The sequence below is a fragment of the Mercenaria mercenaria genome, chromosome 11 (genome assembly GCF_021730395.1).
Source record: "Mercenaria mercenaria strain notata chromosome 11, MADL_Memer_1, whole genome shotgun sequence".
In the NCBI taxonomy this organism is placed as follows: Eukaryota; Metazoa; Mollusca; class Bivalvia; order Venerida; family Veneridae; genus Mercenaria; species Mercenaria mercenaria.
The window spans coordinates 19,453,151-19,583,381 of NC_069371.1; the positions used below are offsets into that span (position 1 = coordinate 19,453,151).

Here is a 130,231-nt window from a genome sequence, read left to right on the forward strand (position 1 = left end):
TAAAATATAGAATCTGTTTTGTTTACTATCCCTTCATATAACGAAAGAAACCCTTTTTAGACCAAAATAGTATTGCTTAACCCCGCTATATTTCTAAAATGGACTTGTCTATCATTCTATTGGGGCAGTACCATTTATTATTCAAAGGGGTGTACATTGAAAATTTACTGGCTGAATAGCAAACAGTGTAGACCATGATCAGCCTGCACAGAATCTGATGTGCAGGCTGATCTTGGTCTGTGCTGGCCGCAAAGGCAAAGCTCCTCAATATAAATGATTAAGTGTCATGAATACTCTGTGTTTTAATAAAACTCAAGATTATAGTTCGGAAGAACTATGTGACTAAATACTTCTCAGCGTAGTATACATGTAAAATGACTATTATACTAATGTATGTATGAAACATTAAAAGTGTAAAAAAAATCACAAACTGTCCAAACCACTTGCCGACAGCAGGCTAAAGGTTAGACAATTGGAACAGTCTATAATGCATAGAATCAATATGTTTATAGTAATACAGTTATTTTAACTTACAGAATAATGTTTATTTAAAATATTGGTACATGTTCTAATTTTATCTGGAGATAAATTTGACAATAGGATATTTTGTCAGACTTGTTTCCAAGACTACATGTGGACAGTTACCACACAGAACTATCATTTTCTTATTTTAAGACCATTGTGTATTTGACCATGTGAATAAAAGCTAACTGTAGATAGAATCACATTTTAAGTTTTCCAAAGATTTTCTTTATGTACAGGTCGTGAATGTACTAATTCTTGATTAATTATAGACTGCAGAATCTCAGTCAGTGAAAAAGAAGTTGAAACAAAAAGCTTTTGAGCAAAGTACTGGTGGGTACAGAGAACTTCCTGGCAGAGGTGAAAAACGCAAGAGTGAAGGTAGACAGGATATTAGATATTGAGGTTTTATTAGCTCATAGTCACATAGTGACAAGGTGAGCTTTTGTGATCACCCTTCGTCCGTCGTCAGTCCGTCCGTGCGTGCGTGCGTCCGTCAACAATTTCTTGTCTACACGATAGTGGTTTCATTTATGATTTTATTTTAACCAAACTTGCACACAACTTGTATCACCATAAGATCACGGTTCTTTTCTTGAACTGGTCAGATCCCTTAATGGGTTCCAGAGTTATAGCCCCTGAAAGGGCCAAAATTAGCTATTTTGACCTTGTCTGCACAATAGCAGCTTCATTTATGATTTGATTTTAACCAAACTTGCACGCAACTTGTATCACCACAAGGTCTTGCTTCCTTTCTTTAACTGGCCATATTCTATCATGGGTTCTAAAGTTATGGCCCCTTAAAGGTCCAAAATTGGCTATTTTGGCTTTTGCAGCCATATAGAGACTTCATTTATGGTTTTATTTGATACAAACTTCCAAAATATCTTCAACAACAATAAATCTTGGATTCCATGACAAATCAGATCCAATCATAGGTTCCAGAGTTATTTTTTATCTGATTACCTCCCCTGATTGGAATCAAAATGGATTTATATCAGTAAGTACTTGCAGGACTTATTTGAAATTTCATTATTGTTATTAGTTGGACTGAGACAATCAGGGTAGATAACTATGGACTGATTTTGTCAAATTACCTCCCTTTAATTCAAATTAAAATTGTTATATCTCCATAACTAATGAAGATACTGATCTGAAATTTCATTTATGTCAACAGATTTATTTGGCAGATCCTTCTTTTGTCCACTTACAATATTTTTTTTTTTTAATTACTTCCCTTTTTACTTTACCATAAATAGCTTATTTTTAGTAACTTTTTTATTGTTGGCCGTAGGGAACACACGAGACCAGTTTTCTGTGGTACAAGATGGATGGTACCTCCAATTTTCATTCAAATCACTCTGCGTCCGTGGTCCATCGTCCTTCCATCCGTCCGTCCTTCCGTCCGTTAACAATTTCTCGTTATCGCATCTCCTCAGAAACTACCAGGGGCATTTTGACCAAACTTAGTCAGAATGATGTATTAGTACCCTAGTTGTGTCCCCCTGAAAATCAGACTGGTTCAACAATTTTTTAGTGAGTTATGGCCCTTTGTTTATTTCTATAATTTACATAGATTTATATAGGGAAAAACTTTGAAACTCTTCTTGTCCAAAACCACAGAGCCTAGGGCTTTGATATTTGGTATGAAGCATCATCTAGTGGTTCTCTACCAAGATGATTCAAATTATTTCCCTGGGGTCTAATATGGCCCCGCCCCGGGGATCACATGGTTTATATAGACTTATATAGGGAAAAACTTTGAAAAACCTCTTGTTGAAAACCACAGGGCCTAGGGCTTTGATATTTTGTATGTTACATCATCTAATGGTCTTCTACTAAGATTGTTCAAATATTCCCCCTAGGGTCAAGTATGGCCCCGCCCCAGGGGTCACATGGTTTACATAGACTTTGTTTACATAAACTTTGAAAATCTTCTTGTCCAAACCACAAAGTCTAGGGCATTGGCATTTGTAATGTAGCATCTTCTAGTGGTTCTCTACCAAGTTTGTTCAAATTATCCCCCTAGGGTCAAATATGGCCTCGCCCTGGGGGTCACATGTTTCATATAGACTTATATAGGGAAAAGCTTTTAAAATCTTCTTGTCAATAACCTACAACATTCAAATTTGGACCACATGTATGGTTTTGAGTGGCAAGGTGAACCTTGACATGAGTTGACCTTGATTTTGACCTAGTGACCTACTTTCACATTTCTGTAGCTACAGCCTTCAAATTTGGACCACATGCATAGTTTTGTGCACTGAAAAAGACTTTGACCTTGACATTGACCTAGTGACCTACTTTCACATTTTCGAAGGTACAGGCTTCAAATTTGGACCACATGCATAGTTTTGTGTTCCAAAATGAAATTTGACCTTGATTTTGACCTAGTGACCTACTTTCACATTTCTCGAGCTACAGCCTTCAAATTTGGACCACTTGCATTATTTTGTGTACCGAAATGAACTTTGACCTTAAGATTGACCTAGTGGCTTACTTTCACATTTCTGTAGCTACAGGCTTCAAATTTAGACCACATGCATAGGATTGTGTACCGAAACAAACTTTGACCTTGACATTGACCTAGTGGCCTACTTTCACATTTTTGAAGATACAGGCTTTAAATTTGGGCCACATGCATAGATTTGTGTTCTGAAGTGTAATTTGACCTTGATTTTGACCTAGTGACCTACTTTCACATTTCTCAAGCTACAGCCTTCAAATTTGGACCACTTGCATAGTTTTGTGTTCTGAAGTGTAATTTGACCTTGATTTTGACCTAGTGACCTACTTTCAAATTTCTCAAACTACAGCCTTCAACTTAATGCACATGCATAGTTTTGTGTACAAAGAACTTTGTCCTTGAAATTGATGTAGTGACCTACTTTCACATTTCTCAAGCTACAGCTTTCGATATACCACATGCACATGAAATTTGACCTTGAGCTAGTCAATAAGTCTTGAAATTTGGAACACTCAAAAATGGCACATTGGTGGGCGCCAAGATCACTCTGTGATCTCTTGTTAGGTTTATTTTAACATATCTATACCTCGTAAGATTTTTTTTCCTTTTTGGTTAAATTCCTTCCCTTTGTTGTTCCTGTCCTTTGGACTTAGATATTTTTTCTGAGGACCTTCTTGTCCTCAAATGCAATGATAACAGGTGAGCGATATAGGGCCATCATGGCCCTCTTGTATATATAATACCATCTTCATGTCTGTTTGCCATTTTAATTCTTTTCACAATATCTCACAGTATCTAAGTATCTAAAATAGCTTATTTCTGGTAGTAAAATTGATCAGTAGCTGGTTACATTTAATATAATAAGAAGATGCTAGTGAGTGAGGTATAGAATTTTTCACTTGGCTTCATGCTTAATAGATGATGATAATACTTCATTATAATTTGGCACACTAATCTTTTGAAATTTATGATTCCATATACTGTTTGCCAAACTTAAATTAATCCTTTCATTTGAGTAAGGTTAAGAGTTAAAGGGCCTCAGTGGTCAAGTGGTTAATGTTGCTGACTTACTGTAAAAGGACTTGCCCGTCGCCACTGAGGCACCTGCCCCTTGCCACTGAGGGTTTGAAACCTCACTAGGGGTGTAGAATTCTTTCATGAGAGGAAACCATCCAGCCGACTTCTGGAAGGTCAGTGGGTTTAACCAGGTGCCCACTCTTACTTGAAATACTGTAAACCTAGAAATGGTTTCGTGCTATTTAAGTTAGCGACTTTCGCAGTTGATGTGTATCCACGAAGTTTTGTAGCCGCGAATCAGCCAGCTAACATGAAAAACGTGAAAGTTTGTATTTTACATTGGTAGGAGCTGCGTAACATCTAACCAATATACCTGATATACAGCATCACAGCATGTGTGTATAATGGCCCAAAAAGAAGTTTTTTCATGTATAACAACTTCTCATAGATTGTAAGATGTATAAGTCAGGGCTCTGGAAATTCTCCAGTTTGTCGGTTTTGGAACGATTTTTAGCTCGACTCTACGAAGTATGAGAGCTATCCTACTCCACCCGGTGTCGGCGTCTTTCCACGTCCCCACCTTGGTTAAAGTTTTTTATGCCCCCGGCAACTACTGATGCGGGAGGCATATAGTGATAGTCCTGTCTGTCCGTTCGTCTGTCTGTACGAGGTTAACCAAATGGGACCGTTTCGTCTAGCATCAATACCCTTTACTAGAATGACTTGATACTAATGCAGATGTAACCTGTGAACATTCCTCATCTTCAGACATCACCTGACCTCAGTTTGACCTTGACCTCATTTTGGACTTAGGTTGCTTTATATGGACCATCTCTTGGTTAACCAAATGGGACCGTTTCGTCTAGCATCAATACTGCTTACAAGAATGAATTGATACTAATACAGATGTAACCTGTGACCATTCCTCATCTTCAAACATCACCTGACCTCAGTTTGACCTTGACCTCATTTTGGACTTAGGTTGCTTTGTATCGACAAGGATGCCACCGGGGACATCAAGCGTTTATTGAACACAGCTCCTTGTTAACTCTTTCTCTTTTTTCTACTTATCCCTGTTATTACTGAATGGATTCAATTCAGACTTAAAATAGTTGTTCAACATCATCACCCACATCATATGAAGCAAGGTACATAACTCTGACACAATTTTTTCATGAATCATATCACCGTTTTTACTTAAAATTTCTGGTTAAAGTTTTGATGCACTTTCACTCTATCTCTGTTATTACTGAATGGATCTGATTCAAACTTAAATAATTGTTCATCATCATCACCCACATCATATGACACAAGATGCATAACTCTGGCACAACTTTTCATGAGCCCCCTTTTACTTAGAATTTAAGGTTCATTTTGGTGCATTTTCTCTATATCTCAGTTATTATGAAATGCATATTTAATTCAAACTTGAAGTAGTTGTTCCACATTGTCACCCACATGTGACACAAGGTACATAACTTTTGCACCAATATTTAATGAATTAAGCCCCCTTTTTGCTTAGAATATACTTATATAGTGTTTTGATACATTTTTAGCTCGACTATACGAAGTATAAGGAGAGCTATCCTACTCGCCCCAACGTCGGCGTCGGCGTCGGCGTCTTTTCGCGTCCCCACTTTGGTTAAAGTTTTGGTGCACTTTCTCTTTTTTCAACTTATCTCTGTAACTACATGATGGATTTGATTCAAACTTGAAATACTTATTCCTCATCATCATCCACATCATCTGACATAAGGGCCATAACTCTGGCACCAATATTTCATGAATTATCCCCCCTTTTCACTTAGATTTTCAGGTTAAAGTTTTGATGCACTTTCACCCTATCTCTGTTATTACTGAATGGATTTTATTCAGACTTAAAATAGTTGTTCAACATCATCACTCACATCATATGACACAAGGTGCATAACTCTGGCACCATTCTTTCATGAATTATTCCCCCTTTTTACTTAAAATTTCAGGTTAAAGTTTTGGTGCACTTTCACTCTACCTCTGTTATTACTGAATGGATTTGATTCAAACTTAAAATGGTTGTTCAGCATCATCACCCACATCATATGACACAAGATGCATAACTCTGGCACAATTTTTCATGAATTATTCCCCTTTTTACTTAGAATTTCAGGTTAAAGTTTTATGCACTTTCACTCTATCTCTGTTATTACTGAATGGATCTGATTCAAACTTAAACAATTGTTCAACATCATTACCCTTATCATATGACACAAGGTGCATAACTCTGGGACCAGTTTTTCATGAATTATTTCCACTTTTTACTTAGAATTTTCGGTTAAAGTTTTGATGCACTTTCACTCTGTCGCTGTTATTACTGAATGGATTTGATTCAGACTTAAAATAGTTGTTCAGCATCATCACCCACACCATATGATGCAAGGTGCATAACTCTGGCACCAATTTTTCATTAATTATTCCCCCTTTTTTACTTAGAATTTTCGGTTAAAGTTTTGATGCACTTTCACTCTGTCTCTGTTATTACTGAATGGATTTGATTCAAACTTAAAATAGTTGTTCAACATCATCACCTACACTATATGACACAAGCTGCATAACTCTGGCACCAATATTTAATGAATTATGCCCCTTTTTGCTTAGGATATACTTATATTGTGTTTTGATACATTTTATCTTTACCTCTCTTATTACTTTAAGTTGATATTTTTGACATAGACTCAGGCTGTTGTGCAATATCTTCATCCACAGTTGGAGTCATTAAACACTCCAGTGACAGCTCTAGTTTCCTCAGATGTGCCCAGTTTCACTATCCAGCATTGAAATAGTCGAGCGCGCTGTCTCCTGTGACAGCTCTTGTATCTTTACCTCTCTTATTACTTAATATTTTTGACTCAGGCTATTGTGCAGTATCTTCATCCACCATTGGAGTCACTCCAGTGACAGCTCCAGTTTCCTAAGATGTGCCCAGTTTCACTATCCAGCATCAGAATAGTTGAGCGTGCTGTCTCCTGTGACAGCTCTTGTTGACTTTTCAGACCAATTCGTGAAGAGAAAAAACAAAAAAATCAGTCCGGTAACTATGGAGAAAAAGTATAAATTTCGGTATGAAATCTCAATACACGATCGCCTGCCAAGCAGGAAATTGTTGGTCGCACCCTCAGATAATCAATAAACGTGTCAAACCGTCTGATTGTCACCTTGATAATCGGTCCATAAGGTCATGTACACAACAGTGCTCGCAGGTAGCCGACTGCAAGGTATTAAACATTTTTGACTGGTTTCCAGATCTAAATGCTTTTGATGGGGACTCACTTCTTTTATTTAGATCATTAACCGATGGATTGTTTTATTTCAGGCTATTTTGAAGATGGGTAAAAAAAGCAAAAGGTCATTGCATGTAATGAGACATTACACGGGAAACTGATATAAGTAGTTTTTATAATTACTTGATTTGTAAAAATTACATGGATCACATTTGATAGGGAGGTCACTTATGACTGGTAAATGACCCATAATGAGTGATTTGAGTTCAGTACATCAAAAGTCCAGTGCACAGTGACCAAAAAATTTTTGTTCCTTGTGCAGTTACTGAATGCATCAAGGGGGCCATTTTGTGTTCTAAGAGCTCTTGTTCTTAGTTAATACACAATTGTTTTACATCATTTGGGAAGCATGTTCTAGAACTTGTATTAAGCACTCCCAACATTTCATTATTGATGGAGGGTATGAGAGAAGAGCTACTGGTGCTGCTTTTTATCAAGCCCGCTGGTGGTGAGCTTGACATAGTTGTCACAATGGCGGTTTGGTGTATGTTCGTGCATGCGTCCGTCCAAGTTTGTCTTGGCTGTAACTTATCCATGGATCAAGGGATTCTTAAATAACTTGGCACATATGTTTGCCTCAATGACACGGTGTGTCACGTGCAAGAACTAGAATGGTAGCTTAAAGCTCAAGGTCATACTTTGACACCAAAGTTAAAAACTCGGTGCTGTTTTGCTTGTCTGGGCTGTAACTCAGCCATGGATTGAGAGATTCTTAAATATTTTGGCACAAATGTTTGCCTCAATAAGATGATGTGTTGTGTGCAACAACCAGATTGGTAGCTTAAAGGTCAAGGTCATGGTCATACTTAAAAGTCAAAGGTCAAAACTTGGTGCAGGCTGTAACTCAGCCATAGATTGAGGGTTTCTTAAATAACTTGGCACAATTGTTTGCCTCTGAGTGGCATCACACTAATGGAAGTTGAAGACCAAATAGTATCATAAATGTCAGTCCTTTTGACAGCTGATGGGCGCGACATGTTGCCGTGGGCATCTAGTCATATCTTTGGTATGTTGAGGTTAGGAATTGAATCCACAACCTTTCTGCACTGAAAGTGGATGCTGTACCTCTAGGCTATTGAGGTGATTGATTTTTTTTACAAAATATAACAGTTGAAATCACATGTTTTTATGGGTCACAATTTCAGTCATTTTGAAAAAGCTCAGTACTAAATTCAAGTTGTAAGAATGTATTTCAGCAGGAGAAGTTCAACTATCAACCAATGACAATGTCAGCATGTGTGGTTCCATTGAGGAGAGAACAGTTGGTGAACAATTACCAGATATCGTACAACCTGCTTGCAGGTACTAGTATATATTTCCTGTTAATTTATTGATATGCCCCCTCCACCTTCGAAGAAGAAGGGGTTTATTGTTTCGCTCATTGTCGGGCTGTCTGTTGGTTAGTCGATAGACCATTTTGGTTTCCGATCCATAACTAGAGACCACTTGGTCTCTGTCAAACTTCATAGAATGATTGCTTGTGGTCAGTAGATGACATCTATTGTTTCATGGTCAGTAGGTCAAAGATTAAGATCAGTGACCTCAAGATTGAAAATGCTTTCTGCTTTAAAAGTAAAGAACCCTTTGGCCTACAGTTGTTAAATTTTATAGGATGATTGCCTGTGGTCAATAGATGACCCTAGTTGTATTGGAGGCCAGAAGGTCAAGGACACAATGACTTAAAGACTAAAAATGTTTTCAACTTAAGAACTCTTTGGCCTACTACTGTTATTTTGGGGAGCAGTAGGCCAAAGTCATGGTCACAGTGACCATGAGGCGGAAAACAGTTTCATCTCAATAACTAAAGGACGCTTTGTTTGGCCCACAATCCACAGATTTTACAGGATGATTGCATGTGACCTGTAGATGACTGCTGTTGTTTTTGGGGTCAGTAAGTCGAAGATGAATGCCAAAGTGATCACAGGACTGAGAATTAGACCGGTTTCACAAACAGCTCTTGTTATTAATTTGTTTTGTTTAAATGAAAATAATTTTGTGGAACGACACAACCATGATATATGTAAAATATTAGTCCTCGGCAAATATTAAATAGTGATAACACAATATGTCTGATATGTCTGTTGTTCAAGCCACTCTTGACAAAATATAGAAGAGTACAGTAAACCCACTTTTCGAGCCTCACTCGGGGCATTGAAATCTTCATGTGAGGAAGCCATCCAGCTGGCTTACGGAAGGTCGGTGGTTCTACGCTAAATCCAACAAAAAAAAAAGAACCCACTTATAAGGAACTCGGATATAAGGAACACTTGTTTATAAGGAACAGTTTTCAATTCCCCGATCTAATTCCTTCTTTATTCAATGTAAAAATCCTTGGTTAAGGGATCTCGGTTATAAGGAACACTCGGTTATAAGGAATCTTTTTCCAGTCCTAAAGTATGAAATTCAATGGAAAACCCCTCGGTTGTAGCGAACAGACATAAAGAATAAAAACTATTGAAAACCGGAAATAAACAGGAGAATCGCTGATGACGTCATAGTAACATCGGCACTTTCACACGCTTTCATGCACATGAATAAACACAAATTATTTCATTTCTGTGATCTTTAGTTTGTTAATTCACGGATACGATAAAAGAAAATATATATCATCATTAACATTTACCAAATACTAGACGATAGTAGACTTATATTTACTCAAGATTATGTTCAAGAGCTACATGAATTGGGTATTTCATGTTTAAAATAGTGAACAAAAACCAGTCACGGTCACCAAACCTTGGGATTTTAATATTGATCATTACTAGTCTAGTTTCACGATGGAAATATCCTAAATAAATGTGCTAATTACACGTGATAAACGATGGCAAACAGTCCAGTTTACCAAATTTCCAACTGTAAAAATTATAGCAGGTGCTAAAATGGACAATAGCAAAACTATAGGTATAATTTACACTTTAATCCTTACGTATGGCGCCGTTGTATAGTAACGTGTGCAAAATAAAAAATTGAACATTTATTTTATATTAGTATTGATGCCTATTCACATAACATGCAGTCAAGCAAGGTAAGGGGAGTAACTACAGCATATCTTATAGTCATATATAATACTCTCTAAAAAGGAGATAGAAATAACTGACAAAAATATACACAAATTACTTTTATTCTTACATTTTGTACATTTTGGCTTAGTTAAGGTTTAACACCATGATTCAACACTTTTTCAGTCATATACATGCAGGCAGTTTACCTTACCATCTCTCCTGGAAAGGACATATACTAGACTCGCAACTTTCTCACATAAAGATTCATGGTCAGCCCGGAGTGTGAACACATAGACGTTTTCAAATAGTGTTCTCTATACAAATTGTGTTCGTTATACAAACCTCGGTTACAAGGAACTAGTTCACTATACGAATATAAGGAACCTCGGTTATAAGGAACAATTTTTAGAGGTCCCAAGCTGTTCCTTATAACCGAGGTTTACTGTAGTTTTAAACTGGATGTACATTTTTTGAACTGGTTAAAAATGTATTGTTTTCCAGAGAAACATAGCCACCAAAAACAACAAGTCATGCACATGAATATACATGTATTTAGGCCAGTTGAACTGGTGAAATGAAGATGAAAGTCTAAGAGTTTTGCACTTCTTATATGTAATACAGTACATTTTATGAGATCATTTATTTGGTGTGTACCCTATTTTTTTATCCAGTCACATATCATTTAAAATTATATATTTTCAAAATCTTCTAAATATTTATTTATTCCTAGAAAGACTACAAAATGTTTGTAGGTTTCTCCACCACAATGAACCATACTTGGAGGCTGACCTATATAGGACTTGATAGAAATAAAAAAAAAATGAAGGCTGATAGAAGGTATGAAGTGAAATCTTCATCATTAAGAAATGGCACTTCACTTCCTTCCTTTTGTTGTTTAGCTCACCTGAGCCAAAGGCTCATGGTGAGCTTTTGTGACTGCTCAATATCCATCGTGTGTTGTCCGCCGTGTGTCCATCAACATTTAAAAAAAAAAAAATCTTCTTCTTTAAAACCACTGGGCAGAATTACACTAAACTTCACAGAAATGATCCTTGGGTGGCCCTCTTTCAAAATTATTCAAAGAATTGAATTCCATGCAGAACTGTGGTTGTCATGGCAACTGAAAGGAAAAACTTTAAAAATTTTCTTGTCCAAAAGCGCAAGGCTTGATATTTGGCATGTGACATCATCTAATCATCCTCTATAAAGAGTGTTCAAATTGTGCCCCTGGGGTGAAAAGAGGCCCCACCCAGGGGGTCCCAGTTTTACATGGACTTGTATAGGAAAAAAACTTCAAAAATCTTCTTGTATGAAACCACAAAACCTAGGCCTTTGATATTTGATATGAAGCATTGCCTTGTGGTCCTCTACCAAGATTGTTCAAATTATTACCCTGGGGTGAAAAGAGGCCCAGCCCTTGGGGGGGGGTCTAAAGTTTTACATATACTTATATAGGAAAAGACTTTAAAAATCTTCTTGCCTGAAACTGAAAGGCATAGGCCTTCGATATTTGGTATGCTTCTAAAATTGTTCAAATTATGCCCCTGGGGTGAAAAGAGGCCCTGCCCTGGGGGTCCCAAGTTTAACATAGACTTATATAGAGAAAAAAAGTCTTCTTGTCTGAAAGTTTGAGGCCTAGGCTTTTGATATTTGGTATGTAGCATTGCCTAGTGGATCTCTAACAAGATTGTTCAAATTATACCCCTGGGGTGAAAAGAGGCCCCGCCCTGGGGTCACTTGTTATATCAGTTATACTTAGGAAAAATACTTCAAAAATTATCAGATCATATTTCCTAGACTGTTTAATTATAATTACCTGATGACCCCAAGTGATTAGGGGTCACCTGACTGACCTTGACCTCCTGACCTTCTTTCTTGGTTTTAAAGATACAGCTTTGAAATTTGGATGACATTTACAGTTTTGCACACCGATCTTAAAACTGACTCTCAGTGACCATGAATGTAACCTACTGACCTACTTTCTTAATATTTTAGCATCAGTTTGATATTTGAAACATGTAGCTCATAATATTATTACTCGGATGAGTGATGCAGGGTCATCATGACCCTCTTGTTTTTTATTGCTAAAGATTTCACTTCATAGACTCTATCCTTAGCAAAGTTAGCTAAGAATAAAAGAATGATTATTTTATATTTACTCAGATATTTTGTTACAGTGTAAATGATGACATTCCTTCTGCTGGATGTGAAGGTCTTCATAAAAAGGCAAGAACTTAATGCTTGTATTGTTAAGTCTGCAATAACTTTATGCATGTATAGTTTAGATTGCATTAACTTAATGCATGATAATCAAGACTTAAACAACAATATGTTTACATGTTTAGTCTAGTAGACTGCAAGAACTTTATGCATAATGTAGTCTGCTGCTTGTTATTGTGACAAGAATAATTTCTCCATAAGTTTAATTGTGATTGGTTTTGTCTCTTGTCATTAACATTTGCTTGAGCAGAAATCTCTACTGACCCTGTTGAGGGAAATTACAGACATGATTTTTGCAATCCTCTACCAAAAATAGCAATTATAAAAATGGATTCTTGCAAAATTTGTTGCTATGACAACAAAGAGGAAAACTTTAAAACAAAAGAACAAAATTCATAATAATTTGAAAGAATTTATTGCCAGGTGATCTACTACAAAACATGTCTTGTCAGGAAGTATGTCCAGTTATTGTTATCACTGTTGGTCTGTTGTATTTCATTTTAACCCTTAGCCTGCTGGCGGCAAGTGATTCTGCCTTTGCGACCGGTGCAGACCAAGATCAGCCTGCACATCCGTGCAGTCTGATCATGGTCTGCACTGTTCGCTATTCAGTCAGTAATTTTTCAGTGAACACCCCTTTGAATAATAAGTGGTATGGCCCAAATTGAATGATGGACCGGTCCATTTTAGATATTTAGCAGGGTAAGGGTTAAATTCTGTCAGGAACATCATCTTAATTATGTTACCTTCTTGTCTTCCATACATTTAAAGTTGATTTAAGGTTGTTAATGGTAACCCTCAACATTAGATATCAGGATGAAACAATACAGGCTCTCTCTTTTTAAAACTGAAATTTAACTACAGACAGCTGAGCAAAATTTCAGACACAATTCAGCATTTAGATTTATTATGAACAGAATGTTAAATTTTAAATTTGCCGCTCTTAATCATAAGTCTAAATTTCAGACTCCGAAAAACATAAACACTGGGCCATTCATTGCTAATATGGTAATAATACATTCTGTTACTGTACTTCTAGGTATCTCCAGAGGAACCCAGACCTTTAGAAAGTACACATTTATGTTCAGGTAATTAAATCTAATTTAAGCAGACATTTGTCATAGAAGCCAGTGTTTAATGCTTTGCTGTGGTCTGTTTATTATACTCTGACAAAATGTGTTTTGGGACTATACTTTAATCACTTTCTTACATCTACCTGTCCATGTATATTTCTGTCATGAAAAATTTAAAGCAATATCTTTGTTATTACTGATTGGAATCTAATGTAACTTGATAAAATGTTAGATTAAAAAGAGAGGAAGAATGAGGACAAGAAACAGGAACCATAACTCTATCTTAAATAGTTTTAGAATTACTTAATTTTTCACAGGTCATAGAAGTATAAGAACTAGATTCACTGCTACAGAGTATATAAGGGTCTCCCAAAACAAAATTACTTTGTATTTTTAATTTGTTTCTTCATCAATGTTACATTGTGTTTCTGGTAATTGATCTGGTTAGATCAGTAAGAAAATTGATCAACCACACTACTTCAGTTGTGGTGATAAGGATGTCACACCCTCAGTTTCAAGTAAGTCCAGAAACTAGGTTCTGACAAAATCTTGATCTTTTTCCTGATCCACAACTCATAGTTGTTGTAGACTTACTTTGTATGTGTATTCTTTAGATAGGTTGTTCATAATACATGACAGTTTTAGACCATCTGTACAATGAAAGCTTTATTAAATTCCTCTTATAGCTTTGAATATGAATATTTTGTTACTTTTTTTTCTCTGAAATGGAGAAGTTTAAAACACAATGAGCCTATTAACAGAAGAAAATTAGACATTATATTAAAAATTGCAAAGCATCTTGGTCATTAAACTATAACCTCTTGTGAGATACTAATACCAAGAATAAGTTTCAGTATACTTGCATTTTACATTATTTGTATTTTAGATACCCTATCATCCCTATCACTTGGAGATGAATTTGATGTAAACAAGGTATCTGAAAACAACACTTCTGACTTAGAATCTTCTGACTCTTCACACAAGTCTGGAAAGGTGGTTTGTAAAAGAAGATTCGAGAGAGAGGAGGCTGACCCTCAAGAAAGGACAGCTAGCAAGAAAGCTAGAACTGAGGGTTTTCTCCCAAATTGTGTGGACTACAGCTTCTACAATAACTTGATGCAGCAGATAAGAGAGCAGTGTCTTCCAAAGATTCTAGAGTTATATATGTTTGGTTTTAAATTTAAAGTACCTTTTAAACTTGAACTAGAAAACAAGTCTGATTATCCTAAACTTATTCAAGCCTTGGATAGAGGTGTTCGAATAGATGCTGAAGTTGATGAGACTAATGTAAATCAGTCTACAGAAGATAACGATTCGAGTACAGACCAGAGCAAAATAACACACTGTTCAGGAACTGATAAACTTGAGACAAATGAGAACATTCCTTCTACATTGGCTTCAGGTACAGATATAACAGATGTAGATACAGATATAGAAGGCCATGAATCACTCCAGAACTTTGAAAGCGTAACAAACAAAGAGAGGGAAGAAACAAATAAAAAGAAAAAATGCATATGTTCTGATGTAACTGAAACCAGACAGAGTGATAAGGGTATAATAAATGAAAGAACAAGTGAATTAGACAAGAATAATAAAGAAAGGGATGAATTCGACAAGAATAAAGAATATACTTCAAAATTAAGTAAAGCCAAACAGACAGTTGACAATAGAGAACAAAATAAAGCATCAGTTAACACTGACAACAGAAAAAAAAGTGATAAAGAGAGATATAATATAATAAAAAACAGTCAGTATTCAGATATCTCTGAAGATGAGGACAATTCACCTATCCTAAATTTATCAACAAAGGGTGTAACTGGAAATGTTGAAGGCAGCCACATTGACACTCCACCACCAGGATTTTACCATCCTGAGGTTTACTACAATACCCAAGCTAAAGGTAAAAGTTCTTGCAACAAGAAAAAAGGGAAACAAAGAAAGAAAAGGTTGGTAAAGAGAAGTGAAAATAATGCTAGGCCATCAGTTTGTATAGATATACCACCAGAAATAGACAAAGTCGTAACAGAGACAGGATCTGGCAAAAGTATTAATGGTACAAGACCAGCTCTGAAAGAAAAAGAAAAAGTACAGGTACCATTGAATAATGAAAACGTCAGGTTTTTAGCAAGTATAGTGCATAATTGTCTTTACGAGATTGAAAAGGGAACAGCGAAACCACTTTCAAATGAAATCAAAGAAGCAGATGAGACAAAACTTCCCAAGTTTACAGACATTGAAACAGGGAACAGTCAAAATAAACAGAACCGGTCATCAAGATGGGAAAGTACTGATCATGAAGAAGTCAAACAAAAGTTAAACAAAAAAATTATCATGAAAATGAAGTCAGAAGGGAAGTATGCCTTGAAAGAACAGTCCAGTGCAGTGAGAATAGTTGAACGAGTAAAGACTGAGGTGCCAGATGCTTATTTTGATAGAGTTTCTGCAATAGAGGATGAAGATCCAGATGCTACTTTGCAGTATGGGTTTGATGGTCCTGGTGGAATAATTGTGAAAGATGACAACACAGATGCTTACAGCTGTATACCTCCAGATTAATGTCACTCTAAATTTAGAAAAGGCAGTTTTAGTTAAGAAATAATATATCCTAAACAGTGATTTGTCATTGTATAAAATCATTGTTTGGAGTTTAGATGTTAGGGAATTATTCCTTGACGACATCCATTAAATATTTGCCTGTTTTGTATGTGTTTCTTTTCAAGTGAGCCACTTTGACGCTTTATGATGTAATAATAATGATCTAAAAATAATGAATTAGTAATTACAAAAGAAAGAATATTTTAATATGATTTTGTATGTTTTAGTTAAGTTTTTATTTGGAAAAAACTTCTTCATTAAACAATATGATTTATGTAGAAAACTTTGAAAACAGTTAGTCACACTGTTGAAATTTGATTTTGAAACTGTACTTTATATCACACACATAAAAATGTGTACTTAAACAGTACTTGTTTTAAATTATCATTTCAGATGTCTGATATCAATTGCTGCTTTTCATTTAAAATTAAAATTTTTGAGCTTGTCTGGAGGCTTATCCTGTCAAACTTAAGTACTACATATAATTATATAAGTTATGATAGGCAGTCTGGCTATGGGGAAAGAACCAACTAGTCAGTTACATCAGGTATATCTCTATAATAGTTGCATAAGGTGACTTGATATTAAAATCACCTATCCATTGTTAAAGCAAATTGAAATGGATACAGTACCATATTTGAATGTAACTTTTAGGTAATGGTGAAACATTGTACTAACAAAAAATGATAAAATTTTTAAAATTTATCTTCTTTTATCATTTAAGGAACATCATTTATTTAATCATTCATTTAATGTGCAAAAATTACCCTGTCTCTTCTGTCTTGCCAGTTTCAGTCACTCCAGTCCAGGCTAGAAAATTCCCAGGATATGTAAAAGCTGTAATTCAGTATTTTTAAAGGGTCATAATGTCTTTGTTTTAAATGTAGTGGAGCCTGCTTGCTGAAGTGAAGACATAGTCGTCCAGATGGCTGTTCGGTATATGTGCGTTAGTGTGTGCTTGGGTCCTTCCATCCAGATTTTATTGTATGGACAAGAACTTTGACATGCATGGAGCATGGCATGATTGTTTACCTCAGTGAGACGGAGTGTCACGTGCACCAGGTTCCTTTCTCAAAGGTCATGTCAGATCTGATCCATAATGTCTAGGCCATAACGTTGACATGCATAAATTAATGTTTTCTCATATTTCCTTACCATTTTAAAAATGAAATGTCGTCAAAATTGAAGTTAAATACATGTACTTATTTATATTTATAAATGTTATAAACTATCAACAACTAGATTTTTATATATGCAAATTTTAATACAAACATCGAGTGTTATAACATAATGTATACCAGAATATAGTACAATATTTTATCATTGACAGATATCAGTTCTTTAGGTTATACTGCAAGTTGAGATGATTAATCACCTTCCAGTAGGAGACTTTCTATTGCATAGCAAAACTTCATTCACTTGTTTTACACGAGAAATCCCATTTTTAATATTTTTATATGTACTTTTCATATATTAAGAGTATTTAATTAACATTGTAGAAACAGTATTATTGAATCCATTGTTTCAGTTGCCTCCCTGTATGGTTTCTGACTATTAAAGTTCATATATAATATTGAAAAGTGTTTTTCAAACCATTTGATTATTCATGTTTTCAATTAAGACAGATGCTTGATCTGTTTTTAATGCAACACCAAAAGTTATTTGGCACATAATTAATATACAAATCAAAACAAAATTTTGGATTGCGTTTGTAAAAATTTGCTTTCACGAAGTAAATTTCTGTTGATAAAAATGCTTCCAGTTCTGAGACCCCAACTTAAACAGCTTACTTCAGAGCTTATGACTGTATGATAATAATTTTATAAAGATATTTTGTTTAACTTGTGGTCGACCTTTCAGTCAGTCCATCAGTGGGTAGACCATTTGGTTTTTGATAAATAACTAGAGAATGTAAATCTACTCACAACAGTCAAACTTCATAGAATGATTGCCAGTAGATGATTCCTATTGTTTTACGGGCATTGTTTTAGTTGTCAGTAGGTGAAAGGGCAATGACACAGTGACCTGGAGACTGAAAATGGTTTCCTGTGAATAATTAAAGAACAGTTTGGTCTACAGTCAACAAACTTCATAGGATGGTCACGGTCACATTGACATTTACACTAAAAGCAGTTTTTTATGTAACTGAAGAATGCCTTGTGTTGCAGGTATCAACTACTTGTCAGTAGATGACGCCTATTGTTTTTGAGGGCAGTAGGTCAAAGGCCAAGATCACATTGATCTGAAGAATGAAAATGATTTTTGCTTGACAACTAAAGAACTAAAGCCTAATGCTTTTTAATGTTGTTAAATAACAGATGTTCCCTTATGTTTTAGGCCAGAGGTCAAGGTCAGTGACATTAAAACCGAGAAAGGTTTCCAATCAATATCTATAAAAGTACTTTCGGGCTTACAGATTTCATTGAATGATTGCCTAGGTCGTGTTTTTGATGTCATTTGGTCAAAGGTCAAGGTCACAGCATACAAAATTACATACTCAGTTAGTTGCCTTTGACAGGCCCTCATTGGAGGTGAGGGGTGGGGGGGTATTTTTATTTTTTTTTAAAAGCTGTTGTTTTAGATTAAAAGAAAAAAGAAAACTTCTGTTGCAAAAAAGATTCATCAACTTGCAGTTTTCCTCCTTACAGGTATTATGTCCGTATATACATACAGGGCGTGCAACTTTTCTGTTGTCTTTTATTCAGGAATATGTGTTACATTCTATTTTTGTACATCTTTTCACCACGTATTAATCAGGTATTTGTAATGTAGGTGTTCACATCCATGAAAACCAAATCTCAGTTTTCTGTCTTTCACAATCTTTTTACTCAGGTGTGTACATATATAAACTAGGGGAAAATAACTAATAGTGTTTCCCCTTTCAGGATGTATTATACAGGTGCATAATGTAAATACTGCAGGACCAAATTGTTAGTTTTCTTACACTTCACTGTCCTTTATTCAGGTATACATGAAATAAAACAGGGATAAATAACTGGATAGTTTTTCCCCTTTTCACTGTATGTATTGTGTAGATTTTGTAATTGGGGATCAGCTTCTTAGTTCATTTACTTTCTTATTCAGGTATGTACACTAGTGATAAATAATCTAATACATGTAGCTATTTTGTCCCTTTCAACATATATTATTTCAAGTATTGTGTAAGTATACATACTAATGGACCAACTTCTTAATTTCTTGCACTTTACTGTCTAGACTTCAAGTATGACCATATCATACACATTTTGGTCAAATATCCTAATATAGCGGTTTCCCCATTAGGCCTACATTATGTATTATTCTGGTATTATATATTAAGTACAGTATACAAACTGCAGGACCAATTTCTCAGTTTCTTGCCTTTCAAAAATAGGGTAGTAGTCAAGTTTTCTCTTACCCTTTTACCATATGTTACTTTCTTTTAGTATACTCCCAGATACAAAGAATATGGAGGTTATATTTGTTGGTCTGTCCTGCCTTTCAATCATGTCTGCTCCTTATCTTCCTAATTACTGGGGAGATTTTCATAAAACTAGCATCACTTGTTAACTTCATCAAAATGACATGCAGAGTGCACAGTCAAGGTCCCTGAGTCCAAAGTCAATGTCAGACTTGAAGGTCAAAGGTCAAATAGCTTAACCTTATGTCCACTACATGTTGTCTAAACAGCTAGGAAGATTTTCATCAAATAAACATTGTTTACCTCACTCAGATGATGTGCAGAGTGAACAACCAACGTCACTAGGTCCAAAGTCAAGGTCACATTTGGAGGTCAAAGAACTTCACCTTGTTTCTGCTCCAGATCTTCTAAACTTCTGTGAAGATTTTCATTAAACTAGGATCAATTCTTTACCTAATCAAGATGACACTCAGAGTGTACAACCTGGGTCACAAGATCCAAGGTCAAGGTCAAATTTTAATGTCAGAGGTCATGATTACAACATTTTACTTTCTCTGCATCAAAGTGAAATGATCAATGGCCTTAAGTGATAGCTCTAGTTCAGATATGAACATATACACAAAAGAGAGAAAATAACTAACAAATTATTCAGTTTTCCCTTGCCCTGTCTGTTTTTCATGTATGTAGGTATATATAATTATAATGCTTTGTAAAAGATAACTTTTTGTTTAAATTTCAAAATCAGTTTGTTACTGTCATTTCCATCTTTTATAAAAGCAACATTTTGACATACTGCTGTTTCAATAAATTCTGCACTGTTTTGAAAACTAGTTTCTTCTTTCCATCATCAGAGAGAAATATTCAGCATAATACATGAAGTAATATTCAGGAGAAAAATTATGTAGTTTCCAAGTACATATAGTATGCATATATTTTTATGCCCCCTTTCGAAGAAGGAGGGGTATATTGTTCTGTCGGTCAGTATGTAGACCAATCCGTTTCTGGATGATAACTCAAGAACGCTTGGGCCTAGGACCATGAAAGTTGATAGGGAGGTTAGTCATAGCCAGGAGATGACCCCTATTGATTTTGAGATCAGTAGGTCAAAGGTCAATGTCACAGTGACCTGGATCAGTTAAATGGTTTCCAGATAACTCAAGAACGCTTGGGCCTGGGATATGAAAGTTGATAGGGAGGATGGTCATGACCAGCAGATGACCCCTATTGATTTTGAGGTCAGTAGGGTAAAGGTCAAGGTCACATTGCCCCGGAATAGTTAAACCATTTCCGGACGATAAGTTGAGAACCCTTGTGCCTAGGATCATGAGGTTGATTATGACCAGCATATGACCCCTATTGATTTTGAGATTAAAGATCAAGGTCACATTGACCCAGAGCAGTAGAACTTTTGTGTACAGTGACCAAATAATTTCTGTTCCTTGTGCAGTTACTGAATGCATCAGGGGAGGCATTTTGTGTTCTATGAGCTCTTGTACATTTGTATATATCTAGTTAAATTTCATTGGGAGGTTGGGCCAATATTATATATAAGCCTTTCATTTGAATCAACCTGTTGGGAATAAGACCAGAAAAAATGGGAAAATGTTATGAGATATGAAAAAATACTTTGTATAACTGAAATATTTTGAATTAAAAACTGTTAAACTCAAAACAAACAGACTTGTTTAAAAGTAGTAAGACTGTCCATGGTTTAGTAGCAGCTCTACCTCTGTCTTGCATGCTCACCTCTTGCTTCAGGGCCAGAAGATTATCATAGGATCAGGGAAAACTTGATGATTTATATTATAGTATGATAGTCCATTTCTTGTATTCTTGTAAATAACGTTAAAAGAGTTAAAACTTCTACCATTTATAGTCCACATGTATTTTTTCTTGTGTGCAAATCATTAAAGAAATGGCATGTTATGCAAATTTACTGTACTGCTCTTGTCTTTTTTATGCTCCCCCTAAGTCATTACTTTCATCCACCAGTGTAATTCAAATGTTTCAAAGACTGATCCAAAATTGAAAAAGCACTTGGAGTTTTTGTCAACTCATTGAGAACTGACTTCTTACATATTAACATCATTCGGGGCTCTTTGTGAGTGACTTTAAATAGTGTCCTAGATATACAGAAGAGTCAAACAGGCCCTGATCCTCATCTTGCAAACAAATGAGGCTTGCGGCCTTAAATTGTCTCCCGTGTCCAGCAAGACTGAATGACTAGCATGCATTGCTGTGGCTAGGCTCCCCAGTTGTGCTAGGACTTATGTGTTTAAATCAATCAGCTTTTAAACTATGTTCCATTTCTTTTCTGTAGTAAATTCTTTCATACCTACTCACTTGGTATGACAGTCAGGACCATCAGTTTTACTTTGTACAATGTTAGCATATAATAATTCTGTCTGCTGATTATGTCCCCGTGGAATATACAAAGGCCTACTAATATTAAGAAGACAGAATTATTGAAACTTGCAATTAACAAACTTGCCTTCTTCCGTATGCGACATCATTGATGAAGTTTGCTACTGCAAGTTATAGTTTTTAATTTGATTTAAATTCCAGTGTTGCAAAAACTTATTTTCTTAGTCACTGTTAAACATTCAAAGCGGTAGAAATATGGATTGAAATTGCACCTTCTATAAGTTTATTACTCAAAATACAACTAACTTTTGATACTTCATGTATAAGATACAGTACTATAACACATGAAATGAAACTCAAGTTTGCTAAGAATGTCTTTAATTGATATTATTTAGTATCATTTTCTTTCAGTCTTTATCTCCACTTTTTGACATGACATTTGTTCTACTGTATTATCTCCTTTACTGCTACAAATGCGACTATGCTTTTACTACATATTACTGTTAATTAATTTGTTTATTCTCTCATATCCCTTGTGTGTTTTGTTACCTTTGGCATAACCGTGAAACACCACTTGCTCAAGCACCAGTAGTGCATAGGAATGGGCACAAATATTTACCATAACAAGACCGATAACCAAACTGAATACAAACAGACTTGCCCATCGGCTTAGCAGAGTAGGGAGAGCGTTTGGTCTACGGATCTTCGGGTCGTGAATTTAATCCCCGGGGCGTATGTTCTCCGTGACAATTTGATAAAAGACATTGTATCTGAAATCATTCGTCCTCCACCTCTGATAACTGAACGATCTTGTTAGAGATCCACTAGGCCATGCTGCATACCAAATATCAAAGGCCTAGGCCTGACCTTTCAGACAAGAAGAGTTGTTTTTTTTTCCCTATATAAGTCTATGTAAAACTTGGGACCCCCGGGGTGGTGTCTCTTTTCACCCCATGGGAATAATTTGAAAAATTTTCTTAGAGGACCATAAGATGATGTCACATGCCAAATATCAAGGCTCTATGCCTTGCAGTTTTAGACAAAATCAAATCAGGAAAGTATGCTACTTATGTCTTCATTAATAATGATATGAATCAAACTTGGCCGGTAGCATCCTGACATGGAACTCTTTCAAGTTTGTTCAACTTTACTGCATTTTGGGTCATCTTCTTCTCATCAGATGGATCTACACCAAACTGCAGCATCTTTGGATTTCAAATGATTTTGCTTCACTACAGTTAGCTGTCAGGATGCTACCAGCCAAGTTTGATGTATTCTGAACTGTAGTTTCTGAGCATATGATGTGGAAATAAACTGTTGACACTGACAGACAAATAACAAGCAAGAGTGATCACAAAATACTGTCAGGTCAGCTAAACAAAGGGCATAACTTTGTGAAAATCAAGAACAGTCAAGGAAACTATATAATTCATCTACATATCAGTTCATCAAAATGTACCAGATTATGTTCAAATCTACTTCTACGAGTGTAGTTTGATTTGGCCGGGTATGAACCATCGAGGATGTGTGATCTTGGTAAAAAATGTCTTTTTTTTTGGTAAATTTGTCCAGCACTAAAGTTATTGAACCTAAGCAATTCATATCAGCTCATCCAATGGAATCCTTTCAAATATCAAGCGGTTACTGAAATTACAGTTTAGACACAACTAGAGGCATGTCTGTCTAAGGACACTGGTCTCCCAGTCACAATATGGTCATATTACTTGTTGCCAATTCAAGACTTAGTCTAAGTAAAATTTCATATAACCTTGGCTTAGGCGTGTGAATCTAAGTACTCAACATCATCAAGAAAGTAGATAATAAAAGAAACGGAAAAAGGTAAGTCAATAATACATATTTATTACATTAAACAAAGTAGTCAATTTTTTTCGAAACAGGTACGAAGTTAAAAAGCTTTGAAAGGCATGCAATGTCCATACACTTGTATTTCTCAAAAATATATACAATTACAATATTTTAATCAAAAGTTCAGTTATTAGCATTTAATATTTTCATATAAGAAAATTTTGTGATCAAGGAAATGTTACTAGTCTTGGACATGTAGAGCAGGAACTCTGTATAATGGATAACTTCTAATTGTGCGTATTTCATTTTAAAGTGATCTGGATTGCTAAACAATGATCCATTATACTGTTCACTTAAAACATAGAACACCTGGAACAATCTCATAACCTGGAAATATATCCTGTAACACAGCTGTGACCATGACTTGAATCCAGGACCTCTTACAGCCGAGTCTATAGCAGTGTTAGTGCATCCTTATTCTCTACCCGATTACATGAACTGGAACAATTTTGTGATAATGACATGTTCAGAGTACTCCAGGTTATCCATCTATTAACTGTTAATGAAAATTTTCTACTTAAGAAAAGGTATATATAAGCCACACCATGAGAAAACCAATGTAGTGCATTTGCGATCAGCATGGATCCAGACCAGCCTGCAAATCCGCGCAGTCTGTTCAGGATCCATGATGTTCGCTTTCAAAGCCTATTGCAATTAGAGAAACTGTTAGCAAACAGCACTGATCCTGACCAGACTGCGCAGATGTGCAGGCTGGTCTGGATCCATGCTGGTCGTAAACACACTATGTTGGTTTTCTCATGGCGCGGCTCATATTATAATCTAATTTTTTCAACATTTTTAGTAAGTAAGTATGAACATAATAAAATGGCAATACCAATGAAATATAACTGACACCGAATCTTATATTTGCCCTTTTAGCAGCAGGCAAATGGTAAAGACAGCGAGCTTTGTCCAAATTTATGCAGTAATTTCAAAAGTAAAGTTTTGAGCAAATTTAAATCCATAGGAAATTACAGTTACAAACTAAATACCTCCCTGCGCCAAGTGAAGTAATCAATAAAGATGCTACAGACCAAATTTGATGAAGATCCATCAAGTGGTTCATAAGAGAAGGTTGTTTGCAAGATTTTCTGTTTTTAACTCTAGCAACCCTTAGCGACTATAATAGGGGTCAAGTGGAACCATTTAAACAAGCCTGAAATGGGACCTTACCTGGATGCTCTAGTCAAAGTTTGGTGTAATTCTGACCAGTAGTTTCAGAGATATTTATGTAAATTGTTGGCAATGGATGATGGACACCAGAGCATCTACGAACACTTACAGCTTAACATGAACCATCAGTTCAGGTGAGCTTAAAGTGGATGTTACTTTGTGAAAAGCAAAATCTAATAACATTTATTACATGTCAGATAATAGCAGTAAACCAACCATCATAGAAAATCCGTATGTGAAGTTCCAAACTAGTCGTTACTGAGATACAAGTTAACATATAAAAGCTTTAACCAATTGAGATTCCAGCACTGAATAAAGGGCGAGAATTCAAAGAAACAGCTAAAATTCAAACTTCCAAATTCAGTAATGGTCACCTTGTTATTGACCAAAATCATGGTCAGTCTCAAGGTCATGTTTACATTGATCTTTGACCCCCAATAGAGGACATCTACACACCACTGGCTAGACTAGCCACTAGACTGATAATAAATACGTTTCTACATTTTCACCCTTTTTGTCGAATTCAATTCCATAGAGACAAAAGCCAGTCTATTTTAGAGACTTTCACAGAGGAATGATGTTAAAATTATCATGATATTGGACATAGGATATAGATTGGCTCAGTTTACTACATTCAATCATAGAAATGTAAAAAGATTAGTCCAGGAGCTATTCTAACCACTGGAACCAATTTTATGAAGTTTGACCATCTTAAGCCACAGTTTTTTTTTGCATTACTGTGCTGGAACTATTTCTAGGCTGAAGATCAATGTCATGATCTCTGGGACCTAATTATTTCCAATTATGAAGAATCAGCTTCCGACCACTGATTATCCTATGAAACATTAAAAGTCCTGACAAAAAAGACTATCACATATTAAGCAGAAACCATTTTCAGTATAATGGTCACAGTAACCTTGACCTTTGGCCTACGAACCCCAAAACTAAGTGTCCTCTACTAACCACAAGCAATCACATGAAGATTGACAACAGTCATCCAAAAAGGTCTTAAGGTATCAAGAGGAAATTATTTTCATGGTCATTGTCTTACCACAGGCAATTATCAAATAAAGTTTGATGACTCTGGGCCAAAGGGTTCCTTAGTTATTGAATGGAAACCTTTTTTAATCTGAATATACCCACTGATTTCCAGAACAATGGAGGTCATCTTCTCGTCAGGCAATTCTCCTATCAAGTTTGACTACTGTAGGCCTAGGCATTCTCTAAGCATACTTTAGATGCTTTCCGGTGATGAAATTGCACGTTAAGTGGTCACAAAGTCTAATGCTCGGTTAAAATTCCTTCATAGAAAGGATCAGTTTTTGGATCTTCATACTAAGAAGCTTTAGTAATGCCTCTGATACAGTGTCTTTTGATTATGTATGCTCTAGTTGGTATCCAAGTTTGACCAAGTATTGGAAAAATAGGCTTCAAACTACTCAAAACAAAATGATCAGATCTGCTTTGAACATGAGGTCTCATGTTGGGTCAGAGCAATTCTCAAGTCTCTAAACTGGTTACCTGTCTCAAAGAGAGTAGATCAGATAACTCTCTGTCACGTCCATAGAATAAAGTCAGGCACTGCACCAGAATATCTTAAGGAGCATTTTACATCCCATTTTCCAGCCCATGACCATTTTACTAGATCTAGAGTGTCTGCACTTCCATCATAAAATTCTTTTGATTCTAATTATTCCTTTGTTGATATTGGTCGGTTTTCTTTGCCAGAGAGGATGAGTAGCTTTGGTAGAAAGTCTTTTGTTTACAATGGGGTTGTTTTGCGGAATGGTCTCCCTCAACATCTTAGGGATATTGAATCTTCCCATTCATTTAAGTATGTCATCAAATCCTATTTAATGCCTAATTGATTTTAATAGCCTTTCAGTTGTAGTATATTAAAATCTTTTAATTGATTTAAACAGACAGGTCTTAGAAATATAATTCTTATCTCGGTCATTTATATTTTTTATTTTTGCTGTTGTACTGATTTCATTTAAATGTAGCTATACTTACATTTTAAAGTATAAATATTCTTATTTTCGTCAGAAGTAGTGAGTTTTCTATTTTGGCTGACAACTTTGTGATCATTTTATCATTCACTGACCATTCCTCATGAAATATTATGTGATAAATCTTTTACTGTGATACATATATGTGATCTCAATTAGCTTTCATAAATTATTTAGTATTTAAAATTATGTATGTTACTTTATTACTCAAAATATAATAGTTAAACGTGACTTTCTGTGTCATGCCGCCAATAACAGGGACCACAATGGAAATAAGAAGAATCATTTCATCTTTTTTGTGTTATCCCTGGTATTGGTGAGCATTACATGGTTTTGCTGAGTAATATGATATAACTGTCTAATGATTTGTTGGTTTGTCACTATGTAATATTTATTATGCATTGATTTGTAATTTGTTTTATCGCTATATTGCCATGTCATGTACACTTGTGCCAAATAAACTTACTTACTTAGATGTATTGATTGGCTGACCTACCAACCAACAGACAGACAGACAGATACACATACAATCAGACACACTATATACATCCTCTTGTACAAAGTGGGTGGGAGGGCATAAAAAGAGATCACTAACAATTATTCAAGACAAGAAGCCTTGGTGTTATTGTTCTTGCGCTGTTTTCTTCCTCTTTTACCATTATCAACCTAACCATTGCTTTCCTTCTTTGTCAAGTACTCATAGACAGTATTCTTTATACTCGTCCCTGAATTATTGACTCTTTCCTCTTCCAAACCAATAGCATCAAAGTTCGGCAACTGAGAAACCATTTCAATTTCATGTTGTAAATTATTACTTTCAACATCAGCCAGACTGTGAGATGGTACTGGCTGTGCTTTTTGATCTGAATGCTGATCAGGTAGTTCAGGATGAGATGTATGATTAGCTTGTGCTAAAACAGACTTAAAGTTGCTAAATAAAAGTTTATGTTGTTCCTTTGGAGTATTTCTGAATTCATTTCTCAAAACAGCAATTTTTTGTTGCCTTTCAGAGACGGATTTTGGACTTGAATGATCTGCAAATGGAATGCAGCCTTCTTCTGCTTGCTCCGTTGTACCATACCTACACTTAGTATTATGTTTCTGTTCAGACACAGGCTCAACTAAAGCAGTCATAGATGTTCCTGGTTCCGTATAAGCCCCAAAGCTTAACTGATTAGAATTAGCTACTGACACCACATTAACAATCCCATCAGATGTATCACTTTGCATACAGGCTGGTATATCACCTTCTTTGCTTCCTAATTCTGCTGATTGTGATTCTCCGGTATCTTGCTCGAAAACATGCAATGCTTCAGGTATATATGAAGTACTACATGTACTGGTTTTTGGTGGCTTGTGAAAACCATCATTTACCACAGGTTTAACAATTTTCCAATCAGAATCGGCACCTTTCTTTAGATGAAGGACTGTTTGCATTCTTTCCTGGTTTGTTTTACCTCTAAACTGTGTGGACTTTTCATTACCCTGGAATGATTTTTCCAGATTTTTCTGAAGGTGACCTTTTCGCCTACTGGTAAGGATGGCTGCTTTTTTTATTTTGGATTTATCTTGAATTTTTGAATGATGTCTCTTTGACATGTTTCTCACTTTTACACGTTTTCTGCCTTTTTCTGTTGTACTCTCACCGGCAGCTTCTGGTATTTCTGTAGCTTCCAAATTTTCAGGGCTCTCCAGAAGATCTTTTGGCCTTACTACTGAAGCAGAAAATAGAAAACCAATGGCTAGTTTAAAGTTTGGTTTTATACATGATACACAGTAAAAAAAATTCTATAATGTAATTCTAAAAATATTTCATATTGGAAATCCCTTTTAAAATCCAGAAAAAAATCATTTCTTAAATATTAATGCCAAAACTATATTATTATATTTCTGTATCTGAACAATTAAACCTATATCAATAACAATGAATACTGTTATTTCAGGTATCACGATGAAATTTTATGTATAAAAATCTTTTAAAACAAAGCATCAGTCATTTTCTTACAAAGCTAATTCTAAAATCTAAAATGACAATTACCTGTATCTGCTGATCCTTGATTTTCTGTTTGAAGATGTACCTTGAAATCAAAGTAAAAGTTTTTTCAGCAACAGCATTTTTGATATAATTTACTTACAGAATGAATAGTAACATTTTAAGCATACATTATCTCAAATAATCACAGCTACTGAAAGCTACTATTTGATCACACAAAGCAGTATAGGCTTTTTCTTTACTTTCTAATTTATTTTTCAAGATTCAGATACAGCTTACACATGTTTATCCACGTTGCTTTTATGGTATTAAATAATATATCCAATTCATTAACTAATAAATCCAAATTATATTATAAAAAAATAAATTAAATCTATTTACATCATATTTTAAAACTAAAGACAATTCCTGTAGTTCTTTGAAATTAATTCTTGAATTTTCCTGACATTTTGCTCATTTGCAGACCTCTACTGACTTAATTCAAAATATCTGACAAAACATATTAAAGGTCATCAAATTGTTTTAATTGTACTGCATTTTTTTCTCATACATGCAAATATGACCTTAAAATATTTAATGTTTTGATATTCAGAATTACTTTAAATCGAGTCAAGATTAAAACTTCAGCTTTAACCACTAAAAAACACAAGAGTTTTCAAAACTTTTACAATGCCGTCATTGTATTATTCTTAAGGCCTATCCTAAATCATTCTGTCTCAAAATTGGCAATATTTTCCAAAAAAAAAAAAATTGCCAAAAAATAACAACAGACATAGTCTTTGTGACATACTGAAAAGGTAGAAAAGTCCTACAAAAACATCATTGGAAACCTTATAATGAACAAGAGTGCTGCTGCACCAATCAAAATTTGCACAAAACAAGGTGCCTACCAAGAATCTTCGTTAGGTCGGAACATTCTGAACTGTCTGTAAAATTACTATCAGACTGACAGATAACCAACACCATCCCATAGTACCTCCATCTAACCACTTAGCATGAACAAGCTTTCCAAAAGTCAAACATTCTGACCATGTTTCATGTTAATCAGGGTAGAAAATGTAGCCTCTCCAGAGTTAACAAGGTTTCTATTATGCTCTGACTCAGTGACCTAGTTTTCAAACCCTAATGACCCAGATTTGTACTTCAAATAGAATTCTTCAAGAGAAACATTCTGACCATCTTTCATGTAAATCACATACAACAAGAGCTGTCTCCATAGGATGACACATGCCCCCGATGGCACTTTGAATGAATAGTTATGGCCGATGTTAAGAGTTTAGGACCTTTGACCTACGGACCTGGGTCTTGCGCGCAACACGTCATCTTACTGTGCCACACATTCATGCGTAGTTATTTTAAAATCCATGCATGAATGACAAAGATATGGACCGGACATGCCCATCATTGCACTATCATGAAATATGACCTTTAACGTCTAAGTGTGACCTTGACTTTTGAGCTACGGACCTGGGTCTTGCGCGCGACACGTTGTCTTACTGTGGTACACATTCATGCCCAATAATTTTAAAATCCATGCATGAATGACAAAGATATGGACCAGACACGCCCATCAATGCACTATCATGAAATAAGACCTTTAACGTCTAAGTGTGACCTTGATCTCTGAGCTACAGACCTGGGTCTTGCGCGCGACACGTTGTCTTACTGTGCCACACATTTATGCGTAGTTACTTGAAAATCCATCCATGGATGACAAAGATATGGACCGGACACGCCCATCAATGCACTATCAGGAAAAATGACCTTTAACGTCTAAGTGTGACCTTGACCTTTGAGCTACGGACCTGGGTCTTCACGCGACACGTCGTCTTACTGTGGTACACATTCATGCCAAGTTATTTGAAAATCCATCCATGGATGACAAAGATATGGACCGGACACGAAAATTGCGGACAGACCGACAGACGGTTCAAAAACTATATGCCTCCCTTCAGGGGCATTAAAAACTAGATGCCCACGAACATGTTGAGCCTGCCAGCTGTCAAAAGGACTGACATTTATGATACTATTAAAAGAATGCTTTCGAGTGGAATCCTATGAAACTTGTCAGATGTCAACACCGATGCCAACAAGAGTACAATAGCCCTCCTTAAAATTCAAACAGTTAAGCCATAAATGGCACTTCTGAAATTGTCCAACTGTATTAAAATTCTCAATTACAACTAATATTAAGCCATGATGGTTCAATAAAATGATAGAATATAATCAATGTGTGAATGAGACATTTATTATAAGAACATACCCTATTTTTGAATTTTCACCTCTAAGTGTGACCTGACCTTTGAGACATTAATGTGGTTGTTGTACGAGACACACAGTCTTATGGTGGTGAACAATTGTGCCAGGTTATTTTAAAATCCCACAATCAATGACAAAGTTATTGTCCAGACAAGGTCAATTATAGCCATATTTGAACTTTAAACTCAAAGTGTGACCTTGACCTTTAAGATATTGATGCCGGTGTTGCACGCGATACACCATCTCATGGTGGTAAACAACTGTGCCAAGCTATTTTAAAATCCCACATCTTATGATCCGGACAAAGAAATCCGGACGGAAGCACTGACGCACGCACGCACATACACCAAACAGCCATTTGGACAACTATGTCTTCGCTCCCTTACGGGCTAGAAAAAATGTCTTGAGTGTTAACAAAGTATTTCTATTATCTGACCTACTGACCTAGTTACGAAGTTATTTTCCGGACATGGTAAATTACAGCGATATTTGACCTTTAAACTCCACATGTGACCTTGACCTTTAAGATATTGATACCGGTGTTGCACGCGACACACCATATCATGGTGGTAAACAATTGTGCCAGGTTATTTTATAATCCCACATTCAATGAAGAAGTTATTGTCCGGACAAGGTAAATTATAGCCATATTTGACCTTTAAACTCCAAGTGTGACCTTGACCTTTAAGATGTTGACATGGGTGTTGCACCCAACACGCCGTCTGATGGTGGTGAACAACTGTGACAAGTTATTTTAAAATCCCACAATCAATGACAAATTTATAATCCAGACAAAGAAATCCGGACGGACGCACAGACGCATGCAGGCCCATACACCAAACAGCCATTTGGACAACTATGTCTTCGCTCCCTTACGGGCTCGACAAAAATGTCTTGAGTGTTAACAAAGTATTTCTATTATCTGACCTACGGACCTAGTTTCTGACCCCAGATGACCCAGTATCCAACTGGTTCAAGATTTTTTTCTAAAGGAAATATTCCACTCAGTTCCATTAAGATTGGGCTAAAATTGTCTCGAGTGTAATAACAGTTCAATTCTCAATGACAGCACACAAATGACACAAGGCAATCATAATAGTTCTCCTCTAACACCAAGTGCTCAGGGAGCTATAAACAGGTAAGACGCTTGAAATTTTAACACTTTGTTACAAATTACAGGGCATCTCAAAAATCTGTCAGAATTTCTTCAAAAACTAGGTTAATCTATGGCCTAAACAGTGACAAAAATCTTTTTATTTCATGTTTTACCATCTTGTTGATTTCTTATTGAAATTTTAACTATTTTATACTTTCATTTCTTACCAGTGAACAATATGTTTGGAATTTTTCACTGCAAAAATACCAGATATATATTACTATATTTTTTCAATAATTCAATAAAAGTCATGTCATAAGAAGCTTTCTCTGCTGTCTTATAATTATCTTACAGTGTTGTCTTCTACAGCTGATCTGGCTGAAGCATTGTCCCTGTTGTACAAATTCACTCTCATTTCATCAGCAGGTGTCCTAGCTTCACTATTCAAAACGTCTGTATCCAGTCTTGTAGCCCTGCTAATGGTTTCTCCTGGAACCTATATCAAAGGCAAATGCTTCAAAATGTAAAGTCCATTTCACTGACTTAATCTAAAATTTAAATTCATATCATGAACCATATTACATGTATTAATAATACCATAGTGACAAACAAGCAGGCTCAGATTCAGGGCTGTGTCCAGGAGGCCTATGCCTTCCCCCCATCCCAGTTTGCTGAGAAGTAACTTATATTCACCCAACTTTTTTGGCAAAGGAATACTATTTTCTGAAAATTTAGACCCAAAAATGCACCAAAGGCAACCATTACATATCTATATTTGAATATTTTGCAGGGAGAAACCCCCACCTGACCCCATTATAAAGAGCAAAGTACCCGCTCCCATTCCTTAAAATTTAGATTAACAAGCAAATTCAATGAATTGGTATGCCCCGCCGAAAGGGTTTGTGGTGAGGAATGGCAAAAAGATATATCCGGCAAAAAGTTAAGGATGTTAATAAGAAGCAAATAATTTCATTAGTCAAAATCAATTTAACAGAAAACAAATGTTTAATTATAGAGTACATAATAAATGTATGATACTTTGATCCTGACTAAAGAATTTATTTTGAATGGGATATGCTTACTGTAATAAGCTTAGCTTTTAAAATTAAATGCAGTTAATTGAAATGTGAGCTTGAAGTTTAACTTGAATGAAATATTGTCTTTGAGTGGTTTGGCACCAGGTGTTGCTGTTTTACATGTACATTTGAACTTAAAAGATCAGATGTCCTTAAGAGAACACAGGTAAGATATCTTAAACATGACTGAGGGCAAGGTTTGTGCAGTCACAACTTAACATGTTGAAGGTTTGAACATTAAAAAAAAAAAAAAGGGAATGGAAATATATCAATTACAACTAATATTAAGCCATGATGGTTCAATAAAATGATAGAATATAATCAATGTGTGAATACAAAGTTGTCTGTGCACAACCACATTATAGTGCTCTAAATTCTGTTAAAGTTTCATAGTTCTAGGTCAAATATATCAAAAGTTATGATGCAGAAATTGCCATATCTATAGTACCCTATATAGTTAACACTAGAAACTTCTAAGGGCCATAACTCTGGTGTCTCTGGTGTGTGTGTGGGGGGGGGGGTCGGGGGATAGTTGGGGAGGTGTGTGATCAAGGTAAGGGTGTGACCAGGTGTGGGTACACAACTTCACATGTTTACAATAAATGTTCATGGAAAAGAATGAAAGAAATTTAATGAAATTCTACCAAATGGTAAGTTTGTTATGTACAAATATGTGGATTTTTATACAATTAAAGGGCAATTTCACATTATGGTGATCTAAATTCTGTTTAAGTTTCATAGTTCTAGGTGAAATATATCAAAAGTTATGATGCAGAAATTGCCATATTTATAGTACCCTATATAGTTAACACTAGAAACTTCTAAGGGCCATAACTCTGGTGTTACTTGGGCAATCTGACTGAAACTTGACGGGCCGCAAGAACTCATAGTGGTGAACATGTATATGAAGTTTTAAATAAATATTCCCAACCATTTCCTAGATATGGCTCCGGACGGACGGAAAGCTGGACGGAAGGACGGATGGACAACGCCAAAGCTATATCCCTCCGACTTTTGTCGGGGGATAAAAAATGCACCAGAGGCCATCATTTCATACCTATATTTTAAAAATTCTGGATCCGGGCCTAAAATAAGTAAACATTTTTTCTCATTTATGCAAAGGCATTACACAGAGGCAATTATGACAAAACTTTTAAACAACAGAAAAAAATACAGACTTTCTTGTATTTTCTTGTATTTAGTAAACATATAAAGAATAACAACATTTTTCTTCTTTTGTACTGAAACCTTACCATCACAATTCAATATATATTTAACATTTGTCATAGGTTAATTAATTCAATAAGAGGGCCATGACCACTCTAGACCACTCATCTGACATTCACAACTAGATTCAATAATTTTGGAGCAAAGGACAATGCTGTGAAGTTACTTTAAAATCTGCCCAGCAGCTTCAGTGTAGATTTTCAAAATTTTCTAGAAAAACTAGCTCCTGCCCCTGTTGGCCATGTTTTTAATGAAACAGAATGATTTGAAGGAATTTAGTAGAGGGTTTCCCAAGGAAAATTGCTAAGAAAATATTTTTTTAAACAAGCCATCAATTTCAGATTTTTGTTTTATTTTCCATAAAGTCATATACAGAAATTAAACTAGCCCCATCCTCAAGCAGCCATGTGTATTAACAAGTCAACATGACCTGAATGAATGTGGTAAAAATTGGTAGAAGGTAACCTAAGGAACATTACCGTCATTCATTTTGAATGTGGGCTAGCAGTTTGAGAGAAGAAGATTCTAACTTTTCCAAATAGTCATATATGGTAAACTAGCCCCGCCCCCTGGTTGCCTGTTTTTTTATTGAAATGGAATGATCTGAAAGAATTTAGAAGAGGGTCACCCAAGAAAAATTATTTTGAAATCGGCCAAGCAGTAACTGTTTCAAAGGAGGTTTATAAAGTTTTTGCTTTTGATTGCCATGGCAACCAAAATTCTGCATGGATGACCTAGATTTAAAGAATCTGAAAGGGGACCATCCAAGGAACATTCCTGTGAAGTTTGGTTGAAGTCGGTATAGTGGTTTAGCAGATATTCTTTAAAGGAATTGCGGATTATGACTAACATCCAACGATCCTAAAAGCTCAACATAAGCACCATGTATAAACAATAGCTGAGGTAAAACAAAATCTAAACTTAATGTAACAAGCAAATTCAATGAAATGGTATCCCCAGCCGAAAGGGTTTGTGGTAAGGAATGGCAAAAAGATATACCCGGCAAAAAGTTCAGGATATGTTACTAAGAAGCAAATAATTTCATTAGTCAAAATCATTTTAACAGAAAATGAATGCTTTTTTTTTTTTAGTGTGGGGGGGGGGTGATGGGCGGGGCAGCGGGCGTGACTGGGTGAGAGTATAAAACTTCACATGTTGATTATATATACTGATGGAAATTAAAAATGGAAAAAAATATATATATATTGGTGGGGGGGGGGTGATGCATGACTGAGTGGAGAGTGAGGTGGGGGAACGGTACATCATTGCATGTTGATAAAATATTCATGGATGGTTAAAAAAAATATTTAAAAGGAATGCTTTTTTTTGTGGGGGTGGGGGTGACCAAGGCAAGGTGGTGACCACGTGGGGGTACACAACTTCACATGTTTATAATAAACGTTCATGGAAAAGAATAAAAGAAGTTTAATAAAATTCTACCAATTAGTTGGTTTGTTATGTACAAATCTGTGGATTTTTAAACAATTAAAAGGCAATAACTCTAAGGGAAACCAAATAAAAAAAATAAATAAAATTGACAGGCATCATCACAGTTTGCTGGTTCATGTTTATTTCAAGTTTTATGAAATTCTACTTGATAGTTACTGAGAAATGGCTGCAGAAGGACATTTTTGGGCTTTTTTCATTAAATCAAGGGCAATAACTCTAAGGGAAATTGATTACTTCAAAAAAAAACTTGACAGGCATCATCCAGTATGCTGATTCATCTTTATTTCACATTTCATGAAATTCTACCTGCTAGTTACTGAGAAATGGCTGCAGACGGACATTTTTCAGTAAATAAAGGGCAATAACTCTAAGGGAAATTGACCAATAAAAAAAAAAACTTGACGGGCATCAACGCAGTATGTTGGTTCATGTTTATATTAAGTTTCATGAAATTCTACCAGCTAGTTACTGAGAAATGACTGCGGACGGACGCATGCACACACACACGCACGGATGGACAGACGGACAACGCCATTTCAATATCCCCCTCCCAATTTCATCGGCGGGGGATAATTATTAAGTTAATCCTCACTTACCTGACTAATATTCAATTTCTGTGTTGGTGGTCCATTCTTTGTAAAAGATCTAGTGGAATTTCTTGACAAAAAAGGTGGAACAGTCATGGCACCCTGTCATGAAAAATCTTATAGACTTCAGAAACAGGCATGATGTACCATCATTAATAAACAGAGAGAACAATTATGTTAAACTTAGATATTGTTTAAATCCTAACTATGTAACAATTACTGTAGTCTTTAGTATTAAATCAAAACCAAGATAATACTAGAGGTACTTTTGAGAAAAGCCTTTGTCTCCCACAACTGCCTAATAGTAAGTCTGTCTATATACTGTTTACTGCTGGAGTAAGCTGCCTATTGGTATTCGCATGTTGGAGTAACCGGCCTACATCTGTGTGTCCGTGGAGTAACCGGTCTACAACTGTGTATTGGTAATTATGTTCAAGGGCCATAATTCTGAAGTGCCTGGGCCAATTTGGCTAGTTATTGAACTTGGCCGAGGTCTCATGGTCAAACACATTTTGTTTAAGTTTGGTGAAGATCAGATGAGAAATGTTCGACTTACGAGTGCGGACAAGCTTTGTGACTGACAGACAGAAACACACATACACAGACAGGAGTAAATCAATATGTTTCCCACACCACTGTGTGGTGGGAGACATGAATATGACACTGGATACGGTCACAAAAGGCTTTAAAAACTTTTGTATAATACATATATTCTATAGCAGCTCTTCACAAAAACTATTCACAATTCTTTTCAAATCAAAACATGTCTATACTAAAACATAAGATTATAACAAAAACCTACATTAAATCAAGTTGGCAAAGGTTGTTTATTCTCAATGAATGCATCTGAACAGCAACACTATATATATATATATATATATATATATATATATATATATATATATATATATATATATATATATATAAGAAACCTTGATAACCTTAAAAAAAAAGCACTCTTACACTTGGTGAGGTTGGAATCTTATCCAATGCTTCAAAGATTCTTTTAGCAGTTGAGCTAGTCACTGCCTCTTTGTTGAAATTCGATCTTGGCTTGGCCTTCACCTGAAAATAAGTTTAATATGTAAACAAGCCTAATGAAAACATAAATGTGGTCTGTTATTTTACTTGGTGTGTAGGTGAAACAATATAGCCTGATCAATTGCAGGCAATACTGTTTGTTATAAAGCTGTGCACTTCAAGTATAGTATATTCAATATAAGTGCACCACCTTGCGAGTGCAGACACTCATCTAATTTTTTTTTATCCTACCTTCATGCAAAATAAAGGCAACAAGAGCCATGTTAGACATGGCTAATCCCCCCGCCGGGCATATTATAATTGAAGGCTAAAGTTCCTGGCAAGTTAGTGTCTGAAAGTATTAATGTTTTTTATAGTAACAACTAAAGGAAGTTAATCTTTTAAAAAAAAAAAAAAAAAAAAAATTGCAAGTCCACACAAAAATCTTTATCAGGTAGAGATTGGTCAAAATACACCTCAAAATTGGATTTAGCATGCTTGTTGTACTACAGAAAAGTGGTCTCGATTTTTCCCTACGACTAGTAATGAAAAAGTTACAATAAAAGCTATTTAAAGTAACAACAAAGGGAAGTAATTCTAAAGAAGGGAACTGCGCATGACACTTCGTCTCATGATGGTGTATAATTGTGCCAAGTTACATCAAAATCCCTCCATGCATGAAGAAGAAATGCTTCGGACAAAGTCATTCTTGTATCTGACCTTTGACCTTGACCTTAGGCCTAGTGACCTGGATCTTGCGCATGACACTCCGTCTCGTGGTGGTGAACATTTGTGCCAAGTTATATCAAAATCCCTCTACGCATGAAGAAGAAATGCTCCGGACAAGGTTTTTATTCTTGTATCCTTTGACCTCTAAGTGTGACCTTGACCTTAGACCTAGGGACCTGGTTCTTGCGCACACACTCCGCCTCATGGTGGTAAACATTTGTGCCAAGATATATCAAAATCCCTCCATGCATGAAGAAGATATGCTCCGGACAATTTTTTTTAAGAAAATATGATAAAGGGGAATAACTCAAAAAATAGGCAAGGCAGAGTTATTGTTCTTGCACACTGCACTTCCCCCCAATGTGTTCTATCAGTGTATGAAGTTTGAAGAAAATCCCTCCAATACTTTTGGGGTTATGCTCCGGACAAAATGTTTTAAGAAAATATGATGAAGGGGAATAACTCAAAAAATAGGCAAGGTAGAGTATTGTTCTTGCACACTGCACTTCCTCCCAATGTGTTCTATCAGTGTATGAAGTTTGAAGAAAATCCCTCCAGTACTTTTGGAGTTATGCTCCGGACAAAAAATTTTAAGAAAAAAAGATAAAGGGGAATAACTCAAAAAATAGGCAAGGTAGAGTTATTGTTCTTGCACACTGCACTTCCTCCCAATGTGTTCTATCAGTGTATAAAGTTTGAAGAAAATCCCTCCAGTACTTTTGGAGTTATGCTCCGGACAAAATTTTTTAAGAAAATAAGATAAAGGGGAATAACTCAAAAAATAGGCAAGGTAGAGTTATTGTTCTTGCACACTGCACTTCCTCCCAATGTGTTCTATCAGTGTATGAAGTTTGAAGAAAATCCCTCCAGTACTTTTGGAGTTATGCTCCGGACAAAGATCGTTGCGGACGCACACACGCACGGACGGAGAGCATTTCTAATATCCCCTTCGCCTTTGGCGGGGGGATAAAAATCAAGGGGTCAGATAAATTTTGCTTTATCTAGTCAGTGATAAAGCTTGGCGGACTACTTTTTGGATTATTTTTTTTTAAAACGACGCCATCTTGTTTTTGAGAATAACTGCTAAAAGACATATTTATGTAATTATTTTCATATACACGCTTTTATTAGGTATGTGAGACCATGTCACAAATGTATAGTGTATGCATACCGTATTTGCAATTACTACAAAACGTTTTTATAACGGAAATGCTCGGAGAAACGGAAAGTGACTCATGTATAGCGTTTGTTCAGGATTTTAGCTTTCTGCACTTCAATCTAGGAATATATTGCATCTGGAATAGAGTGTTATTGAATAAAATCATCGAGGAAACGGTTTGCCTATTTGTTCTGTCAAGCAGTGTTATGGCGTGTATATAAGTCACGTCAATCGTTTGCTTGGTGAGGATGGGTAAATCCGGCATTCAACTGAACTTCAGACAAAACTTCACTTGGCAGCAAATTAAAATTATTCTTTAATGTTCAGCAGAACAGAGTTCGGACACAAAGCAAAGCAAGGTTAGCCTTTTTTTTTTTGCTTTTATTTTACAATATTTTTAGTTTAAAGACCTGTTTGTGTAATGGTGGGGCGTATTAATTTCTGTGCAAGACAGACTCAGATCTAGTTGGTGGTAAATTTTTAATTTTAATTAAAGAATGATTTTAGATCAGAAGGCAGGATAAATAGAACATTAGGTTACTGTCTTCAGAGCACAGCAGAGTCTCGACTTTTATATTTTCTCCGACTCACTTAATAAATTTAAATTTATAAGACAGTAACCTAATATTCTCTATGTCTCCATATAACAGAAATATTGTCCTGCCTGTGTGTTTTTATGATATTTTCTAAGTCCAAAAGGGGCCATAATTAGTGCAAAAAGTAGGATGGAGTTATGTTTCTTGCTGTACAGAGTCAGCTTTTGATGGTGAACAAGTGTTGCAAGTTTTAAAGCAATAGCTTTGATGGTTTAGGATAAAAGCTGACCTAAGCACAAACCTTAACCAAGAAATCTGATTTTCCAAGTCCAAAAGGGGCCATAATTCTTGCAAAAAGCAATGTAGAGTTACAGTACCTGCTGTGCAGAGTCAACTGTAAATGGCAAATAAGTGCTTCAAGTTTTAAAGCAATAGCTTTGATCGTTATGGAGAAAAGTTGACCTAAATGCACCAACAACCAAGAAATCTGATATTTTCTAAGTCCAAAAGGGGCCATAATTCATGCAAAAAGCAGGATGGAGTTATGTTTCTAGCTGTACAGAGTCAGCTATTGATGGTGAAAAAGTGTTGCAAGTTTTAAACCAATAGCTTTGATAGTTTAGGATAAAAGCTGACCTAAGCACAAACCTTAAGGGGCCATAATTCTTGCAAAAAGCAGTCAGCTATTGATGGTGGACAAGTGTTGCAAGTTTTAAAACAATAGCTTTGATAGTCTAGGAGAAAAGCTGTCACCTAAACATAAAACTTTGCCAGGCAACGGCAACGCAAACGCCGAAACCGGTCAAGTGATAACAATAACTCATTATTTTTTTCTCTCAAAATATCAGATGAGTGTATAAGCATTTCTCATATCATTTTTCTAGTTCTCATCATTTTTCTAGTTTCAACATTGCCATGTCCAGATCTGGCAAAAGTTTCCTATTTAAATACTACTTAAGCATATCTAAACAGACTACATATGAAGATCTTTAATCACCAAAATTCTTGCTGAATAAAGAATCAAGTTTGCATTTTTTTATTAAAAAAGTGGACAATTTCCCTAACTTAATGTACATACTACTGACTGATAATAAGGACTGTTCCAGTAAGAAAGGCATCAGAGGGGCAGACTGACAAAATAAGGTAACACGATCCCAATTGTATTTTTTTTCAATGCCAAATCCAATAGAACTGGACAAGGTCAGATAACCCCCATCAACTCAATATCAAGCTTTTCAACAATACAATGAAATTATATTTCACAATCTCCTGTTGAAAATACATTTTTGTACTTACAAACAAATTAATAAGAAGAGAGTCATGAACACAAAGGCTGTACTAGGTAACACAAGGAATGGTTGAATGACAAGAACAGTACCAGTGTAACTGTCAGTTTTTTCCTCAGTCGTTTTTTTCCTTTGAGAAAAAAAACCAGTTGATTTTTCTATTTTTAGTTCTTGTGGCCCCTAAAATGAGCCAAGTATCCCAATTTGAACAAAGCTGAAATAGGACTTTATCATGATGCTACAGGCTAAGTTTGATGAGGATACATCAGGCGGTCCATGAGAAGCTGTTTCAAGATATTTCAATGTTTATCTCTAGCAGCTAGCCCCTAAAAGGGTTAGAGTGCCCCGATTTGAATAAAAGTGAGAGAAAACCTTATAATGATGTTTGACCAAGTTTGATGAAAATCCATCATGCGGTTCATGAGAAGAAGTCGTTTAAATTTTTTTTCTATTTTTGACTCTAGCAGCCCGTAAAAAGGGGCCGCAGGCCTGTTTGAACAAACTTCTGGAAGGACTTTGCCTGGATGCTACCGACCAAGTCTGGTGTAATTCTGACATGCAGTTTCACTGGAGAAGAGGTTCAAGAAAAAATACTGACATCTGACGTCAGATGCTGGATGATCCGCCTATCTTACAGTTCACCCTGAAACGTTGGTTCAGGTGAGCTAAAAATGGTAAAACTGAAGACATAGCTGCATCAAAAGTAGTCATCATATTCTATTTAGAATGGGGACTGACTCTTACAGATACTCTTTTCAAGTTGTAAACTGTAGAGGGGCATCATTTTTTTTTTTCAGGCACAAGTTTATAAGTGGCATCAATGATTCAGAAATTGCACACCGAGCATGAACGAAAGGTTGATAACAACATGTGAATGATACAATACTACAATAATGCTGACAGGAGGCAGATGGTGCAAAAAGTAGCTGAAATTGAGGAATGGAGTAAATAAACTGTACAACATATACCTATAAATAACTTGTCATGCATATCTGCCAGACGGGATCAAATCCATATATAAAACAGATGACCCTTGGTTTCTTTGCTGTACTGAATTACTGAAATGGGTAACTTAGTTGTAACAGTGTATCAGGACATAGTCTGCACTACAGATATTCAAAGCTGTGTTCAACTGAATCTTAGTAACCACACACTACACTCCTAGTTCCAAGTGAAAATTTTCATTCATGTAGTTTCATAATTTGAAACACATACAATTGTAATTTTCTCAGTTTATTCCTAAATGCTGTATTAAATGACAGTGAATATCTCATGAAATAATTTCAACTAGTTTCCTTGTTAGTCCCAATTTGGATGATTTAATAGGACAATCCTGGTACTTTAATTTTGGTCAGAAGAATGTATGTGAGTTTCATGTTGTAAGTTCTGTCCATTACTTAATATGGTAAGGGAAAATCGGTGTACTGATATCAATTGACTGATAACGAGATGTGTGACCACTATCTTAGAAGAATTTCAAGTAAGTATGAAAGACACATCCTAAGAAATGACTGTGGTATACCCATTGACTAGAAGGCCCTTGCCAACAAAATAAGAATATACAGATATGCTACTTCCAATCAAAATATATTTGAAACAAGAGCACCGCCTTGCGGGTGCAGATACTCATCTGATTTTTTAGTCTCTGTATATTGTCCTACCATGATTTTCTGAGTCCAAAAAGGGCCATAATTTTTGCAAAAAGCAATGTAGAGTTTTGGAACTTGTTGCAGAGTAAGCTTTTAATGGCGAATAAGTGCTTAAAGTTTTAAAGCAATAGCTTTGACCGTTAAAGAGAAAAGTTGACCTAAACATAAAACTTAACCAAGAAATCTGATATTTTCTAAATCCAAACGGGGCCATAATTCTTGCAAAAAGCAGGATGGAGTTATGTTTCTTGCTGTACAGAGTCCGTTTTGGATGGTGAACAGGTGTTGCAGGTTTTAAAGCAATAGCTTAGATAATTTAGGAGAAAAGCTGACTTAAAAATAACCAAGAAATCAGATTTTCTAAGTCCAAAAGGGGCTATAATTCTTGAAAAAAGTAGGATGGAGTTATATTTCTTGTTGTACAGAGTCAGCTTCTGATGGTGAACAAGTGTTGCAAGTTTCAAAGCAATAGCTTTGACAGTTTAGGAGAAAAGTTGACCTAAACATAAAACTTAACCAAGAAATCTGATATTTTCTAAGTCTAAAAGGGGCCATAATTCTTGCAAAAAGCAGGATAGAGTTATGTTTCTTGCTGTACAGAGTCAGCTATCGATGGTGAACAAGTGTTGCAAGTTTTAAACAATAGCTTTGATAGTTTAGGAGTAAAGTTGACCTAAACATAAAACGTAACCAGGCAACGCCGACGCCGATCAAGTGACGACAATAACTCATCATTCTTTTTTTCTCAACAAGAGGGCCATAATGGCCCTATATCACTCACCTGTCATCATTGCATTTAAGGACAAGAAGGTCAAAAAATCATAATCAAGATCAATCAAACGAATCATGAGAAAATATAGTTGAAATTTTCTTAAAGGTATAGATATGTCGAAATACACTTATAAATTGGAGGTACCATCCATGTTGTACCACAGGAAAGTGGTCTCGGTTTTTCCCTACGGCCAATAATAAAAAAGTTACTAAATAAGCTATTTATAGTAACATAAAAGGGAAGTAATTAAAAAAAAATACTGTAAGTGAACAAAAGGATCTGCCAAATAAAAACAAGAGCACTGCAATGCAACGCAAATGCAGAGCAATATACACACAAAACAAAGTCATATGACCTTTGACCCCTAAGAGTGACCTTGACCTTGAAGTGAGCCATCCAAAACATGCGCTCTGCACATCATTTTGATGAGGTGAACATTTGTGTCAGGTTTCTTTGAAATCCTTCAAGGGGTTCAAGAGTTACAGAGCAGAAGGGAAATTGCTAACCAACAGGCAGACAGACAGACACCGAGGCGCTAACATAATACGTCTCTTAGGGTGTATAAAAAGGAATCGAGATCTTATGGTGGTACAAGTTGTGTGCAAGTTTGGTTAAAATCAAATCATAAATGAAGCTGCTATTGTGCAGACAAAGTCAAAATAGCTAATTTTGGCCATTTCAGGGGCCATAACTCTGGAACCCATTAAGGGATCTGGCCAGTTCAAGAAAGGAACCAAGATCTTATGGTGACACAAGTTTTTGTGCAAGTTTGATTAAATTCAAATCATAAATGAAGCTGCTATTGTGCAGACAAGGTCAAAATAGCTAATTCTAGCCCTATCAGGGGCCATAACTCTGGAACCCATAAAGGTTTCTGGCCAGTTCAAGAAAGGAATCAAGATCTTGTGGTGATACAAGCTGTGTGCAAGTTTGGTTAAAATCAAATCATAAATGAGGCTGCTATTGCACAGGCAAGGTCAAAATAGCTAATTTTGGCCGTTTCAGGGGCCATAACTCTGAAACACATTATGGGATCTTGCTGGTTCAAGAAAAGAAACGAGATCTTATGGTAACACAAGGTTTGTGCAAGTTTGATTAAATTCAAATCATAAATGAAGCTGCTATTGTGCAGACAAGGTCAAAATAGCTAATTTTGACCCTTTCAGGGGCCATAACTCTGGAACCCATAACGAAATCTGGCCAGTTCAAGAAAGGAACCAAGATCTTATGGTGATATAAGTTGTGTGCAAGTTTGGTAAAAATCAAATCATAAATAAAGTTGCTATTGTGCAGACAAGGTCAAAATAGCTAATTTTGGCCCTTTCAGGGGCCATAACTCTGGAACCCATAACGGGATCTGCCCAGTTCAAGAAAGGAACCAAGATCTTATGGTGATACAAGTTGTGTGCAAGTTTGGTTAAAATAAAATCATAAATGAAATCACTATCGTGCAGACAAGAAATTGTGGACTGACGACGGACGGACGAAGGGCGATCACAAAAGCTCACCCTGTCACTATGTGACAGGTGAGCTAAAAAAATCAGATGAGCTAAAAATACATCAACCAACACCCACCAATCCACACAATTTTACTCACAATTGTTCTGCCCCTCTGATGCCTTTTTTCCTAGGACAGCCCTAAGTCTGCCCCAGACTTACCGGACTGAGCAGTGACTGACTGAGATCCACATTTCTTTGAGATCGGAATGATACTGATGAATTACCACCAAATTTGGTTTTCCCTGGGTACAAACTGGACTCGTGATGGCTTGTTCTCAAATGGGATGATTCGTTCTGTAACACATTTTTACATGTAAGAAATTTTCAAGAAAAATTCTTAACCAGGCGCTATGTACTTTCAACATTGGAGAAGAACATTCTGTATACTTATATATGTATTTTCAATACAGTTGACCTAGTTTCTTGCAGTGTGTGGATTTAAGACATGTTTTAAATGTCAGATGACCATCAGTAAGACAACATGAACAGAACAACTTTCAAACTTTCTACAGACAAAAAGAAAAAAACATGCAATTTTTAGAAAATATAAATCAAACAAGAGGGCCATGATGGCCCTATATCGCTCACCTGTTATCATTGCACTTGAGGACAAGAAGGTCCTCAGAAAAAATATCTAAGTCCAAAGGACAGGAACAACAAAGGGGAGAAATTTTACCAAAAAGAAAAAAAAATTCTTACAAGGTATAGATATGTCAAAATACACCTAAAAATTGGAGGTACCATCCATGTTGTACCACAGAAAAGTGGTCTCGGTTTTTCCCTACGGCCAATAATAAAAAAGTTACTAAAAATAAGCTATTTATAGTAACGTAAAAGGGAAGTAATTAAAAAAAAAAATATATTGTAAGTGAACAAAAGAAGGATCTGCCAAATAAATCTGTTGACATAAATAAAATTTCAGATCAGTATCTCCATGAGTTATGGAGATATACCCATTTTAATTTGAAATAAAGGGAGGTAATTTGACATAAAATCAGTCCAAAGTTATCTACCCTGATTGTCTCAGTCCAACTAATAACAATAATGAAATTTCAAATAAGTCCTATAAGTACTTACCGATATAAATCCATTTTGATTACAATCAGGGGAGGTAATCAGATATAAAAAAAACTCTGGAACCTACGATTGGATCTGATTTGTCATGGAATCCAAGATTTATTGTTGTTGAAGATATTTTGGAAGTTTGTATCAAATAAAACCATAAAGGAAGTCTCTATATGGCTGCAAAAGCCAAAATAGCCAATTTTGGACCTTTAAGGGGCCATAACTCTGGAATCCATAACGGAATCTCGCCAGTTCAAGGAAGGAACCAAGATCTTGTGGTGATACAAGTTGTGTGCAAGATAAGTTAAAATCAAATAGTAAATGAAGTTGCTGTTGTGCAGACAAGGTCAAAATAGCTAATTTTGGCCCTTTCAGGGGCCATAACTCTGGAACCCATTGTGGGATCTTGCCAGATCAAGAAAGAAACCAAGATCTTATGGTGACACAAGTTTTGTGCAAGTTTGATTCAATTCAAATCATAAATGAAGCTGCTATTGTGCAGACAAGGTCAAAATACCTAATTTTGGCCCTTTCGGGGGCCATCACTCTGAAACCCATACAGGAATCTGGCCAGTTCAAAAAAGGAACCAAGATCTTATGGTGATACAAGTTATGTGCAAATTTGGTTAAAATCAAATCATAAATGAAGCTGCTATTGTGCAGACAAGGTCAAAATAGCTAATTTTGGCCCTTTCAGGGGCCATAACTCTGGAACCCATAATGGGATCTAGCCAGTTCAAGAAAGGAACCGAGATCTTATGGTGATACAAGTTGTGTGCAAGTTTGGTTAAAATAAAATCATAAATGAAACCACTATCGTGCAGACACGAAATTGTTGACGCACGCACGGACGGACGCACAGACTGACGACGGACGACGGACGAAGGGTGATCACAAAAGCTCACCTTGTCACTATGTGACAGGTGAGCTAATAACAAAAACACTACACAATAAGGAACTGTGTTTTCAAAATGCAAAATCATGTCCCCAGGTGTATGAGCAAAAAATATTGTTTTCTGAGGTTTAAGTTTAAAGGTGAATACCTGATGAAAGTCAAGGTCATCTATATATGGGTCAGTCTGTAACTTTGTAGGTCTTGCCACATGGTTTGTTGAGTGTGAGTATGTACGAAATTGGGTCATTTATGTAGGCTGTAGGAATAAAATTGTGGTTTATTAAGGTTTCAAGTTTAAAGGTTAAGGTCATTAGTGTCAAGGTCATTTATATATAGGTCAGTTTGTAGATCTTGCCACAAGAACTGTTGTGGGCTGTAGGCAATCTAGTTCATTCAAATGGATGAAGGTCAAGGTCATCTATATAGAGGTCAGTTTGTAGGTCTGCCACAAGGAGTGTTGAGTGCGAATATGAACTAAATTGGATCAATGTTGTTTATGAAAAGTTTGAAGGTGAAAATCATATAAGAGTCAAGGTCATTTATATATAGGTCAGTTTACAGGTCTTGCCACAAGACTTGTTGATTGTGAGAATGAACTAAATTGGGTCATTTATGTGGGCTGTAGGATCAAAAATGTCTATTACAAATAAGTGTAAAGATGAAGGTCATATGAGGGTCAAGGTCATTTATGTATATGTCAGTTTGTATGTCTTGCAATAAGGATTGTTGTGTTTGAATATGTATGAACTAAATCGGGTCAAAATGTGTGCTGTAGGCAATATAGGATGACGGACAAACAACTGACATTTCAATCACTCTTTGCCTGGGGGCATTAAAAGTAACTGATTGGCAGCAAACATGCTTCACACAGCTCGTAAAGTAAAGAATACTCACACTGAAAGGAGAACGAAACTGGGAAGTATTAAAAGCTGGTCTAGGGCTCATTGGAGATGCAAAAGGCTTATTCATAAGTGTGTCACTGAAATGCCTTGAAAAGCTCTGAATGCTTGCACTCCCTCTATGCACTGAAAAACCAAACATGCACATGTAACTTACTTAACAAATATCATCTTCACTTCACAATGTCCCAAAAAAAGCTAATACCTTTCAACACTACAATTGAATGAGCAGAAGATATTGCAAACATTCTACATGCCTGTTGTAACAGCCACAAGGACAGACAAATTTATGCACATTGCATTCCACATTTGATCAAAATATATTGTATATTCTTTAGACACGTATAAAGCATTACAGCATAATTATGATTTTGGCACTTTCATGCTTCCATAGAAACAAAATTTATTGCTAAATGAAGAGTTTTTGCCACCATGTGTACAGGGCTTGACACATGCAATATCATTGCCATGAATACAAATCTGGCCAACCCAGAAACAAATGAAACTGGCTCTGTACCCTGATTTCTCCCAGTTTCATATGAGGCACTTTGCTGGTTAAGGAAGTGAAGTTTATTTACTTCTAAAATTCATGATGCAGCCTCAACTGTTGATCAACTGTTGAGGCTACACTTAGACTATTTTCAAACCACTTAACTAAGAACAGGAAGTGTCAAAAGAAGAAATGAAATGACCTGGATTTTTTTTTTAAGTTATTTTTTTTGTGTATGTACAGATTCTCATAAGAGTTACAGTCAAATACTGCAATCTGAGTTTGGTGTTTGTATTTCCTGTTTTCGGTTTCGTGCTGAAAACTAATATTTGGAGATGATTACAAATGATTTTCAACACCACCCTCGCTGCAAATTCAGTTTCTTTTGTGGTCAGGTGTCATATGGATATCAAATAAAATGCAACTAATAAAGATTTAATATTGAAAACTTGAAAACTTGGCTATAAAATAACAAATCAATTCTAATTACATCTTTGCCTTTTTTCTGTTTGCTGCTTTTGAAACAAGATCCCACCTAGTGTATCCTGATCTATGGCTTTTCTTTTGTTGCCCACCTCATCTTGTCGAAGGGGGGCATCTGTCTGCGATAGCAAGGAAGAGTAACCACTTGTTGACTTTGACACATCGCTTCTCTGTGACAATGTATCTTCTGAAAAAACTTGAGTTATCACTAAAGGTGATCAATACTTCATATACAGCTTTGATACAGGGAAAGTAAAATGTTATGATTATGATCTTTGACCTTTGAGTGTGACCTTGACCTTGGACATGGTGACTTGGGTTCTTATCCTGCAAGCAGTCTTGATAAGGTTTACAATAATTGCTAGTTTTATGATAATCCTTCCAGTGGTTAAGAAAATATGGAGTGGACACAAATCAAAGCTATTTGATCTTTGACCTCTAAGTCTGACACTGACTTGGATATTATATTCTTGGTTGTGCACTTTGCATGTTGTCTGCATTAGGTAAACAATTCATGCTAATTTTGTGAAAATCCTTCTGGACACAAATTTATGTTACACTGGGACCCCGTTATAACGCTGTCATCGGGGTCCAAGGTTTGAGACCCGTGGATCTAGCGGGGTTAAATTTATAACGCGGGTTGATGGTATCAGCGGTAAATATCGGTAATGTATTAGACGTATTTTGGACGCTGTTTTATGTTAATAAGAAATAGAGTGCGCTGTCATGAGAATTACATACGCAATGCAATTGCACTGGGGGTTTATGTAACTAAAAGAGAAAAAACGCGGACCGTCTTAAAAAAAAAAAAAATTTTGAATACATGAAGAAAATCGATAAATAAGATAGAAAATTGTTAAATTGCCGTCGTTAATATACGATATTAAAAAGGGAGAACATTCTCAATATGGCTTTCAGTGCGTCGAATCTTCGCAAATTCCGATGAACTGAGAATGATGATTTTGAAAAACGGCTGCATTTTATTACAAAACTGGGCCTGTTGTTCGATTTTTATTCACTGAGTGTTAATGTCATCTGCTTAATTGGTGCAAACTTAAACGGTCTGATAGTTGACTGACCGATCTTCCACGCTTGTTAATGCAAACAATTTAATTTTGACACGGTACTGATTGCCTAATTGTCCCAGGTCTACATGTATTGAAACTTACTTTAACAAAGGCGATACACAAAAAAGTAAGCTAGCAGACGATTATTGATTTTTGTCACAGATGTCATGGAAAGGTGTTAATGTACACAGGTACATGTAGTTTTAACGCTGGTTATGATCAAATTAAATATCATCCGGGGATTTTTTCTTTTTCTTTTTTTTTGATTTTTTATTTTTTTTACGCTCTAAAATTTGGAAGCCAAGACCATACAGTGTTATAACGAATACCGCGGTATACTGAGTAGCGTTATAATGGGTTTCGAGTGTATTTATCTTTGACGTCTAAGTGTGACTTTGAACCCCGTCTGTAGAATGTCCAGGGATTTCCATGGAGAAGTACATGGAATTATTCCATGGAGTATTGGAACAGATTTCCATGGCAAAAAATCGAGTGTTCCATGGACAATTTGAAAGGTTTAGTCTGTTAATGTTTCTGGAAATATTCCATAGTATCCCTGGAAATATTCCCTGGTACACCCCTGTTATCCCTGCAAATATTCACTGATACACCTGGAAATATTCCCTGTTATCCCTGCAAATATTCCCTGGTACACCTGGAAATATTCCCTGGTATCCCTGGAAATATTCCCTGGTACACCTGGAAATATTCCCTGATACACCAAGTTTCTTACTGAAAAATCATGTTGTTAGTAGCTCAGTCAGAAACAAAAGATTTATAATGATAAATTTCTTGGTTCAAACTTCGACACTTGCACAATTTGTATTGAGTCTCAGGTCAGTCTGTGATATCTTTTCATCCTATAGCATGTTCATTGAAGCACTCGAATTTCTCTGACCATATAGATTCATACATATGTGTTGAGGACATACTTCTTATAAAACTTTATATGCACACACTTTTATTTGAAAGGTAAAATTATAACATTTAAAATGCAATTAAGTCAGTGGTTCAAAGTGATTTAAGTTCTAATTACCTAAATTATGTACTGAATATGTCATCAAGTATTAGATAAACTGTTGCTAGAGAAGTATATTTATTATCTATCATTCACACATACCTGAACAGAAATTACCTTTAACCAGATGAAAGTTTATGCCATTGAGATGAATAGAGTTCCTGCTTCAACCTATAATTTCCTAGTCCTGTGATATATTATAGGTTTAAATTACATTTGAAATTAGAAAGTATAATGTTTTTACCTCAGGTGCCCTAAAAGCATTTTAGAGTTTCCAGTTAGATAGCTCCATTTCCATGTGCCTCTAACAATAAGAACAAAGCACTTCCTGTTTACATTCAAATTTTTGGTATTCATGAGCAATTTTCTTCAGTACAATTAGTTACTGATGTGAATACCCAGAATGTTATGAAAACAGATATGTATATACAATACAAGAGTGAATCTGACCATCTTTTAGCTCACAGAATTTGCAAAGATCACAGGAAAACGAACAGAAAAATTGGGACTATATTTGTTAGGTCACAAGTAGACTGCATTTTTATTGGTTCTTTATCTTTATTGGAATGTCCAGGTGTTACCAGCTACATACATGTATATTTGCAAATGCTACAGTGTCCAGGGAATTTTTCCATATATATTTTTAGTTAAGGGACATTTTCCATGCATATTTCTGTATGTCTGGAAAATTTCCAGTGTTTTCCTGGAATACAGGACACTTTTCCTTGGAACACTTCCAGGGATTTACACTTTCCAGTGTCAACAGCATACTTTCCATGGAATTCCATGCACTTTCCATTGAATTCCATGCACTTTCCATGGAAAACCTTGCTTGTCCATGGACATTCTACAGACGGGACATGAACTTTGGACACAAATTTATGTTATTTTATCTTTGACGTCTAAGTGTGACCTTGAACATGAAGTTAGCTACACAGGTCATACTATGCATGCACTCTTGATAAGGTTAACAATCTATGATAGGGTAATCAAAATCTTCTCAATGGTTAATAAAACATGGAGCAGAAATGACGTTATGCTACCGATCTTGAACCTTTAAGTACAACCTTGACCTTAGTCCTGCTGACATGGGTTGTGCTCTCTGCACATTATCTTTGTGAGGTTAACAATTGATATCAATTAGTTTTAAGAAATTCCTTCAAACTGTTTCAACAATAATGAGGGAACAAAAAGTTACACAATTTAACCTTTAACCTCCAAGTGTGACCTTGGACCCAGGTTATGTGCTCTGCATGATGTCTCAATGAGGTTGACAACTGATGCTGCTTTTATGAAAATAATCCCTTCAGAAGTTAAAGAGCAAACACAAATTATGGACAGATGGACAGAACAACTGACATGCATGACTTCAATACAATCTTATATACATGTACTTTGTATCTTGCGATATAATAATGTCATTATTAATCAATTTTTGATATCTATTTATAGCTAAAATAATTTGTGTTAAAGTTTTCTTTCATTTAACTGTACAGATGAAATAAAATCAGTTTAATTTTATTATTCAGCTACCAATAATTTATTCATAACCTACATGACTACTGACTAGCTACGTCAAAATTCTTCAATTGAAACAAAAATAATGTATTACTCTGAGCAATAAAACTACCTGATTTCTCTATCATGTTTGCCAGAGGCAGCTGAGCAGACGTGAACTCTAATATCTGAGTAGGAATGTTTGCTTGATGACAAGATGATGCTGATTTCCCACTTGGATTTATACTATGCTGACCAACCCTAGTAAAGTCTTCAGTCACTGACTGCTCATTACCAACAATCACACCTCTGCTTTTGAATGGTGGATCTCTATTTATTCCTGCCTGCTGGAGATTTGTGCCCATGATTCCAACTAGGCTTGGTGGTACCTCTGGTGTTCGAGAAGTTTCTGTGTCCAGTATAACAGATGGACAAGGTTGCATTCCAGCTAACTGATCAGAGCCCTGAAAAATCAAATCACAATGTATTATATAGGGCTTGGAATTCCAGTTCCTAAACATACTCTTTGATTTTTCACAAATAAAAAGTCCATAAAAAATATGGAATTTTATTGTAGTTTTACTAGTCTGGTAAATTATCTCAATCAAATACATAAACTGTTGTAACCATTGGCCTATTTCTAAATTCTTCATACAGTGAAAGAGATAACTTGGGGCCTCTGTGGCCAAGTAGTTTTTTCATGTGAGGAAACCATTCAAGTGACATCTGATATTTTTGTCTCAGTATGATAGAAATATTGTCCAACCCATGGTTTTCTAACTCCAAAAGGGGCCATAATTCTTGCAAAAAGCAATGTAGAGTTAAGATGCTTGCTGTGCAGAGTTGGCTTTTAATGGCAAATAACTCTTCCAAGTTTTAAAGCAATAGCTTTGACCGATAAGGAGAAAAGTTGACCTAAATGCAAAACTTAACCAAGAAATCTGATATTTTCTATGACCAAAGGGGTCATAATTCTTGCAAAAAGCAATGTAGAGTTACGGTACTTGCTGTGCAGAGTTAGCTTTTAATGGCAAATAACTGCTCTAAGTTTTAAAGCAATAGCTTTGACCGTTAAGGAGAAAAGTTGACCTAAATGCAAAACTTAACCAAGAAATCTGATATTTTCTAAGTCCAAAGGGGTCATAATTCTTGCAAAAAGCAGGATAGAGTTATGTTTCTAGTTATACACAGTCAGCTATTGATGGTGAACAAGTGTTTTAAGTTTTAAAGCTATAGCTTTGATAGTCCTAAACACAAAACTTAACCAAACAAGAGCTGTCCGTAAGACAGCCAAGCTCGACTATTCGAAATATTGTCCCAGAAGCAGGAAAATATTACCCAAAAAGTTAAATATCAAAAGAGTTTTAAGTTCAAAAGGGGGAATAATTTGACCAAAATGCATATCAGTTATGGGACTTGCTGCTATCAACTAGTTTTATAACCCCGAAGGCACATATGAAGTTTCAATTCAATATCTGCATTAGTTTTGGAGATAGAAACTCGCATGTAAAACTTTAACCAGAATTTTCGAAGTCCAAAAGGGAGCATAATTTGCCCAAAATACATGCCAGAGTTATGGGACTTGATCCAGTGAGGTTAGTAATTGATCTAGAAAAAGAAAAAATAAGTTTCAAATCTATATGCCTTTTAGTAATAGCTGTATGTACTTGCACACAAAACTTTAACCAGAATTTGCTAAGTCCAAAAGGGGGCATAATTTGGCCAAAATGAAGGTCAGAGTTATGGGACTTGCTGCTATCAACTAGTTTTATAACCCCAAAGACACATGTGAAGTTTCAAATCAATATCTGCATCAGCTTTGGAGATAATAACTTGCATGTAAAACTTTAACCAAAATTTTCTAAGTCTTAAAGGGGGCATAATTTGCTTAAAATACATGTCAGAATTATGGGACTTGACCCAGTGAGGTTGGTAATTGACCTAGAAAAAGAATAAATAAGTTTCAAATCTATATGCCTTTTACAAATAGCTGTATGTACTTGCACGCAAAACTATAACCAGAATTTTCTAAGTCCAAAAGGGGGCATAATTTGGCCAAAATGAAAGTCAGAGTTATGGGACTTGCTGCCATCAACTAGTTTTATAACCCCGAAGACACTTGTGAAGTTTCAAATCAATATCTGCATTAGTTTTGGAGATAGTAACTTGCATGTAAAACTTTAACCAAAATTTTCTAAGTCCAAAAGGGGGCATAATTTGCTTAAAATACATGTCAGAATTATGGGACTTGACCCAGTGAGGTTGGTAATTGACCTAGAAAAAGAATAAATAAGTTACAAAGCTATATGCCTTTAATTGATGGCTTTATGTACTTGCATGCAAAAACTTAACCAAGGTGTGACGCCGACGCCGACGCCGACGCCAGGGTGAGTAGAATAGCTAGACTATTCTTTGAATAGTCGAGCTAAAAATCTGATTTTCTAAGTCCAAAAGGGGCCATACTTCTGCAAAAAGCAGGATGGAGTTATGTTTCTTGATGGTGAACAAGCATTGCAGGTTTTAAAGCTATAGCTTTGATAGTCTAGGAGAAAAGCTGGCCTGAAAAGTGAACGAAAGTCAGCCAAGTACCAAGACCTGGCAGATACCTGCAACAAAGTGGGATGAAAAACACAATTATTCCCGGTAGAAGTTGGCTGCAGAAGATTCCCAGCCCAGTCACTATGAAGAATGCTTGGCACATTGGGCTTCAAAGGGAAAGTAAGGAAAGCCACAGCCCATGCTGTAGAAAAAGCTGCCGAGAGAGCATCCACTTGGCTCTGGTTATGCCGAAAGGCAGCTACCACAGACAAGCAGTGCCTGATCAACACTGTTGGCCCCACCATCAGGATAGTAACAGGGTGAAACACTTGTTGAAAGATGGTTCTAGACTGATGAGTCTGCAACTAGCAGTTCTAACAACTGTTTCTACACTACCTAAACATAAGACTTAACCAGGCAATGCCAATGCCGACACCAACGTCGACGCCGATCCAGTGACGACAATAACTCATCATTCTTTTTTTTTTTTCCAAAAAATCAGATGAGCTAAAATCACATGTATTGCACTTTATCAAAAGGAAGTTAACTTGAATGCGTGTGAACTTGGCATTTTGCACATAACACAATGTCTTGTCCTGATGAATATTTATGCAGAGTTATTTGAATATACAACAATGCATAAATAAGAGGGCTAAGATGGCCCTAGGTCACTCACCTGAGAAACACACCATAACAGTGTAAACATGTTTGACCTAGTGATTTCATGGAAACAAATATTCTGACCAACTTTCATTAAGATTGGACCAAAAATGTCTCTTAAGTGTAAACAAGTATTTTCTTCAATTTGAAATTGTGACCTAGTTACCTAGTTTTTGAGCCAAAATGACCTACATTCGAAATTGACCTAGATTTGATCAAGGCAATCATTCTGACCAAATTTCATGAACCTCAATTGAAAAATACAGCCTCTATCACATACAAAACATTTTTTTTTACCCCAGATGACCCATATTCAAACTAGACCTTAACTTCATCAAGGCTATCATTCTGACCAAATTTCATGAAAATCAATTGAAAAATACAGTCTCTATCGCATACACAAGCACTGGTGGCTGACGATGTCAAACCGCGAGCCGTTTCGTTACGAAGACAGGTAATGGTTTCGTTGTGAGTATTTGTTTACATCTAGCGTGGCATGCATATGCGGTTTACAAATTTTGATATATTTTGCTTTTTTTCGGTGTGGATCTTTGGATAGTTACAGAGAAATGGTGAGTTAATGTGTATATTATGTTTGGGTATGCGTATATGCGACATTTTGTTTTTTCTTAAATATTTTAGTGTTTATTAGTGTTCAATTACTATGTGTTACATAAAAATCCTTGTTTATTTGCAAAACGGTATAAAAGTAAGATAAAATAATCAAAGAAAGAGTCACTTGTCGAGATATCAGTGAATATTTGTTCCTGCTACAATAAGATGTCTCTGTTATTACGAAAACATTATTAAAATCGGCAATATACATCATTTTTTGTGTCTGTGTTTCGCACAGAGTGTGTCTAGGTTTTCATACGAAGTACAACAAAATAGTATGTGTTTTGTTACAAAGTCGATTTTCTTTTTTTTCAGAATCTTATGTGCAGCAATTGTGACTCTACATTTGAGAACATAAAAGACACAGTGTGTCATTGTGTTGAGGATCACCCGGCAGAAAAGGTGTCCTACATGTGGAAGTCGATTGACGGGAGGAGTAATCGCCAAAGGACATACAATGTATTGGGGTCTAATGTTACTGGCAAAGAAATCAGTTTTGATCCCCAATCTGGGAAAATGATAGTACCTACCAAATCTTCAGCCAGCGACAGCCCAGTTCGAAAACTACACAAAATCAACACACCATCAAAATCAGTTCATCGTCAATTATATTCACAATTAGAAGTCGACCAAGAACATGTCGAAAACTTATCTTCAACTGAGGCAACCGATTCAGTTGCTGATTTATCGGAACTGTTGGACACCACAGTGTTATATTCGGATTCAGAGCCCAACATTGAGGAGTATGAACTAATGGAAAATGCAAATGACATCCCTGATGACGTAATGGCGGACACACAAACTGTACAAATGGTAGTTCAGCAACTTAAAGGAGTTCATCACAATATTTTGTGCGCAGCTCAATCGCGCAGCAAGCGATATCCACTGTAAAGTTCAGAATTCGCCGCCAAAAGTGCATAATTGTCGGATATGTAGCGCACTCGCGCAAAATATATCGTATGTACTGACAATATAGGTCGTGCATCCATATTTTACCTTTAAAAATGATGGTGCTTTATTGGAGTAGTTGTAGGAAGTGCTCGAATCGAATACATTGTGGACAGCCAATTTGAAAGTAAACTATTTCGTCCAGTAATGATGCAGCCGACTCCAAGTCAAATAAAATTCCAGAAAATCTTAACGTAGATATATCTCCTTCAAGTTTAAATGTGACTTCCTAAAAATGTTGTTATACTTTTTGTGCCCCATTCCGTCTTTCACCTAGTAAGACCAGAGTTATGGCCCTTGATAGTCCAATTGTACATAAAGGGTCTAAACATTTGTGTCGCATGTACCTCAAAATTATATGCGCCAAGAGTCATGAAACCACACAAGAATTAAATTCAGCATGCAAAGTTGTGTACCAGTGCTTTTATTTGAGGTTTCACTCAATAAAAACAGATTTATGTCCCTTGACGTGGTCAAATATATACGTAAATGGGATGTGAAAGCTTGTGTAGCACGTATCTCAAAAAGTATTTGACATAGAGGCATGCAACCTTAAAGGAGCATTATTCCGCATGTGAGTAAGAATATTGGTTAAGGAACTGATAATAACATTGTGCAATTTGTTTTGTAAGAAAAAAATGTTCATAATTTTTAGGTGGGTGGGGTAATGAAAAAATACTTTTGTGGGTGGAGTGACTATTTTTTAATTTTTCTTGAAAACAAGCACGGGTTGATATTATTTTTTTGGTTTAGATTTTTTTGTCTTAGTTCTAGCTTACATAATATAAAATACGGAAAAATTCTGTCCGCTAGATTTTTCATATCATTAAGAAATACTTCGTGTTTTTCTCAGTTTCAGATACTTTCAACATCTGTCAAGAGTAATTTTTCTGAGTTAATATATCTATATGTTGATATTTTATGCATAGTTATAGTGGTGTTATAAATTCGGATGCATAAACAGTAACATCAGAGTGAAACTTCGAATAAATAATTGTTTGCAGTAGTTTTATTATGACATGTATGTACTGTTTCTTCAGACAAAAATACCGATTTGGTGTTCTTAATAAACTTTGAATATTGAAAAAAGAAGCACGGGTACCTACTATTTTTATTTTTTATTTTAACTTGTTATACATCAATCTATAAATATGCAAAGTTACAAAAAATTCTGTCCGCTAGAAATAATTGTGAAAAACATCTTTAAAACGTTATTGCCGTCTGTTACCGCTCATTTAGCTGATTGTGGTCGTTTACATGAATGGATGAATTTCTTTCATTTGATTGACTCTGGAGATTTTAGTGTAAAGCACATTGCGGCCCAGTTGTTTCTAGATGTCATAAAGTTTTCAAGCCTAGAAGATGTGCGGCTAATGAGATACACTCCTGAAGTGAGACAGTTTTGGACAGTCGGACAGGCGCTGTTTAAATCTAAGTTTCTGCGATTCATGGGAGGATACAAGGTGTTTTCAGGAACAATTGAGCATGGAGACAGTGACAATAAATCAATGACAAAGTCTGATATTAACATGATAAATTTTGTTTGTCCAAACAAGGATGTATTAAAGGAAGAGAGAAAGAATTACGCGCTGGACTGCAGATTGTCTACAGCCAAACTCGGTGATGATATACGAGTTTATAAGGTCGAAGCATCAAATCGAAGTTGAAATAAATCAATTAAATAATAAAAGCCCTTTACATCAAAAGAGGTATGCTTAGAAAAGGTTAATCTGAGAAATAGCATTTTAATATCAGGTGAATATATCAGTAAGCAAGAAAATGCAAAATAGCTATGAATCTTTGAAAATACAAATTAAAAGTTCTTACAATGACTAAATCATGCACACAAGTATCGCTTTATACACACAAAGACCTGTATAAGATCATGAATTAGCAAAATAGAACGATTTGGACAAACATGATTTCTGATAAAAAATAGAGTGGCATATCAACAAGATTTAAATACATGAAATGGATGAAGTAACTACATATTTGTATTTAAATCAATGCAAAAAGTTACCAAGACGAATGCTTTTAAGTGAAACTTAAACAGACGAGAATGAATCATCTTTCCCTAATGTTAAACACAACAAATTAAACAAATTATATTTAATGTCAGCACACATGTATAATTATCTAATGGCTTCAGAAGAAAACCTAGACATATTCTGTTGATGTCTTCAATAGAAAACACATACACCTTCAGTTGAAAACCCATACCTAATGCAGTGACTTCGAGAGAGAACCCATACTCATTTCTTATAAACACGACCGAGTATTAAAGGCAATTTTTGTAGGAATAGAGGCATAAAATCAAATGAAAAACATGTACAGTTGAAAAATATGTTGACCTCGTTTTCAAAAGCTGAAACAATAACTACATTTAATAACGGATGCTTGTGTTTATCATGAATTTGCTGTATAAAACCACACATTCAAAAAGAAACTGTCTGATTTTATTCAACACACGATCAAACAACTGCAAATTAGTCATACGTTTGCTTTGCTAACAATTGGTAAAGATTTACAGCTTACGTTTCACACAAATACTCTTACCTTTATATGCACAGTTACGAATTCCAGTAACACAGGGGTGTGTGAGGCGTGTATGTAAACAAATACTCACAACGAAACCATTACCTGTCTTCATAACGAAACGGCTTGCGGTTTGACATCGTCAGCCACCAGTGACAAGGTTTTTCTTTGATTTGACCTAGTGACCTAGGTTTTGACCACAGATGACCCATATTCTAACTTGACCTAGATTTCATCAAGGCAATCATTCTGACTGAACTTGATGAATATCGAGTGTAAAATGCAGCCCCTATTGCGTACACAAAGATTTTCTTTAATTTGACTGGGTGACCTAGTTTTTTACCCTAGATGACCCATATTCAAACTCAACCTAGATTTCATAAAGACAAATATTCTGATCATATTTCATGAAGATCCCATATAAAATGCAGCCCCTATTGCATACACAAGGTTTTTTCTTTGATTTGTCCTAGTGACCTAGTTTTTGACCCCAGATGACCCATATTCAAACCTGACCTAGATTTTATCAAGGCAATCATTCTGACCAAAATTCATGAAGATTAATTGAAAAATACAGCCTCAATGGCATACACAAGGTTTTTCTTTAATTTGACCTAGTGACCTAGTTTTTGACCTCAGAAGATCAGTTGAAAAATACAGCCTCTATCACCTACACAAGGTTTTTCTTTGATTTGACCTAGTGACCTAGTTTCTGACCCCAGTTGACCCATTTTCAAACTTGGCCTAGATTTCATCAAGGTAATCATTCTGACCAAAACTCATGAAGACTAATTGAAAAATACAGCCTCTATTGCATACACAAAGTTTTTCTTTCATTTGACCTAGTGACCTAGTTTTTGACCCAAGATGACCCATTTTCAAACTCGGCCTAGATTTCATCAAGGTAGTCATTCTGACAAAATTTCATGAAGATCAGTTGAAAAATACAGTCTCTATCGCATACACAAGCTAAATGTTGACAGACAACAGAAGACTGACAACGGACATCGAGCGATCGGAAAAACTCACCTGTTCAGATGTTCAAAAGGTAACCTTGACCTTGAAGCTAGGGGTCTGGGTCTTGCGCATGATAAATACTCTCATTATGGGGAACATAATTTTATAATCCCTTGATGACTGGCAGAGTTATGGAGGGGACAAGAAGCAGATCATGTTAACCTTTTACTTCAAAATGTGACCTTGACCTTGAAGCTAGGGGTCTGGGTCTTGTGCATGACACATCAACTCATTGTAGGGAACAGTTGTGCTAAGTACTTTTAAAATCCTTTGACACATGGCAGAATTACGGTCCAAGCAAGAAACAGACTATGTTAACATTTAACCTCTGTGATTTTGACCTTGGATCTAGGAATCTGGGTCTTGCGCATGGGGTGTCCTCTTATTATGGTTTACATTTATGCCAAGTTAATTCAAAATTCTTTCATAGCTGGAAGAGTTATGGAATGGACACAAAAACAAACCCTGTTAACCTTTGACCTCTAAGTAGACCTTGACCTTGGAGCTAAGGGACTAGGTCTTAAGTATCACACATCATCTCATTATAGTGAACATTTATGCCAAGTTATTTTAAAATCCCTGCACGGATGGCAGAATTATGGACTGTACACAAAGTGTGACAGATGCAGCCTATTTCTATGTCCCCCTTTCTTTCTTCAACAAGAGGGTCATGATGACCCTGGATCGCTCACCTGAGTAAAATGAGCTACATGTTCAAAATGTCAAACTGATGCTAAAATATTAAGATAGTCAGTAGGTCACATTCATGGTCAATGAAATTCAGTTTTACGATTGGGGTGCAAAACTGTACATGTCATCCAAATTTCAAAGCTGTATCTTAAAAAACAAGAAAGTAGGTCTGCAGGTCAAGGTCACAGTCAAGTGACATCATATTACTTAGCGTCATCAGGTAATTATTATTAAACAGTCTTGGAAATAGTATCAGATAATTTTTTAAGTATTTTTGCCTATATAACTCATATAATAATTAAGTGACCCCGGGGCGGGGCCTCTTTTAACCCCAAGGGCATAATTTGAACAATTTTGGTAGAGGACTACTAGGCAATGCATCATACCAAATATCAAAAGCCTAGGTCGAGTGGTTTCAGACAAGAACATTTTTAAAGTTTTTTTCCTAGCTAAGTCTATATAAAACATGGAACTCCCAGGGCAGGGCCTTTTTTCCACCCAAGGGGTACAATTTGAACAATTTTGGGACCATAAGACAATGCTACAAACAAAATATCAAAGGCCTAAGTCTTGTGGTTTCAGACAAGAAGATTTTTAAACTTTTTTTCCTATATATGTCTATGTAAAACTTAGGACCCCCGGCGCGGGGCCATATTTGACCCTAGGGGGATAATTTGAAAATCTTGGTAGAGGACCACTAGATGATGCTACATACCAAATATCAAAGCCCTAGGCCATGTGGTTTTGTACAGAAGATTTTCAAAGTTTTCCCTATATAAGTCTATATAAACCATGTGACCCCCGGGGCGGGGCCATATTTGACCCTAGGGGAAAAATTTGAACAATCTTGGTAGAGGACCACTAGATGATGCTACACACCCAAAACCAAAGCCATAGGCCCTGTGGTTTTGGACAAGAAGATTTTTAAAGTTTTTCCTTTTGGTATGGCAACCAGAGTTCTGCATGGAATTCAACTCTTTGAACAATTTTGAAAGGGAGCCACCCAAGGATAATTCCTGTGAAATTTGATGTAATTCGGCCCAGTGGTTTTCAAGAAGAAGATTTTTTTAGAAAATGTTGACGGACACACAACACATGACGGAGGATGCACGACGGACATTGACCAGTCACAAAAGCTCACCATGAGCCTTTGGCTCAGGTGAGCTAAAAAGGCAGGGGACAACAAAAAATCCCACAAGAGACAGGACACGGATGCTCCTACATACTGTGCCATCCTCTAAATAGCAAAGTTTTTATTAAGAAAGGCCCAAAATTCTAAAAAAAAAAATACCCACAGAAAAAAGACATTTTATTTATGGTCATCTTCACATGATGGCCCTTCAACTGTGAAACTTTCAAGCATAACCTTTCAATAGTGTTTTCGGAGTAGGACATACAAGATCAAAGTGCCATAATTGCGGTAAGAATGATCACAGGAAAAATTCCTTCCTTTATAGTCATCTGCACATCAAGGCTGTTCATCTGTGAAAGGTTGAAGCAAATCCGGTTAATAGTGTGGAAGAAGTTGGACACACAAGATTTTGGGATGTACAAACATTTAGTCATCTACTTCATAAGCCCTATCATGCAATCAAATCAGAAGGTACTGGGGTGAATGGTTCTCAAGTTATTGGGCAGACACTGTTTCCAAGGTTTGTGGCCCCTGTGACCTTGACCTTTGACCTACTGACCCCATAAAACAATAGGGTTCGTCTACTTTACAAGCCCAGTCAAGCTACTAATTTTGAAGGTCCTGAGTTAAATGGTTCTCCAGTTATTGGGCAGAAACCATTTCACAGGTTCGGGCCTCTATGACCTTGACCTTGACCTACTGATTCAAAAAACTATTGGGTTCATCTACTTCATAAGCCCAATCCTGATACTGATAAGCTTGAAAGTTCTGGGTCAAGTGGTTCTCCAGTTATTGGGCAGAAACCGTTCGCTCTATGGGGAGTGGATAAAAATAGTGAAAACAGGGCCTGATTTTTTTTACCTGACTGTCATTTGTGCCATCAATTGAGTTTTCTTGTTTCAAACTTTTCTTATGTAAATTCGTAGCCTTGGTTTGTTTTCTCTGAAGCACATCAAAACTCTTTATCTGTTTCAGAAATAGGTCATTTGGAGTATCACCATTCCTATTTTTCTTGTTGCCATCGCCTCCATTCTGAAATTAATAATTTTTCAATTCTTTATAGGCTAATGCACTAATTTATTAATCTGATGTTTCCATCAATTATTTGATATTTATCACTGCACTGCTTTTAATTATGAATGATACTTGCTATCTGCAGTAAATGAATCTCTGTATTAATACATTTTGTTTGTAAAAATTAAAAGTCTATTGATGTCAACTACCACCTGTTGAACTTTAGCAGGTAAACAAACTACTATCAGTGACTTTTTTAAAAGTGCCTCAGCAACCATGGCACACTGTAATAATACAGTATAACTGTATACCCACTTTGTTCAAATATCCTTATAGAGTTCAGACCTATTGCTTGTAAAATGTTGAATCCATACCCTTAAGTAAGCTTCCTTTGAACCAGCTAAACTGCACAACCATGGTTAAGAACAGATGCAGCAGAATAAATGCACTCTAATTTATTCCAACAACAAAATATATTCTCCATCCAAACATTTAAGTATTTTTCAAAGTTCAATAATACCTTCAATAGGAGCTGATAGATATTCCAATCTTTAACCTCTGCTGCTAAATGCAGCGGTGTAAATCCCCACACATCTTCCCTGTTCACAGATGCTCCTTGCTAAAAGCATAAATTCAAAACTCAACATTTACAATACACAACAAGAGGACCATGATGGTCCTGAATCGCTCACCTGTCCCCACATGACCCAGTTTTAAACCGAGTATGATTTTTTCTATTATTTGACATTGTGACCTAGTTTTTGAGCTCATGTGACCTAGTGTTGAATCTGACCTAGATATCATCAAGATAAAAATTCTAACCAATTTTCATGAAGATCCACTGAAAAATATGGCCTCTAGAGAGGTCACAAGATTTTTTATTATTTGACCTACTGACCTAGTTATTGATGGCACGTGACCCAGTTCGAAACTGACCTAGATATCATCAAGGTGAACATTCTGACCAATTTTCATGAAGATCCATTCTAGAGAGGTCACAAGGTTTTTCTATTTTTAGACCTACTGACCTAGTTTTTGATTGCAGCTGACCCAGTTTCAAACCTGACCTAGATATCATCAAGATGAACATTCAGACCAATTTTCATATAGATCCCATGAAAAATATGGCCTCCAGAGAGGTCACAAGGCTTTTTTGTTATTTGACCTACTGACCTAGTTATTAAAAACACGTGACCAAGTTTCGAACAAGACATAGATATCATCAAGGTGAACATTCTGACTTACTTCCATGAAGATCCATTCAAAAGTATGGCCTCTAGAGAGGTCACAAGGTTTTTTTATTTTTAGACCTACTGACCTAGTTTTTGACCGCAGTTGAACCAGTTTCGAACTTGACCTAGATATCATCAAGATAAAAATTCTGACCAATTTTCATACAGATCCCATGAAAAATATGGCCTCTAGAGAGGTCACAAGGTTTTTTTGTTATTTGACCTACTGACCTAGTTATTGAAGGCATGTGACCCAGTTTCGAACTTGACCTAGATATCATCAAGGTGAACATTCTGACCAATTTTCATGAAGATCCATTCAAAAGTATGGCCTCTAGAGAGGTCACAAGGTTTTTCTATTTTTAGACCTACTGACCTAGTTTTTGATCACAGTTGACCCAGTTTCGAACTTGACATAGATATCATCAAGATGAACATTCTGACCAACTTTCATACAGATCCCATGAAAAATATGGCCTCTAGAGAGGTCACAAGGTTTTTTTATTATTTGACCTACTGACCTAGTTTTTGATGGCACGTGACCCAGTTTCGAACTTGACCTAGATATCATCAAGGTGAACATTCTGCATAACTTTCATGAAGATCCATTGAAAAGTATGGCCTCTAGAGAGGTCACAAGGTTTTTCTATTTTTAGACCTACTGACCTAGTTTTTGATCGCAGTTTAGAGTTTCGAACTTGACCTAGATATCATCAAGATAAACATTCTGACCAACTTTCATAAAGATCCCATGAAAAATGTGACCTCTAGAGTGGTCACAAGCAAAAGTTTACGCACGCACGCACGCACGGACGACGGACGCTGCGTGATCACAAAAGCTCACATTGTCACTTTGTGACATGTGAGCTAAAAACTAGTGTGTGTGTGTGTGTTCCGGTTTAACGTCTTTTTCAACAATTTTTCAGACATATAAACGACGGTGTCTACTTTTAGAGTGAGCACAATGCCCAACTTTATAGTGCTGCCTCACTGGAATATCACGCCGTAGACACATGGCATGATACCCCATCCAGTCACATTATACTGACATCAGGCTGACCAGTCCTAGCACTACCCTCTTAATGCCTCAGGATACCAAGAACAAGAGCTGTCTGATGACAGCGCGCTCGACTATTCGAAGAATTGATTGAAGAATGGGGTCAAAATATTTCCACGGATATTCAGACAAAAGAAATAAATAGATTAGACAAACAATGTTCCTGTATTACTTTGCTTTCGATAAGTCTTGCACTAAATGGCAATATATGAGGCAATTTCAAAGTCCAAAAGGGGCCATAATTCAGTCAAAATAGTTATGTACTCTTGCCTACAGATGGAAATCATAATGATAAACAAGTGTTCAAAGTTTAAAAGCCATATGTCAAATAGTTTTGACAAAACATGGACTTGTATGAAAACAGAACCAATTTCAAAGTCCAAAAAGGGCCATAATTCAGCCAAAATAGATGACAGAGTTATTTTCTCTTTCCTACAGATAGAGACTATTATACTAAACAAGTGATAAAAGTTTCAAAGCCATATGTCAAACACTTTACAAAAAATATGAACTAGTACGAAAAACTTAACCAAGATTTCTAAGTCAAAAGGGGTCATAATTCAGCCAAAATCCTTGATGGAGTTATGTGCTCTTGCCTATAACTGGCCATGGTGATGGTAAACAAGTGTTGAAAGTTTCAAAGCTTTATCTCAAAAGACTTTGTCAAAATATGAACTGGTACGAAATATTAACCAAGATTTCTAAGTCGAAAGGGGCCATAATTCAGCCAAAATCCCTGATGGAGTTATATACTCTTGCCTATAACTGGCCATGGTGATGGTAAACAAGTGTTGAAAGTTTCAAAGCTTTATCTTAAAAGACTTTGTCAAAATATGAACTGGTACGAAAAACTTAACCATGATTTCTAAGTCAAAAGGGGCCATAATTCAGCCAAAATCCTTGATGGAGTTATGTACTCTTGCCTATAACTGGCCATGGTGATGGTAAACAAGTGTTGAAAGTTTCAAAGCTTTATCTTAAAAGACTTTGTCAAAATATGAACTGGTACGAAAAACTTAACCATGATTTCTAAGTCAAAAGGGGCCATAATTCAGCCAAAATCCTTGATGGAGTTATGTACTCTTGCCTATAACTGGCCATGGTGATGGTAAACAAGTGTTGAAAGTTTCAAAGCTTTATCTTAAAAGACTTTGTCAAAATATGAACTGGTACGAAAAACTTAACCATGATTTCTAAGTCAAAAGGGGCCATAATTCAGCCAAAATCCTTGATGGAGTTATGTGCTCTTGCCTATAACTGGCCATGATGATGGTAAACAAGTGTTGAAAGTTTCAAAGCTTTATCTCAAAAGACTTTGTCAAAATGTGGACTGGTACGAAAAACTTAACCAAGGTGTGACGCCGACGCCGACGCCGACGCCGTGGTGAGTAGGATAGCTCTACTTATTCTTCGAATAGTCGAGCTAAAAATGTCAGATATGTCTTTAAAAACAAGAGCATTGCCTTGCGAGTGCTGACGCCCATCTGATTTTTTTGTGTAATAAAAATATTGTCCTACCCATGATTTTCTAAGTCCAAAAAGGGCCATAATTCTTGCAAAAAGCAGATTGGAGTTATGTTTCTTGATGTACAGACCCAACTTATGATGGTGACAAAAACTTAACCAAGAAATCTGATTTTCTAAGTACAAAAGGGGCAATAATTCTTGCAAAAAGCAGGATGGAGTTGTGTTCCTTGATGTACAGGGTCAGCTTATGATGGTGAACAAGTGTTGCAAGTTTTCAAAGCAATAGCTTTGATAATTTATGAGAAAAGTTGACCTAAACATAAAACTTAACCAAGAAATCTGATATTTTCTAAGTCCAAAAGAGGCTATAATTCTTGAAAAAAGCAGGATAGAGTTATGTTTCTTGCTGTACAGGGTCAGCTATTGATGGCGAACAAGTGTTGCAAGTTTCAAAGCAATACCTTTGATAGTTTAGGAGAAAAGTTGACCTAAACATAAAACTTAACCAGGCAACGCCAACGCCGACGCCGATCAAGCGATGACAATAACTCTTCATTTTTTTCCCCCAAAATCAGATGAGCTAATGATTGTTGTGCAGGTGTTTTCCAGAAAGGACTTCTTCAAGATAGCCAGAAGTTCAAAATAAGTGTGTTTTAGAAACCAAGTTTCAATTGTACATGAATCTTTTACATCTTTTGACCATCAAAACCTTGTAGATGCATGGCATTGTTAACATTTTCAAAAGCTAACTCTAAGCTACACTACAGAAGTTGAATTTTGTGATACCTACAATCATAATGGTAGATTTTCTCTAACAATCTGAGTTACAAAAAGTACTTATCTTACCTCAACAAGAAGTTCTGCAATTGCATAATGGTTGTGGTGGACACCATTGTGTAGTGGAGTTAACCCTCTATGAAAATAGAAGTTAAATTCTTGTTATTTATCAGAAAAAAACGAGACCACCATGATGGCCCTAGATAGTTCATATGAGTTTCATAGCTCAAAAATGTAACAATGACTACACCCTCTGACAGCCACGTTTTTTACAAATCTGGATACTTGGACAATCTTACTAGAGGGACAACCAGAAATATTTCTGTGAAATTATTTAAGAATAAAGTGCTATTTTTTTATGCAAACCCAATTGGGACTTCTTGCATATCCATAAATCCCACTAGTTCTTATATTTACATGTTTATGTTAGTTTGCTACAAAAATAAATGGTTTACTTTCCGTGACTATCAGAAATAAAAAGTTAAGTGTCAGGATATTGATCTTTTCAACATCAAAATAGAACAACCAAAAAGACCCGCCCATGTTCAACTGTAATTTGCTGTCTAGTGAAACTAGAACAGTCACAGGAGTGACAAATACCTCCCACAATACGGTCTTGTCACAGAAGAATGGCAACCATAAGAAAGACATGGCCACAAAAAGGTGCAATTTAAATCGAACTTGACCTGTATTTTATGATGTTACACCTGTGTACCAAAATTTATCTTAATCTATCAAGCCTTTCGCGAGTTATTGTCCGGCAACCATGAGTTTGACAAATTTTAAGTTGGAAAGGGGCCATAACTACATATAAAATTGAGGTTTGTAGCCAAAGTCAAACATTACTCTATTTTATGATGTTACACCAGTGTACCAAAAACATTTACATCTGTCAAGAACTGTCACTGGAGTGTTTAATGACTCCTATGGTGGATGAATATTGCACAATAACTTGAGTCTGTGTTAATAAAATATCAAATAATAAGGGAGATAAAATGTATCAAAACACTATATAAGTATAATTTTAAGCAAAAAGGGGGCATAATTCAGGAAATATTGGTGCAAGAGTTATGCACCTTGTGTCATATGATGTCGGTGATGATGTGGAATAACTACTTCAAGTTTGAAACAAATGCATTTCGTAATAACTAAAATATTTTAATAATGCATCAAAATTAACCTTAAATTCTAAGTACTAGATGCCCACGGGCAACATGTCGAGCCCACCAGCTGTCAAAAGGACTGGGAGTTGCACAAGACACTCCCTGTCTCATTGAGGCAAACATTTATGCCAAATAAAAAAAGAGATTGCAAAAAGTTACAATATAAGTTATTTAAAGTAACAACAAAGGGACGTAAATCTTAAAAAAAATAAAAATAATTTTAAGTCATCACAAAAATCCTCACCAGCAGAGATAGGTCAAAATTCACCTGAAAATTGGATGTAACATGTTGTACTACAGGAAAGTGGTCTTGATTTTCCTTACAACCAGTGATAAAAAAGTTACGAATATAAGCTACCGGTATTTATAGTAACAACAAAGGGAAGTAATTCTAATATCTTGCGCATGACACTCCGTCTCATGATGATGAACAACTATGCCAAGTTACATCAAAATCCCTCTATGCATCAAAAAGAAATGCTCCAGACAAAGTCATTCTTATATCTGACTTTTGACCTCTAAGTGTGACCTTGACCTTAGACCTAGGGACCTGGTTCTTGAGCATGACACTCCATCTCATAGTGGTGAACATTTGTGCCAAGCGACATCAAAATCCCTCCATGCATGAAGAAGAAATGCTCCGGACAAAGTTGTCATTCCTGTATCCTTTGACCTCTGAGTGTGACCTTGACCTTAGACCTAGGGACTGGTTCTTGCGCACGACACTCCATTTCATGATGGTGAACAATTGTGCCAAGTTACATCAAAATCCCTCCATGCATGAAGAAGAAATGCTCCAGACAAAGTCATTTTTGAATTTGACCTTTGACCTGTAATTGTGACCTTGATCTTTGAGATAGGAACCTGGGGTTTGCGCAAGACACTCCGTCTCACTGAGGTTAACATTCATGCCAAATATAAACAAGATTGCTCCATGCATGTCGAAGTTATGGTCCGGACAAACAAATCCGGACGGACGCACACACGCACTTTTCTTCAAAAAGTCGAGCTAAATATTGGTGTCACAGTTATGCACCTTGTGTCACATGAAGTGGGTGATAAGGTGGAACATCTATTTTAAGTTTGAAATACATTTAGTAATAACTGAGATACAGGTCTCGGGACGGGATGGGTCTCGGGACGGGATGGGACGCGACAGGACTGATTCCTATATAGCCCCTGCCCACATGTTTGGTGGGGGTATAAATACAATTCCTGGTTTTGTATTTAAAATATCTTTAAATCTAGTGAATAATCATAAAAGTTGTGTCAATCTAAATTAGAAAATTTAATCTGAATTTAATGTTCTTTTTGAAATTTTGGTGTCAAATTTTGAAAGAATTTTTTGCACATTGCAATTTGTTAATGTTTTTTGTGAATAACCTCTGGTGAAATCTCGTGGGAAGGGCCGTCTTTGATATTTTTACACCAAATTTGGTGTAATAATATCAAAGAAGGCGCTTGTTTACCATAAAAGCAAGAAATATCATTTTCTCAGTGGAAAATGGGTCATTATTTTGACCAAATGCCATATAAAGATATGCTTAACCTTAATAACTTATTCATAATATTATTTTATAAACATAATTATGATTATACATTTCAAGACCAAGATTTTTATTCAACTTGACAGGAATAATCAGTGTGTGGTCAAGTTTGTATATAAAGTAAAAAGTCACTCACCTGAGTAACACACAATAACAGTGTAAACATGTTTTACCTAGTGATTTCACGGAGACAAATATTCTGACCAATTTTCATTAAGATTGGACCAAAAAACATGGCCTTTTGAGTGTAAACAAGCTTATTTTTCCACTTGACCTGGTGACCTAGTTTAAGATCCTACATAACCGAGATAAAAAATCATGCGATATTTTATGCACACAAACATTCCGACCAAGTTTCAAGCACTTCAAATGAACAAGAGTGTTAAAAAGCTTGAACAAGAGTGTTAACAAGCTTTTCCATTGATCTGATTGGGTGACCTAGTTTTTTACCCCATTAGACCAAGTTTCAAAACTAGCCTAGGAATCATCAAGATAAACATTCTGACCAAGTTTCATGAAGATAGGGTCATAAATGTGGCCTCAAGAGTGTTAACAAGCTTTTCCTTTAATTTGACTGGGTGTCCTAGTTTTTGAACCCATATGACCCAGTTTCGAATTTCTTCTAGAAATCATCAAAATAAACATTCTGACCAAGTTTCATGAAGACAGGGTCATAAATGTGGCCTCAAGGTTGTTAACAAGCTTTTCCTTTGATTTGACCTGATGACCTAGTTTTTGACCTAACATGACCAAGTTTCAATCCAGGCCTAGAAATCATCAAGATAATCGCTCTGTGCAAGTCTGTATTAAATCAAAGCGTAAACGAAACCTCTATATGGCTGAAAGGACCAAACTAGAAAATTTTGCCCCTTTCAGGGGCAGTAACTCCAGAACACATGATAGAATCTAGCCGGTTTTTGAAAGGAACTCAGATCTTATTGTGACTTAAGTTGTGTGTAAGTATGGTAAAAATCAAATATAAAATGTCACTTCTATCGTGTTCACAAGGTAAAAAAGTTTGGCTCTTTCATGGGTCAATTAGGGGCCGTAACTCCGGATCCTACAACTGGATCTGACAGATTCATGATGGAATCCAAGATTTATTGTTGTTGAAGATATTTTGCAAGTTTGTATCAAATCAAACCATAAAAGGAGTCTCTATATGGCTGCAAAAGCCAAAGTAGCAAATTTTGGCCCTTTAAGGGGCCATAACTCTTGAACCCATGATGGAATCTGACCTGTTTTCGAAAGGAACTGAGATATTATGCCAATACAAGCTGTGTGCAAGTTTGAATAAAGTTGATTGCAAAATGTGGTCTCTATCATGTCCACAAGCCAAAAATAGCAGATTCTGGCCCTTTAAGGGCCATAACTCTAAAACCCATGATGGGATCTGGCCAGTTTTCGAAAGGAACCGAGATATTATGCCTATACAACTTGTGTGCAAGTTTGATTAAAGTTGATTGCAAAATGTGGTCTCTATAGTGTCCACAAGCCAAAAATAGTAAATTTTGGCCTTTCAAGGGGCCAAAACTCTGGAACCCATGATGGGATCTGGCCAGTTCTCGAAAGGAACCGAGATATAATGCCAATACAAGTTGTGTGCAAGTTTGATTAAAACTGACTGCAAACTGTGGTCTCTATCGTGTTCACAAGAAATTGTGAACGGACGACCGATGGACGGACGACGGAAGAAGGGCGATCACGAAAGCTCACCTTGTCACTACGTGACAGGTGAGCTAAAGACTGATGTAGTGAAGTTATGGCAATTACAATATATGTAAACAATTATTTCCCATCTAGATAATTCACTTGCATCTTTCTAAAAATTTAGTTTTGTTTAAAGAATATCACTGCTGTTAGATCACATTTTCATAATATGCCTATACTTCACATGACTGACATTCTCATAATTTTGATTGCAAAGCATATTAAATATATACCTTTGTTTTCCAACAGGGAATTTAAGTATCCTTTTCAGGCAGCTTTGAATGTCATAAACAAAACTGTAGATTAAAAATTTTAATAAGTCTGCTTGAACGACAAAAATTTAGATAAATATCCAAGTTAGAATGGCATGTTTCAGGGACTTTTGAATGAAGCAAGCCACAAAAAAGTGATTTTGATTCCAAAATGAGCAGAAGGTTTTATATTTTCTGACAACTTTTTTTCATTGAGGAACCAGTGAAAACCCATAAATTTATTTCCCAAATATAGAGTTTCCCCTATTGAATACTGAAGATGACTTATAATTAAACTTGAGGAAGTAAATGAATTTCACATGACATTTCTCCCTGTACTTTTTTTATGGTCAACTTGTAAATGATTCAGAAAGGAAATTGAGCTTAATATCTTGAACAAATTATAACTCACAGACATTCAAGAATATTGGACTTTAAATTTTGACATCTTAAGACAAACCTTTCATCTGTAATATTCACATCTACATTTTGCTCTAGAAGGTATCTTACAGATTCTATATCACCAAAGCCAGCAGCAGCATGAAGAAGTGTTGTCTTTGTATTATCTCCACGATCTATGATCCGTATTCCATGTCTTGTGAAATAGATCTATAAATTAACAAGAAAAGTTTTTGAAAACATCAATCTTTTTGTTTGTTTTAAGTTTAGTGCCATTTTGAAACAGTAATTCAGTTATGTAATGGGGACATTTAACCTAACCAGTGTTCCTGGATTCTTTCCTATAGTAAAATGTGCTTCACAAGTAGCTGCCAACTTATACACATGAAATCTGAGGTGGGAGATGAATAATGCTCATTATTATTCAACTTTACAATATTATACACTGTATTAGATCTATTGTGCACATCATATGAAACTGGTAGAGCTAATTCAAAGCAGAACTGAGCCAATATGATAAAAGCAGGACCAATATGAGAATACAGGGCCAATACAGAATTCAAGTATTCTGACTGGTTCAAAATAGAGGGCCAATACAGAGAAGTCACTTCTGTCAGATTTTTAGAAGATGCCATTTTGTTTTTACATAAGAATTATACATTACATTAGTTTACACATATTCAACAAAAATATCTAACATGTTCATGTAATATAACTAAGTAAGACTGAGTGGACGTAAGATGTTGATACATATATACTGTTTTGTAGATTATAACGATACTTTCAGCTTAATCAATATTGTTGTGTGATTACACTACACTTCGGTGTTTTTTATATAATCAATATTGTGTACAAACAAGTTCCTGCCATAAGTCTGACAATTTTCAAGGAAATAAATATTGAGAAAATATGCGAAACTCAGTTTAATTGAAAGGATGGGACTTATCTTAAAGAGACATTTAGATAGTGTGGATTATTTGTGCAATAATAACAGTGATTCACATGCTGAGAAATGGATGAATAATATTGGTTGTGAACTAACTGCAAGAATAAAATGAGGCATAGGGTATATAATATGTGATTGGTTGGTTGTATCATCTTGATCAACACATACGTGTACAATTTTGTGTCTCGTTGCCTGCAGCCTACAAAATGACATTTAAGGCAGTTTCTATCACATCTCAAATGGTAATATACTCATGGTAATATAATCACTAGAGAAAATAAAATCAGTAAGTTCCAGTTATTGCTGATTATGTCATGGCATATATCTCTCAAAATTATTCACACATACAGTAACTACTTACAACCCATTCTGTTTTACTTGCTTAAATGTTAATGCTTAAAACACAGTTTTCGATCTTCATCATGTATAACAACCGAAAGGTAACTCAGAAGTTCTCATGGTGTCACCGCCAATGTTCAAAAGCTAAAAAAATAAACTTATCATTAATCAGGAGATTTCATATTTGCCTAGTTATTTGTCCTCTGACAGTGGTATTGGCTAGCCTTTGGCCAATACGACAACCTATGGACAAAGAAGTTAGAACAAGGCCAATATGAAATTGCTTGGTTAATAACATTATATTCTTGTTTATGATATATACTTTGCATTATGTTTATTTGTTCAATCAGAACAAAGTGTTTTCTGCTGTATGATTGTTTCAACAGAAAAACAAAGTCACTAAAATTTACCAATAAAGAAAACTTACCTTTGTGTTCTCCAAATTGAAACGTGACTCATCTGTTGTGCTAGGTGAGAGCGAAACTTTTGGAATGTCTATAAATAGGAAAAACAAAATACTAATTACAGTTTAACTGTTACAGTATACCTCATTTCTTTAAAGACAAATCCTAACACAAACTTCTTACAGCAGAGAGATGCAGTCCAATAGGCTCCTATCTTCCTCCAATCCCCCTTCCCCACCCCCCACCTCCCCCACACAAAAAAAACTAGAGTTGTCACAGGAGTGACGAATTATACCCCACAATATAGTCTAGTCACAGAACTAAACCAAAGTCAAGGCCGAACTTGCTTGGCCTATGACCTACTGACCTCAAAATCAATACAGGTCATCTGCTGGTCATGATCAACCTCCGTATGAAGTTTCATAATCCTTGGCCCAAACATTCTCAAGTTATTGTCCTGAAAAAGTTTAAATGTTCCGGGTCACTCTGACCTTTGACCTTTGGAACTAAAAATCAATAGGGGTCATCTGCTGGTCATGACCAACCTCCCTATTAAGTTTCGTGATCCTAGTCCAAAGTGTTCTGAAGTTATTGTCCGAAAACCGTTTTAAATGTTCCAGGTCACTGTGACCTTGACCTGTGACCTACTGACTTAAAATTCATAAGGGGTCATCTGCTGGTCATAACCAACTTCCTTATCAATTGTCATGATCCTAGACCGAAGCGTTCTCAAGTTATTATCCGGAAACTGTTTAACTGTTTTGTGTCATTGTGACCTTAACCTTTGACCTACTGCCTTCAAAGTCGAACTTGATCTGTATTTTACCATGTTACATCTGTGTACAAAAAATTATGATCCTAGACCCAAGCGTTCTCAAGTTATCATCCGGAAACCTTTTCACTGTTCCGAGCCACTGTGACCTTGACCTTTGACCTACTGACCTCAAAGTCAAACCTGACCTGTATTTCATGATGTTACACCTGTGTACCAAAAATTTATGACCCTAGGCCCAAGCATTCTTAAGATATCATCCGGAAACCGTTTTACTGTTCCGAGCCACTGTGACCTTGACCTTTGACCAACTGACCATAAAGTCGAAATTGACCTGTATTTTATCATGTTATACCTGTGTACAAAAAATTATGATCCTAGACCCAAGCGTTCTCAAGTTATCATCCGGAAACCGTTTAATTGTTTCGAGTCACTGTGACCTTGACCTTTGACCTACTGAGCCCAAAGTCGAATCTGACCTGTATTTTCTGATGTTACATCAGTGTACCAAAAATTAGTTAAATAGGTTAAGCCTTCCATGAGTTATCATCCGGAAACCATGAAAATCAACGGACCAACAGACCGACCAACTGACCGACAAGCTCACTCTTATATACCCCCCCCCCCCCAAACTTCATTTTGTGGGGGTATAAATATAATTATCACAGACAAAAATACACTTCATGGTGATTCAGTGCATGAAGTTTCACTGGAATCCCTTCAAAATGTAGAAGCTGTTTGCTCCATAGAATTTTTACAGAGGTGGGACAGGGGCATCTGGACCCCCATCTTTGTCTTTCATAGAAAAATATGTCAAACTTCATGGTGACAATATGTATGAAATTGGAATCCCTTTAAAATCTGCTCCATAGAGTTTTTACATAGAGAATGAACCCTATTGCCCATCCAAGAGAAGAATTTGCCATGCACATCTACACATGTATGAAGCTTCATTTGAATCCCTTTTAAAATACGAAAGTAGTTCATTTTACAATTTTTTTGTGGAGATTGGGGCCTCTGAGCATCTCACCTGTGTTCACCCCAAATAAAGATTTGTCATGCACACCTACACCTCACGGTATTCATGTGTACTACCTTTCACCTGAATTAGTTTGCTCCACAAGTTTTTGCAAGGGACTGACCAATTGACTGCATGACTACAATACAACTCCTATATACCCCCTAAACTAACATAAAACCTAAAAGTGAATGTAGATAATTATATACTACTGAAAACTGAGGACATTACTGAAATCCTGATTTGATTATTTTTCAGCATTTTGTTAATATTTTTTTGTAATTTCTTCTTTAATTTCTATGTATTTCTCCCTGAAAATAGTCCCACCTATCAAGCTGTTTAACAAGAGCTGTCAGAGGACAGCAACGCTCGACTATTCAACAGCCTTGTCAATTGAATGAATATGAGTCGAAAAAGGGGCATAATTTAGTGAAAAAGCAAAATAGGGTTATGGAACCTGCATAGTGCTTATCAGTTCATGACAGTGGACAAGTGTGTGAAGTTTCAATCCATTCCCATTAGTGGGTACTGAGATACCAGCTTACATATAAGAATTTAACCCAAAACTCCTTAGTTGAAAAAGGGGCATAATTTTGTAAAATGCGAAGTTGAGTTATTGACCCTTTGCACTGCATGTCATATCATGACAGTGAACAAGTGTGTGAAGTTTAAATCCTTTCCCATTAGTGGATACCGAGATACCAGCTTACATACAAAAACTTAACCAAAAATTTCTATGTTGAAAAATGGGCATAATTTTGTATAAAAGCAAAATAAAGTTATGGGACCTGCTTTGTGCATGTCAGATGATGACAGTGAACAAGTGTGTGAAGTTTCAATCCATTCCAATTAGTGAGTACTGAGATAACAGCTTACATACAAAACCTTAACCAAAAAATTCTAAGTAAAAAAAGGGGCATAATTTTGTAAAAAAGCAAAATAGAGTTATGGAACCTGTGCAGTGTAAGTCAGTTTATCACAGTGAATAAGTGTGTGAAGTTTCAATCCATTCCCACAAGTGGTTGCTGAGATACCAGCTTACATACAAAAACTTAACCAAATCGGGACGAGGACGCCGACACAGACACCAACGCGGACGCCGATGCATGGGCGAGTCCAATAGTTCTACTATTCTATGAATAGTCGAGCTAAAAATGTGTAATTTCCAGTGATACATTGTGCAAGAAACAGGAAGGCATTATAAATTCTCCCATACTGAATGTACACATGCATTTAATGTACACTATTAAATATAGGTTAAACCTAACTCTAACCTTAAGTCGGCATAATAAATACTCAATACTTGCATACATCCAGAAGGTGTGAATTACTGTTTGTGGCATGAAACAGCACACCTAAGCATTACTAAGAGCCAGAACTCCTCAGACGGGCATTGTACATTCAATACACGCACTTATTGATACATTTCTATTAGTTTACCACTGCCTCCACTCCTCCAGGGAGCATGCAATGAATGATGAATGAATAGTCCCGGATGTTAGATAGTGAGTATTTACAAGAACTCATTTTGGGACTGTTATGCTCTAGTGAGCTAGAAAACATAATTATATCACATACCATCAGCCCGACCTGCATCAGAAGGCACTGACTCTTCAAAGTTTCCCCTTGGTATCTCTTCATTCTACAAGTAAAGTTATATTATGTTTATGTTAAGTTTGACAGTTATAGTTTTGTATTGATTCTGAAGTTGCCTATAAAAGGCTTGGTTTTTACAAGATGGCAGAACTTATGACAATCACAATGCAGACCCCTTTTGGACTTAGAAAATCATGGGTATGACAATATTTCTAGACATAATAGAAATATTGTCATACCCATGATTTTCTAAGTCCAAAAGGGGTCTGCACTGGTCGCAAAGGCAGAACCACTTGCCAAATGAGCAGGTTAAAAGTTAAATATTGTCCAGGTAATCTTTTCCATTGAAAACTCACTATCACCTTTGACCCATGTCTCAGTAATCTGCAGCTTGCCATGGTGTATACATGGAGCTATTAAGACACTGGATCACCCTTGAATGCAAGAGAAAACAAGAGCATTGCCCTGCTGGTGCAGATGCTCATCTGATTTTTTTGTCTCTGTATAACAGAAATATTGTCATACCCACGCTTTTTTAAATCCAAAAGGGCCCATAATTCTTGCAAAAAAAGCAATGTAGAGTTACGGTACTTGCTGTGCAGAGTCAGCTTTTAATGGCAAAGTTAATGCTCCAAGTTTTAAAGCAAAGCTTTGACCGTTAATGAGAAGAGTTGACCTAAAGGCAAAACATAACTAAGACATCTGATACGTTCTAAGTCCAAAAGGGGCCATAATTCTTGCAAAAAGCTGGATGGAGTTATATTTCTTGCTGTACAGAGTCAGCTTTTGATGGTGAACAAGTGTTGCAAGTTTTGAAGCAATAGCTTTGATAGTAAAACTTAATCAGGCAACACCGACGCAGACGCCAACGCCGATCAAATGATTACAATGACTCATTTTTTTTTTACGAAAATCAGATGACCTAAAAATTGGTGGTAAAGCATTCCAAACAAAAGGTGTCTGTAAAACACATTACCCCACATGATGGGTGTCCTTTTTTTTCTGTAAATGACTTATAAAATGTAAATTGTTAAAAAAATAATACCCAGATCAACCTCACTTGATATATTTGATATCAAAGATAATAGCCTGCTATTTTCTATATAAAATATACCCTATGGATAATTACCATTGTGAGGTGATTATTGTAGCTGAAGTTCTACCTCTACCAACAGGGACTTGTATCTCTGAAAGAAAAACAAGAAACATGAAAATTCCATGAAACTTTGCATCATGCCATTATCTTCTTTTTGAAAAAGTGTTAATGTCCTATTCTGCATCCAGTCATGCTACGGTTTTCAGAATAACAGACTGATACAACAAACATAAATTTTATACATTGTCATTCCTTACTCAAGTCACTATGGCAAATGGCAAACAAAAGCTCGTTGAACATGAAATGCCCCCCTTGATGCATTCAGTAATTGCACAAGGAACAGAAATTATTTGCTCACTGTAAACAAAAGTTCTACTGTTCTCGTTCAATGTGACATGGACCTTTGACCTATTGACCTCAAAATCAACAGGGGTCATCTGCTGGTAATGATCAACCTCCCTGTTAAGTTTTAGTGATACTAGGCCCAAGCATTCTGAAGGTAACTTCCGGGAAGTGTTTAACTGTTCCGGGTCAATGTGACTTTGACCTTTAGCCTACTGTCCTCAAAATCTATAGGGGTCATCTACAGGTCATGCCAACCTACCTATCAAGTTCCATGATCCTGGGCCCAAGCGTTCTCAAGTTATTGTCTGGAAATGGTTTAAATAGGTCACTGTAACCTAGACCTTTGAACTACTGACCTCAAAATCAATAAGGGTCATCAGCTGGTCAAGATGAACCTCTCTATCATCTTTCATGAACCTTGGCCCAACGTTCTCAAGTTAACGTCCAGAAACTGTTCAATTGTTCCTGGCCAATGTGACCTTGAACTTTGACCTAATGACCTTAAAAATCAATAGAGGTCATCTGCTGGTCATGACCAATCTCCCTATCAATTTTCATGATCCTAGGCCCAAGCATTCTTGAGTTATCATCTGGAAACTGTTTCACTTGATCTGGTCACTGTGATGTTGACCTTTGACCTACTGACCTACTGAATAGGGTCATCTGCTGGTCATGACCAACCTCCCTATTAACTTTCATGATCCTAGGCCCAAGCGTTCTTGAGTTATCATCCAGACATTGTTTAACTGTTCAGGGTCATTGTGACCTTGACCTTTGACACTAGAGTTCATCTGCAGGTGATGACCAACATTCCTATCAACTTTCATGATCCTAGGCCCAAGCGTTCTTGAGTTATCATCTGGAAACAGATTGGTCTACATACAGACCGACCAACGTGACATCTGCAAAACAATATACCCCTCCTTCTTCGAAGGGGGGCATAAAAAGTAAGGCTCAGACCTGGATTTAAATCGCAACTCATTCACTGAACAATAAAGCAAGAGCACAGCAAAAAGGGGCAAAATAAGCCAGAAGGTATGACCTTTGACCCCTAAGTGACCTTAATCTTGAAGCAAGCGATCTGAAACATGCACTCTGCACGTCGTCTTGATGTAGTGAGCATTTGTGCCAAATTTCTTTAAAATCCTTCAAGCAATTCAAGAGTTAAGAGTGGACACGAAACAAAGTCATAATTATGACCTTTGACCCCTAAATGTGACCTTGACCTTAAAATTAGCCATCCAAAACATGTGTTCTGCATGTCATCTCAATGTGGTAAACATTTATGCCAAGTTTCTTTGAAATCCTTCCAGGGGTTCAAGAGTTACAGAGCAGACACAAAACAAAGTCATTTGAGCTTTGACCCTTAAGTCTGACCTTGATCTTGAAAAGAGTCACCCAAAACATGTGCTCTGCACACTGTCTCGATGTGGTGAACATTTGTGTCAACTTTCTTTGAAATCCTTCAAGGGGTCCAAGAGTTACAGAGCGCACATGAAATTGCTAACAGACAGATGGACATAATATGTCACATCAGGCTTATAAAAACTTGCATATGCCAGTACATCTGATAGTTCAGTAGAATAACAGAGGAAAGAGACTGAACCTTGCAGTAGGGTATCTTCAATATTTTATTGCAGTTTTCTGTCATTTAGGATTATACTGATCAAGAAACTGCTGGATAACATCTTGTTATCATTGGGGAAATTTTTTTATCAGCTAAACTTTAACCCCATGAAAAAGCTCTAATTTTCACCTTTATCTTATCCTTTTTTTTGATAGGCATAGTTTTTCACCCATACCTGTTTAAGGGCAATACTTTTTTCAGAAAGAATGTAGAACATGACAGACACTCTCAAAAGATACATGTGTTAATCTAAATGATTTTTTTTTAACAGATTGCACATAAACAAAAATATTTGTGTAAAACTGGATTTTTGTTCAGTTTTTCATACTGAATAAATTGTTAGGGAATTTCATACTGTACAAGAGCGCCAGAATGTCACAATTACGCCCGTCACAGCAAATTTCTTTACACTAGCACCTGTATTTGCAAATGGAATTTTAATTTTGTAGTTGTTTACAATGTTTTTTTTAGAAATTATTGTAATTCTTTTATTTTTCTAAGTCCACAAAAAAAAATTACCAGGTAGAGATACCTTAAAATACACCTCAAAATTGAATGTAACATGCATGTTGTACTACAGAAAACTGGTCTCGATTTTTCCCTACGACTAGTAATGAAAAAGTTACAATATAAGCTATTTATAGTAACAACAAAGGGAAGTAATTCAAAAGAAGGGACCAGTGATGACACTCCGTCTCATGATGGTGTACAATTGTGCCAAGTTACATCAAAATCCCTCCATGCATGAAGAAGAAATGCTCCGGACAAAGTCATTCTTGTATTTGACCTTTGGCCTCTAAGTGTGACCTTGACCTTAGACCTAGGGACCTGGTTCTTGCGCATGACACTCCGTCTCATGCTTGTGAACATTTGTGCCAAGCTACATCAAAGTCCTTTCATGCATGAAGAAGATATGCTCTGGACAAAGTTTTCATTCTTGTATCCTTTGACCTCTAAGTGTGACCTTGACCTTACCCTAGGGACCTGGTTCTTGCGCACGACACTCCGTCTCATGATGGTGAACAATTGTGCCAAGCTACATCAAAGTCCTTTCATGCATGAAGAAGATATGCTCCGGACAAAGTCTCATTCTTGTATCCTTTGACCTCTAAGTGTGACCTTGACCTTAGACCTAGGGACCTCGTTCTTGCTCATGACACTCCGTCTCATGATGATGAACAATTGTGCCAACTTTCATCAAAATCCCTCCATGCATGAAGAAGATATGCTCCGGACAAAGTCATTCTTGAATTTGACCTTTGACCTCTAAGTGTGACCTTGACCTTAGACCTAGGGACCTGGTTCTTGCGCAGGACACTCCGTCTCATGATGGTGAACAACTGTGCCAAGTTTCATCAAAATCCCTCCATGCATGTAGAAGATATGCTCCGGACAAAGTCTGTGGACGCTGAGCCCGCCCACCCGCCCGCCTGCCCATCCGCCCGCCAGGGGCGTTCCCATAATACATCCCGTTTTTCAAACGGGCGTATAATAAATTGTTAGGGAATTTCTTAAAAGATAACTAACCCACCCACTTAGCTCAGTGAGTAGAGCGTCGGTCTACGGATCGCGGGGTCGCGAGTTCGATCCTCGAGCGTGGCGTATGTTCTCCGTGACTATTTGATAAACGAAATTGTGTCTGCAATCATTAGTCCTCCACCTCTGATTCATGTGGGGAAGTTGGCAGTTACTTGCGGAGAACAGGTTTGTACTGGTACAGAATCCAGGAACACTGGTTAGGTTAAGTACCCGCCGTTACATGACTGAAATACTGTTGAAAAACGGCGTTAAACCCAAAACAAACAAACAAATAAAAGATAACTATCGTTTTCAAACCAGAAATTGTAAAATTAATGTAAGCCATGCACATTCCCAAACAAAACTATCAAGTTGATGGGCAAGGAATGGCTTTGTATCAATAGAAATAAATGAAAAAATCAAGATCAGTGTTCTCACTTGCGTAAAATATTGCGTAAATCAATTTAAAAAAAATAAAAATCAGGCACATATTTTTTACCCTGTGCGAGATCCCGCATGTACGAAAATGCCAGGGACAAATAGATCAATCTGGAATCCCATGGTATGTCCTAAAAATAAACCTTGGAAATACTATGTTCCCGGCAAATTAATTGGCTAACTGCAGATGTTTTCTCAGTGACGTCATAAAAATATAGATAGGTTTTATATATTAACGCCCCGGGAAATGAATCAGCACTTTAAAATGGTAACCAGTCTAATCTCTCCCCATCTGCAAGACGCTTTACGGCAAATAACGAAACAACAAGTGATACTTTGCAACAATCAGGTAAAGAGTGCAAGCTGTCTACGAGAACCGACACTTCTAAATGCTAAAGTTAAGAAAAAATATCGAAAATGTTTCCAAAATAAGTGGTTGTTGGAGTTCAACTTTAGTACGTAAATTTTTATTTTATAATTGTTATACCCTCAAAAATTGAGATTTACCCCCAGTTGTGTGTCCAGTGGGTAAGTTTACCCTTGACAAAAAGACTGAAGGTAGCCATTTTCATGGTGGTTATTTTTTCCAGCAGGGTTATTTGTCCATCGGGCATCAAGATATCCAGAGTGATACTCATATTTCAATATATATGTGAGATCTATACATTATTTTTCATGAAAAAGATTGACAATTTTTACCGGAAAAACTTAGCAACCCACATTTTCAACATAAAGGCTGGACGGCCAGAGGCCTGTCCAAAATGTGTGATTTTTTATACAGAATGTGTGACATTCTATTCTGATACAGTCCTGTTGAAGCAGGAGTCAGAAATACATATAATGTAGTTTTATTTCCTCCATTTTCAAAGTTCCCCTGTGAAACATTTCCCTGACCTATCATTCAAGAATTATTACCCATATTTAAACAAGAGCTGTCTGATGACAGCGCGCTCGACTATTCAAAGAATTGATTGAAGAATGGGGTCAAAATATTTCCACAGATATTCAGACAAAAGAAATAAATAGATTAGACAAACAATGTTCCTGTATTACTTTGATTTCGATAAGTCTTGCACTAAATGGCAATATATGAGCCAATTTCAAAGTCCAAAAAGGGCCATAATTCAGTCAAAATAGTTATGTACTCTTGCCTACAGATGTAAATCATAATGATAAGCAAGTGTTCAAAGTTTAAAAGCCATATGTCAAATAGTTTTGACAAAACATGGACTTGTATGAAAACAGAACCAATTTCAAAGTCCAAAAAGGGCCATAATTCAGCCAAAATAGATGACAGAGTTAATATGTTCTCTTTCCTACAGATAGAGACTATTATAGTAAACAAGTGATAAAAGTTTCAAAGCCATATGTCAAACACTTTACAAAAAATATGAACTGGTACGAAAAACTTAACCAAGATTTCTAAGTCAAAAGGGGCCATAATTCAGCCAAAATCCTTGATGAAGTTATGTACTCTTGCCTATAACTGGACATGGTGATGGTAAACAGGTGCTGAAGTTTCAAAGCTTTATCTCAAAAGACTTTGTCAAAATATGAACTGGTACGAAATATTAACCCAGATTTCTAAGTCAAAAAGGGCCATAATTCAGCCAAAATCCTTGATGGAGTTATGTGCTCTTGCCTATAACTGGACATGGTGATGGTTAACAAGTGTTGAAAGTTTCAAAGCTTTATCTCAAAAGACTTTGTCTAAATATGAATGGTACGAAAAACTTAACCAAGATTTCTAAGTCGAAAGGGGCCATAATTCAGCCAAAATCCCTGATGGAGTTATGTACTCCTGCCTATAACTGGCCATGGTGATGGTAAACAAGTGTTGAAAGTTTCAAAGCTTTATCTTAAAAGACTTTGTCAAAATATGAACTGGTACGAAAAACTTAACCATGATTTCTAAGTCAAAAGGGGCCATAATTCAGCCAAAATCCTTGATGGAGTTATGTGCTCTTGCCTATAACTGGCCATGATGATGGTAAACAAGTGTTGAAAGTTTCAAAGCTTTATCTCAAAAGACTTTGTCAAAATGTGGTCTGGTACGAAAAACTTAACCAAGGTGTGACGCCGACACCGACACCGACGCCGACGCCGACACTGACGTCGACGCCGTGGTGAGTAGGATAGCTCTACTTATTCTTCGAATAGTCGAGCTAAAAATGGCGGCAATTAAAGCGTTGCCCCCACCTGATAACAATAAAAACAAGAGCTGTCTGATGACAGTGCGCTCGACTATTCGAAGAATTGATTGAAGAATGGGGTCAAAATATTTCCACGGATATTCAGACAAAAGAAATAAATAGATTAGACAAACAATGTTCCTGTATTACTTTGATTTCAATAAGTCTTGCACTAAATGGCAATATATGAGCCAATTTCAAAGTCCAAAAAGGGCCATAATTCAGTCAAAATAGTTATGTACTGTTGCCTACAGATGGAAATCATAATGATAAACAAGAGTTCAAAGTTTAAAAGCCATAATTATGTCAAATAGTTTTGACAAAACATGGACTTGTATGAAAACAGAACCAATTTCAAAGTCCAAAAAGGGCCATAATTCAGCCAAAATAGATGACAGAGTTATGTTCTCTTTCCTACAGATAGAGACTATTATACTAAACAAGTGATAAAAGTTTCAAAGCCATATGTCAAACACTTTACAAAAAATATGAACTGGTATGAAAAACTTAACCAAGATTTCTAAGTCAAAAGGGGCCATAATTCAGCCAAAATCCTTGATGAAGTTATGTACTCTTGCCTATAACTGGACATGGTGATGGTAAACAGGTGTTGAAAGTTTCAAAGCTTTATCTCAAAAGACTTTGTCAAAATATGAACTGGTCTGAAATATTAACCCAGATTTCTAAGTCAAAAAGGGCCATAATTCAGCCAAAATCCTTGATGGAGTTATGTACTCTTGCCTATAACTGGACATGGTGATGGTAAACAAGTGTTGAAAGTTTCAAAGCTTTATCTCAAAAGACTTTGTCTAAATATGAACTGGTACGAAAAACTTAACCAAGATTTCTAAGTCAAAAGGGGCCATAATTCAGCCAAAATCCCTGATGGAGATATGTACTCTTGCCTATAACTGGACATGGTGATGGTAAACAAGTGTTGAAAGTTTCAAAGCTTTATCTTAAAAGACTTTGTCAAAATATGAACTGGTACGAAAAACTTAACCATGATTTCTAAGCCAAAAGGGGCCATAATTCAGCCAAAATCCTTGACGGAGTTATGTGCTCTTGCCTATGACTGGCCATGATGATGGTAAACAAGTGTTGAAAGTTTCAAAGCTTTACCTCAAAAGATTTTGTCAAAATGTGGACTGGTACGAAAAACTTAACCAAGGTGTGACGCCGACGCCGTGGTGAGTAGGATAGTTCTACTTATTCTTCAAATAGTCGAGCTAACAAGAGCTGTCCGTAAGACATCGCGCTCCACTATTCCAGGATTTGGCAGTAAAATGAATATAATTATGTCTCAATAAGAGACCTCTACTTTAAAAGGAAGATACACCAAGGGGCATAATTCTGTTGAATACAATTCTGAAAATATTTTGATTTTATGAGCTCCCTGGCATTGGAGTTCACTGTTTACCGCAAGTTGAGTAGAATAGTCCCCCTACTCTTCGAATAGTGGAGCTAAAAACCCATATACTTTATGTACACAGTGTATATGCATATTGGATCCCTCTCTGTGGAAAATGAGAAAAGAATCCCTCTCTGTTTGCGCACAGGAGGACACTCTTTGTAGTAAACAATGAACTCCAACGTCAGTGAGCTCGGAAAAATTTTGATTTTATGAGCTCCCCGACGTTGGATTTCATTGTTTACCACAAAGAGTGTCCTATGCGCAAACAGAGAGAGATTCATTTTCTCATTTTCCACAGAGAGGGATCCGATATGCGTATACATCGTGTACTATTAGTCCTTGCGAAAATACAATGGATAGGGTAGTGCCAGCTGAAGTGCTCAAGGTCATGATTTCACCTCTGTCTGATTAAGTTTTCAAAATTTCTGAGGCACTGCTGAACACAGACACTTGGGGCTTAGACAAGCTTATCATAGTACATGTATATCCTCATCACACAGTCATATCTGATGAACAGGAGCAGGTTTTGTAAGTATCTGGAGACATCCGGGCGTTAATCCCATATACCAGGCCTGACAGTATATGGGGGTATTTTCTAAATGTCTCCAGTTCGTCAGATATGTGTGTGTGATGTTAATATACTATGATAAGCTTGTCTAAGCCTCAAGAATCTGTGGTTTTGAGAAAAATGTTGACATGTAAACAATATACCTGAATATTAGACACACTTTTATTACCACTATCATGCACATATCATTTGTGTCACAAACATTAATGTGCATGTATTAGATGCATGATACAAGGGTGTAATATATAGTAAACTGCTAAACTAACCTACGTTCAATGCTTTCCTTATTTGTGTATCATATTACAAGGGGAGGCCACTCACATCTACTTAAATCAATACGGTCAAATTAGAAATAGTACAATTTATACGAGTTAATCTAAAAGTACTTCTACATCAAAATAAGTCAACAATGTATCAATAAAAAAAATAATGACCTGATAATTTACAAGTATAGTATTCAGTAAATAGAGTAAACCAAGGGTACATGAAAAAACTGCGTTAAACCCAAAACAAACAAACAAACAAACGAAAATTATATGGCCATCTTCAAGTTTGAGTTTAAATTTGTTTACTTAAGAAAACGCATTTACCTTTATTTTTCCCAAAATAGAGTTAAATGAAATATATTAAAACCTTGAACACTGTGTTATTATTTCAACATCCAATATAATGTGGAAAAAATTCCCATCAAAAAACAATATTGATGTAAAGTACCAGTACAAAACCTCATCACACGATCAATAACGGAAGTTTAAGAACTGATTTATGATAGTCGTTTTCACCCACTTATAAACAAATTCGACCATTTAATCTACCTAAGTATACACAACATAAGAATATATTATCACAGGAGTGTAAAATCTAGACAAATTACATTTTTTTCATAGACTGACTTTTTCTTGTAGTAATAAAAAGATGCAAGTTTTGAAGCTGAGACCTTCAATGGCAAGTTTGATATCTTATTGATAGGTATGGTTCACACGAGCAACACATCATCTGGTTTTGGGAACATGTGTGTGAGTGTATATGAAAATGCTTCAAGGCATTTAGAAGCTAACAAACAAAAATTTAACTTTAATTTCAATAGTGACCTTGATCTTTGACCACCACAGCATGGGTCATGTATGTGACATATTGTCTGGTCAAGAGGAATATTTGCTTGTAGTGGTAAGAAAATCCTTTGATGTATATAAAAGTTATGGACTGGAAATAAACTTTTACTTGACCCTAAACAGTGACATTGACCTTTAGCTGACAAGCACAGATCACGTGTTGAAACATTGCCTCATCATGGGGAACGTTTGTGTGTGTAGAACTAAGATAATCCATAAATACATATTAAAGTTATGGAGCGGAAGCGCGAACAATTTTTACTTGACCTTCAACAGTGACCTTGATCCATGAACTACAAGCATAAGCCATGTATGTGCATTACCTACGTATTGCCTTGTATTCACATACCAAACTTCATGAACCTAGCTTGAAAACTTACATACTATACTAAATATAGATCTGTTGACACCACAACATCATATTTGGTTTCCATAAATGCCTACTAGTACTCTTGCAGCCTGGTTACATTTCGATAAAATGTGAAATGTCTGTAAACTTTTATTTTTTATGAACAATCTAACCTTTTATTTTTTATGAACAATCTAACTGACATATTTACCATACTGCTCTTTTATTAGTGTAGGCATAAAATAAAACACTTACTGTTAGATAATATCTGTGAGTATTGAAGTCTATGGACATATCCAAGATGATAATTGCCTCAGCTTTTGGACTGAGTAAATGCTGCATTTCGTCAGGTGACTATACACTTGGATATTCATCTCAACATCATATATTAACTGATTATTATACACGTTTTGCACTAAAACAACATCTTTACAAACAACCTATGTGTCATATACAATTTCCACTGTCTTGTCCCGTAGAATTGGATACTTAAAATATTCTAAAAGAGTTGTCCCCCTTTAAAAAAATATCATTTGTAAAGAAATAAAAGTAAACAATTGTCAGCAACAATGTTTAACCAAGTTATGTAAAGTTTAAGCACTGGGATATTGTTGCAAATGCATCTACACCAAGACATGTAACAATTTTTTTCAAAATGTTGTTTTTAAAGGCGCTGAACTGTCCAGAAGTGTGGCCCCTTCATGCAGTCCCATTCAGATTCAATATTTATATGAGTAAATTGACAATGTTTTTGTAGAATAATATAAATGTTTTATATGCTGTTTAATTTTCATATAAAACAATTCTTTCCTTCTATAATTTGGTGATGTTCAAACTTTTTTCTCCGAAACACGGACCTAACAAACAAATCAGCTAAAAAATGAAATGGTAGTCACTTTTCAAATATTCCTACATTTACTGCACAGTTCTATGTTTAAATCTTGCTCTTGTGACATTGGCGATATATATGCACTTTAGTTATACATTTGATTTGTTGTTTTTTTTGTTGAAAAGTGGCCATAAGTACCATCTCATGATCTCTACCTTAAATACATACAATAAATTGATTTTTAACTTTTTCAAATGCAGAATGATGTTTGGGAGAAAAACATCAGTATTTTCACTATCCCCACTCCCCCACTACATGTGGGAGATATAATAATAAATGATGCTGCTGTTGTTGTAACAATCAATGATTAAGAATCTACTGCAGAATACATCCTAATTTTACTTGTGCTACAATTACTAATCAGCTGTTCGATGGGTCAGTGCAACACGGTCGTAACTCATTTTTTGAAAACTACAGGAGAAGCAAAAAGTATTTTTGTATTCAAATGACGTAATGAAAAACAATACAATCTATATTATTTTTATCAAATAACAATCATAACTACAATACTATGGGAAAAAATATCAAAAAAATGTTCACTGAGGAGTTATTTGAAAGTTTTCCAGTTACGACCATGTTGCGCTGAAATGTGTGGAAATTTTGTCAAAAACTTAGTGCAACAAGGTCGTAACTAAATGATAACAAATAATTTATTGGAGATAATTCATAACAGAGATGTTTATTCAAAAGACTATTAATTCAATATTTTTAAGCATATCCATTTATCTTTTTCTGTACTTTCATTGACTTGTTTTACTCGCAAAAATGTCAAAAAAATCATATAATATGTAGAAATAAAAATGTACTACTACAAAAACACATTTTAAATTATTTAAAAGTATTTTACAGTAAAAAGACAATAACAGCTTGACTTGGTCCAAGATATTTGCATATTTTACTGAATGTAGGCACTGAGAGTTTTAGTATTCAATGTTGTTTCAGTATTATACAGTAAATGGACATTATAAGAGCTTGACTGGTCAAAGGTACTTGAATATTTTACTGAATATAGGCACTGGGAGCCCTTATGGTCAAACTTATTTCATTATTTTACAGTAGATGGACAATAGAAGCTTGACTGGTCCAAAATATTTACATTTTGTACTGAATATAGGCTGTGAGAGCTTTTATGGTCAAAGTTATTTCAGTATTTTACAGTAAATGGACAATAAGTGCTTGACTGGTCCAAGGTACTTGAATATTTTACAGTATGTAGACACTGAGTTTCTTTAAAGCAAAAGATATTTGCGTATTTTATAGAATATAGGCATTATGAGCCTTTAAGGTCTAAGGTATTTGAATATGTCTGTGTTTAGTTATTAGATTTTCATCAAGAAATATGCACCCCCACCTTTTTCCCCCACCTGACAGGTCAAATACTGGCTAGGGGGGAAAGAACTGACCGGTCAATTTCTTCCCCCACCTGACAGGTCAAGTACTGGCTAGCGGGGAAAGAACTGACCAGTCAATTTCTTCCCCCACCTGACAGGCCAAGAACTGGCTAGAGGGGAAAGAACTGACTGGTCAGTCTCTTCCCACTCCTGATAGGTGAATTACTGGCTAGGGGGGAAAGGACTGACCAGTCAGTTTCTTCCCTTACCTAACAGAGCCAGTACTGGCTAGAGGGGAAAGAACTGACTGGTCAATTTCTTCCCCCACCTGAAAATAAAGTACAGGCTAGGGGGGAAAGAACTGACCAGTCAATTTCTTCCCCCACCTGATAGGTCAAGTACTGGCTAGGGGGGAAAGAACTGACTGGTCAAATTCCTCCCCCACCTGACAGGTCAAGTACTGGCTAGCGGGGAAAGAACTGACCGGTCAATTTCTTCCCCACCTACAGGTCAAGTACAACGGGGGGGGAAAGAACTGACGGGTCAATTTCTTCCCCACCTGACAGGTCAAGTACAGGTTTGGGGGAAAGAACTAACCAGTCAATTTCTTCCCCCTCCTGATAGGTAAAGTACTGGCTAGGGGGAAAGACCTGACCAGTCAATTTTCTTCCCCCATTTAAACAGTCAGAAAAAAGTATATGCTAGGGGGAAAAGACGACGGGTCAATTTTTTTTCCCGCACCTGACAGATATTGATAGTAATGCAATAAAACAGAAGTTAAAAAAATTGATTCGCCAAAAAAAAAAAAAACATGATTAAAATTTACAAAAAAAGAAACATATAGGTTTATTCAAATGAAAAACAATACCTATTTCATCTGAAATTTAAAGGAAAATGAATACATTTGTATCCCTAATAACAATATCAAAAGAAACCAGACTTGAAGGGAAAACTTGACTAGGGGGAAAGAACTGACTTGTCAGTTTCTTCCCCTTTCAGAAAACTAATTCCAAGGGGGGAAAAAACTGGGCTAGGGGGGGAAGAAACTGACAGTCAGTTTTTTCCCCGGGGAAAGAATTGACTTGTCAGTTTTTTCCCCGGAGAAAGAACTGATGGGGGAAAAACTGGGCTGTTGCACTGGTTTGCAGCAAAAATAATGCAGCAACAAAAGGGGCGCAATACTTTCTGCAAAAGAACATGTGCATGCTTTTTGAAAACAGTCTAAAAGTCTTTTTATAACATAAAAATCTACACTTAAACAATTATCAATGGTATAAATTTGCTCTTTAGCTTGAGTAAAACTGAAAAAGTTATAATTAAAGAACATGATAAACACAGCAACACAGTCACATGAAACTAACATCAAAAATGAGCCATTACCTGATGTAAAATTTGAATGTCAGTATGGTCTGTTCCTGGAAAATTTTGTAATTCTGTATGAAATGGCAGCCTCTGATGCACATTTTTTGTCTAAATTTTCATGTTTTTAAGGGAACCCCACCTCCTGTTAGGTTGGTCAGGGGAGTTCCCCCCGGAATAATAGTATAAAATGGAAGCCTCTAGTGCTTTTTTGGGTCCAACTTTGAGGTACATGATGGGATACCTCCCTTCTGTTAAGGGGGTCAGTGGATCTCCCCCTGGATTTTCTTTTTTAATATAGGTATAAATGGTGCCTCAGGTGCAACTGGTTTTAAATGAAAAGGGTAGAAAAGGGGTTTTCAGAGGGTTTCCCCCTGAAATATTTTAAACATAGTTATGAAATACGACTTCTTGTGCATTTTGGGTCTGAATTTTGAGGTACAAGAGGTTAGCCCTCCCACTGTTAGCGAGACTCAAGTGAGGAGGGGGGCTCTCCCCGGGAAAATTTCTGTAATTTAGGTATGAAATGGTTGCCTCTTGTGTATTTCTGGGTCTAAATTGAAGTACAGGAGGGAATAACTCCTTCCTGTTTGGTATAAAACCTCCTTCCTATTTGGGAGGGGGAAAGGTCTCCCCTGGAAGTTTTTGAAATTAGGTATGAAACTAGAGCTGCTTTTGAGAAAAACACATGTCTCCCACAACTGCCAAATCATCAGAGCAGTAGTATAAGATCGGACAAGAAAAGTTCAAGCGTAAACCCTACCCCCTATATATTCTTAATTCCCAATCAGACTTCCAGTGCTTTGATTATCAAAAACAACCCCAATCAGACTTTCAGAGCTTTGATTTCAACCTAATCAGACTTCCAGTGCTTTGGGTTATCAAATACAATCCAATCAGACTTTCAGTCCTTTGTTTTTCAAAAACCAATGTTTCAAGGGCCATACTTCCAAAGTGCCCGGGCTGATTTGGCTAGTTATCAAACTTTGGGTGAGGACTTATTTGGCCCAAAAACATTTTTCAAGTTTGGGAAAATTTGGGTGAGAACTGTTCGACTTAAGGGTGGACAAGATTTGTGATAGACGGACGGATGAACAGACAGGAGTAAATCAATATGTCGCCCACCAAAATGGTGTGGGAGACTAATAAGGGCCCTCTAGTGCATTTTTCGGTCTATAGTGAGGTTAAAAAGGGGATGTTTCCCCTTTTTGGGGTCTGGAGCATCCCCCCTCCGGGAAATTTTGAAATGGGGGCATAAAAGGGTGGCCTCTGGTGCAGTTTTTGGCACTTTATTTTGAGAAAATATTTTTTTTGTTTGCATGCAATTTCGATGAGTTTAAGGGTTTTTAAACCCACTTATAAAATATTAGATATCCTGAAAAAATCTTCTGTTATCCAATAAAACTTATGGAATACGATTTTTAAAGCAGAAGTCATGCTTACTTTGCACAAAAAAATTTCCCTTTAAATCCCTTTTTTGTATTTTGCACAGTTCAGGGAAAATAGTATACAAAAAAAAAAATGTTATTTTCATTGTTATCCTTTTACAGTTTTTTCATGAACTTGCATATAAAAGGATTTTTTTAATAAATTTCAAGTTAAAAAAGTGCCTTTTTCCTTTAAAATTAATCAAGACTTTGAAGAGGGTTTGTGCTAAAAATATTTAATTTGAAGAAATTTTTGGAAAAAGTTAACAGGTATTTTTTTAAAAGAGTAATGTTTTGTAAAAACCCAAAAATGTTGGTCATAAATTTTTAACATAAATTTTTCATTATAAAAAAAAAAAAAAAAGGTAACAATATTAATTTTTTTAGTAAAAAATACCATTTTTTAAGTTGTTTTTAAAAAAAAAAATCATCCTTTTTATCATTTAAAAATATTGAATATGTTACACTTTGTAGTTACAAAAAATGTTTTACAAAAATTTTAAAATGAAATAGCATCTAACTCTGGAACAAGACGATGTTGAGTTAAAACCTGTTGCACTGAGAAATGTCTTCCTGAGATAAACCTTTTTGGGAATTTTATTTTTTTACTTTAATTTTAAGAAAGTATTTAGTATTTTAACAATGGGGTTTTATGTTTAAAAAAAAGGGAAAATTTTGTAAAAAAGTGTATTTTTAAAAAAAAAAAAGTTACGACCATGTTGCATGACCCTCTGTTTGGGGGGCCCGGGGTTGTACCGACGCAAACAAAAAGGGCTCGCGCATTCCCTAAGCAGCATTTTTTGTGTGTCAAAACACCTTGTTTCGGTGGGTAAACCTACAATTATTTCATTGATATTAGGCAAAAAAAATAGTTGTGTTTCTGGTGGCATGGCCAAAAAAAGTAGGGTCGGTAGGTCAAAATTTCTTTCTTTTTTAGCATTATTATAAAGTAAATGCAGCCTAATATCGCAGTCTGGGGTGACAGGCCTTCAGGATTTGAGCTGTGTATTCGCCATCCCCCTAACTCTTAGCCAGCCATGCCAGTAACCTACCCATTAGATGCATCCACATTTTCAATGTTTCAACACCGCATACATAGGAGACCTGAACATGGCTGACATTTCAACGGGTTCGAAATCCGCATACATTTCACTATTAAGTGGCTATCAATATTGAGAACCTATGTCTTAATTACTTGTTTTATTTTCTTCCTGTAATAGCCACAGACGACCGCTGAACAGAAGGTATTTTACAGCCTTTTTCTAAATAATCCCTTAAAGGGAGGTAATTCATCTGAAGTACAGAATTTTAAAAAATCCACGCAAGTTTTTGAAGATGAGTTTCAACTGTTATCTAATTTACATATGTCTTTACAAGCAATATCACGGAAACAATTTCAAAGTCTTATTTTGTAGCAAAAAAAAACAACAAAAAAACTTTATAAAAAATAACGTGGATCTATAATTTAATCATTCCTGAAAATGACCGTCTTTTAGACAGACCATGACAGGTGAACGTTAATTGCCAAGAATTCTGAAATCATGTAGATTTCTTTTAGAAAATGCCTATGAAAAACTGCCAATAACAAGCATATATCATCGGTAAAAAATAACTTTTATCATAAATATAGGTTAGAAATTGCTATTTAAAAAAAAATGCTAGCTTTATGTTTTTTTGTTTGTCACATATTTTCGCAACCCCAATTTTCAGAAAATTTCTGTCATTTTAATATCGAAATATCTACCTATGTAAATATATTTGAAGATCATTATTTTATAAAACATTGGGAAACACTTGAAACATTTAAACTGTATACAATTATAATGGGGGCCCCGATAATGGTATTACATCGCGCACTGAAATGTAAAAATTGACTGTCCAAATCATCGCAGAACTGACATGTGTCAAACGGTATAAAATGACACTTGTCAAACGGAATACATGACAGAAAGTGTCTTATTATTGTAGCAGTCGGATAAACATCGTTAATATTGTGTAAAAGGTGTAACATGTTGGTAAAATTAAATTTTCAAGCCAAGTAAATTACATACTACCATTCTTCTAGGTAACAGGTACCATCTTGTGCGTAATGTCGTCTAGCTTACATTATTTTTGCATTGTTTACTTTGAGTGTTTTTAGGCTGAAAAGCATCCTACTTACATAGACAACTGATCAAAATACAGCCCTGGTTGGACATAAATCGAGTTAAGTTCAAAGTATTCTGTAGAGTTCATTTCTCACGTAAAAATTCATGTGCTTGCAACCATTTGGTGCAAATTATATTTTGTAAGCTTGAAATAAAATTAATGCAATCATAAACCGTCAATCTACTGTGTATTTGACACCTTTGAAGTAGTGACACGTGTCAGAAAATTGTAAGAAGCAAACGCACTTAAGTGTGACGTAATTATCGAGTAAATTGTAGCGACACGGATGGTATAATAGCACAGTGGTTTTGTTTGATCTTAAAGTCAAAACAATGCGCTATTATCGTGGTCATGCATTAATCAGTCTAAGCTGAAAAAAACTTTACGGTCGGTCGGGCCACCAGAAACACAGCTATTTTTTTTTAGGCCTAATCTTAAATTTATGCTTTATTTAATTCAGAAATAAATACATCTAAATAACAAAATAAGTATTTGCAAGCTTTCTGAGGGAAATAATGTGATAAAGCTGCAATAAAAATAACTAAATTCAAAGCTTTCTATAGAAATAAAGGTATCCCTGGGTGTCCCGTGGTATCCAGGGTGTTTACACCGACCAATCTAGAATAATCAAGCCCCCAATGCGTTACTGATACAGTATCAATTTTGACTACAGGCAATACACTGGAGCCTACAATACACTGACTTCTAAACCAAAGCCGAATACCATTCAACTTGAAACTGCATACAGTGACTGAGTACGTAGGTTGAACACCATTAAATTGAGCTATTTTGTAGACTCTTCCACGCATTTATACTACATATTTATCTGTATTGCTAAGACTGGTTATTTTACTGAAGAGTAACCACAATGAAATCTCCCACATATCGCAGCAATTTATCAATATCTTTATTATTTTTCATCGTCTGTAGTGGCCAATCCATGCTGAGAATATAACAGTACTTAGGTGATGAACTGTGCTCTACTCTTGCATTTTTTCTTAGATTGTAAAAAGCAACAACAATTCTTAATGTGAGAAAATTGGCTGCTTTTTAGGGATGATAGCCGTTCCCAGGAACGATGGATAGGTAAACTACCCCCTGTGTTTGATTAAAATACTGTTTAACACAGGCTTTAAACACAAAAAAAACAAACAAGTTTGTGTCTGTCAGGTAGACTAGTGAATGTAAATTAAGCTTTATAAACATAGCTTTCCTGTAAGTACTCTCAATGCTGATTGTACAAATTTATTAGTGTTGTTGTTGCAGTATAAACATTAGCATTAGCCCCAGGGATCATCCTACAAGGTGATTTGAGCGATATCGTCGCTTTAAAGTCGGCCACTTCGCCTAATTATCGCCTCCGGGCGAAATCCAAATCGCCGAGTTTTTCAGCGGGTTATTATCTGTTTACTTAAAGTTGTAAAACTTGATGCATATTCTAGATTAAATTATCGATAAATCCATGGTCAACCCCACCTACTCGCCTGTCAAACTTCAGCCAATCGTAGCGTTAATATCCCACAGTGTCAATCAATAATTGTAAGCCGCCGCCATTTTGAAAATTTTCAATCGGCGTGTAAAAAGCCGATAAACTTAACGAGAGCATGATCTTATGCAACATTCGTATAATAATAATAATAATAATAATAATAATAATAATAATAAAGACTTTATTTATAGAGGCAACACAGTTAGGTCTAGCCCAATCTTCCCTGTGAGCCTCATACAAAACACATATTTACAACGGTACAAAATGAAACAAAACAGAGGTTCATAATGACAATCACATGGTATTTACATGTAAACAATCATATTAAAGAGAGACCAAAAACAAGCTTTATAATAGATGAAGAGATGCTTCATGAAAAAATTTTAAACGAAAGAAATAGATATAAACATAACATCTCACAATTTCGATGATTGTACAAAACAAAAACATAATAAAGTCATCATAGACAAAATTTGGAATAATTACTTTACAAAAATTTGAATATGACACTTTAATATTATTGCTTATGAACTTTGACCTATAGAAGACATTCTCCAATGGCTTATGTATTTACTTTTAAAGCTTGCAAGACTTTTTGCCTGACGGACATCATTTGGCAGTGTATTCCAGATTTTTGCTCCTGAGTATTCAAAGCTTTTTCGAAAAAATTCTAATCTTGGTTTAGGGGGATACAAGTTAAGTTCTGAGTCAGTTGATCTTAGACTACGTTTGTGAATAGTATGGGTGAGAGTAAATTTATCTTGTAGGTATTGAGGGCATATATTATATTATATAGTATATTATTCTTTCATTTTATTAAAGATTACTTCAAAAATTATTTCAATTACCATGATTACGGTCAATTTTTGTAAATGAATTGTTCGTTTACTGTGGATAAAAAATGATTTCGCGGACGTCAGAACTGCCGTACAAAATATTGTAAAAAGATCGCCATTATCTACAAGTTTGATATTATTTTCGAAAAAAAATAATAAATAAATAAATTAAATGTATAAATCTGAACAAGTTGATGCAAAAATCGGGCATTATAAAAGCTCGAGAATCGAAACATGAATGAAAATTTTCACGGCGTTTTGATCGTGCACCTGTTAAATTTACGAGTTTCGCACATGTAAATTTCGGATAAAAATTTAAAGGCGACTTTTTCATAGCTAAGTTTATACTTTATTTAGAAATTCATGAAAATGATAATGCAAGAATCAATTTCCTTAAATAATTACTGTTTATAAGTTACAGCTAGACCCACAGAAAGTGGATATATATAGGCAGGAAACTGAATGCTATGCCGATTCTTCTCCTTAAATTCCTCAACTTCTCCCTAAATTCTGTGGAGGGAGAAGTCACTTCTCCCTAAAATTTTTACCTAGGATGATCCCTGAGCCCACATGAAAGTAGAACAATAATGCAGAGAAGGTTCAGATTAAAAGACCGATATGCATTTTACTTTATAAAGCACTACTTTATACAAACATATACCTCAATTTGAGGTGGTAGTAATCTACAGCGGTTACCTTGGGCAAAGTAAACTTGTCCTTCTACAAACATTTATCTTACTTTGAGGTAGTAGTACTCTACAGCAGTTACATTAACAAAGCAAACTTGGCCTTCTACAGACATATCTCTTAGGAAGTGTCTAGCCATCCGGATACCGGACGCCTAGCCTGCATTCTAGGGGATTTTCTAGCCATCCGGTAATTGATTTCTTAATGAATAAATAATGATTTTATACAGTTTTAACAGTTATTTACTTAAGATATCAATACTTATCTGTAAACAAAATATTGTGTGATTTTTTCACTCGATAAAACGAATGAGATTGCATTTGTATACAAATCCGTTGATATTCTATTTTTAGAAATGATAAACTATTGATCGCCGAACGTCCATGTTATTTTGTTAATATTGATGTTTTTCTAACGGCCTAAACTTTAATTCTTAGAACAAAAATTTATTTATTTATTTTTTGATGAAATAACCAATTCAATAATTATTTTTGATTGTTATTTCGAAATAAAATGGATTAATTATGAACACTTAACTACTGCTTTTCTAAAAGTTTTGAACATCACACAACCTCTTTTGAAATTAAATGTCATTTAAAACAGTTATTCATTTAAAAAATATTTGAGTTCTAAAATACAAAAATTGTAAGTATTTCAACTGTTTTAATTTTGAAAATCCAATGCAAAAAGTTGTTAGATGACAGATTTTAATGAGTGACGTCACGGCGATCTCGCCATTCTTGATTTCGGCAAACTTTTGTTTTACTGGCTGAATAATGCAGTGATTATTCGAGACGACTAAAAGTAAATCTTTAGTATGTATTCAAACAAAATTTTGTCTGCAGATATGTATTGATATCTTGTATCATTACTTATTATTCATTAGGAAATCTATTACCGGACGGCTAGAAAATCCCCCCGAGTATTTTCTAGGAAGTGGCTATTCCTACGGTCCCGTAAGAATAGCCTCACAGGCTATTCCTACGGCTCTCCCGTAAGAATAGTGAAATAGCTCGCAGGTGGCAATTCCTACGGCTGTAAAGACAGTTTTGTGCTCTAAAGACAGTTTTGTATGCCCATCTTTGTACTGAATTAATTCAACTGGTATATTTTCGAACAAATTGTTTACTTTTCAGTATCACATCCAGAAGTTCAAATGTAGGAAAATGCTAATTTATGTCAAATGGGCAATATTGTTGTCATCACATAGAGTGTATTAGTTACAGAAAGCGTTTCGTTATCGTTGAATAACAGTTTTCAACTCTATCCAGTTGGATAGCTGTATCCAGGCCATACCTCGGGGAGGTCTTACACCGAGAAGGGAACATACAACGTGTAACATGATATTCAAAACATGATGTAAACTTAGAATAATAACATATTTATTACTCACACTATTATCTTTCATTCATTGAATTCATTGATTTGTTGCATATATCTATACATATTTCATTCGATGACAACAATATTACACATAGACATAAATTAGCCTTTTCCTATATTCGAAATCACTTCCAGTTCTCTCGATGTGATACTGAAAACTAAACAATTTTTCAAAAATATACCAGAAATATACCAGTTGAATTAATTCAGTACAATGCAGTTCAAGATGGACATACAAAACTGTCTTTAGAGCCGTAGGAATAGCCACCTGCGGGCTATTTCACTATTCTTACAGGAGAGCCGTAGGAATAGCCTGTGAGGCGTCCGGTTACCGGACGGCTAGTAGACACTTCCTATATCTTACTTTGAATTGGTAGTTACCTTGGGCAAAGTATACTTGACCGTCTACAAACATATACCTTACTTTGAGGTGGTAGTACTCTACAGTAGTTACATTGAACAAAGCAAACTTGGCCTTCGACAAACGTTTCACCCCCAGTACTACTGACGTACAAATGGCGGTTGTAAAACAAAGGGGAGTAACTCAAACTATCCTGAGTGTAACGTTACACTAGATAAGATAAGATAAGTTTTATTTAAAGTCGGCAAGAAAGCAACATTATAACATATAATTTGGCTTTAATGTGATACAGCTGCTTTTTTTTACTGTCTTCAACAAAAATATTCAGTGTTATCGGCGTCCGCGTCTGCTTGCAAAAGGTGCAAGAGCTATCAGGGTGAGACAGATCATCATAAAGTGTAGTTTTGAGTATTAGTTCTACCAAGGAAGAGTATTACTTGGGGCATTTATTAAGGCCAAAAAAAAAATCTAATTATAATTTTATAAAGTAATTTATATAACACACTGCAAATCAATACTGATTATATGGCACAGGCGAAAGCCATGTGAATTAAACCATTCATTTTCCTGGCTAATATGAAAAAGGCAAAGCCTCTGAGCGAGCGTAGCTTAAACGGCAAAGGAACTATTCACTGCTTAAAACAATTCCGAGAACCTATTCACTTGAAAAGAAACAAAAATTTAGTGTCATTATAGGGGATGAAAATCCCCGAGACGGTAACGTCCATATATAGTTATTCGTCTTTGTTGTCTGCATATACTGAGGCAATTTTTTCGATGTTTTCCGGTTCCGGTTTATATACACACCGCAGACTGGTTGTCTGCATGAACATCCGAGCACCCCGAATCAGTCATAGAAATTCGTAACCGCGCTAACATGATTATTTTACATCTTTTTCGTAACGAAAACTGTACATGCAACTGAAAAACACTTTTAAAACAGTAAGGAAGTGTAAAGGCCGTCAAGTTTCTGCATGGAGTGCAAACAAACAAAAAAATCCTAAAGCCAGTGCGAGAACGCTGAATGACGTCACCGTCACGGCTTCCCGTAAATTTTGCAAAGTATGATATTCGCTGTAAGAGGTATGATGACACTAAATGTAAACTACAGTTTAGAGCGAAGTTTCACTTTCTTGAGCGTTGAATATTTCTTTCTAAGCAGATATATAAAAGATAAATCCCCATGCTAGGCGGTGCCTTAATTCATATTACCTGTAACAGCGAATATCATACGTTGCAAAATTTATGGAAAGCCGGTGTCACGGTGACGTCATTACCTGTTTGTGGCGTTCTTATGGCTTTATGCTTATTTATGATATTTTATCCCATTTTCTGGCCAATGCTTGATCTTTTAAAAGAAAATCATATTTTTTTCTACCAACTGGAAATCTTTCTTGCATTATTTTTGAGCAATCAAATAAAGTTCTGTATTCACTGCCAACAAAGCATTTCCTGTGAGCACCTGTCCTTAACATAACTTTTTTAAAAATAAAGACACCTAATGAACATAGAGATTGTAACTCAGATATAAAATTAAAAAAAAACAATTTTCCCGACTTTGACGGAAGTAGAACAAAATGGCGGCGCCCAGACAAGAGGAAAATTTTTCAGCTACATCACTTTGCCCCATTCGGCACACCTTTGTTATATTCGTAAGGTGACGTCATTACCTGTTTGCGGCGTTCTTTATGGCTTTATGCTTATTTATGACATTTTATCCCATTTTCTGGCCAATGCTTGATCTTTTCAAAGAAAATCATATTTTTTTCTACCAACTTGAAATCTTTCTTGCATTATTTTTGAGTGATGGATAATATTCAGCAATCAAATGAAGTTCTGTATTCACTGCCAACAAAGCATTTCCTGTGAGCACCTGTCCTTTAGGGACACACACTTCGTAAAATAAAAGCAAAATTGAAATTATTTCCAAATATAACTTTTTTAAAACTAAAGACACCTGATGAACATAGAGATTGTAACTCAATATAAAATAAAAAAACAAAAAAACAATTTTCCCGACTTTTACGGAATTTTTAAACAAAATGCGGCCCCAACGAAGGGAAAAATTTTCACTACATCCTACAGCTGAATAATTTTAACAATATGAAATATTATGATGTTCATTCATGCATTTGATTATAATATAATCCTACAGTTGAATAATTTTAACAATATGAAATATTATGATGTTCATTCGTGCATGTGATTATAATATAATCCTACGGTTGAATGATTTCAAGAAAACGTAATATTATGATGTTCATTCGTGCATGTGATTATAATATAATCCTACGGTTGAATGATTTCAAGAAAACGTAATATTATGATGTTCATTCGTGCATGTGATTATAATATAATCCTACGGTTGATTGACTTATTTGTATTCATCAAGTCAATTCTTGAAAGATTTTCTTAATGATTGTAAAATTTTGACAAATATACTCAATAGATAAAGCACAATGTAATATTTTATTATGAGTCATTGCAAAATCATATAAACGTATTAAAAAATTGCAATGTGATAATGAATAAACGAAACCATGATTTTTTAGTATATCCATAAATCCTTTCCGTTTATCCGAGCTGATCAATTTGTCATACGTTCCCAAAGCTTTAATACATAAATCAATCGTTGGTTCTTCAGAGTAATCACAGTCGCAAGTTAACCTTCTTTCTTCTGAATATGATTGTTGAATATTTTTTCTAATTTTATCATATTTCGTTTGTTTTGATACGGACGACGTCATTGTTTTAGAAGTACTTTGTTTTAAAGTCTGTAATTCTTGTTTTAATCTAGTGTTCTCTTCTTGAAGTATTTGAAATTCGTCTGGATTCCAAATATGTTGAATGAGAAGATCATAGTATCTTTTGCAGTATATTTCATTCCATTTCTGCACATCAGAGTCGTTAGGGTATTTCTCTCTCAAAGCCACAGTTAGACAATCAATATCTTTAAAGAACTCTTCAAAACTCCTGAAAAGAATAAATAAAATAAACTTTAATAGCACTACAAAGTAAAGAAATATTTATTTGTCGAAAACACATTTTTTCAAAGTCAGTAAAAGAAAATGAAACAACACTTACATTTTTAATCTTTAAATCCTTATTCATTTACACCAAATACTAAACTGCTACAAAGTTTTACGTGACTTAACACTATAGCAACAACGAATGTTCTAGTATTAGTAAACAGAAAACCAGTATTACAGTTTTCCAAAAATGTGCTAGTTATTTATAAAACTGAATTCATTATCATTTTCAGAAAATGTCACGTACTGTTATTATTATAACACAAAAGCGATATCGGTATATCTTTTTTTACTGTATAGAAAACCAATTGATTTTTATCGGTTGAGTGTTTTTACACAACAGTCTGTTTGAAATCTGTGGTAAATATTTACGCTAGTTTTTGAATGAGTAAAATAAGGAAGTAATATTTTCATTCAGTTATACCGGAGATTTACACAATAGTATGTTTGAAATCTGTGGTTTTTAAAGTATTTTAATTGTCCGACATTAGTTGATTCGGACCGAGGATTAAAGGTCAAATGGGGTCAGATGTTTCAAAACCATCATGTTTCTAACTACTCTTGTGTATGCAATAGAGGCTGTATTTTTCAACTGATATTCATGAAATTTAGCCAGAATGATTACCTTGATAAAATCTAGGCAGAGTTCGAAAATGGGTCATCTGGGGTCAAAAACTAGGTCACTAGGTCAAATCGAAGAAAAACATTGTGTATGCAATAGAGGATGTATTTTTCAATGATCTTCATGAAATTTGGTCAGAGTGATTGCCTTGATGAAATCTAGATCGAGTTTGAATATGAGTTATCTGAGGTCAAAAACTAGGTCACTAGGTCAAATTAAAGAAAAATCTTGTGTATACGATAGAGACTGTTTTTTTCAATTGATTTTTAGCTCACCTGTCACAAAGTGACAAGGTGAGCTTTTGTGATCGTGCGGCGTCCGTCGTCCGTCCGTCCGTGCGTGCGTCCGTCCGTCCGTCCGTAAACTTTTGCTTGTGACCACTCTAGAGGTCACATTTTTCATGGGATCTTTATGAAAATTGGTCAGAATGTTCAACTTGATGATATCTAGGTCAAGTTCGAAACTGGGTCACGTGCCATTAAAAACTAGGTCAGTAGGTCTAAAAATAGAAAAACCTTGTGACCTCTCTAGAGGCCATATATTTCACAAGATCTTCATGAAAATTGGTCAGAATGTTCACCTTGATGATATCTAGGTCAAGTTCGAAACTGGGTCACGTGGGGTCAAAAACTAGGTCAGTAGGTCTAAAAATAGAAAAACCTTGTGACCTCTCTAGAAGCCATATTTTTCATGAGATCTTCATGAATATTGGTCAGAATGTTCACCTTGATGATATCTAGGTCAAGTTCGAAACTGGGTCATGTGGGGTCAAAAACTAGGTCAGTAGGTCTAAAAATAGAAAAACCTTGTGACCTCTCTAGAGGCCATATTTTTCATGAGATCTTCATGAATATTGGTCAGAATGTTCACCTTGATGATATCTAGGTCAAGTTCGAAACTGGGTCACATGGGGTCAAAAACTAGGTCATTAGGTCTAAAAATAGAAAAACCTTGTGAGCTCTCTAGAGGCAATATTTCTCAATGGATCTTCATGAAAATTGGTCAGAATGTTCATCTTAATGATATCTAGGTCAAGTTCGAAACTGGGTCACGTGGGGGTAAAAACTAGGTCAGTAGATCTAAAAATAGATAAACCTTGTGACCTCTCTAGAGGCCATATTTTTCATGAGATCTTCATGAATATTGGCCAGAATGTTCACCTTGATGATATCTAGGTCAAGTTCCATACTGGGTCATGTGGGATCAAAACTAGGTCAGTAGGTCTAAAAATAGAAAAACCTTGTGACCTCTCTAGAGGCCATATTTCTCAATGGATCTTCATGAAAATTGGTGAGAATGTTACCTTGATGATATCTAGGTCAAGTTCGAAACTGGGTCATGTGCGGTCAAAAACTAGGTCAGTAGGTCTAAAAATAGAAAAACCTTGTGACCTCTCTAGAGGCCATATTTTTCAATGGATCTTCATGAAAATTGGTCAGAAGGTTCACCTTGATGATATCTAGGTCAGGTTCGAAACTGGGTCACGTGGGGTCAAAAACTAGGTCAGTAGGTCTAAAAATAGAAAAACCTTGTGACCTCTCTAGAGGCCATATTTCTCTATGGATCTTCAAGAAAATTGGTGAGAATGTTCAGCTTGATGATATCTAGGTCAGGTTCCTAACTGGGTCATGTGCCGTCAAAAACTAGGTCAGTACGTCGAAAAATAGAAAAACCTTGTGACCTCTCTAGAGGCCATATTTTTCACGAGATCTTCATGAAAATTGGTGAGAATGTTCACCTTGATGATATCTAGGTCACGTTTAAAAGTGGGTCACGTGCCTTCAAAAACTAGGTCATTAGGTCAAATAATAGAAAAACCTTGTGACCTCTCTAGAGGCCATATTTTTCAATGGATCTTCATGAAAATTGGTCAGAATTTTTTATCTTGATGATATCTAGGTCACATGTGCTCAAAAACTAGGTCACTTTGTCAAATAATAGAAATAACGACGTCATACTCAGTTCAACACTGGGTCATGTGGGGATAGGTGAGCGATTCAGGACCATCATGGTCCTCTTGTTATGAAATTTGGTCAGGATGATTGCTTGATGAAATCTAGATCGAATTTGAATATGGGTCATCTGAGGTCAAAAACTAGGTCACTTGGTCAAATCAAAGAAAAAACTTGTGTATGTGATAGAGGCTGTATTTTTCAATTGATCTTCATGAAGTTTGGTCAGAATGATTGCCTTGATAAAATCTAGGACCAGTTTGAACATGGGTCATCTAGGGTCAAAAACTAGGTCATATCTAAGAAAATGCTTGTTTTATTGCAAGAGACCAATTTTTTGGTCCAATCTTAAGGAAAATTGGTCAGAATATTTGTTTCCATGAAATCACTAGGTCAAACATGTTTTACACTGTTATGGTGTGTTTCTTAGGTGAGCGACCTAGGGCCATCTTGGCCCTCTTTTATAGGAAAAATACTTGAAAAATTATCTGATCCTATTTCAAGACTGTTTAATAATAATTACATGATGACCCTAAGTATTATGATGTCACTTGACTGTGGCCTTGACCTGCTGACCTACTTTCTTGTTTTTTAAGATACAGCCTTGAAATTTGGATGACATGTACAGTTTTGCACACCAGTCATAAAACTGAATTGCATGGACATTTGAAACGTGTTGCTAATATTACTCAGGTGAGCGATTCAGGGTCATCTTGACCCTCTTGTTTGTAATTTGCCACAGAAGTGCATACGATTCTGCAGAAGAGTATTATCAAAATCCGAATTTAACACACTGTTTTGTATATTTATTATTATGTGTTACTGAGAAATAAAGTGTTGCTCTTCAGTAATCATTATCTTTGATTGGACTTTGTAAAGTATAACTATGATTCCCCCGGTGGAGGAGACATGTTGTTTTTGCCCTGTCAGTCCATCCGTCACACTTCATTTCCAATCAATAACTGGAAAGCCATTTGACTTAGATAAGGCTTACAGAGTAGATAACCCCTATTGTGTTTGGGGTCATTTGATCAAAGGTCAAGGGTACAGGGGCCTGAACATGGAAAACAGTTTCCGATCAATAACTTGAGAACCACTTGGCTCAGAACCTTCAAACTTTGTAGGATGATTGGAATTGGACATGCAGAGTAGATGACCCCTATTTATCCTGGGACAATTCTTTTAGAGGTCAAGGTCACTGGGGCCAGAACATGGAAAACCGTTTCCAATCCATAACTAGTCAGAATGATTACCTAGTGTTCTCATTGGTTGATTTATAGCTGGTGCGTGGAGCTTGCTTAGAGAAGGGATACTGGTTGCTTGTCCTGAAATAGATATCAGATTCATGATATTGACAACACACACTGGAAAACTCTTTAGTATTGTATGGGGGTAACGCACAAGGAAAGTTAATAAGTTTGAAAAAGCGCACACGCATACCATGAAAAACTTTGTTTTTCTTCGGCAACACAAAAAATGAAAATCTTTATGTTTTGTATAGGGCAACACAAAAAAATGAAAAAATTTATGTTTTGTATGGGGTAACACCGGTAAACTCTTTAGTATTGTATGGGGGTAACACACAAGAAAGGTTAAACAGTTTGAAAAAGCGCACACGCGTTACATGAAAAACTTTAAGTTTTGTATGGGACAATACACAAGAAAATGAAAAAGTTTTTTTAATAAATGCGCGCACCCACCTGTCCAACCCCTGCCGCCACCTAGTTTAAACGGTTTGAGTTCATACTTTTATTGTTTGGTACAAAAATGTGAAAAACCTCTCAAGTTTTGTATGGGACAACACACAAAAAAATGAAAAAATTTATGTTTTGTATGGGACAACACACACAACGGAAAACTCTTTAGTATTGAATGGGGGAAACACAAGAAAAAATGGACAAGACACACTGGCTCTTTAGAAAAAATTTAAGTTTTGGAAACTTTGTTTTGTATGGGGCAACACACAAAAAAAATGAAAAAATTTAAGTTTTGCATGTGACAACACACAAAAAAATGAAAAAGTTTTTTTTTTAAAAAAACGTGTGTGCACCCACCTGTCCAACCCCTGCCGCCACCTAGTTTAAATGGTTCGAGTTCATACTTAATCTTATTGTTTGGTGCAAAAATATGAAAAACCTCTCAAGTTTTGTAAGGGGCAACACAAAAACTATAAAACTTTATGTTTTGTATTCGACAACACACAAAAGATTGAAAAAATCTATGTTTTGTATGGGACAACACACTGGAAAACTCTTCAGTATTGTATTGGGGCAACACACAAGAAAAATGAATAAGTTTCAAAAAGTGCACGCGTATACCGTGAAAAACTTTGTTTTCATTCGGTAACACACAAAAAATGAAAAACTTTATGTTTTGTATGGGGCAACACACACAATAAATGAAAAGTTTTAAATTTTGTTTGGGGCAACACACACTGGGAAACTTTTTAATATTGTATGGGGCAACACACATTGGAAAACTATTTTAGTACTGTATGGGGAAACACAAGAAAAATAAAAATGTTTGGAAAAGGCGCACGCGCGTACCACATGCCAAATATCAAGGCTCTGTGCCTTGCAGTTTTGGACAAGAAGATTTTAAAAGTTTTTCCTTTCGAATGCCATGGCAACGAGAGTTCTGCATGGAATGAAATTCTTTGAACAATTTTGAAAGGGGACCACCCAAGGATCATTCCTGTGAAGTTTGGTGTAATTCTGCCCAGTGGTTTTCAAGAAGATTTTTTTAGAAAATGTTGACATACGGACGACTGACACCGCACGATGGACGACGGACATTGACCGGTCACAAAAGCTCACCATGAGTCTTTGGCTCAGATGAGCTAAAAACCTTGTGTATGTAATAGAGACTGTATTTTTCAATTGATTTCCATGAAATTTGGTCTGAATGATTGCCTTGATGAAATCTAGGTCGGGTTTTCTAATGGGTCATCTTGGGTCAAAAAGCAGGTCACTAAGTCAAATCAAAGAAAAACCTTGTGTACGCGATAGAAGCTGTATTTTCCCATTGATCTTCATGAAATTTGGTCGGAATGATTGCCTTGATAAAATCAAGGTGACGTTTTGATATGGGCCATCTGGGGTCAAAAACTAGGTCACTAGGTCAAATCAAAGAAAAACCTTGTGTATGCGATAGAGGCTGTATTTTCAATTGATCTTCATAAAATTACGTCGGAATGATTGCCTTGATGAAATCTAGATCGAGTTTGAATATGGGTCATCTGGGATCAAAAAGTAAGTCATTAGGTCAAATCAAAGAAAACCCTTGTGTATGCGATAGAGACTGCAGTTTTCAATTGACCTTCATGCCCTATGTGGTTCTGGGACGATCTGTGTATGAAAAGATTAGGAACCACTGCCTTACCCTTGCATGATCGAAAGAGGCGACTAATATTGTCTTAACACTTGGTTTTGCTGTAATTCTGTGATTCCAGCAGGTATGCAAATTTTGATTCCATACCTCGTGTTTTTATTTCGATGTAAATGAGATGTGAAACCAAAATTTGTAGTCCTGTTTGACGCCATATAACGTATACTGTGTTGGTGCGCCGTAAAACCCAAATAAATAAATGAAATTTGGGCAGAATGATTGAATTGATAAAATCTAGGTCAAGCTCGAATATGGCTCATCTGGTGTCAAAAACTAGGTCATGTCTAAGGAAATGCTTATTTAAACTCAAGAGACCACATTTTTGGTCTTATCTTAATGAAAATTGGCCAGAATATTTGTTTCCATGAAATCACTAGGTCAAACATGTTTACACCGTTATGGTGAGCGACCTAGGGCCATCTTGGCCGTCTTGTTTAATATCATAGGAGAAATGCCTGCGGTCAGTAGATGAATCATACTGCTTTCTGTCCAGTTACCTTTAGAACCCTTGAGCCTGCTGCTTTCAAACTTGTTATGATTGCCTATGGTCAGTAAATTACCTCTGTTTGTAAGGGAGTCAAGACAAGGTCATGCTGACAGGCTATGGTTAAACAAACAGCTCTTGTTCTGTCAAGCATTTTAGGAGGCATGTGTCATACAACATTGACATATTCTTGTTTTCTTAATGTAAAATGATACCACTTTCATTTCATGAGAAGGACATTAGGACAAAATTAATGTGAACTATTGGTATTGAGTTCTTAACCCTTACCCTGCTAAATTTCTGTACTGAACTTGTTCATCTTCCAATTTAGACAATACCTTTAACAGTTAAGAGGCGTGCATTCCAAAAAGATACTGACTGTATGGCCAACAGTGCTGTTCATGATAAGACTGCACGATTATGCAGGCTGATCATGATACACACTGGTTGCAAAGGCAAAATCGATCATGTCCTGCATGATAAGGGTTAAAAGCCAGGGACCCATAATCGCCATATTCTACTTTTAGGTATTTTTCGGCCGTCGGGCAAGTGAGAATCAGATACTAAAAATTATTAATAAATGGATATTTCTAATGCCATTACGGGTTCATTACCTTAAAGTAAAAAAAATTATGAAAGTTTATATCTTGTCAAATGGAATTCCGATATATCCTTTGTGTAATCCGTCTATAAGAAGTGTTTTTTTTTGTTTGTTTTTTTCATTTTTAGAGCAACATTGAACGCAGCCAAGCAAAATATGAACAAAGTCAGTTTGGCAGTCCGTTCGTGAAAGATAATGAACTGTGCACCACGCCTCCATTTAGTCTGTTTCATTTTCAAATATAATTTAATTACATATTATTGCTTCAGAAATACGACAGTTCTGTATAATACCTAAATGTATAAACCGAATGAAAACGTGTATTATAAAGTGGCTGTCAAAAGCAAAAGGGTCAAATAGGCCACAAGTTTATACAGACATTCGTAGACGCTTACGTGATCATTTTTTTGCAGAACCAGCAGGCATTTTTGTTTCAGCTCTACAAACAATGCATGGCAGTATTATAAGAGCATGAAAGGTTGCGGGATTACTAGATTTTTTTTTCGATGCCCGCTACATTTTAGAGGTTAGCCCAACCAACCTGTGTTCAGTTTGTGCTGTCTACTGCATTTTTCAGTCGGGTACCGGTAGGTTATCATTTGTTAACATTGCATTCCATTTAAAATTTATCGTCTGCATGTTGTGATATTTTCTGGAGCTGAGACATCTCCGGGACTACATCATGACAAGAACCAAGAACAGTTGCTTCACTTGCAGGCTGTTCCAGAAATATTAACCTCACCTGTGAAATGCTAACTCAACACAGGGACATAATTCCTAATATCAACAGCAAGGTCTTTGGATATAATGCCATATTAAAATGCTATTTTGTTTCCAGACTCCAGTAATTTGATAACCCCATTTATTTTCTCAGTCATCAGTGAAGCAAGGGTCGAAGAACCTTACAAAATCACATGCATGCGTAGTATGTATATACGAGTATACGAACCAAATTCAGTGTACACTTCATACAAACGTACAACTTCTAAACAACGTACAGTACATATAATTTTTTTGTTTTGATACAAGCAATTGAGTCGTTCTCAGTCTTTAATTTGTTCAGTTAGAAAATTACAAGGTAGGCAGGTGAAGGTCATAAATATCTATTATATAGCTTGTTCCGGCAAAAACCTGAAATTCTGGGGAGGTAATTCCATGTGATTCCATATATTTAAATTGTAGGTGTTGCTCCCCCTTATATGTTATCAAAACGCACGAATCTTTTTAAAAATTAATTCAAAATAAACACAAATCTATCTGATTTTTGTTTGAGTTATATTCTAAGAACAGCCGAATAGTTTGAATTATGTTCATGAAACACTCCTAAGTTAAACTTTGCCCTAAGTAGGTCTCCTGAAATCTATTTTTGATTGGTCCTCAGTTTACAGTACAAAGTTAAGGGTCTGTACGGATAACAGCGGTGTTGGAATTTTCATGAGGACTCCGGAGTGTTTTGTTAATTGGTTCAATCATTGAAGTACCGCGTAACACATCAATTACAACGGAACCGCTCCAATCCAGAACCACCTCGTTGTTTCTGATAATACATAATGAATAAAACACCATGTACTCTTTAAGTGTTTGAAAATAACAATATCTTCAAAACTGATTTGTTAATTCTGTCACAACCGTCTTTCAAACAATACATATATATATGGTGGAGGATTTCTGCCACTTCGTTTTAATGTGTTGGTGCGTTACCTTATTTATCCAAATTTTATCGTGCTTATTCGTCGTTCTTGCATGGCGGTGCCCTTCGGAAGCGCGCAGATATGCGGGCGCCAAAATGAGATTGTGGCGTGTCAGCTGGCAACACACCGGCAACACACCACAACGACAAATAAGTTCATCGATACGACAATTAAGGTATAAAACAAGCTGGAACGAAATAGCAGAAATCAGCCACCTTAGTACGTTTTTTGTGCACTGAAAGAAATATATCAGATCCGCTATATATTTGACTGAATGTCTTCAGGCCGAACCAAGCTCCGACCTCAGCAGGTACCACTATGACCCTTGTCATTTCTTTATCCAGGCATATCCAGTTGTGTTTTATTGCTCTGCAGATTCCGAGTATTGAATTGGGTCCAGAGAGACTGAGATCAGTATTGCATAAAACTACATTTTAAAAAGCAAAAGCACTAATAAAATTTAATGTTTTCTATAGCTCTTTGTTTTAAGAACTTCTACATCAAATTCACTTGAAGAGATACAGGTTAAAATCTGCGCATTAATTCAAACCGGAACATTGAAGCAAGTTGCTTAAAATTCCATTATCATGGTTTCAATTTGTAGATTTATAGCTTGATTTTATGCAACAAAACCACGACGTCAAAACATACGTAACTATGTTTCGGCAGACGTACGCCCTTCGCCAGCTCACATCGCCGAAAGGTTCCTTTCCAAATACCAGCATCGACTGTCAAACTATTACGTAAGATACATTGCATTTCATTAACACAGATGCTGTCTTGATTCTTTCATAACACAAAAAGGGACTGAAAAAATGGTCTCTTAATGCAAGAGGTCTGTTCGTAGACGTGATGTGTGTTTGTCAAGTCTGTACGTTGTCTGGCTGAAACTAAGTCGACCCGAATGGACGTCCAGTTTCAAACTTCGGAGCCATCATTGGAACTGACGCAAATTTTGCCCAAAGATATATCTATTGAAAAACAAACAACATAAACAAATAAAACAATACACCAGCTTTCGTTCAGCAATATTATTTTCTTACCATATCATGGTAATTCTGGCAGGGCTTTTTTTGCGATTTTTTTTTGCAGTAACCGCATGTAAGTGCAGAAAGCGCCAGCAACAACTGATACATGAATTGCGGCGAATATACTCCATACGAAGGGAGGCAATTACTAAAGATGACGATGATGGTGATGAAGAAGAAACTAGGACTTCCTTTGAAACGTGGTTGAAATTTTTTAAAATATTTTGATCCCGGCTGCTGTTCCGTTGGAAAACTGTAGAAAGGTATAAAATATTTCCGAACAGTAAGGAAAGTTTATTTGATTGAATAAGTTAGCCCGGCATGCCTGTATAATGTGTGTTCCGCGGGCTTTCTCTCATTCTGTTCCTCTGGTCAGATCGCTCTGTGTCTGTGCCTTGTAGAGGATGAATTTTTCACCCCTAGTGACTGCCTTGTGTGTAAAGCGGCTTTGGACGTGTTTGCTGGGAAGCTCGCTCTTTTTACCTATCCTCGCGGATTTTGTTGTTCCCATTCGCGGCCAAGGCGGATTCAATCCGCTTCCTTTGGTTGAAAAAAAAATGGCGTGAGAACTACCTTGTCATTTTTTAAAAATATCATCGGCAAATTCTGGATATATTTTAAAGAAAGTTGTCGGTTATTTGGTGACTATATATGTAAAGAATTTCAAATAGGAATTAACGTCAAATCACGGCGGCGGCTATATGTCTAGCCTTATATCTATATGTCCCCTGCTGTTTCCAAATAGATCTAATTAAAAACTGTACAAAGCAAATGGCATATAAGGTATTAAGTAGTTATCATTTGGCAGTTAGAACGGCGCATCGGCCTTCCATACCATGCCATGTATCATTATACCTTAGCGCATCGGCCTTTCATATATGATCACGTGACATTGCGAGAATCTCATCTACATCTACTGTATGATCTACATGATACTCCCAACTGTCAATAACTGACTATGAGCCATATTCATAGTCGTCAATCGAACTCACACTTGACTCAAACTTGGGTAAGTATCACTCAAGTGAACCTGGAGTAGACCTTGCGGGAGTGTGAGTGGAGTTCGATAGTCATATTCATAAATCCCACTCAATTTTAACCTTCGGAAGGTCAGCTTGAGTAATGGTATCATTGTGCACAATGCATTTAGCGGATTATAACGGTTTATATGACAATAGCATCTAAGGTATGCAAAGTGCTGATCATCTTTTTTGTAGTCGGAAGTTGTCATCTTATGGCTTGTCTGTATGTTTGTCCGTCCGTCTATTTGTTTTATAATACGTCCTTCCGTCCGTTCGTCCGTCCGTCAGTTAGTCTACTCATCAGCATTAGTAGAATGAAATTTATACTTAAAGATACACGAGTTTAATTTTCGCTGAAACTGAAATTTATTTTAACAACTGAATTTTAACTCTGCAATTAATTATTGTGTTTCCCGAATGCCAGGCCGTATTTTTAAAAGTAAATTTCAGTTATTAATTTGTTTGTTTTGGGTTTAACGCCGTTTTTCAACAGTATTTGCCATGAAACGGCGGGCAGTTAACCTAACAACTGTTCCTGGAATCTGTACCAGTACAAACCTGTTCTCCGCAAGTAGCTGCCAACTTCCCCACATGAATTATCAGAAGTGGACGAATGATTTCAATGTCTTTTATCAAATCGTCACGGAGAACATACGCCCCGCCCGGGGATCGAACTCACGACCCCGCGATCTGCAGACCAACGCGCTTCCTACTGAGCTAAGCGTTCAATTATTAAAAACGTATTTTCTGAAAAAAATAAATGTTTCGATTTTCATTTAAACAATGAGATTTGATAAATATAGGTTTTCTTCATGGCATTAAATTTAAGGGAATGTATGAATTAACCAATATCTAGGCTTGTGAAATTTAAATATTTGTTACTACGATGCGTTTTTCCGGGAGTGACTGATGAGCCCCGTTAGATTAGGATACGTAAATGTTTATTTGATTTTCTATATCTATTTTAACATCAAAAAACCAGAAATGTGGACAATTTTGCAGAAAAAAGTGTTCAAGATTTTTTTTCACAAATCAGTTATTTTTTGCGATTTATTTCGTCAGATGAATCCTTGTTGCTAATCATTTCAACATTTTAAAAAAAAATGCAATACTGGCAAAATATTTTTTTGGAAACAGCATTAAACATACCAATTTCGTTATGTGAACTACGTTACATAGTGAATGGATACATTCATTATACCTGTATGACAACTAGAATAACATTAAAAGCACGATTCTTTTTTCAAACATTTTACTGAAACAATAAAAAAACTGTTTAACACAACGTATTTAACATAGACATATTTTTTGTCAGATTTTTTAATTTTAAAATTTGTCTAATTAAAAAAATATCTCTGTTTTAAACCATTTTCTAAGTATCTTATTTTGAAGTTTAACTGTGGGTAGCAAAATAATGTTTCAATACAGGACAATGCATTTAATAACAGGACTGGTATTATGACTTCACTTAATATGAATAATCCATGTTTGGAATATAGACGAAGTGAAATTCGCTATGCACGTTGACACAAACACCAATGGAGAATGCACTTTATTCGAAATCGGGGTGCTCGACTACTATCCAAATAATCGAAATATTTCCAAAACGTAAAATTTGTAATAAAGTTAAATAAAATAATGTTTCCTTGAACATGATGTTATAATTACATAAAGGCTTTGAAACTACTAAATAGTTGTATCAGCACTTTTTTTCGAGTTGTTTTATGTTAAAATGAATATTTCTCATTTCCACCTACGTTTTACTTTTTTCATACTGTGCCGAGGTTGGCCAGGTTCTGTTTATCCCAGTATTATTTTCTGGAGACTGGTTGTTGTTCGAATCTGCCTCATTAAGAATACACCTATATTAACTAATAAGATATCTATGGCATATATTTATAATGTAGGCTTACATTTGTTCGCCTCAGTTCTATTAGAAGTATAAAATTATTTATGTAGCAATTTTTTACGTATAGATAATACGTCACGGAAATAGCGGCATGTAATGGAATTCTATACAGGTACTTGTTAAAATCAGTAAAAAGTGAGATAATTCAATTAAAGGATTTTCACTATATTCTGTCGTGTGTGTTTTTTTTTTTTTTTTTTTTTTTTTTTGTAAATGTTAATAATGTAATGTGCATCGATACATGAGTTTTCATGTATTATTATTAACTTGCGAGATAAATCATTTCACTTGTAATGTTGAATGAAATCATTAATAGTTGTAAAGGCCTCTCTTAATTAAATTCTACTTAAAATAGGTTAAAAATGAGTTTGTCTTGATCACGAGAATCAGAAATTCCATTGAATTACGCATTTTTTTATCTGAGGTAGGATTAGAGTAATAGGTTACAAGCGAACCTCTCTAGCTCTGCCGACGTTAAAGCGCCAATTTGCTTAACTCCTTTACCAGCCACAATGCGAGGCTTTTGCACAGTAGTAACGCCCGTTTCATCTACATTCCACACGTCGTTAGCAGTAAATTGATACCTATCTACTACTTCATTCAATTTTGCAAAAAAAAAAAAAAAATCATTTACATTAGATTTGTTGAAGCTTGTGGCCCTAGACAAACTCGTGGCTTCAGGTTTTCTAACGGAAAGATTTGGGTGCCTTTCCATGAATAAATTGAACCAATCTATCCCTGCTAAATTATTTGCTTTCCAAGATTTAGGCATATCAACACCAAATGCAAGAGCACATTCAAAAGCTAGTTTGCGAACCTCGTAAGGAGTTAAACCGAAGTATATATTTGCAGCATTTAACAGGTATCTCTCAAGTGCGTTCTCCTGGAGTTCATTCAAAATTTTTCTGTTTCCATAATATCCAACTGGCGCCTTTTCAGTCCCAACTTTAGAAGCATTGTTCATAAATCTGGTAAGTGTCGTTCTGTCTATCTTTAGTTCTGTCGCGACAGATCTTACAGTAATACACTCCTTTTCTCATTCTTTACGAGATTCGTTCCTCTCTCATAGACGCTACGAGGTATAGAGCCTCTGTCTGTCTTACGTTTATATGTCCGGGTCATACTTGATTCACCTCGACCTGAAAACGTAATGAATGTATACCAGTTACTAAGTGTTAATATTTGCACAGAAAACAGTATTTTATCACTTAAAGTTGTTGATTAAAACGAAAATATTATGGGAAGAAGAAATATAAATAATCAATTTTGAGTTTGGGGTGGGTTGAGCCACTGTCACAACCTGCCCCGTATGCAGTGGCTCAACCAACCCCATACACCCTTGTCTTACTGTATGGTAGTGACTTTAGATAAAATGGCGGTATGACCTTCATACATATTTACGAAACAATGCAGGGTAAAATTACGATTATATAGATATACTTAAATCATTCATTGGCTGAACCATGTATTCGTGATGAAAAACTAACGACACATATGAAAAAATACTTACAGGTACCGAAAATGGTTATATTGATATTAAATCAATATTTTTTTTGCTTAAAGTCAAATAGATGCATATGGTCTCCGTTTGAAAAATGGCGCGTCTAAAACTTCTATCTGCATCGTTGTCGTCGCAATGCAAAGGGGTGTAATGCACCTGTCATTATTTTGCCCGCCCGGGGGAGCGGCGGGCATACACGGGACTTTAGACAGAAGGCCATTCCCGACAGGCGGGAATTAGACAAACATTTGATGTACCAACAAGGCTCTAGAGTGGGATTTAGACAAAAAAGGTTGTCTCTAGGGTGGGGATTTAGACAAAATTTTTTTTGAAATGTCAAATTCCCCTGGGTCAGCCCGCCGCCCCCCTGGGCGGGCAAAATATTGACAGGTGCATAACAAGGAGTGGCTCATTCAACCCATGGCTCATTCAATCCCACTTTCCCCTATAGTTTAGCGCAAAGGGTAACAGGGTGTTGATTTTGTCGCATTCTCGTATATCAAATATAATCTAAACATTAAAATCTGAGTTCTACACAGAAATTATTTCGCTAATGTAACAGAGTTTTAAAGGCTACTTTGATCTAACTTTACTAGTAAAAATAAAATAGTAGAGTTTGTCCTAAAAGGAGGAGATACATGAAAAAAATACTACATTGCGCTATATTGTGATTTGTGGGGTAGGGGTAGCGTGACGTAATTTTACACGAAAATAATTTCGGTGACCCCATAATTTTTTTCCTTCAATCGACAGAAAATAAAGTTTTTATGATCATGTTAGTTTTTAGTCAAATTCTATCGTTTGAGTTTTACATGAGACAAGATTAACGCAAACATTTATTCAAAACTAAACGTCATATTTGCTGCTCTGACGTCACTTTAACGTAAATATCAATGATCTCAGTTTTGTCCAATCGTGCAACATCGGGCATTTCGGTATTCTCCGGATATACGTAGCATAAAGGCCGAGGTGATCAGACTGAGTTTTGTCGCGTCCCGTCCCGTCCCGTCGCGGGCGTCGCGACACGAAATCTATTATCTCAGTTATTGCTAAATGGATTTGGTTCAAACTTAGATGTTCCGCACCTTTTCACCCACATCATGTGACACACGATGCGTAACTCTGACACTAAGTTTTCACGCATTATGTCTCCTTTTACTAATTTTGTTTTCACTAGGCCTATATCTCAGTTATTACTAGCCTAAATGGATTTGATTCAAACGATTTTTTTGTTCCTAGGTTTTAGGTTTGTTTTATAAACTAGATCTCACTGATTGTGCTATGTCATCGTATGTTCCGTCTTTGTGCTAGATATATTTTTAGGTTATTTGTGGTATATCTAGATCTAGATAGATTATCTACCTTTTAGATCTAATGTTCATAGTTCTAGTCGGTTCGGAAACACCTGGAGTGCTTATGTTGTATTGTTACTTGTCTTGCCGACTCGAAATAAAATAATCTGATAATTTATAGTTCCCATCCCTCTGAAGGACAGAGTCGGTCAATAGCTAGTTTAATGTTGATTTCTTATGCCATTTAGACACCTGTTCAAAACGAGGCCCCTATGATTCGACTAGCATGTGTACCACTCATGTAGTCTTTGTAGAGCTACCACGTGACGATAAAAAATATGACATTTGCAGAACATTTTTAGTTTCTGTTTATTTTTTGATTATGGAGACGTAAACTATTTCAGTATGTTGCTAAAAACATAGATCTAAATCTAATTTTTTAAAAACTGAAAGGGGAGATCACTCATGACGGGAGTTTTTGAAAAGGCCGCCATATTCGTTGTAAACAAGAGCAATTACGCGGGTAAGTTAACTACTAAAAAGCGGGGTATTTAATGGTTTTGATAGTTGCCAGTCCCCCTTGTAGGATACATAGAGAATAAATAGAGTAGATCTATTCCTAGCGACTCAGTGAGTCTTATCTAGGCCACAGGCACCAGTATCGGACCTGGGACAAAGAATATGGCATATTGTTTTTCATCCTAAATGAGTTCAAATGTCTAGAGAATTTATTTAACAACGGCCCGGGAAGTGAAACCATTGCTCGCAGGCTCGATTCTCAAGATTCTGGCCTTCAGTAGACATATGTATCATTTGTAGGGGGGTCATATTTCATTACATATTTTTCATTTTGAACTCATTTAGGATGAAAAACAATATGCCATATTCTTTGTCCCAGGTCCGATACAGGTGCCTGTGATCAGGAATAATGTATACATCTATTTATGTCCCTGCTGTGATCTAGGCCTATTTCAGAATCTTTGTTTGTTTTTTGGTTTAACGCATGAAAGATTCAAGAAAATAAGTTAATAACATCATGATTGTTCCTTTAACCTTTCATCATGGACAATTCAAGAACTCTGAGTGATTCTTTAGTAGTACATGAAATGTTTGTGAACACTTTTTCAGGACTTCATGTCAAAAAATTAATGAACACAAATCAAGAACAGTTGAATGTTAGTTCATGAACAGTTCTTTAATGGTTTGAAGTGTTCATGATTTCAAGAACTGCATTTCGCAGGGGAAGTTACAGTGAGAGAGCTACAGTTAGTGAGAAATTAGTTTTAGTTTATAGATGTATTTTATGGTTGATAAATTTGGCAGTTACTTGCGGAGAACAGGTTTGTCTTGGCACAGAATCCAGGAACACTGGTTAGGTTTACTGCCTGCCGTTACATAACTACAGTACTTTTGGAAAACAGCATTGAACCCAAAACAAACGAAATCATTCTTATGAATAATTGTCTCTGTTTACTGAAATGAATGTGTAATATACATATAGCATCGAAAGGGGGGCCTGAAATATTCTATCCTTAAAAACACTAAAACGGGGGACCAGAATTTATTTAAAATTATAAAACACCAATAAGAGGGCTGACCCCTAAAAAGTTACGAAAAATATATAACTTATAAAACACCAAAACTGGGTCGACCATTTAAAAAATTATAACTTAAAAACACCAATACTGGGTTGACCCCCTTAAAAAAAATAACTATCAACTAGAGCTACACCCAAAGGGGAGGGAAAGTACCCCCCCCCATGCACTACACAAAACATTTCAATTTGACCACAAAGACTGCATAATTTTGTGGACTGTTTAATAACGTAGGTTTCAGTATAGTAAAAAAAAACAAAGTCCCCCAACTAGCGAAATTTATCTAAAAAAATGAACATCCCCAAGCACAAATAGGGTTGGTACTGCACTTTGTGAAGTTTCATTAAATTGTGTGAAGGGGTTGGTAGATTGGCTGCACAATTTGCATAGCAGCTGTTGTACATATATGAAAAAGAAACAAAGTCCCCCAAAAACCCGCAATTTTTGTCGCTGAAAGAACCCAACATGCCCCATGCACAAAAATGTTGTTCTGATCAGTTGTGTAAGTTTTCATTAAATTTGTCAAGGGGAGAGGGGAGATGGGGCGCACAAGATTGTGTCTATGTATTTAAAAATAGTAAAAAAAAAACAAACCCCCATAACCCCCTGAATTTTTTTTTCAAAAAGAAACCCAACATGCCCCCTGCACACTACTTTGGTCTGTCATTTTGGAAATTTTCATTAAATTGTGTCCAGGGGAAAGAGGGGAGAGGTCCAAAGATTGCGTCTATGTCTAATAAGTAACAAAAAAACAAAGCCCATAACCTGGAAAAAATTTTTTTGAAAAAACCAAAAAGCCCCATCACAACACGTTTTTACTGACACTTGGTGAAGTTTTTATTAAATTGTGTCAAGGGGATGGGAGAATGTGCGCACAAGATTGTGTCTATTATATAATAGTAAAAAAAAACAAGTCCCATAACTCTCAATTTTTTTTTCTAAAGAACCTAAATGCCCCATGCACAACTACTGGGTATGATCCTTTGGGGAATTTCATTTAAAAAAGGGCAAGGGGGTAAAGGGGAGATGGTGCCACAAGATTGCGTCTACGGACAGACCCAAACGGACAGACAGACAGACAACAAAACCAAACAGTATACCCCCCCCTTTCAAATTTTTTGTCGGGGGGGACAAACAACAATACTGGGTCTGACCCCTGAAATGTTAAAAAAATTTTAAAACACCATTTTCTGGGTTGACCACTGAAATATTATAAAAACTTATAAAACACCAATACTGGGGTTACAAATGAAATATTATATAACTTTTAAAACCCATTACTGGGGGACCACTGAAATATTATGTAACAATAAAAAATTTTATATAAAATAAAAAAAACAATCTCGGTCGACCCTGAAATATTATATAACTATAAAAACAAAAATGCGGGGTCTGACCACTAAATATTATATAACTTTAAAAAAACCAATACTTTCTAAAAAAAATACTGCTCTAAAATATTTAATAACTTACTAAACATTGGGCTGACCCTAAAAATTAATAACTTATCAAAAAACCAATACTGGGTTGACCACTGAAATATTTTATAACTTACAAAAAAACATTGGGTCGACCACTGAAAATTATATAACTTAAAAACCCCAAAACTTGGTCTGACCACTGAAATTTATATTAACTTATAAAACACCAATACTTGGTCGACCACTGAAATATTATATAACTTATAAAACACCAATACTGGGTCTGACCACTGAAATATTATATAACATATAAAACAACAATACTGGGTCTGAGCACTGAGATATTATATAACTTATAAAACACCAATACTGGGTCTGACCACTAAAATATTATATAACTTACTACCCGTCCCTAGATTTGCCACCTACTGCCACTTATTTCCATGTAAAAAGGGTGGCAATTGGTGGAACTAGATGGCATTAGTTGGCGTTTGGTGTAATTCAGCTCTTTTTTCACCTAAGTGGTAAATTTGCCACCAAAAGCCACTTTATTTAGGTGGCATTTAGGTGGCATTAGGTGTAAATTTGAACATAGTTTTTCTTTATGGTGGCAGAAAGGTGTAAATTGGTGGAAATTAGAACATAGGTTTTTTTCATGGTGGAAATCAAGTGGCGTTTAGTGGAAAATAGGGACTTAGAAAATTTTCTTGGTGGCGAATAGGTGGAAAAAAAACTTAGAAATTTTTGTGATGTTTGATTTAAAAGAGAACTGTAAGATTACCCTGTACAAAAATCTTCACATGGACTCAGGTCGGAATCAAGGTATAATGGACACTAAACTTCAAACTTTAGGCCTAATTGACACGGAACCTGACTTTGCTAAAACTCCACATTGACAACAGCTCATATAACTCAAAATGCTCACCCCCCTTGATGCATTCAGTAACTGTACAAGGAACAGAAATCATTTGGTCACTGTGCACTGGACGTTTGATGTACTACCTTTAAATCAATAATTATGGGTCATTTACCAGTCATAAGTGACTTCTGTATCAAATGTGATCTTAGACCAAAGCATTCTCTAGTTACTGGGCAAAAAAAGTTCTAGTGTTCTGGGTCAATGTGACCTAGACCTTTGACCATTGACTGACCTCAAAATCAGTAGGGGTCGTCTGCCGGTCATGATCGACCTCCCTATTTAGTTTCATGATCCTTGGTCAAAGAGTTCTCAAATTAACATCTGGAAACAGCTAACCATCCAGCTCACTGTGACCTTGACCTTTGACCTACTGAACTAAAAATCTATAGGACTTATCTGCTAGCTAGTTCACCTTCCCATTCACTTTCATGATCTAGCTCAAGAGTACTAGAGTTATCATCTGGAAACTTTTTTTAACTGTTCCAGGTCACTTTGATTTTGACTTTTGACCTACTGGCCTCCAAGTCCAATATGGGTCACTGCTGGTCATGACCAACCTACATATAAAAGTTTCATGATCTTAGGCCCAAGCGTTCTTGAGTTATCATCTGGAAACCGAGTGGTCTACATACCAAATGACTGACAGACTGACCAACATCTGCAAAACAGTATACCCAGGCTCCTTCTTCAAAGGGTTTCATTAAAATGATAATAAGTCTATGCTGACTCTAGCTGGACAAAAATAATATTCAGAGTGGTATACAGAAAATTTGAATTTTCTTCTTTTGTCAGACAGAATATTTATTGCTTATTATATCTTTGCATTATATTCAATGAAAGACAGAAAAAGGTGGAAAATAAGTGGCAACTAGTGGAAATTGGCTGTACTAGCTGAATCTGAAAAGATCATTTTTTAAATGGTCTGCAGTGTATTATTTCTGCATGAGTGAAAGTTGGTTAAAGATAAGATTAATGATAGATCAAGTTACAAGCTCCCACACTAATGTATAGAAACAACCCCCAGATGGAATTTGGGTCAGTTAAGATTTATATATGCAGGCAAACATCAGGAAATAGTTCTTGCCTTTTCTCTTCATTAATTGAAAAAAGAAGTGTTTATAAAAAGGATGTTTTTATAATAGCTTTTCAACTTAAGGATTTGACACCTTCTTTAGCTGACCAAGAAATTGTATGTGTGGAATCAATTTATCTGTGTAGTAATACCAAATTTTGAAATCTGACATAGATGAGTCAGCTGGGAGAAAATGGAAACACATTGTGAGATGGTAACATATTATACTGTTTATTTTTTTTAATTATTACTGTCTTTAACATTGTCTTAATTACTACTTTAACAAATGCTTGAATTTGAAACAACATTACCAAACTGCTTTAAATTAAAATCAACAAATTTCCTTTTATGTCGTAGGAAGTTTGGCAGATGGTAAATCCCAGATATATTTCTGGAATATAGCTCAGTCATGTTTATAACACTGCTTGTAAAATTGTATCATTTTGTAATTATTTACATTATTGATTAGCACTTAGGATACAATATGTACTTTAAACTGTTCATACCAGGTACCTTCTGTGAAAAAAGTGCAACTTTGTGACATGATATGCCTGCCTGACTGTATATACCTGAGCAGCATACAGCTTATTACTGCATAAAAGAAACATATCAAGATAATTTTGAATCAGGTAAATATTATATGTTTTTTATAAAAGCTAATGTTTAAATAACCCTTAATTTTTAAATAAAAATTCCTGGCATATTATATGATAAATATTAATTATAAATTTGATGAAAAACCCAAGTGCTATTATTACCTTTTGCCAAAGGTGGAGGGATATTATTTTTGGCGTTGTCCTTTCTTTTTTATCTGTCCGTGGGATTAACTGAAAATGCTTGTAATTGGAAAAATATTTTTATAGCTTTGTCTATAGAATCACTAAACCTCATGTAATTATTATAAGCTCATTAACACTGCTCAATTATTTACCTAGTAAAAGAAGTATTTCCCCTTGATTTGGTAAAAATAGGGATTTTTCATGCATCTATTGATGGATCTTCATGAAACTTTACAACAATGTAGATCATTACAGGACAGCATTGCATGTGCAATTTCCATCAGGATAACTTCAGTAACCAAAGTTATTGCCCTTTAATTGTTTTTCAATCCATAAATTTCTACATAACAAGTAATCCATTGATAAATATTCATAAAATTTGACAACAAGTGTAAATCACCTTAGAGCAATGGTGCTTCCACATCTTTCATCAATTCTCAAGTTTGTTATTGATTCAAGATGAATATATTTCCACAAACAATGTAACCGTTTGAGTGAATAAAAAATTTTCTACAAATGTAGATTTTGATGAAACTTCTCACAGTTATTATAAAGATATTGCATATATATTGTGAAATCATTTTTATTTGCGTAGGACGAATTTTCGTGTATTTCGCGCTAGAACCAATGCATGAATTTAAGACCGCGCTGTTATTACTTTCTAATTTATTTGTTTCATTTATAAATTGAAAATGTTCCCGCACAAAACAGTCCTTTTTACGTTTGCTCGAAATTTCATGCCAGCGAATTTAAATGATTTCACAGTATTTGACATAGATTAAGTTTGGAGAGTTTTTTGTTATGTCAGTGAGTTAGTTTAGTCTTTCGATTTCATATAATTTATTTCCTAGAGGAAATTTACAATTTTCAGCAAAATTATGCAGAATGTTAGAAAAATATATCTATAATAGATGTATGGTTTGCTGTTACAGATGTGTGCTGGAAAAATGGCCTTACATCCAAAGGAGTGAAATTTGGAAGAGTCATTCACCATCTACTTAAGCCATCCTGGAATATGACAAAATAAGACTGCATTGACAACATCCTGATTCTCGTGTTCAGATCTTTTGTGATTTCTTGTGAAGAGTCTTTGATTTTTCATAAAATAAAAAATATATTAATATAATTTGATTTTTGCTTACTACTGAGTTTTTTCAGATTCAGCAGGTGCAGCCGATTTCCACTAGTTGCACGTATTTCCTACTATTGCCAGCTATTTGGTGGCATTTAGTGGAATATAGGACTGCCACCATAGTGGCGTTTTGGTGAAATTTTGTCCACTTACTGCCACCTGTTAGGTGGCGATGGGTGGAAGTAAGTGGCGTTTAGTGGAAAATAGGTTTTACACCATAATGGTGGCATTTTAGTGGTAATTGTCTAAATACTCCACTACTGCCACCACGAAGGTGGCTATTGGTGGAATTAAGTGGCCAAACAAATTTCCACCATAATGGTGGCATAATGGTGTAAAACTGTCTAAATACTCCACTTATTGCCACCTAAAGGTGTACACAAGTGGAAAGAGGTGGAATTTAGTGGAAAATGGGTTTGCCCCTGTCCTCTTTATTTTTTCACCATTTTGGTGGCATTTTAGGTGGCATTTTGGTGGAAAATTGTCTAAATACTCCACCATTGAAAAAGGTGGCATTATAGTGGCAAATCTAGGGACGGGCAAACACCAATACTGGGTCTGACCACTGAAATATTATAGAACTTCTAAAACACCAATAATGGGTCTGACCACTTAAAATGTTATGAAATATTATATAACTTATAAAACACCAATACTGGGTCTGACCACTGAAATATTATATAACTTCTAAAACAACAATACTCGGTCTGACCACTGAAATATTATATACCTTATAAATGCCAATACTGGGTCTTACCACTGAAATATTATATAACTTCTAAAACAACAATACTGGGTCTGGCCACTAAAATATTATATAACTTATAAAACACCAATACTGGGTCTGACCACTGAAATATTATATAACTTATAAAACACCAATACTTGGTCTGACCACTGAAATATTAATAGCTTACTAAACACCAATACTGGGGCTGACCACTGAAAAATTTATAAAACTTATAAAACACCATACTTGGTCTGACCACTGAAATATTATATAACTTATAAACACCAATACTGGGTCTGACCACGAAATATTATAACTTATAACACACCAATACTGGGTCTGACCACTGAAATATTATATAAAACTTACTAAACAACAAAACTGGGTCTGACCACTGAAATATTATGTAACTGATAAAAAACCAATACTGGTTGGGCCACTAAAATAGTATGAAATATTATATATCATATAAAACAACAAATACGGGTCTGACCATGAAAATTTATATAACTTATAAAACACCAATACTGGGGCTGACCCGGAAATATTATATAACTTACTAATCAACAATACTGGGTCTGACCACTGAAATATATATATAACTGATTAAAACAACAATACTGGGTCTGACCACTGAAATATTATATCACATATAAAATAACAATACTGGGTCTGACCACTGAAATATTATTTAACTTACTAAACACCAATACTTGGTCTGGCCACTGAAATGTTATATAACTTACTAAACACCAATATCGGGGTCTGACCAATGAAATATTAATAAATTCTAAAAAAACAATACGGGCCTGACCACTAAAACATTATATAACTCACTAAACACCAATACTGGGTCTGACCACTGAAATATTACATAACTTATAAACAACAATACTGGGTCTGACCACTGAAATATTATATAACTTACTAAACAACAATACTGGATCTGACCACTAAAATATTATGAAATATTATATACTTATAAAACACCAATACTGGGTCTGACCACTGAAATATTATATAACTTACTAAACAACAATACTGGATCTGACCACTGAAATATTATATAACATATAAAAACAACAAGACTGGGTCTGACTACTGGAAATATTAACAACATAATAAAACAACAATACTGGTTCTGACCACTGAAATATTATACAACATATAAAACAACAATACTGGGTCTGACCACTGAAATGTTATATAACTTACTAAACACCAATACTGGGTCTGACCACTGAAATGTTATATAACTTACTAAACACCAATACTGGGTCTGACCACTGAAATATTATATAACTTATAAACAACAATACTGGGTCTGACCACTAAAATATTATATAACTTACTAAACAGCAATACTGGGTCTGACCACTGAAATATTACATAACTTATAAACAACAATACTGGGTCTGACCACTGAAATATTATATAACTTACTAAACAAAAATACTGGGTCTGACCGAAAAAATATTATGAAATATTATATAACTTATAAAACACCAATACTTGGTCTGACCACTGAAATATTATATAACTTATAAAACACCAATACTGGGTCTGACCACTGAAATATTATATAACATATAAAACAACAATACTGGGTCTGAGCACTGAGATATTATATAACTTATAAAACACCAATACTGGGTCTGACCACTAAAATATTATATAACTTACTAAACACCAATACTGGGTCTGACCACTGAAATATTATAGAACTTCTAAAACACCAATAATGGGTCTGACCACTTAAAATGTTATGAAATATTATATAACTTATAAAACACCAATACTGGGTCTGACCACTGAAATATTATATAACTTCTAAAACAACAATACTCGGTCTGACCACTGAAATATTATATACCTTATAAATGCCAATACTGGGTCTTACCACTGAAATATTATATAACTTCTAAAACAACAATACTGGGTCTGGCCACTAAAATATTATATAACTTATAAAACACCAATACTGGGTCTGACCACTGAAATATTATATAACTTATAAAACACCAATACTTGGTCTGACCACTGAAATATTATATAGCTTACTAAACACCAATACTGGGTCTGACCACTGAAATATTATATAACTTATAAAACACCAATACTTGGTCTGACCACTGAAATATTATATAACTTATAAACACCAATACTGGGTCTGACCACTGAAATATTATATAACTTACTAAACAACAATACTGGGTCTGACCACTGAAATATTATAAAACTTACTAAACAACAATACTGGGTCTGACCACTGAAATATTATGTAACTGATAAAACAACAATACTGGGTCTGACCACTAAAATAGTATGAAATATTATATATCATATAAAACAACAATACTGGGTCTGACCACTGAAATATTATATAACTTATAAAACACCAATACTGGGTCTGACCACGGAAATATTATATAACTTACTAAACAACAATACTGGGTCTGACCACTGAAATATTATATAACTTATTAAACAACAATACTGGGTCTGACCACTGAAATATTATATCACATATAAAATAACAATACTGGGTCTGACCACTGAAATATTATTTAACTTACTAAACACCAATACTTGGTCTGGCCACTGAAATGTTATATAACTTACTAAACACCAATACTGGGTCTGACCAATGAAATATTATATAACTTCTAAACAACAATACTGGGCCTGACCACTAAAACATTATATAACTCACTAAACACCAATACTGGGTCTGACCACTGAAATATTACATAACTTATAAACAACAATACTGGGTCTGACCACTGAAATATTATATAACTTACTAAACAACAATACTGGATCTGACCACTAAAATATTATGAAATATTATATAACTTATAAAACACCAATACTGGGTCTGACCACTGAAAT

At 35.7% G+C, this 130,231-nt stretch overlaps 3 protein-coding genes and 1 long non-coding RNA gene across 7 annotated transcripts in view; 2 read left to right on the forward strand and 2 right to left on the reverse strand.

Moving 5' to 3' along the window:
* The window catches only part of LOC123531746 (snRNA-activating protein complex subunit 1-like), a 22,006-nt gene extending 21,080 nt beyond the window's left edge, over positions 1-926 (forward strand). The window contains exon 8 of the mRNA XM_053517977.1: positions 795-926. Within this exon, the coding sequence (XP_053373952.1) occupies positions 795-926 (132 nt within the window). The remainder of the gene's footprint in view (positions 1-794) is intronic.
* Positions 927-7,598: 6,672 nt separating this feature from the next.
* LOC123532457 (uncharacterized) lies at positions 7,599-21,550 on the forward strand. The gene is made up of 4 exons (XM_053518695.1): positions 7,599-8,625; positions 12,503-12,551; positions 13,585-13,633; positions 14,505-21,550. Exons 1-4 carry the CDS (start codon positions 8,558-8,560, stop codon positions 16,172-16,174), a joined length of 1,836 nt encoding a protein of 611 aa, XP_053374670.1. The 5' UTR covers positions 7,599-8,557; the 3' UTR covers positions 16,175-21,550.
* Positions 21,551-23,814: 2,264 nt separating this feature from the next.
* LOC123532066 (ankyrin repeat domain-containing protein 12-like) lies at positions 23,815-88,302 on the reverse strand. Of its 4 annotated transcripts, none has more exons than XM_053518694.1 (17): positions 88,069-88,131; positions 79,734-79,791; positions 78,587-78,650; positions 75,242-75,309; positions 73,591-73,739; positions 68,529-68,595; positions 64,447-64,545; positions 63,774-63,944; positions 52,911-53,241; positions 49,203-49,379; positions 48,218-48,348; positions 45,523-45,657; positions 37,676-37,777; positions 36,722-36,814; positions 32,726-32,869; positions 29,064-29,103; positions 23,815-28,740 (listed from the first exon to the last, which is right to left on the reverse strand). In XM_053518694.1, the coding sequence occupies exons 2-17, from the start codon at positions 79,734-79,736 to the stop codon at positions 27,692-27,694; spliced, it is 2,823 nt and encodes a 940-aa protein (XP_053374669.1). In that variant the 5' UTR covers positions 79,737-79,791; positions 88,069-88,131; the 3' UTR covers positions 23,815-27,691. The 4 variants fall into 4 exon arrangements, with proteins under 4 accessions (XP_053374669.1, XP_053374668.1, XP_053374667.1 ...); XM_053518693.1 differs by having other exon boundaries at positions 23,816-28,737; positions 49,203-49,382; positions 88,069-88,129; XM_053518692.1 differs by lacking the exon at positions 88,069-88,131 and adding an exon at positions 88,237-88,302 and having other exon boundaries at positions 23,817-28,740; positions 49,203-49,382.
* Positions 88,303-103,780: 15,478 nt separating this feature from the next.
* LOC128547051 (uncharacterized) lies at positions 103,781-104,346 on the reverse strand. Its single transcript, XR_008366290.1, has 2 exons — positions 104,258-104,346; positions 103,781-104,146 (listed from the first exon to the last, which is right to left on the reverse strand). It is a non-coding gene; the product is annotated as an uncharacterized LOC128547051 (long non-coding RNA).
* Between the last annotated feature and the right edge of the window lie 25,885 nt (positions 104,347-130,231).

Coding starts and splice junctions, on each gene's coding strand:
- LOC123532457 (XM_053518695.1), top strand. CDS start 8,558: ATGTGTGGTTCCATTGAGGAGAGAACAGTTGGTGAACAATTACCAGAT. Junction 8,626..12,502: donor ATCGTACAACCTGCTTGCAG/GTACTAGTATAT, acceptor ATTTTGTTACAG/TGTAAATGATGACATTCCTT. Junction 13,634..14,504: donor AAGTACACATTTATGTTCAG/GTAATTAAATCT, acceptor TTTGTATTTTAG/ATACCCTATCATCCCTATCA.
- LOC123532066 (XM_053518692.1), bottom strand. Junction 63,945..64,446: donor TCTATCAGCTCCTATTGAAG/GTATTATTGAAC, acceptor TATTAATTTCAG/AATGGAGGCGATGGCAACAA. Junction 45,658..48,217: donor AGTTTCGTTCTCCTTTCAGT/GTGAGTATTCTT, acceptor AATGTGTTACAG/AACGAATCATCCCATTTGAG.